General features: G+C 46.8%; 1 protein-coding gene across 1 annotated transcript; it reads left to right on the top strand.

Annotated features, from left to right (window-relative positions):
- The first annotated feature begins 18,184 nt into the window (after positions 1–18,184).
- Positions 18,185–118,953, top strand: MARCHF4 (membrane associated ring-CH-type finger 4). The gene is made up of 4 exons (XM_062005047.1): positions 18,185–18,658; positions 88,542–88,697; positions 97,715–97,907; positions 118,592–118,953. The coding sequence occupies exons 1-4, from the start codon at positions 18,185–18,187 to the stop codon at positions 118,951–118,953; spliced, it is 1,185 nt and encodes a 394-aa protein (XP_061861031.1).
- Positions 118,954–129,836: the final 10,883 nt, after the last annotated feature.

Raw genomic sequence — 129,836 nt, 5'->3', positions numbered from 1 at the left:
TGATCACCTTCTGCAATGAAAGTACATTTCCTGTTTACACGGGGAGAGCAGTGGGTGCTGTTTACCTGGACTTCAGTAAAGCGCTTCACCCTATCTCCATCACTTCCTCTTGGACATCTTCCAGATGTAGACTGGAGGGGTGGTCTGTGAGATGGGAGGAAATTGGCTCACAGGCGTCATGCAGAAGTCAGTGCTCAATGGATTTTACTCACACTGGCAGTCTGTCACAAGTGGGGTCCCTCAGCAATTGATCCTGGGCCCTGTGCTGTTCAGCAAGTTACACCAGAAGAGGTTCCATCTTGAAAAAGAATTTTTTTCACATTAAAAACAAAGAATTATAGGAACAACCTCCCCATGGAGGGATGTGGTCCCCATCACTGGAGGTTTTCAAGATGCAATTGGACAGGGTTCTAGATAATCTCATCTAGGCTTCTTTTGCCACTAAAGGTTGAGCCAGGTGATCTTTTGAGGTCCGTTCCAACATGGGCTGTTCTGTGATTCTGTGAGTGCTCATATTGGCATCAAAGTTCTGAATAAAAGGTTCTTCTACGGTTTCTGTTACATGTGAGGCTTGCTTACACACAACAAACTGCCCTGCCTGGGCAGTCATGATCTCCATGTGTGTAACCGAAATGATACATAGGGAGAAAGCAGAGAAAAGGCCCTGGGGATCACTATATCCTCCTCTCATCTCTGACTTGACCCTGCCCAATGACAGCATTTTCTCTCACCTGACAGACCCTTTGGCTGGGGATACCAAAGCCAGCTGGCTGTTTCACAGTTTATTCGTTCTTCTCTCTGCTGGTTAATTAGAAAAGGTTATCCTTAAATCGCTTCCTGATTAAGCAGCAGTGACTGCCATTAGTCAGGAGCTCATCAACCCGAGAAAAACAAGGCAGGCAGCAAGAACGTGGTGCAACTCGACACATGGCACAACCCTGGGAGTGCTGTTACTCACCTGGGAACCACACGCGCACGGGCACGGGCACACCGTGTGCTTGCTGCCCTTGGAAACATGCCACTGCTAAAGAAATAAACCATGAGACTGAGAAGAGGTCGCTGATGGGGTTTTTGTCCCAGCTTCTCTTCAGAAAAAAAAGAGTAGAAGTCAAACCTTTTTCCAGATTCCAGGGCCCCTTGCTGCAGAGTAGGTTTGCTAAGAAAGGATGCTCAGCCCTGTGGTCTCTGTTCAAATCCTCTGTTGCTGCCCTTTCTCCCACTGCAAGCCAGCAGACTCCAGCTGGCTACGCAGCAGAGAGAGAAAGGAACGGATGAGAGACCCTTCTTTTTCTCCTTGTCGCTTTTAACTGCCCAAAGCTAAACCAGATCCCAGTGTCACATATGGGAGTGAGAGAGAGAACACGCAGAGCCTAACGCTGCAAGTGTTTCCAGCCACCTCCTGCCCCTCCCAGCAGCTATCCAGTTCCAGCTCTCTGATGATGGGTGCTTACGCTTCGGGAGATCTGGAGGGGGAGTGAAATAGACTTGTTAAAAATGAAGAAAAGCCTTTATTGGGGACTGTCCCCTACTCGTGAAAATGATGAGTGCAGAGCATTGTTTGCGGAGAGCTCTTAGGTTGCATGGTCAGACAGACACAGACAGACGTTGGAGCATTTGTTCCATATGGCACAACTTCAGCGAGGCACAAGGAACAGCCCAGCCATGCAGAGAACAGACCTACAAAATGAGAGGCCATTTGTGAGCTGTTTGCTGGTAGCACTCCAGGTGTCCTTTCAGTTGGAACATGCTTCCAGCAGTGGCTTGGACGCACTCTCCACATACAGGGTCAGGGAGCAGAGATGCAGGACAAAAATCCTGGGAGGACTGGAACGGATAGCGCACCCCAGCTTTGCTGCCGAGGAAATGGTTCACACACTGAATGAAATGGTTCTCAAGAATGTTCTTACCAGGATCTTTCCATCACTTGGATTGTGCTCTAAATAAGGGCTGGGCTGGCTGGTCCTGACTACTGGCTCCCAAATGAGGACAGAACTGCCTGCATAGTACAGCTTGTGTAAGCAGCAGCTCCTGTCTGAAATACAAGTGACCCGAGACCCCAGGGCTATTCTGGAATCTCATGGATTGTCCTCTGAGTGGTTTTGAGCTTTTAGGAGGTCCTACTGCTGGGATATTGAATGTATCCACCCCAGTCATTCCAACATACCTTGGTAGTTCTCCACACGGACAAAGCTGGTCCCCTTCATCCTGGATGTGACCAGCCTGCTGCCTCTGCTGGGGCTGAATTGCATGCAGAGCTGTTGTGTGTAGCAAGGCCATCCAGCAGGCAATTGGAAATCAGCCCAGGATAAAGGCCTTCAGACACCCCAGCCTCTTGAAGGATTTTGTATCACACACTGAGCTCAGAGACACCATTACCAGTGCTCGAATGTGCCAGTCTTTGACGTGCTGTGCAGAACTTGCAGTTGCACCTTCTAAAATAAATTGGTCCTGTGCTCATGAGTTTTATCATTCCCATCCCAGCTAAAACCAGTTCAGTGACTGGACTGGGGACATGCAGGTCAGCTCTTCAGAGAAGGTCTTGGGGCAGGAGAGACAGAGAAAGGCCCTTGGACTAGCAGAGTTTCTTCTTTCTGGAGAAACCCTTTCTTGTGGGCTGCTGGGTTCTGACCTGAAAACTTATTACAGCACTTGTCCTCTGTCAGCTGTGGGATTGTGCAGCTTTTCCTCTGGTTTGGGGTTCTCAGCAGGATCTAAGCTTCCCCTGGGCTTGGGATGCCAGTGAGTGCTTGAGTTTGCGGAGGGATGCATCCTGCCCCTGTACTAGTTCTCCTGGGATTTCCTTTTTTAGCTGTTAATCCCCTTTACTTTCCCTCTGCCATCAAGGCACATCAAGGCCCGCTGGCCCATTTGATAGCCCAGCTCCTACCGCAGGTTGACTCTGACCCGGATTCTTTCCTTTAGCATGTTTATATCACCAAACCCTAAATTTGGTGTTTGTTGAATCCATCTGCCCTTGAAACTCTGGTAGAAGAGGACCTGTAGAGGCTTTTCTGTGAGCTTTTCTAGCATGAGGAGGTTACTCATGCTAGACTGCCAGCTTAGTGAAGAGCATTTCTTTTTTCTGGCTCTTTGGCCGCCTGATGCAAGGAAAATTAGTCACCCTCCACTCTTTTGAAACAGCTTCTTTTATCTACACAGCTTGTTCTTCCCTGGCACGCTGAAGCCTTCCTGCTCTTGTTTATAGTACAACCCCTCCAACAGATTGCAGGGTCTCTTTTCCACCTTCTGTCCTTCTTGGCTGGATTCCTCTCCACAGCTCCAGTCCAGAGCAATGGTCTGCACAGCACATGGCCTCCTCTTTGCTGCCAGGCTGCTGCCATGTTCACCTGGCTGCTGCAAAGCTGAGCTGATTCTTGATCTGTTATGCTATACAAGATGAGGTATGGGGGCAGTTCATTGGCACCCAGAACAAAGATTTAAACAGAAAAAAGAAAACCCAAACCCTACACTGAGATGCAAACTGTTTCCAAACCTTCTGTGTCACCAGCATTTAACACAACGTGAGCTGTGATCCAGCTGGGATGAGAGCATTAGCAATGTGGACTTCCAATGACTTATACTCAGGATCATGGCAGAGCACATCCCTCTGCTCTACACAACTGTTGGTGTTTTTTTGTCCAGATGCTGAACAGAACTCTGTATTGGTGAAAGGTGATTGAACTGGCAGAAGAGTGTGAAGTTAGAAGGAAAGGCTTGTGTGCACACAGAGAATTTAACTGCATAAGCTTTATTTCCTTAGGAAATCCAGCTAAACAAAACAGAGTTGCATTCCGAGTTCGATTCTGGAGCTTAAATTATTGGCCTGGTTTTGAAGCTCAGCATAAGTAGCTAATCCTGTGGCCTTAGCATTGTTGTGAAGCCAACTTTTGAGATCGTTTGTTAAAGCTAGCCACAGTTCTTTGCTCTTTCTCTTCTTGGTGCATGAGAGGCCCAGAGATACAGAAAAATCCTTTGAGAAGAAGCATCAGAGATCACTGATGTTAAATAATTAACCATCAATGTAATATTAATAGTCCTTTGCCCTTGTACAGGAGCAGCATCTCTCCTTGGAAGATCTGAAAGCATCCTCTAGACCAAGAGGAGCTGGCAGAGCAGCTCTAGACTTCAATGGCATGCAAGGAAGACTTCCAAGAGACAGACCCAGGGTTGTGGCATGACCAAGACCTTGCTAAAAGCCTTGAGCTTACAGTGGATTCTTATACAACTGTTTGCTCTCCTCTGCTGCGACTTAGACTGGAGCAGCATGAGACTACTGCTTTAATTAGCAGTGTGCACTCAGCACAGGGCTCTCTTCTGCCTCAGTCTTCACTCAACCAATGAGGCAGGAAGGTTGCTCTCATCTTAGAAACCTCCATGAATGCAGTGCATGGAAAGTGAGCCAGACGCTTAACTTGAAGCATGTGCTTAAACTTGTTAAGCCTCCTCCTTCAACAGAGATGCTTTCCCTTTATGTTGGGAGCCTCATCTGCTACAGAAGGGGGGAATCACAAGGTAATTTGTTTGTTATATTTTGTATAGCAGTCTGATCTAGAAAACACTCGCTGTCAGACACAGTATTTTGCTACCAGCTTGTCTGAGTGACTTCCACTGGGCTCCTTGGATAGCAATTATTCCACAACAGGGAATAACTGTTGAAGTGTGAGGGCAGTGTGCTCAGCAGGCGCTGCTGCAGTCTGCCCGGGCATTGCTACATGCCTCTCATCACAACCAACCAGGCTCACAGGCAGTGGGAATGCACTTGCCTTTAGTCGGGGGACACTATTTCCCCATTTTGAACACCGTAAAAATCATGATAACCAGATCCCAAGAAACGTCCACAAAGGTTATGTTTAAAAGAATGTGGTTACAGAAAGCAGATGCTCATCAAGTTAAATAAGGAATTTAATTAGCCTGCATTTTATCTTGTTTTCAACAATATGATGACAAATTGCATCTTAATAAAATAACATTAGGGAGCGGCACAATTCTAGTGCTTCAGGAAATGAGACGCAGTATAAGTTATAGGCCTGTTCCCACCAAAGAAGCCATTCTCATTCAGAAATCTGACATGATGTGAAGATGGATAATGTTTTAGCAAAATGGTTCTCTGGCATTTAGAAAGATTTACAGCCACTTTTGGCCTTAAAAGGCTTAATATAGGGTAGGGTTAGAGAAGGAAGTGGCCTGAGTAGCTCAAGGGACTGATAGTGCACTTAATAATTTTTTTATTCCTAGGGTGGCACAGGCATGCAGGGTTCCTTACAGGTGAATCAAGAGAGTTTTCATTTCCCTCATGGGGCTATAACCGAACATAGACATTATGCATTGTACATCACTCAGTGAGTTTAGTGTTTGTTATGTAGTTGGATATCATGGAATCACAGAATCTCAAGTGTTGGAAGGGACCTCGAAAGGTATTTCACTTGCTGATAATATTACTGTTGTAACAGCAGTTATTCCTGGTGGCCTATTTGACATTTCCCCCTTTCAGGTTCAGCAGTCGCTCTGTAGATCTTCTATTAGGAAAGGAGAAAAGTGTAAGAGTTTTGTGATTGGATCTCTTGTCATATGAGGTGCACACACTGAGTTCGTATATGTATTTGTGAGTATCATGGCATCATAGAATGGTCGGGGTTGGAAGGGACCTCTAAAGATCTAGTCCAACCCCCCTACTAAAGCAGGTCCACCTAGAGCAGATCACACAGGAACTCATCCAGCCAAGTTTTGAAGACCTGGGGAGAAGGAGACTCCACACCCTCCCTGGGCAGCCTGCGCCAGGGCTCCCTCACCCTCACAGTAAAACAGTTTTTCCTATATTTGCTGACAGAGTTAATTTTGAAGAGTCATGATTCAGTGTGTTAATCTGAGATTATGCTGCAGTTGCTGAGGACAGAGATGCTTCAGACATCATCAATGAATCGGGATCCTTCTGCCAGTGACTTCTTGGCCTGCATTTGGTTTAGATTAATGAGGGCTGAAGGCTGTTGCTCTTTGACAGATGTTCACTGGTGTTTATGAAATGAGTTTATGATTCTCAGACCAGGTCCTAGAAAACAGACATCCATGCTACGAAACCCGCCTTTGCTGTTTAGACCCTCACTAACACTGTCTAGAGGGATGGTGACGAAGCTCTGCTCGTTGCTATGGGACAGCCTTGAATTGAAAGACAGTACAGAAGTATGGGTTGGAAGTGGGTCTCCTCTTTTTAACAGGCAACAAATTCCTTTAAAAATTGTCTTGCAGGAGCTAGGTTTAAGACTGAATGTGGAAGGGTGAAGTTTTCCCTTCTCTCTATCAGTGGAAAAAATTGTGAAATGTATTGACCTGGAAAACCCAAGCTCAGAGCAGCAGCTGGGCTTTCAGCAAGTCCCTTGTTTCTTTACCAGTTGTCCATCTTGATTCACTGTAACACAGAGAAATCAAGCATTGCCTCTGTGGTCAAGCAAACTTGAAAATAGCCACCATGTCTGTACAATTTTGCCAGGATGGGTGGTGCTGCCCTGTACTGCTTGCTGTATGGGAAGGGCTCAGGTCTGAGGATGGCTTTACTCATTTGTAGAGCTGTTTGCAGAATTGGACCCTAAGCCCCCCTGGAGCGAATTGTGAAGCAATGCACAAATCAAATCAAGATGCTGACTGTGGCTGTATCACGGCACAATATCATGCCGACAGAATTTGAGGCTAAAAGCAGTGACATTCACGTCTAGTGATGTCTATGGTTGTAAAGTGACAACTGAGTCCTGAAGGACAAAGACTAACCCCTGTATGCCCTGCAAATATTTTCCAGTCCACAAACAAGTTAAAGACCATTTCGTGCAGAGCCTGAACTTGATCTCTTAACAGCAGAACAGATAGTTCCCTCTACATTTGCACATGTTGTCAGGTTTTATTCATGGTCATGACACCATGGGATATTAACGTTCCCTGTGGATGCAACCAACTTTTTTATAGATTTTCCACACTTTCATTAATTACTTAATTGGTGCTCTGTCATATAAGAAGTGTACTCCTATAAGGCAGTCATATTTCAGACAGGCACCAAGCTCTTTGCAAGCAGAATTAAAAGCAAACAGAAGAAACACTTTCAGTTGTTCCTGTTTCATCCACGATTTCAGCAACAAAGCTGATACATTGCCAGGTACCGATCCCACTGCCTGGGATTTGTCCAGGTTGAGAACTTATTAGTGCTTATTTGAGAGAAGAGGGAGAGAGGGAGAGAACACAGCTTTTATAAATCAGATTAAAGTATTGACATCTCCTAAGCAATGCTCATTCCAGGAACAAGCTCACTATGTGATAACACCACTGCTATAAATGAAGAGCATTTTGAATGCGTGCTGTTTTGCAAGTACCTGGTGGGTCATGAGTTCTTGAGGCTTAGTTCCTAGAAGAGAAACCAGGATTGCTGGAAAAGTGAAATGCTCTAGGTGGAGATTATCTGAATGATTTAATATCTGAGAGACTTAACAGCCACTGGACCTTGCTTAGCCTGTAGTAGACAGTTCAGAACCATTTTGAGTCAGAGTAGAGTTGAAATTTACAGCTGATAGAGACTAATGAAAAAATCAAAGTCTTGACCCAGGCCTCATGAGGAAAGAACTGTGTGCCATGATTAGCCTTGGCTTGCACATTCAGCAGGAAGGGCATGGTTAAATGTGAAACAAAAGGAAAAAATCTCTTGTCTCTCCCCTCACTGTGGTTGCTGGACGTCAGGACCATAAAATATTGATAGTGTATGTAAAGAGTCCCCCTCTCTGCCTGATCCACATGCAATGTGCATCTGTCTCTGCTTTCAGCCACAAAGCTCAGCTCAAGCTGCAGATACTGGTGCTTTTTGCTTGGGAGCCCTCAGTGCACCGGGCAGCAGAGGAGCTCTGCCACCAGTGTGGATTGCAGGCTTGGCAGATGGCTCCAGCTCTCTGACTGTCACCCTGGCATCTTGCATCAGCACTAAAAACCCCTGTGCTGTTTTTGTTACATTAGTCTCCTTTTTTTTGCTACAAAACAGAACATGAGCAAAGGTTTGGAGGCAATGTGAGATGACCAGAAGAGGGATGGAGAGTGGGGTGATGGGAAGGAAAGGGGAGAGCTACAGTTGCAAGCAGAGAGATAGATCTTCAGTGGCTCTACAAGTATCCCATCCCCTTTCCCCATCCCTCTTTCTCACACACACACAGATACACACACAGGGAGTTGAGCAGTGGCAAATGGGGAAAGAAAATAGATAAATAAAAGTGTCAGTAGGATGGATCGGTTTGCACTTGGTCTCTCATCTCTCTACGTACGTGGTATGTAAAGATCACACAACCGAGGGACTTGGCACTGACCTGCAAAATTTATGCTACTGAACATAAAAATGAATCAAAAAGGAAAATGTAGAAAGGGGGTGGTCAGAGAGGAGAACAAAAAGAGATTAATTTGTTTTCCTGTGTACATCAGGATTTTGTTGGGACAGCAGCTTTGTGGGAGCACATATTGCCAATGCCACCACAGGAGCAGCTCTGCCTCAAAGGAGAGAGACTGGGTGGGCAGTTTCCTGTGCTGAGGTCCTTCATGGTTTTGATCCTTATCTGCCTAAATGAAGGTTCTCCAAAGGGCATCAGAGCCAGACAGGGGTGAGCTCAGCAGCAGAGTCCAACACATGATGGTTTCATACAGAACAGACACCACCTCCCTCTGCAGTTCTCCTGATATCACTCACCCAAACCACATTAGAGAGGGCAGCAGGAGGATATATCTTGGAACAATTCTCCTCTGATTTTCCAGCTTTCCAGTAAGCTGGTGTATCCAGAGAAAAACCATCTTCTCTGTGTAGTGCCACCATGTAACTGAAAAAGCAGAATCCCAAGGAATAGATTACTGGTCTGCCTGCTCTGCCTTTTGCCTGGATGACCAGGACTCCTGCAATGGACTTTGTTTTGCATATGTAAGGAGCAGCTTGTCATTCATCATAATGTACTTAAGCACTGTCGTTTCTGCAGTCCTGCTAGCATATGATCTTCCTCTGGGTCTCATCAGACCTGGGCCTATTCCCAGAGCTACCATGGGTACACCACAACTTTGTACCTTGCAGGTGACAGAAAATAGTCCTGCACTGGGCTGAGCCCACCTTGCCCCATGCACCTTTCTGTGCAGGGAACCTTGGTAGAGACCCACAACAAGGCCACTGTGCTGGGCTGAAGTGATGGTTGAGAGCAGGGGAAACAGTGGGCACCAGCTCATCCAGTGAGCCCATGGCAAGCTTGAAAGTACATCCCCACTACTGCTAGGGTTGGTGGGAAGGATCTGGGGCACTGTGCTGCCGGCTCTCCTGGCCTCCATGCCCAATATGGCAGCCTTAGGCAGGACCACCTGGCAGGACCAGATTCAAGGGTGGGATGAGGTTCAAATTTGTCCCATGTCTTATGTGTGGAAACCTTTTTTTTTTAGAACATGCTGGAAACTTTTTTCCTAAGGCACTATCTATCCTCCAGGGCATCCTTTCCTCCTTCTCATTGCTAGTTTCTACTCAAATGCGGAATCTTTGGTGCTTAGTCACTCTACTGTTCCTGCTGTTTATTGCCTCCGATAAGCATAATTCTCTGCTTGGGAGACCTTTGTGAGTTGCTGTGGAGGAGCCGTGGGCTGTTGTCATCCCGTTTCCAGGGGGCAGTAAACAGCAGCAGTGAAACTTCCATGGAACAAAGATTGTGTGATTATTCAGTCGTAAAGAGAGAGAAGAAAAACAGATATATATTGTGTGCGTGCTTATTTGCACATTGCACAAGGATGTCCAAATTGCTCTCAGAAGAGAGTTTTGCTGTGAGGTAAAGTGGGTCCCCACGTAGTGCTTTGCTTCTGACTCCAGTGAGGGAGTTCTCCTGCCTGTGCCTTGGTTTCCCTATGCAAATCAAAGGCCTTGTAGCTCTTCCCACCTAGCCTAAGTGCTTTTAGGGCCAGGAGTTTATTCATGCACCTACAGGGCAGGTCACGAAGGCAGGGATGTGAGCTTGAGAGTGGCATAGGGAGGACAGTGTTTCCTGGACTTGTGTTTTACCCCTGTTGTCGAGTGAGAGCAAGCATTTGTTTGGGAGGAAGATCCAGAGAAACCACATTAGTCTTAAGATGGAAAGGACTGGTATTAGAGCCAGCCCATGACCGCAGTCACCTCCATCTGACCTGAGGGTTAAAAAAAACATCATCAGAGAGAGATGAAGCCTGATAGAAAGCAAAAGTTCCTTCAACAGAAGAAAATTGCTGCCTAAATGCAGACACTGGCTCAGAAGTGAGTGCTTTTGAGGTTTTCCTTTTGGGGGCTGTGAGACCAAATACTTCAGTCTAGTGAGACTGAGTCATTAAGAACTGTTTGACCTCAAGGACCAGAGAGGATTTTCAGCTCAGTGGCAGCGAGGGTTCAGCCCACTGGGAAACATTGGCGCTCAGCAGCTTTGTGGAGCTGTTTGGCACCTGGCAGCATCCATCCCTAAAACACTGCCCCCACCATGAAATGTAATTACAAAACCCTTTAACTACAAGAACTTATTAATTAATTAATTATCTTAGCAAAAAAAATGTGCATGGTTTTCAAATCTCCCTTTAATTAACATAAAGCCCATTAGGAAGCAGCAGATCTAGGGCATCACTAGGTCTCTCACTTCATATGCTCCCGAGGGCCTGGGAGACTGTGTCAATGCCATGCTCAAGTTCCCTTTCAAATGCTATGTCTGGGCCATATGCAGGGCCCAGACCCCCCTTTCAGAGCAAGGTTTCCATTCTGAGGTGCTATTGAGGGATCCTCCTTAGAAGTGGAATAGTCAAGAATCAACTTCTGTTTCCACTGGTGTAAATCTATTAATTTTTCCCTCTCATTGCTCGTCCTTTTCTCTCTGCTTCATTTGCCAGCACCATTCCATCTTTGACAGCCTTGCCTTTAAATCCACACTTATCCTCTTATCTGTGTCTTATGTCTTCCTGATGGAGCCCTCAGTTCTTGCAGACACTGGACTTGTCCTTTGTGTAAAGATGTAGGGAGAAGTCACCAAGGACAGTGATACCTGCCAGTGCAATCTTTGTGCACTTACTAGCAACAGTTCTGAGCTTTCTTGTGTTTCTGATGTGCATTGGAGCATATTCAGGGCAAGAAAGAGAGACAGCACAGTATCTTGACAAGCTGTGGATTACCCCAGTGTTTTGTACCTGACATTTCCGTGCAGATCTGGAAACCTACCGAGTGCTCCTGCTGTGAAAATGGTGCTGGTGCATGTGGTGGGTGCTTCTTTAGCACAGCGAGAAAATGGGATGTCCTGCCACAATGTTCTTCACTGTGTGCCTTCGATGTCCAATGTCCCCTCCTTTCTCAGGACACTATATGCAACGAGAGTCACTTATAAGACACCTAAAATGGTCTTCTCCTTCTTGTCTGGACCTTGGCCTCTGCCAACATAGAAACTCATCTATTGCTGATGAAACTAAGAAGATTATCTGGCTTGTAAGCAACTTCACTGCCTACATTGTACTTACGCAGCATGTGTATATTTGCCTGTTGATCCAGAAACAAGCTGCTATACCTGAGGAAGTTATCTGGGCAGCCTAAGATGTTAAATCCCAAGGTATGGATTTCTAAGAATTTGGGGAAACAATTTCAAATGTTTAAGATGTTTATTATATCGAAGCAGAGTTGTAGCTCAAGAGGGATCTCATTTCAGCACAGGATTCACAGGACTCACCTCCTGGATGGCCTGGCACAGTGTCACTACCCATGACCTCTCTGTGCTGCAAATGGGTCCTCCTGAGGTTAGACTTTCAGTCTTCCCATACAAAGTAGCTCTTGTTTTCTTAAGCTGAGTATGACAGTGTTGTGCCATGTAATCATGATAGTCCTAAGGGAAATATCCTCAGTGTTATTGTGTCTGATCATGAATCTACATAGCTAAGCAAATGCCTGATGACATGCTAGATTCTCTAGATTCACCTTGATTTGGAGAGTGTGGCATATCTCTCAGGATATGAGCCCCTAATGAGCTTGTTAAATGACATTGTTTTCTCTCTAAATCTCATGTCAAGACAAGTGAGATCTAGTGCCTAGGACTGTTGCATGTTGCTAAAATAACACATCCAAGAATGCCGTTAGAGTCTTGAAACAAATTTGACTTGACTCAGGAGAGGGGTGATTATATACTTTCTTTTTGTTTAATGTCTAAATTTCAGGTCCTTTTAGGTTTGTGATTTCATGACAATTACTACTTTCCTGGATAGTTAAAATCACTCAGCATTTGGCTAAATGCCTTCTGAAGATATCCTGAAATGCACCATCTATTGCAGCTGCTCTATTCAAGTCACAGTTCTGACTAGTCACCCAAAGGGACAAGGAATTCCTTTTGTAGGAGTTAGTGTAGGACTTGTTACCAGGAAAGCTCTATGTTTGGAGTTGTCTAGTCCTGAAAAGAAATGCTGTGGCTTTGCAAGTTTGAATTTGAAATCCAAATCCTAAAGAAGGAAAGGTGGGGGTTGTCCTCATCAGCAATTGTATCGTCTCTCTCACATACTCCTGCACATTGCCTGGCCTCGGGACTGCTTGTAGAGAAGGTTCAATAAAGCAAAGACCTAGATTTCTTCCTAAAGCCAAGAAAGATGTGCTCTTGTGCTTCCTTGCTTAGGCTCCTCTTGTGAGACATGCTTGATTTTTCAAAAAAGAACAACTCCTTATCTTGCCTTTTAGCAGAGAGTAAGCTGCCATGGAAGCAGAAAAATATACTCCGTATCAATTCAGAGGCACACCACGATCATCACAGGAAGAGAGTGAGTGGAAGTTCAGTCTCTACTTCAGGAGAAAGCACAGGGACTCCCCATGTCCACAATACCCTATTTTTGCTGCAGCCAAGACAGCAGATATACCAAGTCACAGGACTTCAGAAATTATTTGTGATCTCCTTTGAGAAGATTATTTCAATCAATACACAAATTATTTCTGGATGCTTGGAGGATGCATAACCCCCACCTGGCTAAGCCTGGCTTCCCAGCAGTAGAATCCTGTGCATCAGCACATTTGCAACTGCTCAGAAAGCCCAAAGAAAATGTGACAGAACTCCCTCCAGCCCCCAGCTGTGTCTGCCCACAAGCTTTGTCAACTGAGTTATGGTAATTACATCACTTGAGAATTATTTAACATCTCCATCCGGGAAAAAGAACCAGGAAGTCTGGCTGTGACAAGCAATCAGAGGGTACTCAGCTGATGAGCAGCTCACAATCACTGAGAGAGCGGTAGAAACCTTCGATGGATTGTATTGAAGTAATGGTTTGCCAGAGGGATGGGGCCTGCACCACAGCAATCAAAGCTCCTCTGCACCATTAAGGAGCTGTAAGTGGAGCGGGAGGCACAGTGCAGCTATTGACCAAGTAGGTGGGCATGAAAATTGGTTTAGGTAACTTCCTGAGAAATGGAAAACACAAAGGAATGATTCTCTGGCAACTTTCTGCCTCTCTGATCTTGGCTGTCCACATCAGCATTTATATTGTCTGTCTCTCACGTACTCATGCAAAATGACCGCTATGCTGTGTTCGAGCTGTCAGACTGCAGTCCACACAGAGCTTTCATGCTTTCATTTGCCCTCTCACCATCTCTACATTTTAACTCTTTGACCTAACAATATGCAAAAAAGAGGAAAATTCTGATACCATTTTCTATCAGACCATCACATAAGGCAGATCAAGTACTGCTGCAGCTCCAGCCACCGTCTGTCTTCTTTCCTCCACCCCATCTGCACTGAGCAATGGCTTGTACAGAGAGAAAAAGAGAAGGCATGTAAACAGCAATACTGGTGTTGTAGCTAAGAGTCAATGGGCCCACACTATGCTCTAGAAGACCAGAGTTAGAATATCTGTTGTGAGACCAACCTGCAACCTGACGCCTGAATCCATCCTGACATGGGATCTATAACAAACAGGCATGCAGATCTGTGCTGAAATGCCTGGGCATCTTCCCTTCTAATTTCACAGACAGATGTAACCAATCAAGAGAAACCAGTTCTCCACTTGCAGATGATAGATCCACGTTTTTTCTTCCTGTACCTGAGGAGGGCAGAGGTAGCATGGGCCCGAGATAATGCCTCCTGTATGTTTTCTTCTTCTGTTAACCTCATGACTATTAGTGGACTCAAGAGATACAGCATCAAAACTCCTAGAGACTGGCCCTTCTGCAAAGGGAGAAGGTGTTGCCCTTCAACTGATGCATGTTGCCTCCTATGGAGTCAAGTTAGGATGGCTGCATTGGCCTCCTGACAGCACCTTGCTCTTACTGGGATCTCAACAAAGTGTCTTGGGCTAGCTTTTTCCAGTGTGAGCATTTTTATGCAAGGCATCTTGATCCATACCAAGGGACATGAATGCAGCATCCAAGTGTGAAAACATTGGCTGCTGTCCCATTTACCAAAAGAGGAATAATAGTACCTTCTCACATCTGGGAAGCATATGGAGCACCTCCGATTTATTATTTGTTTTATTTATTTTGTCACATTTATCAGCCATTCAACTCTCTGGGCACATAGCCCATACATTAAAGCTCCGAGTATAACACAAAGAACTCCTCTACTCTGAGCATATCCTTTCTATAAAAGCAGGCATGGGAGGGAGGGAGGGAGGGATGAAAGATGCTTTACACAAGCAAAGGATGACAACAATGTATTTTTCTCCAATTCAGTTATTGATGGAACCATTCTAAAAATGTTGGCGGCATCAAGATGAGAAGATGAGGGCAATAAAAAGAGGAGGAGGTGAAAAGCCATCCTGGAGTATGGGCACAGAGACTCAGCTTCTAGAAAGCCTTTCTCATGCTCACAAAGTCCCCAAAATACTCTTTCCACTATTGTTTTTCTAATGACCCCACTAGACACATGTGAAATTCTGAGAAGCCTTAAATATGTTGTAGAGAGCCACACTGCCCAGCTTTTGGAGGAATGGAAGGCTGCAGTGATGAATGTTTTATCTTTAGAGCATCCCAATGTGTAATTTATTTGCTGGAAATTAATTGTGTGTGCTGGTTTCATTTTCCTGTAGCGAATAATCAGTTTTGCTCCCTTTTTAATTAGGTAACAACACAGATTCCTCTGCTGATCATGGCACAGTTGTTTATGCACGTCACGTCTTATTCTAAGGGAGACAATTTCAAATTGTTGTCTAGCGCCCAGAACCACTTTTGAGTGACATTAGATTGTCATCTGTAACTCCTGAGTCATTGCCAAAGAAGACTTCATGCCCAAGACCAGCTGGAGGACCCAGCCAGAGTGTTGGGGCACGCTAGATCTTACTGAAGCAGGAGTCTGAGGAAACCCTATGGAGAAACCAAACTAAGGAGCCTGAAATTTCAATGTTGTTGATGTGATGTTGGACCCAGGCCCAGCTCTGTGTCACCAAAAAGCATGTCCCATGTGACAGGGTGGTCTCTGAGATGAGACATTGCACTGGCAATAGCCAGACTGCGTAGTCTAGAAGCCTTCAGATCATCTGTATTGTTAGTATTTTGGGTCCACATCAAACCCAGCAGCTTTGTCAACTGTTCCAGCTGGGATGGTGAAGACAAAGTCCCAGCAAAGAACTAATTTTCCCTTTGTATTCAGAGGCTGGTTGGGGCTTCATGGACATATGCGGCAGGACAATGTGGAGAAAGCAACCTCTGCTGATGTTTGCAGAGAGAAGCTGATGGATTCCAGCAGCTGCTTCTTAACATTTTCAAACAGGCTGAAGAGGGTAAAACCTGTCAGTGTTGGCTGCTGTTGGTTTCTTGCAGCAAAACTCTAATTAAGCGATATGTGTTCTGCCACATTTACCTTTCACTGGGCTACAAGGAACCCACACTTCTACTGAAATATATGCTACTGAAAACAACCGAATCTATCAGTAAGCAAACTCTGCTGGAGTGAAATGGAAAAATATTGATTATCATAGCTATTAAACCATGAAATCCTCCACAGTTAATTAATCTGCTAGGGAAAAGTTTGTTAGTGTGATTTCGGCTCCCTGCTGGGAACCTGTAAAGCGGGCACCATCACCCGAGATATCACCCCTCGGTCGCTGCCACCCGCCCTGGAAAGTTTCCCCGTTGCGCCCGTCCCCGCGATGGCCGGTGGGAGGTGTGGGGCGGCGTGGCTGGTTCCGCTGCCTTCCGGCTGCTCCGCGGCGGTGGCTGCGGGGCCGGCGCTCGGCGGGGCCGCGTCCTGCGGGGCCGGCGGCGCGCGGAGCGGCGCGGGGGCGCGCGGAGGAGCGCGGAGGAGCCGCCGCGCCGCGCCCCGCCCCACCCGCGCCCGCCGGAGCTGTCCGCGGTGCTGAAGCCGCAGCGGCCGCCCAGCCCCTTCCCCCGCCCCTCCGCCCTTCCTCCCCGGCGTGGGCTCCTGCAGGCAGCCGGCAGCCCGGGGCATCACAGCCTCGGAAGGGGCCTCATTTCTCCCTTTGATTCTCCCCCCACTCCCCACCCCGCCTTTTTGTTTCTTCATCTTTTTTTTACCTTTTTTTTTTTTTTCCCCCCTAAGCCGGGGGAGGGAGGAGAGTTCTGCCACGTTACACCCCTCCCTTCCTGAAAATCCCCGCTTGCACTGCAAACAATCTGCCGTCCCCATTGCTTCCAAGGGAGATAGCAACAGCAACATCATCGCGGCAAGCCGGATGGGAGAGCGGAGAGGAGGCTGCTGCTGAGGGAGAAAGGCACACAGGCACACACCAGCTCGATGTTGCCAAAGCGGTAGGAGCCGCACGAAAAATAAGCCATGCTGCCCCGTGTGTCTGGCGCATTGTGCTCCATCTGAGCTTGTTAGGAGGAAGAAAAGGATTATCTGCTCCGTTTTGGGTTTTTTTTTTTTCCCTGCCAGTGAGAGTGCGACAGACTTGAGATGGTTGAATGTCAATGCCTGTGAGAGAGAACAACAGTCAGAGGAGGAGGAGGACAGAAGGAGAGGAAAATGAAGGTGGGGACGGTGGTGGAGAGAAAGAAGAAGCCTCGTCTAATGCATCAAAAGGAAGTCCCTGCAATTGCTGATCGAGTCCTGGCCGCCTCGCCATCCACAATGGTCTGTACAAGCTGCCAATGCGTTTGATGACGTTCCTGTTTTGTGAAAGGAGGAAAGGAAACGTGACCATGTAAGATCCACGTTTCCCCGGTCAATTACATGCGAAGAATAGATCCGATTTCGACGGATTTTTTTTTCGTTCAGGATGGTAACAGCTTAGGGAATAATAGAGCCGCCTTCCCTCACCAATTTCGTTCTGATTTTTTTTTGGTGTGGTCCAGATAACTGCTGGAATAGAGAAGGTCAGATTATATAAATATATATATGAAATATATATGAGAGTATATATATTATATATATATAAATATATTTATCTCAGTACATCTGGGATTAAGCTCGTTGAATGCTAATTATTTCTTTCAGGACTTTTAATATTTACAATGAAATCTTTTAAAGGCAATGGTAAAATCTGAAGCCACCTGGGAGTACAGTGTTGGAAATGTAGAGTGTTTTCCCACAAACAATGTGAAGGTCTTCTTTTTGGTCAAAGAGGCAATTTTGATAATAACAGCTACCAATTTTGCATTTTGATAGCCAGACCGGCTGCTACTTTGTCTGGGCGCACACTGGCTCTCGTGTGATCGCGTTTTATTTTTTCATTAAAAAAAAAAAACCTAAAAAATAGAAGAAAAAGGAAAATTACTTGAGATGCCAAATACTGTCGAGAGGACCATATTCTCCCTCCTCCCCACACCCACCGGAGACGTGGACCCTTCTTTTTTACAGGCTTAGGAGTTGCGGGAGCCGACCAGGGGCTTTCTCCCCAGCCCGCCGCCCGCGCCCCCGACCCTAGGGCGTGGGAAATTTATTTCCTCCTCCCGCTGATTTCTACACAAACTTGTGGAACGGGGGAGGGAGCCTCCCCCCCCCCCCCCCCCCGCCCCTTCCCGGAGTGCAGAGTCGGGAGGGTTTTTTGTGTGTGGTTGTTTGGGGTTTTTTTTAACTGTCATCCTCTCCGGATTTCAGCGGGCTGCCGGGGACTTCACCCCCTCGCCCTCCGGTTCTGCTTTTGTCCTTTCCTCGCCGGCCAGCGCAGTCCCCCCCTGCCCTCCCCCAGGCACTGAAGCCGCAGCGGAGCCCCCCCGGCCGCGGGGCACTGGGCTCCTGCCCTCTTCTTTCCCACCCCGTTCTCCCCTGCCAAGGAAAGGCACATGTTAATACCACCCGGCGCGGTCATTTTCTGCTACTGCTGCTGCGGGCTCCTCCGTCCAAGACAGATGTTGCGAAACCAAGGCCTCCTCAAGTGCCGCTGCCGCATGCTCTTCAATGACCTGAAGGTCTTCCTGCTGCGGAGACCCCCCGCGCCGCCGCCGCCCTCCCCGCCGCCGCCGCTCCCCATGCCCGGCGGCGCAGAGGCGGCGGCGGGCGGCCCGACGGGAGCCGCAGCGCCCGGGGGGCGCGGGCCCGGCTGGCGGGCGGCGGCGGCGGCGGGCGGCGGGGCGGGCAGCCCGGCCGCCGAGGAGTGGGGCAGCCCCGCCGGGGAGCCGCCCGCCTCCCTGCCCAGCAGCACCTCCTCGGATGACTTCTGCAAGGGCAAGGCCGAGGACCGCTACTCGCTGGGCAGCAGCGTCGACAGCGGCATCCGCACCCCGCTCTGCAGGATCTGCTTCCAGGGGCCTGAACAGGTGAGTCCTCAGAGGGCAGTGGGCGGGTGGACGGCGATGGCCCGCGGCGGCGGCGATGCTCTAGACTGCAGGAGCCAGGGCCTGCTGCTCGCAGGGCTCTTCCCCTTACCTGGGACGGGACCTCAAACCCTGGGCAGGGTTCTGTCCTCTGCCCAGGCGCTGGGTCCCGGGACTTTGCGCTTTGGCGGTGTTTCCCCGGAAAATGTGGGGTGGAGGCCTGCCCCTTCACTGCCTTCTGCCCGGCAGCCCATGCCCCCGGGTGCCCATGCCCGGCATCAGGGCCATGTGGCTGTGGCGTGGCTGTGGTGTGGCAGCGGCTTGCAGACTCCCTCGTGGAGCAGAGCACATCTTGGAGACGGGTTCTTCTTGTCACCTCGTGGGTACCCAGTTGCGATGATCCCTGAAGTGATGCAAAGGATGTGTTTAATGTGCCGTTGGCTTTTGAAAGTACAACTTCAGTTTGTATAAACATGTGGCAGGAGGCAGCCACACCTCGTTGGTGGTTCCCAGGGGATGGCTAGAAGGAGCTCTGCAGGTTTGCCACTGCTGCCATGCTCCCATTTGCAGGAGCTGGAGGGGGAGAACCAGTGGTTACAGTTGTGCCTGCTGAAGTTGCAGCCTTGAGATGCTCCTTGGTACAGACTGAGGTTAGGCCAGTGAAATTTCTCTCCACCACACAGGAGAATGAGACAAATGCAGCCTCACTAGAACATAAGGTGCCACCCTTGGGCCTTATTCTCTCTATGTAGTGACAATTAAAAGCAGTTCACGGATTTTCAGGCTAGTGACTTCCTAACAGCTGATATACACAGCAACATTCGTATCTAAGGTGACACAGTTGCAGGCAGCAATGAAGGCTGCATACCTCTGCTTTTAGGATCAAGCTTGGAGATGTAGGTAGCCTTCTTTACTCAGATAGTCCCATTACCTGTGATAATATGGGATCCTTGCATGAAAAGGTTTGCAGGGCTTGACTTGGCTGATACCCGTTTTCATTTTAGGCACAGATCCTGGCACATAAGGTGATACATTGAAATCTCAAGCAAAATGGGGTTTGCCCCATGTAATCTTTCTCTTTTGCAGACCTGTGTGCTCTGTTAAGGAGAGCCAGTGCTCATCTGAGAGTGGCCATGCACTGGCACACGTCCTGCCTGTCGCAGGGCTGCCCACATGTGTAATGCAGTGATCCTGCCTTCCCTTGTGTCGGTCCAAAGACAGTGGTGATGGGAGCAGGGAGGTGGGGAATGGGCTCTTGTTCTTCTTTGGGAGAAGCAACTCATCCAAATATGCACAGCCTTGCTCTGTCTACCATGCCAAGGGTTTCATAGATCAGAGCTGGACACTCAATGGACTGTAGCATTCTCTAATGGTTTGTGCAGCTGACTGATAGCTGTGAGATACCATTTTCACTACAGGCTTTTAGATGGGGGATGGAGGAAACCTTTCTTTCTTGGAGATGCTGTATGCCTTCCTCACTTGACTGTCTTCTCCCCATCTCTTCTAAAAGTTGGAAGTCATGCGATTCGCTCCCTGGGAATTTGCATTATTCCACATTTCTAGTACTCTTCCCTAGCTTGCCATGCTGCCTGTGTACACGAGATGTAGCGCCTGCAAGATTGGCTTACGTATCTGAGCAAATAGAGCCTAAGCAGAATTAAAATAGAGGTAACTGTCTTCCTTGGAGAACATTAATGCTTGAAAATAATTGGATGCTAATTTTCACACTGAAAACCTGTGTAGGTTGCATTGTGAAAGTGAGACTATTTGCTGACCATCTGCCAGCCTACCTGAGTAAGAAGCTGAGCAGACGTGACTGGCATCTAATGGAGAGTTTCACCAGGATTTCTTTGTCATTTCTCACAGTTTCTGACCAGTGTAATAAGACATTTACAGCTGGACTCTGCCACTTGTCCTTTACCACCAGTACCTTATTCCGCAAATCATTTTTTTTTCTTCACCAACATGGCTTGAGAAGTATCTGAAACCCTTTGCCCTGCAGCAGCTGGGAAGCACAAGTCATTATGAAGGGGTTTTAAAGCATGGCCAGATCCTGACACAGCTTCCTGGAAGTAAGGTTCAGAATGACTGAGAGTTGAATCAGTGCAGCTGATGTCAAGACCTGCAGTTTGGGTTTTTTGGCCCTTATGTTAATAAAACTCCAACAGGCCTAAATCCCGAATTCCTTGTTCTTTTTTATTATGGTGGTTATTGCTGGTTTAGCCTTTATTTTCCATTTGTTTTCCAACTCAACAGCTGAGCAAACCCTTCATGCTTTGGACCTTCATAACTATAAAAGTCATAGATGCACATTATTCTATATCACCCCTGCCAAGATCATAATGAAAATTTATCCACTTGGAAACAAAATATAATTGCTAGTTCTTTACTCTGCAGATTAATAACAATGACAGATAGAAACAGAGTTTTATTTACCTGTCAAAAACTGCTGCAGCTGTGGGCAAATTTGCAGGGCTGCATCACAGTACCAAGAGCAACAGCCTTCATTATAAATTGACTGTTAGGTGCTCTAAGCTTATTTAACCAGATAAAATGACAGCAAATCTCCAGAAGATGTTTTAATCCCATTTGGATTTTTTAAAAAATAATAAATAAATATATATACACAAAAGAGCCAAAAAGGATTCTTACTAATCTGGCTTCATGGATAGGTTTTGTTTAATATCTAATGCAAAACAAAATCAGTAGGGATTTTCACTTTAAATTTATAACTGCTCAGCACACATGATACTTCAGGCTACTGAATTGCTTATATCTTAAGCTTGTCGTGTTTGTTTGTGGCTGTTATGGGTAAGCTGATTCTTTCATTTAAAAATGTGCTGAGGGCCACAGGAAGGAGTAAAGCTCATTATTGTAAAACTGTTCTGATTTTTGCATGTTACTCGAGAGAAACCAGGGATGCAGATGAGAAAGAGGGGATCTGATGACCAGGTGATCACAGCATCTTGGGCTCCTGTTTTGAGGGCATGAAGAACAAGCTCTGTTCAGATCTGGCAGTTTAAAGAGGCAACTGCTTTTATTGAAAATGAGAGCTTAACATTGTGAAAGCTGATGAGCTGAAATCTGTGCTTGGCAATGGAATTGCCTTTTGGGGACTGGTTGGGCATTTTCAGAAGTTTCACCGACAGAACGTCCTGCACCATTGTGTCAGCTAATTCTGAGACCCTGGACTGAGCGGCAAAGCCCTGGGGAGAAAGTAAGAAAGAAAGATGCTGAAGTATTTTCTGCTGTTTTGGTTAATGCTTGGTGTTTGCAGAATTTTGTCTGCTTTCCTGGATCTCTGACAATGTTCTGCAAGAGAAAGAAACCAAGATGAGCTCCTCTCTCACAAATGTTTCACAGTATTTGGTATGGTTCCAAACTGAAAGCAAGTCATGGAGAGCAGCAGGAAAAGGCATGGGTGAAAAATCCCTTCACATCAGCAGATGAGTTGTTTTGCCCTTGCCACAAGGAGTTAGCAGTATTGCAGAGTTTAGGGTCTCAGAAGTGGTGCTAGCTGTGCTGAAAATAAATAGAGCAGCATTCGTAAATGAAACTGAGATCATTTGGAAATCAGTGTGTCCCCAGAATTGCTTGTTAGATTGTCAGAGTGTGCATACATCCTTTCTTACCTGTCAGTTTCTATCCGTGTTTCTCTAATTCTCTGCTCTGGGGTAAAATGCTGTAAAGAGAGAAATTTGAAAAGTCAGTGCAGATGGGATTGGTTGACCAAGGAGGATCAGAGAGAGCAGCCTGTGGACTCTTTTGCCTGCTGGCTCCTCACTTAGACTCAGCTTGGTATTCAATAGAAATCTTTGAAAAAAGACTATTCTCCTCACCAAAGCCCCCTCCAGACTTCAGGGACACCAACTCATATATGAGTTGGTGCATGTCCATTATAAGTTGCCTTCCCTTCCAACTTCCTTGAAGGCCTTCATGTTCTCATATACAAGACCTTCAAGGAAGTTGGAAGGGAAGGCAACTTATAATGGACATGCAGTTCCATGTGGTATGTAATTAGGCTGTGGAGCTCCTTGCTGCAGGATGTTGGCAGGAGAAAGAACTTAACAAGGTTTAATGAAGGACTGTAAAGCTGTGTGGTTATTAAGAATATCCAGTCATCCCAATTAATGATAACACGCCTCATGTCTGAAGCCAATCTGGGATCAGGGTAACTCTGAAGAGGAGCAGAGCCCTGGGGCTGGCCTCTAGCCCTGCAGCTCACCACCACCTTATGCATGGACAGTGAGATCCATCTCTGCAGGTGCCTGTCTGGATTTCATATATGCATAATGTAATGTCTGCATCACATAGGCACCAGCGCTCTAGAGCTAAGTGGATCCTGAATGACTTAGTCTGGATTAACACACCATTCTTGGTGTCTCAATGTAGGATCAGTGAAGGGTTAGTACCATTGAATGGCTGGTCATTAGCATGTGTTGCTTGAAATAACTAGTGAGAATCTTAGCCCTTTTCCTGTTACAAATACAGGCGTAGGCAAAAGACATAATTAGGTTTCTGCCTGGTAGCATCTACAGAGAAGGCATGAGCAAAGCCAGGCAAAACTGCCACTCTACAGATTGGTCTCTCAGCAGGAGACAAGTGGAAGAAGTCTCTGGGATGCTTGATTTCTGATTTACAACATTGTAAGTTTGAGGACAGGCAAGTACCTCTTTCCTGGAGTGAGACAAAGAGGAAAAGAGGTAGCCTGTAGCAGAATTCAGGGCACAAGCATGATAACAAAGGAGTGGAAGGAGAAACAACTGTGCAACCAACATCACAAGCATGTCTAAAGGCAAGGAAACTTGGGAAGGGGGATGCTGGTGTTTGGTGAGGTCTGTCCAAACCCACCACACCATCAGGACACTGTTTTCAAACAAGTTGAATCACATAATGATGGTGCAGGCTTTCCATGGTATTTCCTTTTCATGGCTATGTTGCTACAAGATTCATTTGCTTGTTGTTAGATAGAGAATCATTCATCGGAAAACATCCAGTCCTGCTAAAGCTGAAGATGGAGAGGTGCTGGGATGCAGCCCTTTAGTTTTCTATCTCTGTATTGTAAAGTATGACAGAAAGGAAGGGAAGATGCTTCCTGTGACATTCAGTCCACCTCTCTACCTTCCCATCTTTGAGTCTTAATTCCTCTAAAGCTAACTCTCCTCAGGTTCAAATCTATACTGTGCAAGCAGAACATTTTTGGCTTTGGCTAAGGCTTTGCTCTAGCCATCAACTGAATGGAGCCCAGGATGTCATCTATTTTAGATTTAGATTGTTGCCACGGAGTTGATTGGCAAAGCTCCCATTAACTTTAACAGCAAAAGGGTAGGCATCCAGTTGCAGGGACTTGACCCCTGTATTTCAATAATGTTGTGCACACCGCGGGGTTTCTATAAATAATAGCAAAGGCCACTAATCCCATTGACTTTTAATTGCTCCAGGAGACAGGGTTTTCACCTTTTGTGCCTGCTGAAACTCTGATGCCTGACCCATTTATTTCAGTGCCACTAGCTACCCTGAGGAGCAGTTTTTCTTTTCTTTCACTTTTCCTCATATAAAAGGCTTCATGAAGGAACTTGTCTATGTTTGTGTCACCATTTCTTAAATATACATTTCAGGCCATGATTAACAGTGGCTGATGTCAGTTAGTGACAGAACAAGCAATGCAAAAGCATGTAGCTCCATTGTTTGCATCTGTAGAGTCACTGTTATTTCCACAAAGGCAACACTTGCTCCTGGAAGGGCTCTGTTCGTACAAAACTGAATTGCATTCAGGTTGTCGTTCAAGCAAAAATTCATTCCCAGCGAGGGCCTCCTCTGTGCCAGCCTTTTGCTCACATTGGTATTTTTCCATTCAAGACTGGCCCAGTCCAGAAGTCAGATACATGGTTGTTCCAAAAATCTGTAATGGTGTGTGTCCTCTGTGAATGCTGCACATGTTGCCATCGCTTCTAGGCCTGGAGTAAGTTAATAAGATAGACTGTAATTGTTACTGGTGCATATCTGTGGCCACCACATCCCTTTTAGTAGCTTATTGCTAAAGGAATAAAGTCATGTGACATTGTTAGCCTTTAAGAGTGTGTGCTCATCAGCCCTCCTCAAAACCTATTGGCCGACTTTAGCCAGATTTGGCATACAGTGGAGATCTGGAAGGCAGTAAATTTCTGCAAATTTCATGAAAACTAGCTGAATGAAGAACAGGAAATGTAGAAATGTTCTGCTGCGGGAGAGATTATAGCATTGGCTGCACTAAACACTGTGATGTCCATGCAGGACACAGCTGGAGGAAAGGCTTTAACTGGAACATGGATCCCATTAGACAAAGAAACCCCCACGACCCAACATGATATAGTTTCCATGGGAAACCAGACTCAAATAATACTCACTGAATAGCTTGTTAGCTTTGTCTTTCTCCTTTTCCTTTGTTAATTAGGATTACTTGCCTAAAATGAATTCCTTGATGCTGAAGGCTGTCTTAGCTTCCCCCATCTTTTCACAACCAACCTTTTATGCTTTTCTGATTTATCACTGGTTACAGAGAGCAGATTACATTTTTGGCAGTGGTGAGTGATGAGCAATGAGTGATGACTTTCTTCTGGTGAGGAAAAAAGCAGCAAGACCTGGAAACCCATGTAGATGATATGTGGGCTGTCCTCATGCCCCTCATGTAGAGGATATGTGGGCTGTCCTCGTGCCCCTCTGTCAAAAGTGATGAAATAAGGCAAAATGTTGGTGGGCAGACTGGTTCTAGTAACAGGGCCCAGATCCTGAAATCCTCAAACATCTTTTCTTCTGTTGTGTCATTTCCTCTTCTTTATGCTCTTTGGTGGTTTTCTCTCGCCTCCTCTTCCTTCTCTTCTTCTTGGCCAAAGCCAACTGATGCATCAGACCTTGGTCCACCCATCCTATCTGACTCTACTCTGCACAGGTTCTCCTATGGCCTATGTGCAATCACATCCAAGCACTTTCTGTTTGCAGCTTGAACAGTGGTGGCATCACTCACAACAGTCACAGCAGTTTAATCTGCCTCCTCAGGTGGGAGTCAGAGAAGGGATGGTACAGAACGATGAACAAAAATAAGTTTTATATGTCGTTTTCTTTTTTCCGACATCTGGTGCCTTGGGTTTATTGGAAAAAAAACATACTGTGTATGGGGAAAACTGTATAAACTTCATGGAGAATGGAGTGGTTAAATCCTGAATGATTCCTGAGAAAGTTTTGTCTCTGTAGAACAATTTTGTAGGAAACTTTCATTATTGTTGGAGAATGGGACTGTCAGCCATACTTTTTACTGTGGAGTCACAGGTATTTTACGGCAGCAGGTGCACATACAAAATGACTTTGTGGAACAGGAGAGAGAAAATGAACTTGATATGCCACCAGTTTGGGAGGCCAAAGACTGCTACTCTCTTTGTGCTGCTTTGTTGTGCCATGTCACTCTTAGCAGAAGTTTACCAAGGATTGTTTGATTGACATTGTGTATACATGTAAAGTAAGGCCATGAGGTCATCTTTTCCATGCAAAAAGTATGTGTCATGGATGACACATACTAAGCTAAGAGGCCCGTGTAACAAACACCTTTAAAGTCTGTAGTGCATTGAGCACGTGGAGTTGTTTGCTTCATTGGATGCAGACAGCCCTGTAGCTGCAGCCGCTGTGAAGTTGCTCCCCGTGACTGCCATAACCTCTGCAACTATGTGAATTTAGCTTATCTTACTTAATCCATGCACTGATTATGCCCAAGCACTGGGCAATGCCCAGGTCTCAAGAGATCAATTAGTCCTCCCGTCCAAAATCTAACCAGTTCTTAAGGGTAACCATGGTTGAGACACCGTATTTCCTGCTGCAGCTTATTTCTTCTTGCCCTGCACATTAGGAGAACAGCAGATTATTTTTACCATTTCCTTTTTTTCCAATCAATAACTGAAGCTATTATCCAATAGTTGCATGTAAATATAGTGAAAATTCATTCTCTGAGGACTTAAGCCCCAATACTCCCTATTCTGTAGGCCAAACAATCCCAATTCTACCTTTGATCTTGTGACATGTTTTCTATACCTCTAATAATCCTTGGTGTTGTATTCTGGACTCTTGCCAAATGGTCCACATTTTGCTTTAAATGCATGGTCTAAAGTTGGAAACAATTCTCTAGGTAAAGTCCTTGTCAGTGCCGAGCAGCGCAGAAAGGTTTTGAGTCCTGTAACAGATGCTATCCATTCCACAGTGATGTTTGCTTTATTTATCTATCTATTTATTTATTTGTGGAACAGCAGAAAGTTATTGATTGTTACTGAACTCATGATCCCTTAAAACCTCCATGTCCTTTAGAACTATGTTGTGGCCAGTCTCCCTCCATCCTGGCTCTGTGCAGCTGGCATTACTGCCTCAGTAGAGGAGCTGTACAGAGCCAGGATGTGGATGCTGACCGTACTGAATTGCATCCTTTTCGCCCCAGTCCTCTCCCCCACTGCAGCAGCCTCCAGGTGGGCCTGCAGAGGCAGTAAGCCTTAACAATTGAATCTTCCATGTCATTAATGACTTCAGCTCTTCTGTCTTGACTCCTGAGTAGATTTGGAAGGAAAAGGCTGGAGCAGCAGCTGTGCTTTCCTTCAAGGATATTTTAGTTGCCAGAGATGAGGCATATGGTTTGGGTCGGTCCTGTCAGGGCTCACTTATAACCATGTGGAGGGAGAGTGAAAGGATCCTTGTTACTTCAGTTTGTGTGTCTGCTCTCTGCTCTCAATTAAAGCCACTCTTGGCAAGGCTGAATATAACCTTTCCTGACAGATGCAGGCCTTCAGCCAGTCTCATCTGAAATGTTGCCCCCATCACACATTTATCCCCTGCTTCTCCAATCCCTCTGTCATTAATGAGGTGGCCCATATTTCCTCAACAATCCCCTAATGGGGTCTCACAAAGCTCCTTTTTCCTTGTCTTCCCATCTTTCTCCAGGTCATCCACTTCCTCCATTATGTCAGCCCTTAAGGCTGGCTCTGCAGACTTGATTTTGCTTCAGTCCAACCAGAGATCTTCTGCCTCCTGGATATCTGTTACTGAACACTCTGGCATGAGCTCAGATTTCTTGTATCTTACATTTTCCTCCAGGTTCATTTTTTTTCTGCCTTCCTGTTGTGCTAGCACTGTCACTCGGGCATTAACCCTACCATCAGCTGCAGCTCCTTTCCTCTCACTTCCCAGCTGTATTATTCATATTTTGCCCAGATCTTTATTTTCTTTCAAGTAGCAGAGACACTTGCTCCAGTCCTTGTTTCTTGCCTTCATTTCTGTGATCCCTTCATCTCCGCCTTCCTAGCACAGGCATTATCTTGCTTCAGTTGAGCAAAAGCCAAGGTGTGAAGTGGTATTTTGATGGAAGAAGGGGTTTCCCTGAGAACTTCCATGTGCATCTCCCCTCCCATCCATGTTCCCTGTCCTCACCCAGGTAGACCCTGTGTAGACTTCAATTCCCGGTCTTTGGGAGAGCCAAGAAAGCCCTGTGGATGGATCTGATGAAGCACACAGCACTGGCATGCAGGAATCCTGCTGACACTTTCACCCACATCACATCATCACCTACCTTGGCACATTCATGCAAGTGCTGAACTAATGCTCAAAGGATGTTTTACACTTTCTGCAAGTACAGGGCCATGAGCTAAACCTGCCCCTCCAGACACTCTGGAACTTTCAGTTGTGTCAGGTACTCTCATCCTGTCTGATATCGTGCATGACCTTGCCCTGGCTGATGAATGCACTTTCCCTTTCCTTTTCTTCTTGTTAAGCACACTCAGACCTGTCAGGATTAAAGATGCTAGAGAAGTGCAAGCAGATTATTATCCCATCCTAAGTGATATTAAAAGAACATTAAGATGGATCAGATGAGCATTCAGGAAAAGTAGGTAATAATAAAATACTATAGCAGAGGTAAGTAGCAGATAAGTCATTAAAGAGAGGGTTTGCACAAGGGGCACAAGTAAAGTTATAGGTGCTTCTGGTCTCTAGACTAATCTTTAATACTGTAGTAACCTTTAGAGGGTGTCAATATGTCAAGCATTGCACCAAGAAGCGAACCAAATGCTTTTCTTGACCTAAAGAGTTCACATTTTGGGACATAAAATCCCAACATTTCCTTAGCATTGAAGTGAGGTGAATTCTTGCAAGATTTAGGGCCAGAAGGGGTTATTGGGATAGTCTAGTCTGAACCTCTCTGTAATAGCAGTGGAATAACCTCCCCCAATGAAATTCTTGCAGGAAGGTTAATAGCTGTGTAAGAACTGCAGAAGAAATATCCTGTCTTGATTTTAAAATCTCCAACAATAGGAAATTGTTGCAGTGCCCAAGGAGAAAATTTGGAGGAACAGAAAACTGGAGCTGTCTTTGCACATGAACTTTAGTCTTTTCTGTCAAAGAAAGGACTATGTACTGTGTGCATTCTTAGAAATCAGCTTCAGAAGCCCTCGAACTGGCTCGCAGGAAGGATTTCCCTCATGGAAGAAGGCCTATGTTTGAAGACAGTTTTATTCCACATCAAATTAAAATCAAGAAATGAGTAAAACACGCATGGGATCCAACAAGTTAGGAAAAACCAATTCATAGCCTCCTCTGACATGTGAAAGCAGAAATACTGTCACCTACATTTAACCCACATTTGGAAAATTTTCTTTGTAGACAGGATGGCTACATCATTTCTGAAAACGTTTCTACAGCCTTCATAGCCTGCAGTGAGGACTCCTGTGTAAAATCCAGCTTGCTAAGCTGCCATGACCTGTCCCAGCTGCTGTCATTATTCTCTTTCCCAGTCCTTATGGATTTTTTTTCTTGCCCTTCTTGCAGGCATGTGAAAATCTGCAAGAGAGCCTGCGGCTTTCCCATCCTGCAGCTATTCAAGAGATTTCTTCCCTCACCTTTTCTTGTCTGGTGTTGCCAGACAAGAGCTTCATCTCTTTGGAGGTGTGCTCAGGTGTGTGATGCAAATGTCAGGTGAAAGTGACAGTTCTGAGTGTTAGAGCTCAGATCAAACAAAATCACATAGCCCCAGAATAATTTAGGATGCAGAGACCTCTGGAGGTCATCTTATCCAACTCCTGAGTCAACTCCTACTCCCTGACCAGACCACATTGCTCTGTGCCTTGTCCAGCTGAAAGGTGGATATTTCCAGTTGTTATTCCACTCACTTGTTTGGACCCCTGGTCCAATATTTAATTGCCTTTGTGGTGAAAATGGTAGGGTTTGGGTTTTTTTCCTGATTTCTAATCAGAATATATTGTGTTGCAAACAGTGTCTGTTGCCTCTTGTCTTACAACTATGCACCTCTAAGAAGAGTCTGGTTCTCTTTGCTATACCTTTCCATGAAGTGGCTGAAGACAGACATTAGCTTTTACAATGATTTTAGGAGGAGTTGTGCAAAAGATAGGAGTAAATGTCTGCTCTGGCTCCCCAGGGTGAATTTAGACAGGGACTGAGATTTTTTTCTAATGGCACTCAGATAAACACCAAGGGAAAAGAGCTGCCCAGCCATAGACTGAAGAATGAGAAGAAACATCGCTAATAATAGCAATGTCTCAGATATTTCTGTTTGTCATAGTCAAGACATTTCTTGATCCGGTAATCACTAAACTCTGAGAGGTGATACTGTTTCAAATCTGAGTCTTACAGAAATACTGGTACTAGAAAAGATTGATTGAGTAACATTGTTTCTTAAGTTGAACACAAGGATAAGCAAAAAGAGAGCTGTAAATAAGGTTTTCAACTTTGCAGAAGCAGATTTTGAAAAATTAGGAATCTTTAAAAATATGCAATATAGCAGAAATTTATTCTACATTGTCTAGTGACTTCCATAACAGCCATCAGCCTCTTTATAACAAACAAAAGCAATCTGTTGTTGCTTTCTGGAAGTTCACAGCCATTCTCCCTTCTACAGGCTATTTTTGCTTTCTGCTTTCAATTAATTAGTCTGGAAAGTTCTTCAAAGCCTGTCCCAAGATGTATTTTAATAAAACTGAAAAGCATAATTTTCTCTTTTTCTAGCTTTCTTTCCTAAGCAACAGTTCCTGTCCATGTAAGTTCTGTTTATATGTCCATGAGATGGACTCAGTGACATTTGAACTTCTTTGTCAAATTCAGGTATCTTTGATAAATAAAGGCTGCAGAATTCTTAAGCTTTTATGAATTGCATGTGGTCAAGTGGAGCATACCCTCCACATTGGGTTTGTGATGCCATGGAGGATAACTGTTGTTAGAGGTACACCCCTATTAGACATCAAAGAAGCCACCTTATGTCCAGATACAAATCAGGAAAAGCTAAGCTTTGAGAACTTCTGGGTTTGATTTTTGTTTTGTTCCCCTATCTGTTTCAAAAGGCAAGCAAAAGATGCTTATGCCAGCAGAGGCTGAGCCTTGCAGGTTTGAATGCAATACTATGTATTTCAGAAAACTTTACGTTTAGGAGAACTGGGGAACTGCACAGCAAAAGTTTTTTGAGTCTTCTCCCATTGAACACAGTCCAGGATCTGGTACTTCAGGCAGCCTCTTCCAAGGTCATTTCACAACAGGGCCATCATACGCAGCCAGATGATGCTGTTTGCCCTTCAGGCAGCACAGGCATGGAAGAGGTTGATGCAGGGCTGCCTAGAACAGCGTGAAAGCCTGAACCAGCATCTTTGGTAGTTGGCTGTTGGATGCACCTCTTTCCCAAGCCTGAAGACTTGGGAAAGTCTTGGTGCGTGTCACTTGATCACTATAGCAAATCCAACTGGAGCAGAGAGCCAGATGATCAGGGCAGAGGTTATAAACCAGTTAAGTGAGCAAGGAAAACTATCAGAAATAATTCTTGATGAGAGGGGATTCTTCGATCAGAGCTAGACAAAGTACATCTCTCAGTGGGAAAGTGGATGAGACTCTTCACAAGTTGATATTGTCGTAGTAAGACATAGGGGATACAGAGATGGCTACAGGCTTATGGATTTCCACAGAGCTGTCCAAGAGGCTCCATGTTAGAGATTATTTGCAAACATGAGGTATACAAATGTGTGTGTGCATGTAACTAAGCTGCTCTCTTTGTGCTTAGAAGAGTCAGATGTTACAGTGTCCCCTGAAGCTGGCAAGTATGGCTCTATTTTTTGTTTGATGCAGTCATCTTTCCCTGTAATGGATGTGAGGTGGCCAATGAGATCAGGTTTCTCTGGTGAAACAAAGTGCATGGAGATGATCTTGTGAGAGAAGAAGCTGGAAAAAAAAATGTGCTCTGCTTCTGTGATCAGCACAAGGTTGTGTTGCACCTGATGGAGCCTCACTTGTTTGTTCCTGCAGGCAATCCTGCTGCCACCAAAGATGTTAATCTACTCCTTGCATCACTCCCTCTTCACCATTTCTTCACTTGTGTAACTCCTTCCATAGGATTTATAACTCCATCCATCTCCAGGTGATGTCTCTCCAATGGGGGAATGAAACTCTCCGATTTTTCTCACCAGATAGTCCTCAGACCCTGAGCACTGTGATCAGAACAGCAATACCAGCCCTCCTGGGTTACAGGAGAGGTTCTCACCTTCTCTAATGACATCCTGAATGTTCCTAGTTTTTCAGCGTGCTCTGCATTTTGGCCTGATTAGGCTATTTGTTCTGTTGTGTTGCAGAGACAAGGAGTAGTGCTTAGGCACAAGAGAGTATGTTCTTTCTGTATCTTGTAAAATAAGAGAAAATTTGCTCATCTGGAAATGAAACAACTTGGAGTTCAAATCTCACTCCCACTGACAGCTGTTTTGCATTTTCATTCACTTAGCAGCCATCAGTACTGGCCAAGGTCTCTACCCCTAGGTAAATGCCCCCAAGGCACTTAGGTATTTGTATGCTGGAGATACTGATGAGTCAAAAAGAGGCTGTACAAGCACATGGAGATCAGTAAAACCATCCAAATACTTGCCATTCAGCCTGTCTTAACCATGTCCAGGACAAATACGCACCCCCGAGACCTCTTTCTCAGACTGTTCTGTGGTATTTGGTTCCCACAGGTGAGAGGAAACCTGTGAGACCTCCTGGTCAACATTTTGGTAATAGCCCTTACCATGATATATATCTTGTCTGGGAGGAAGGAGGGATTTTTGCCAGATATCTACCTACAAATGTGTATGGCATAACTGCTGGGATACAGCAATTCCTTTTAATCGCTGTGTCTGCATTGTCTTGAACTGGTGCGTTTTTTTCCCCCCGGAAATGTGCAAAGCAACATTGGAGGTAGGCATCTTCAGCTCATTGCTCCACTCCCAGACTGCATGCCCTCCAGGGCTTTCATGAGATGGTTGGAGGACCATGGAGGTCAGAGACCTGGTTTCCTACTAGCACACCCCCTGACCCATCTGTCATTGGAGGATTGTCATGATGTCCAAACAGCAGCCAGCCACCATGCACTGCCACAGTGGGCACTGATCCCAGCATTCACTATAAGGCAGGGCTTGGCTGTGTGTGCATTTGCAGCAGTGCAGTGGAAGGCAGATGCCACGTGGCTGAACCAAATTGGATAGAGAAGGGGATTAAGTGGTCACTTGCAGGTCAGCTTTTCCTGCAGAGGGCAGCTTGGTGCCACAGTGCACATCTGGGATGCTGGGCAGAGGCAGCAGAGTTTGGGCTGCTGCAAGGCTCTTTCCCGGAGCTCTCAGCTGAACTCACTGAAAGGCTGGAGACACAAACACCCACCAAGAGCTCTTCCAGTCAGGGGTGTTCCTGTACAGAAAGTGGTCCTTTGGAAGGTAACTACTTTTTGCTGTTACTGGTACATTTTGCTCATAGATGAGCATTTTGGCTGTTTCTCCCAGTAGAGTATGCATGGCATGTCCAGTGCAGCGTGATGACTCGCAGTGTGTAATGCTGCGTGGGATCACAGTTGCTGAATCACAGGTAAGGCCAGGGTGTCTTTTTCAATCCCATAGCAGTGCTCTGTGTCCAGCCACTGAAAGAGTTCTTTCGATCTGGCTGGTCAGCTGTGAGGTTAACCAGGTCATGAGAGATGACCTGGAAAGATTCAAGGTATGAGGATGTCTCAGAACTTAGGCTTAGTTTAGGTTTGAACACTTTCTGATACAGGGGTATCAGGGCTGTGACTGTGAAATAGTAATGAGCCCCTGCTGGATGATACAAATGGTCAACAAAACTTCCTGGTCAGGGCAGTATTTAATCCATGTTAGAAGACCTCTAAGCAAACAGCACACTGTGGTATGAAGGAAGACTCTCTGAGCCTCTATGAGTGTCTGGAGAGGGGCACCTCAGCTTTCTGTGGAGCCAGGATTTGCCTTTCTGCTAGAGACAATGAGGTAGACTTAAGGATATGGGGAACTGAGCAGCAAACATAGTCCTCTCAGATGAGAGTTGCCCTAAAAATCCCAGATTTTAGAGTCAAGGTGGCAGCTTGGTCACTGGAGAACAAACAGTTCCCAACCCAATTGGAGAGTTGCTCACTTGCTCTAGGAGGACATATTTAGCGTAGTTGCCCCATGGCAACAACTCAACTAGAGGATTTTCGGCTTTCAGTTCAAGAGGAGGAAGGAGAATGAGCAGCAACTCAAGGATCTCAGCTTCTCCTCTGAGTTTTGTAAACAAGCTGTGATCCTGGGTATATGAAGCAGGACGCAGTTCTGGATTGCAGACATCTCAATGTGAGTGTCGCAGCGTAGGTGTCTGCATGTGGACTGGGTGTCTAGGCAGTGAAAAATCAAGAGCTTGACTCATGCCCACACAATAATTTCTTAGTGGAAAACATCTCAAGGTAGGTAATTGCGCCCCTAGTCAATACAGTCATTGGAGCTGGAGAGCTAGACACCTACATTTGCTCAGCTGACTCACTCCCGGGGCTCCACTGTCAACACTGACTAGACCTCCATCGATTACATGGGAACACAGATACCCTGTACATCTATAGCCGCTGCAACTAGATACAGCCTGTCTGCACCTGGATTCACCTGTAGTGATGTGCAGGGCTTTTTCACGCTGCCTAAAAGCAAGACTAGAAATCTTCATTTCCACCTTGGAGAGCTGTAAGGGATCCTTGCTCGACTATAAAATATCTGAAGCACTTCAAAGCTAGGTGCTCTGCAAATGCTGAGTGTTCACAGAGTTATAAGTAAACAGCGATTTGGAAATGCACACACAACACTGAAGAGTAGTAAACAGATGGGAGAAGTTGCCAAGTAAGGCCACGCTGAAGCGGTGAGCAAAAATAAGTGTTAGAGACAGTCTGACATTTTTATAGCGAGACAGACGCAGCCAGGATTTGAAACATATAGCAATGAAATGGGGTCAAGGAGGTGAGCTGCCTTTTCTTGGCCGAGTTCTTCTCCTGTCGGGCAGTCCCTTCTGTGCTCAGGCAGCAAGCGCTCCTCATTGCTGGCCTGGCTGGGAGTTATCAAGATAGTCACGGTACGACACAGCTCCAGTGGGCAAGGCAGGAAAAGTGATACTGTTTATGATGAGCTTCTGTGTGGGAGAAAAGAGATTTTAAACACAGCCTTGAAGTCACTAGGTTAAGCCAGCACTGGGCTGAATTGAACTGACAACTATTAATTACTGAGAGAAAAATGACTCACTAAAAACCAATAATAATTGTCTTACAACTAATTAAAATGGATGATTTACAGTCCAATAGAAAACTACAGTCTTGGCACAGGGGACACAGAGGATGTGATAGACAGCCTACAGCCTCACGTAGCTTTTACAGAAATAGAGTTCAAAAGTTGTGCAAGACATACTGGATTTTAATTAACCGAAGAGAAGCTGTTCCTCAAACCTAGGCAGAAACTGCACATAAGGACTCTGTTCTCCTGGGAAAACACTGAAAGTCCAGTCTGATGCTGCTAACAGAAAAACTTCTCTGGCTTATGAGAAGTTACTGTTTTCCCTTTTCCAGGATTCAACTGGAATTGCTGCTGGCAACTCTCTCATGGGGAGGGGAGAGCATCATCAGAGGCTGTCACCACAGAGAAATAGTGAAATGGAGCAATTCTCAGGGGCTGATACAGTAAACTGTGACAGGCACTTCTGAAAATACATGTGTCTGTCAGAGACATTAAAACCATTTCCTGTTGGTGTAGTAAAGAGTATGAAATATTTGTTGGGGTTAAACAAGCATGGATTATAAGGAAAGCTCTTGTATTTAAAGGGATTACATACTTTATTACAGTATATGCTATCTAAGTAGTACTGAGAACAGTTTGTGTGTGTGTGTGTACACTACAAGGCAACAGTAAGCAAAAGGCAAATAGTTGTTGGTGGTTGTAGGCGTAGTTTGTCATTTTGTCTTTTTGACATCCAGAATAATCTTTTCACCTACCTAAGGCAACTTGAAATCTGTGTTGAGGCTTTCCTTATTTGGGTGTAAATGGCCCCACCATGCTTCTTGGGCCTCAAAGCTCAAGGGATATGTCTCTCCTTCCCATTTGACTTTTTAACTTTGAGCAGGTCATTTCTACTCTCTGTTTTGGGAGGGTCAGCTCAGCAGACCTTGGCTCTGAATGCCAAGCTGTTGGGCCTACTCAGCATGAGGAACAAGGCACTTGACATCTCAGGAACTGGCACCTTCAGGTCAATGTCATTCTTATATTTTAAGAAAAGATTAGTGTGGTTGGTCTTTGTGTTAGTCACCTTCCCATGCATCCCTCGGTAATTCCTTGCTGTTGGGTCATTTCTGTTTGCAAAACACTTTGTAAAAGTACAGTTGAACATCAGTGTGGAACATGCTCTTCCCTGACATTGGTGGCCTTCTGTTCACCTCCCATTTTCTTTTTCTCTTTCTCCTGCAATGGCTTGAAAGTTCCCTTGAGCCCTTGCTTAGATGGTTCACCCTGGACTCAAAATAGTAACAGACTTAATCCAGGGGACTTCTCTAATCCCAGGGTCAGAGTGGGAGGCGTGAGTGATTGCTCTGAGCTGCAAACCCATTTATGCTAAGTGTTTCACTCTTTGAGCAGCATCATTGAGGAAGCATGAGATTAGAAGGATATCACTGGCAAAGTGACTAAGAGATTTATCTTATTCGTAGGCTTGGCTTGTACTTAAGGAATTTACATTATTGGGATTTTTCAAAATCCAAGCTGGCTGAATCTGTCGCGTCTTCCAGCAGTGTCACAGATATTGAAAGCTCGTTGTTTCCTTTCTATTTCATACCTTCCAGCACCAACACATCTCTTCCATTGCTTTCTCTATAGCTTTTCCACACTTGTTTTCAAATGCCAAGAGTATCACAGCCTCCCCCAAGTCCCAGAGAGATTATCCTAAGGCAATTCAATGTCAAAGCAGTTTCTCAGGTATTCAGCCTGGGTTTTCTTTTGCTTAATTAATTTCTTCTTGGTTTGTCTAGTTAATACTGTTGGGAAGGATTAAGAGGGATGCATTTCCCTCTGACACTGACGTGTCCTGATATTTATAATAAAGAACGTAGATAGATCTCCTTGAAACCTCTAGGTCAGAGACCCACTCTAGAGAGGGAGCTGGACCAGATCACAGGATGGAGATAGATATTTCCATGCATCTATCCTGAGAGAAAACCCTTGAGAGGATAGATCTCAGGGAGCCCTTACACCAGCTGACGTCAGGGATCCCAGCACCAGGACGTCAGGGATCCCAGCACCAGGACCTCAGCTTGCAACACTGAAGGAAGTTCTGGAGTGCCTTTGATCCACTTAGGACTGTGTATTCAGCCAGAGTACTGGAGAAATTATATCAGCAAAACCCCTCACACCTCTGCTAATGAAGACTGATGCCTTGCTGAGGAGTGGGGATGGCTGGGCTGAGCTGGCACCAACGAGTTCCTCTGGGGAAAGGGTGCGTGGAATAGGACATGCAATGCTGGAAGGCAAAATGTCCATGGTGAGCAAAGTCAGGCTAAAGTCAGTTCAGAAACTGTATCTGCCCAGCATGATGTCTCCCTGTTCAGCAGTTGAGCCAGGAGCAGGAGGAACATTCCCAAGGGTGAAAAAAAGGTGTCACTGAAGTAGAAGAAGTGGGTGTCACTGAAAGAAGGTGAAGTCTAACTGCACACATTCATCAGTACAAGGATGACTTTCAGGTCTCTCAGTGGTGTATGTTCATGAGCCCATGCAACTGTAGTGAGCAGGAACCTCAGCTTTGCATTTCCACCCTTTCCAAGCTTTAGCACCAGTGACCATACAGCCAAGGACTTGATCCAGCAAGAATCAATGCTTTTACATTTTGATTAGCTTTCAGCTGGACCTGATCTGACCACTCAGTCACCAACACAGCACTAGTGGAGGGTCAGGGCAGCACATCCAGGAGGACAAGGGAAAAGGGGAGATGGCAGTACAGACTCAGGCAGAAATTGTACATGGAATTGCATCCTGAAACCAATAACTTACCAACTGCCTTCTAGCAACAGTGAAGTATGAAGCATTTGAAGATATACCACAGCAATTTCAAGGGTGTTATTCTAAATTCAGCCCAGTGAAGTAAAGCATACTTTGGGCTCAGCTTTTCAAGAAAACAAGCTCCCTGCCTGGTCTGACATGTGAGTATCTGTACCTGGAGGGAGTCCCTTTTACATCTGTAAAAGCAAGAAGAAAACCAAGGGCACTTTTAGGCATGGAGCCATGCTGGTTTTGTTCTCATATGCTTGGCAATTTTCCCAAGTGACCATGAAGTTGTTCCCAGATAAGGGATGCAATGTCTTCTGTCTGTGCTGGGAAGAAGGACTGTACTAAGGCTACATGGGGTGGCTGCAGCTGCAATTTCAGACATTCTTTTTCTTAGCTCCCAAAGATCCCCAAGTACAAAAGAAAGGTGGATAATCTGGGCTGGTCCAGTGGGGCTGCCAAAATGGTGAGGGGGCAGAAGCACAGTGCACGTGAGAAGGCTTGGAAGGAGTCGGACTTGTCCAGTCTGGCAAGGAGATGAAAGGGGAAATCTGCTGCCTTCTGCTACTTAAAGTCAGATTATAGAATCCCAGAGCTGAAGGGTCACAGCAAAGTATGAGAGGCAATAGCACAAGTTACAGGAAAGGAAATGCTCATTGAGTATACAGAAAGAAACTTTCATGGTGAGAACGGTGCAGCCCTGAGACAAGCTCTCAGATATATGGCAGGATTTCAGTCCTCAGAGATCTTCAAGGATCAGTTTAAAGGAAGCCCTGAGCAGCCTTGAAGCTGGCCCTGGTTTGAACAGGAGGTTGGACTAAAGAAATCCAGTGACCTTTCACAACCTAAATTCTGCAACCCTCTGAAAACCACAGGGTAAGGGGACAGAGAGAGAAGTGGTTGCCATGTCACTGCTTGTAGGATTTAGACTTCTTGTTCTGGGGAAGGGTGTTGGGGGAGAGGGGGTGGATTTTTACAGAAACAGAGATGTGCACCCACCCACTTGTCTGCCTTCAGATGCAAATGTGCCTGCAGCCCTCTCAGTGGTGTCCCAACTTCTGTCTTACTGACCTTTAAATGGCCAAGTCTGCCCAGCGTGAGAGCCTGCCCTAATGAGCACAGAAAAGCCATGGCCTCTTGAACCAGCAGCAGCAGTTGGTGCATCACTGGTTCCCAGCATGTGCCTGTGCGCAACTTCCCACTCATTCTGGGGGGCTCGCTAGTGCCATCCTTTACTTGCTGTGCTTTCAAGATCAAATTAATGTAGAACCAATGAAAATTGGAGCTGGAAAGGGTTGGATAGACCTGCTGGATGCCCACCATCTGCCTTACCTCTAACGTGGCTGCTCCCCTTTACCCTGCATAACCCCCAATCTCCCATGTCATCCTGCTTCTCTCCACCCCATGGCCTCCAGCTGATTCCTCACTACACACTTTTCCCCTTGTTTCCAAGTATGGTTCTCCTGCATTTTCCCTCCTCTCTCTCTCAGGTCTAGTGCTCTGACCTGGAGAGAAGGTTCCTTCTGTCCTCCTTGGGGTTGGCAGCACAGTAGTACTGGTGTGGGAGCCATGCTTGGAGGTCTACTTATCTCTCATGTTGAAACTACCTTCTGATGAGCATGGGTCTGGGTTTGGTGCCTCTTTCCCAATTGCCTCCCTCCCAGCAGAGATGGAAATAATTTCCTGAAAGCCTCTCTCTGGAGTGCCTGGACAAACTGTGTGCTCATTTCTGTTACAGTACTGCTGCTGCACTTTCTCAAGCAGGTAGTGAGAAGCGGAAAGCAGCCGCAAACTTCTTAGACCAGCATGGTTTACTGCAGGTTACCCCAGGTTCCTCCAGTGTAACATCATACCCATGCTCCTGAGGTCATCAAGTCCTTTATTTTCAGTGTTATTCCATAGCCTATCTTACTGGGGCATCCCATTCCTAGTGACTGTCACCTCAGAGCCACGCTAAGCACCTCTCTTACACCTATCTTTCCCAGAGCCCTTCGAAGCTCAGTACTGCCAGCTCATCACACTCTCACAACTGTCCTCATACAGGGCTCTTTCAGACATATCCCCATCACCTGTACATCTCCCCGCTTCACCCAGTAGCTTTCCCAGCCCAGCCTCCAGAAATAGTCCTTCCACATGCCCTCCTTTCATCTTCACCTTCCTCCCTGGCAGGAGTGTGGGAGGAGAAGGCAGGCAAAACCTCTCCCTGTAGAGTGGGTGTGCTTAATTTGGTGTTTGTTTTCAGTGCAGTCTGCTCAGTCACTGCTTAATGGAGTTCATTTGTGACGTTCAAAGAAAAAAAAAAAGACATTTATCCCTGCCTTGCTGCAGCACCTTCCTTCAAGGGAAAATACCTTGCCTGTTTGTCCATGGATGCTAGTTTCTGTCTCTGAAGTTCAGCTACAAAAAGGGTTGAGTGTGATCACCTAAAGCATGGTTTGAAATGCAGCTTCTTTCCTTCTTCAAGGGGTCAGGTGAAAGGTTTTCCATCTGGTCCTGTTCTGCCAAGGGAAAAAGCAATGCCAAAATGCAGCCTGCCCCAGTGGAGTAGCCAGGTGGAAAGGATGGCTCTGGAAAGGCAACGTGGGCTCACCCAGCCAGGCCCAGCCATCACAGGCAACCCCTGTATCTCCTGAGCATACCCAGCACCAGCAGACAGGGGGTTTCTGCCCCACTTGCTTTTGCTGGGGACAAACACTGAGCATCTCTGGCTGGAGCTGCCCAGGAAATCTCAACTGACTTCTAGCTTTCCCACAAGCCCAGGCTACTTGAGATTCTTTTTGGTTTATGTCCACAAAGTCCTCTATTTAACCAAAATAAGTCCTTCAGCCTCCATAATTGTGAAATAGTTGATTCCTATTTGTTATTAATCTCCCCTTTTAAAATTGCCTTCACATCCTCCTACACCGAGTTTCAATCATAGAGTCATAGAATCATTATGGTTGGGAAAGACCTTTAAGATCGAGTCCAACCACTGCCCAAGCCCATGACTAAACCACACCATATGCCTCACCACCTCATCAGTGTGTCTTTTGAATATCTCTAGGGCAACCCATTCCACTGTCTAACAACTCTCTTGGTGAAGAAGTTCTCCCTAATGTCCAATCCTAATGTCTGTCGCTGGACAGGAGCAGGTTTCCCAGCCTCTGCCTGGGGTTTGGTACTTGGCCACTGGTTTGCAAAGGAGCCATTTTCCAGACTGTGGTGTGGGCTTCAGCTCTTACTGGAGCTGCTGTGAAAGGAAAGGCATTAGGGAATGGCTACGAGGTCTCTGGAGAGCCAGGCCCAAGCAGAAGTGTGAAATGTCACTGTGCCAGCGGGTGAGAAGCAGGAAAGTGTGTTAATGCTTTCGAGAAGCACTGTCAGGCCACAGACTTCATTTCTCAGCCATCCACCTCACCACCCTATTTGCAAACCGCAAATAGTAACACCTCCCTCCTTCTCTGCCTCCTGGGAGCTGGGAGGCAAGATTAACTATTGCAAAGCCCTCTGGGTGCATGAAACAAAGAGTCCAAAGGGTTTATGGAAAAGCCTTTCCATGATGTAAATTCTCACTTGTGATGTATTTTAGGCCTTCCATAGAATTAAAAATAAAGCGAGACAAGCCTGCTCCCAGGTCTCGGAGCTGGCTACGTGTGCAAGGCAGGTTCTGACTCAAAACAGGCTCTGCTCTCCACACAGCATGAGCACCTGAAGGAGTGAGCCCAGCCTCGCGTTGTGCTTTTAGCACCAAAGGATGGATTGGAGTCTCACTGCAAGGCAGTAGTGCTGCCTTTCCCTGCCTCCGTGCCCCCACCTTCCTTACGGCAGAGCGTGCTGCCAGGAGCGGTTAGGCACAACGAGTTCTGTTCTCTCTGAGAGAAAGAGCTCTCTTGTGGCAAGGTTGGTTCTCACTGCTAAAACTTGTCTTAGTTCCGGAATTTGCTGTGGTTTTTGAAGGGGTGTTGCTGGGCAGGGTAGGACCAACAGGTTGTGTTAGAAAGAGGATGAGTGCAATGCCAGGGAGAGGCATGCAGGCTGGTTTGAAGGAAGGAAGGATGATGCCAAGATAAAACCTCTCATATGGCATTTGGAAAACCGTGGTGTAAATCCCTGCTCCACCTCAGACCTCCTGTGTGTCCTCCAGCAAGTCTCTGCCCACACACCAGCTTTACCCTGGGCGCTGGGGACACCATGCTGTCCCTGCTCCCCAGGGAGATCATCAAGGTAAAAGCATCGACAGTTACACAGCCCTCAGACAGCATGAAAAAAAAGGAGACACACGTGCACATGTCCAAGATAGTCGCTTTTAACCTTGCCTTATTTTATATACTTTTACAGCTGCAGCAAATGCCTCTGTGTCTCCCTGGAGGGACATTAGGTACTTACAGCCTTTTCTGCTCAGTCAGAGCTGCATAGAGGACCTGAGGGCTTTGGCCCCAGCTCTGCAAGGCTTCTTCCTTGTGGACAGGGTGATTTAAGACAGTGGATGGTTCCTGCCCTGAAAGGGACTGGTCTGCCAGAGCACAGTTGGCTTTTGGCAGCTGGGTCAGTGCCAGCAGCTGCTCGCCCAGATCTAATAGCAAGAATGGGATGTGAGACAGAGATAAGAAAGGATGTGCTGGAAAGCCCCACGAGAGGAAATAAGGATATTATTATTGATTAATAAAGATAATAACAATAGTAGTTATCGACTCAGTCTTGCAGCCTTGAGTGCACCAGCCATGTTGTGCTAATGCAGGAGAAGCGGGAGGTGCAGCAACCCCTGCATGCCAGTCACACAGCTCATTTGCTCTCACTGAGCTGAACCAGAGAGAGCACGTTTGTAAAATGTAGCCTGAATATCATAAGCTAAAGTGACCTGTAGGATTTTCCTGCTACAGTCACCTGGGGAGCTGTTGGCAGCAGTAGTCCAGAAATATTTTTCAATGGCATCAGCCCAGAGGGCAGACATGTTGCTGGGAAATGTGCTGAATTTGGGGAACTTTGGAGCTCTCTAGAAGAGTCTTGCAGATGGAGAGGAATTGGGTTTTGGTGTCAGGGTGGTGCTAGCTCTCAGTCACAGCCTCTGTACCAAACTAGACAACCCCTTTAAGCTCCCTGCAAGGGAGTGCTGGGTTCAGAGAAACCACTCTCTGGTGAGATCTGTACAGATTCATGGGGTAGAAGAAAACACCTGTGATTTTCACTTGTGGCGTAGCCACATGTGGCTATTATGTTTTTTCTCATCCTTCTCTGCCTTCCTTCTTAGCTGTTTGCTGCTTGTCTGGCCCTGGCTGGTGCACTCTCTCTTCAGCACGAGGGACATCTTAAAATCCCATCTCCAGGCACCCTAAGTGGTGAGTTAGCCTGGTCTTGAGTCAGAACTTGAAGGAGGCAGGAGGAGGACACACTGATCAGGCAGCTCCATCACCTCCTGCTCTCCATCCTATCCACAGCCCCAACATGGGCTGCCCAGCCCTGCTCCTGTCTCTCTGCTCTGCCTCCCCATGTCCTCACTGGTTTGGCTTCCAAAAGCCTGGTAGCTACATGGAGATCCTCATGTAAAGGAGCATTTTGCAGCTTTGGGGGTTACTTGACAGATTTGGTTGCTGGAGAGCCAGTGTCCCTGGCACATCCCATCTCTCTGCAGTTACCACCCTTTGCTCCATGTGCCTTATTTTCCCCATGTATGAAGTTCCAATGAGAGTAGTCATTTCTGTTTGGCACTCCAATGCTTAATTTATTAAAGATCACACAGCACCTGGATAGCCTTGGATGAAAGCAAATGGCTCCACAGTTTGATCACAAGCTTTTCTTACCATTAATTCTGTGCTGTCTCCCCAAAGCCACCAAGTCCCTTGCAGACAAGGCAGAAATCTCACCCTGAGCAGCCAAGCCAGCCATGGGGACCTGCTGGTGGCAGAGCCATCTCTGGGCTCACCATGGCTCTCTGGGCTCAGAGCTGGCATGGCTGCTGCTGGAAATGTTCCCTCCTGTCCCACCTCAGTGTGCACAGCCTTAGTTTCAAGGAAGGGGTTGCTCTCCATGGAGCTAAACAGTAAATGTATTTGCTGTCCCCTGCTTCCTGGCCCCCCAGCCACGTCTCCATCCGGCCCTTCACAAGGCAGGTAGCTTTTAATCAGGGAAAGGACTACCAGGATGCTGCTGCAGCTACTGGCTATGGAAAAAAAAAGTAGCAAATGGCCTGAGTGAGAAAATGCAGAGCTCAGGGAATCCTCACCCACAGGGGCTGTGGGGTGAATACAGCCCTGACCTGGGTAAGAGGCTTATGTGTGTTATGGAGAGCGTATGTTGTGCTACACAGGAGCAGCTCACGTTTGCTCTGTCCTCTTACACCCTAAATTTGATTTAGGGTGGCCTTGTCTATGAGGAAGGCCGCTTATTTCCTATTCTCTTTCAGTCTGCTTCAAATCACCCTGCTGGCCACCCTGCTAGCATAGGGATGTATGTGTGTGTAGAGGGGTGTTAAGCCCTTTAGAGCATGAAATGTGATAGCTCTCCCTGCACACTGTGAACTGGGACTGCACAAGGAGCTGCAATTAATTGCACCAGTGGTAGAAGTTGATTGACAGTCAGCATCACGGTGGTGGCGAGGTGAGTCTGCAAAGGGGTGAGCTCAAAATGCTGGGAATCAGCCTAATCAGGAGGGATTTTCATCAGCTAGGAGCCGGGTAGGAAACACATCTATGGGCATTAGTGCCTGAAGGCACCAGCAGGGTGGAGCAGGGCAGCCAGGTAGGTGCCAGTCTGGGCCTGCAGAAGAGCACCCTGGAGGTGCTGCACCACACGCCGGGTTTGATGTGACTGTTGGAAAGGGGCCACAGGCCCCTGGGATGTAGACTGTAAGTGAGGGTGTGGGACTGCCCTGACATACTAGATTTTAAAGGGAATTTTGGAGGTGGCAGTTTTCAGAAGTAAATTCAGGTAAGTCAGAGAATAAGGGACATTTAGCTGCTCATCCTACATGAGACTGAGCCTGGCATTTCTAGTCCCAGAGCATGGAGCTGCCATGATCCCATTGTTTCAGGGCAGGGTAAAGCACAGTGCCAGTTAAGTTGGTTTTATTGTGCCATAGGCAACACTAACAGCTATTCTCCGGTCTCCTAGCTCACTGTGGAAGACTTTATTAACATCTCCATAACCCCAAAACCGCTTTGTACAACATACTGACTCAGGGTCCCTCCAATGGCCAGATCCTCAATGACTCCAACTTGGTATCTTTCTCTCCTCCGTGCCATGGAGAGATTTTATTGTGTGCATTGGAGATGTGACCACCCAGGCTGATCAGTCCAAGGCTGATAGTAACCATAATGATAAATCACCTCATGGCTCTTCCTTTTGTTACAGGGCTATTGCCACCATGTTCATGACATACAGATGAATCATTCTGCCCAGCAGTAATGCACAACCTCCTCTAGAATGGCTGCTGGTTACTCATGCACAGCAGCAATACATGCTGGCTTACTGCTCCAGGAGTGTCACCTCCAGCTGCCACTTCAGAATGCAAGAAGGGGCGATTTAGACCTGCCCCATGCCATAGCTGAGTGGGGCTGAGCCTAGGGATGGGCAGAAAGAGAAGGAGCAAACTGTCCCTGTCCCTATACTGAGAGCAGAGTTGCTCAGAGTCTCTACTGACTGTAAGAAAGAAACAGGATTTCCACCCTTGCCTAAAGTCCTTTGAGCTGCTCTCAGTGGGAGGCAGGACTGGGCAGCAGGGCCCCTGAGCCTGCTATTCGGCTTGGAGCTGACACGGGAAAACGAACTAGGGCTTGTCTGCACCAGAGAATTTCTCCCCACACTAATCTGCTCTGGCAGGGGAGGCAGAGCGAGGTGCCAAAATGCTTTCCCCGCCCCCCCCTTCTTTTCTTTTCTTTTCTTTTTCATCCTCTTTTTAATAGCAGTTCAGCTGATGGGCAAAACACAGTCTAGAGTAGCATTTCAGGCAGCAGAAAATTAGTTCAGCTTTTACCCTCATTAGCTGATTGCCAGTAATTAACATTTTGTCATTAACTACAGATGTTTATGGCCTGGAAGAGAGGTTTTGGTGTCTCCACATTAGCTCTCAGAAATGCACTGATTATCTCCATTTAATTGGCTGCCCATGCCTCAGTTTCCTTATCTGCTAAGGGGAAAAACCATTTATAATGACTCATCGTTTACATCACAGCCTATGAGGGCTGTCTGCCTTTAGATATGTGTCTTTTTAGGAAGTTCAGCTTCAGAAAATGCAGTTTTTCTCTCTCTAGCTTGCCAGCCCTTCCCTTTAATGATCCTGATTGTCAATAGATCATAATCTCCTTGGCATTAAATGACTCTTCATTGTGTCCTGGAGCTTTATTCAGACAATTATCTTCAAATAAGCACAGATGCCCACATGTCCATTCATTCCTGTTTTTTTGGATGGCACCTGGTTCTTTTGCAGCTGTTTATGCTAAAGTGTCTTAAAGAACCATAGCTGGGGCCTAGGTGGACCACCCCACTGTGAAGACCCTGCTTCTCGTCTAGCAAAGCAGGTGTAGCCTGGCATTTGGGTCCCAAACTCAGCAGCAATTGGGACTGGGTAGCATTCATTCATGTCATCCTCATGCCATCTCTTTCTTTGACAAGCTTCTTATCTCCTCAAGTTTCAGAACAAATCCTTCCATAGTGCTTGTTTTCTCATTAAAATCACAGAATCACAAAATAAATTCATTTATGTAGCATCTTTTGGAGGAGTAACTCCACGGTAGCAGATTCATGTGTGCTGCCTGGCATTTCAGAGCAACGATGTGACGAGAAATAAAGCCAGAAATAAAGCATCAGGAGAGCTAATCCCCACTCCTCTTGCCTGGGGCACTGAGCGCAGCCCCAGCAACGTGACATGAGGTGGCTGTGGCTGTGGCTGTGCTCCCCTCCTATTCCCACTGCAGCTGCAGGCCCCAGAAAACATGAAAGGCAGCAGCACTCAGTGCAAAAATGTGTTTCCAGAAGGCTTCTGTAAGTGTCACTGAGTGAACAGGGAGCCTGGGTTGGTAGGAAGAACTGGGAAATCATGCACAGTACCCTGCCAGTTTCCCTTTGAAAGTCATTCCTGTTTATCTCCCCTGCACACCCCTCTCCCACTTCTCCCGCTGCTGCTGCTGAGAGCCTCACTGCTCTCTGCTTACCAGTCATTCCCCTCTTTCTCCTATGTAGCAGTCGCCACCTTTTGATGCTCTTTCTCGGAGCTGGAGGGCACAAAGCCAAGACTGAAGACAGAGTTCCAAGACCCTGGGGACTGAGCAGCAGCACGTTCTTGCTGCTGTAGTGACTCTAGAGTCTCTTTCTGGTAGCTCCACATACAGGATTGTACACCAGTGCTTCTCCCAGGTGTAGCCACAGTCTATGCAGGCTGAGACAAAGGCTATGGCTGTATTAGGAGATAGTGGCGGTCTTTGGTAGGAGGGAATATATGTTTTCAGCAGAGCTAAAGGCAGCTGGGTGGTTTCTGGTTCACGGAGCAGGCCCAGAGCTCAGCAGCTCTCTGCAGGGGCAGAGCGAGTTTGCATGTGCCAGCAGAATGCACATTGCTGCAGCCTCCACAGCAGCATTGGCTGCCAATGCCTTCCCTGCTGCATTTATACCCCAGCAGTGCTCCAGCCACAGTTAATAGGTGTCAGCAGCAGCACAGGCAGATCTGACAAACCCTGGGGAGAGCTCCTCTGAAGGATTGGGATATGAGGACACTGTAGTATCCAGGCTAGGGCTGCTCAAGCACAGGATGGGAGTATTGGTGTTGGAGTCTGGGGACAGACTCTTGTGTTGAGGGCAGGAGGCAGGAGAAATGGGGTTTATATGCATTTTCCTGCCCTCACACCTGTTTAGTTTCCCCTCCTCCTCCAAGGATGTCACCTGCTGAGTCTTTGGTCCTGGTTTTCTGTGTGGCATGTCCTGGCTTTGCACAGATTAAACCTTAGTGTGTCTGAAACCCCCTGGGCAGCAGTGGGAAAGCATGGCAGCACAGAGCGCACCAACTCAAAGGCAGCCAAGGTGGAGGAATTACTGGGCATCCCGGTAAAATCAAGGAGGATTCCAAGGATCAGACTGAAGTGGGGCCAGCGTGTGTCCAGAAGCCACATCACAGCCACACATAACGCCAGGGCCTTATGAAGGAACAGGACCCCAATGGCTACCCAAGCTGCGCAGAGCATGTTTGCACGCAGTGGGAGCTGCGTCTTGGAGCGCTCTGTGCTCGCTGGGACATCAGGCTGGGAGCATGGGACAATCACACTTGATTTAATGTCAGAGCAATGACCCTGTTGGGATGACTTGTAAGTCCCAGTGGCTGTATTAGCTCTTGCTGGGCCATTGCTCAGTTCTCCAGCTCTGCTCCTGCAAGTGCTGTCACACTGGCACAGCTTTGCACATGGCAGGAGTATGCAGTCCCTGGATTTCCTTCTGCTCCTGGCAGATGAACTTTTCCCATGTAGTAAAACCTCCAAAACCCTGTGGGGTCTCTATGGAGGGAAAACTCCCAGTCTCTCTTTCGGTGAAGTCTCTGCTTTCTCTGCTCTTCAGCACACTGCCCAGTCACCTGGGGTGACATTTTCTCTCTCTGCTTAGCAGGCAGAGAGGGAACTCCAGAGGAGCCTGGAAGATGTGCTTCTCCTGCTTGTTAGATGCTCCACCAACAGCATCAGCAAACACAGTCACCACTGCTGGTCCTCTGATCCTAGCTTCATGGTTTCCAAGAGGAAGAGACCCTGGGTCTTCAGTGGAGGTCTTGAAGAAAAAGGTGGATCAAGGGTGATCAAGATTGCTTTTGTCTGTGCCTTGCAATCAAATTCTCTGGTGTCTAACCATGTGAGCTAAAGCAACTTCCAGAGTACCAGGGCATTTCCTGCTCCTGTCTTTGTGCCCTCTCCATCCTGTATAGCTACTCCAGAGTCTATGAAGGAATTTAGTTAAGTCCATTGATTTTGCTACTTTGGTAATTTTTAGTAAGGGCTCTGTTTTCTATCCATTCTCCTATTTTCAAGAAACATAATCACATTTGTTATCTTGGAGCCCTGCAATCCATGCCAGATTTGGTTGAAAGTGGCCAATAACTTAAAAAGGAGTTACTGGATGGTATACATAGACCCACATGTTACCATCAACGTGGTCATGTAAACCTCTTTCCCATTACAAACCATGCTAAACAGGGGAAGAGCAAAACCTGGTGGGACTCCATGGTACCTAATGAGAAGAAAAAAGTCAGTGATGAGAGATCAGAAGTAGGATAGCCCCGACTGCAGGGGAGAGTTAAATTTGTCAGTGCTGCTGAAATGATGGGATATATCTGACATAGGCTAGCCAAAGTGTGTTCTGGAATAATCCAAAAGACTGCAGCTCTGGCCAAAGGTTCATACTTCAGGTGTAACTGAGCATTGGTTTGAAAGCCTCCATGCTAATGTCTTGTGGGTTTCCCAGAGTTTGAGCTAGAGAACTGGACAGAGCATTGGTGGTCACTGGGAAAACTGGAGCAGGGCAGGAACTGGTGCACACATTTCTGCCTGCATTAATGTACAAGTGTGTTGTGCCCTGGGGAAGTGCTTGAGGGATAGACTGACAAAGTGTCTCAGAGAGTTTGGACAAAAAGGTCTGTGGCAAGTGCTCAGTGTGCCAGTGAGAATGGAAGAAACCCAGGGGACGTGTCATTGCCAAGACTGTGGTAACTAGGGGAGAAAGTCCTTGATTGTCTTGTGTGGCTCCTGTGGCCCTTTGGCCACCAGATGGATTTTGCTCGTGGGAACTTTTTCAGTCATTCAGAGTGTAGCGGCTTGGTCAGAAGACTGCTTCCAGGTGGAGGCTAGAGAGGCATCTGGGACTCAGCATGAACCTGAGCAGCACAGAGATCCTCCTTACGCCCCAGCAAGCATGAAAACAACGAGAAACACGTTCCAAACTGGGAGCCAGATGTTCTGACTGGGTTGAGACACATTTGCAGCCTCTGAGCAGATCCAGGGGAGAGACAGGGAACCCAGGAGATTTAGGGAGAAAATGATGTGACAAGAGGGCACAAGGCTAGGCTGCAGGTTATTCTGGTCTGGAATATTGTGTCCAGTTCTGGGCCCCTCAATTCAAGAAAGACAGGGAGCTGCTTGAGAGAGTTCAGCATGGAGCCACAAAGATGACGGAGTGGAGCATCTTCCTTCTGATGAAAGGATTAGGGAGCTGGGGCTCTTTAGCTTGGAGCAGAGGAAACTGGGGGGTGACTTCAGTAATGTTTACAAATGTGTAAAGGGCAGGTGTCAGGAGGATGGAGCCAGGCTGTTCTCAGTGATGTCCAGTGATGGGACAAGGGGCAATAGGTACAAGCTGAAAGAAATACAAGGAAGAATTTCTTCACTGTTCAGGTCACGGAGGACTGGCACAGGCTGCTCAGATGGGTTGTGGAGTCTCCTTCTGAGGACATTCCAAACCCACCTGGACGAGTTCCTGTGTGACCTACTCTAGGTGGTGCTGCTCTGGCAGGGGGGTTGGACTGGATGATCTTTCGAGGTCCCTTCTAGCCCTTGAGATTCTGTGATTCTGTGATAGATGTGGAGCGGAGGTCAAGAATACCATAGGGCTCTTAAAAATTGAAGTGGGAGAGGAGGAGTATGTACAAGTGATTAAAAGCCTGATTAACATTCTCCCATGGAGAACGTGTGCAACCACGTGATGCATAGCTCATGGCTGGAAGGCAACAGCTATTAAACAGCCTTTAGGAAACAAAAGTAAATAAATGGAATTTTTTTAAGTGGATCTTTTATAAAGCAGCCGTCCTGGTTTCTCAGTGGTGTGGAATTGTATCACATTTCCCTGCTTTCAGACCCAGTGACACCTATCATTTAAAACATGACCAGTTTGTTTTTTAAGACTTCAGAAGCTTAGGGACCTGGTGCACCTCTCCATAGCTTCTTTCATTGCTAATTGATTTCACTGTTTCAAAAAAAATATTCTTTATTTCTAGACTGTATCTGCCCACCTTCATCTTCCATCCACTGGATCTCATTCTGTCTACCAGACTCAAAAGCTCTCCACTGTTAAGAGCCTTTTCCCAGTGGTGGTACTTAACAGATTGCAGTTGTGTCACATCTTCACCTTCTCTTCATTAAACTAAGCAGATTAAGCTTCTCTCTCCGCTCACCAGAGAGGCCGATTTTTCCAAACATGGGCTTACAGTTCTGTTTTTCACCTCTGAAAGAGCCATGGGGAGTCAGGGTACACTCCAGATGACCCCACTAACCTCAAGACATGAAGATGAGGTACAGGCTGTGTTTGAGAGGCAAAACACATTCTCCCTGAGGTGCTGATTTGCCAGACCCTGGTCCATGGAGTTGAAGTACAGTGCAGTATGGTCTTGGAGAGCCCTTCTCTCCACTGTATGCCATTCCAGAATACATTTACAGGAATTGGAGATAACATTTTTTAACTTTCCCAAATTATAGCAGCTCCTCTCTGCATCTGGCAGTCCCTGGGTTAATCTTGCACTTGGAAGTTTACTGATTTGCTAAAATCTCCATTTTATTTCTTGTGTACACTTTCTTAAGGAGAGGCCCATATGTCCTGTCTGTTCATCTAGCATGAAGAGGATTGACATAAACGAGTGGTGCCATCCACGGTCTGATCATAGTTGGCATCCGTGCATTTGGCAGAGGCTGTGGAGCTAGTTTTAAAAAAGAAGAAAGTAGAAAAAACTGTAAGATGCTGTCAACTCTGCTTTCCTAAAGGGCTTATTAGAAAGTATGTTGTAAGAATCTGCTCAGCATTTTTGTGATTTGACCAAGAGTACCCAAGAGGGAGGAGTGAAGCAATCTAGGAGGAGTAAGAATTGATCCAAAGTTCAGCCTGAAAGCTACTGGAAGTTTAGAAGTTTGAGCAGCTTCATGTAATTGTTTCCATTGCTACTTTCGTGAGCTCCTGCCTTGCTAACACTGGGACCAGGGGCCCAAGGAACAGAACTGCTCTAAAGCCAGGATGTGTCCCACCTGACCAGACATGCCAAGCCTTGAAAAGGATCTCTGCTTCTGGATTTCTGTCCAAGGCACGCTCCTTGATCACATGTTCCTCCCTCAGTGTAAACGCATGGTTTCTCATCCTGGCAGTCTGAGAACATGCTGTCATTGCTGCCACCCAGGAGCAGTGGGTGGGATAAGCGTCTGAGACAGGGTCTGAAAGATGTCCAATCCTGTATCTTTGCATTCTATGATAGTGTCTATGAAACATGAATCCCTTATAATGTGCTCAGATCATTTTATGTCAGGTCCCCAAAGCCTTTTCTGTCCTCTTCTCTCTGGTTTGTGAAGAGTCAGGAAAGGAGTGTCCAGCTGACCAAACTGTGCCGAGGACTAAAGAGACTTCAAGGCTCAGAAGTCCTCAAGGTGACACAGAAAGATTTAGTGAGGGAGAAGACAAAACTGAAAACAGCTCCAAGTTTCAGAATGGGCAGAAAGAAAAGTAATTGTTGGAAGTGATCTCACTGTTACCACAATGGATCTGCCTGCTGCTTGGGGATCTTTCCAGCCCAGGCCCAACGAACGGCCTGGAGCAGTGTTACTGAGTTAAAGAGATATCTCCCACCTGCCTCTGGTCCCCAGTGTGATGTTAGGGCTTGTGTTTTTCTCAAGAAGCTTGCTTTCAGTCAGAATGCCAGTGCCTGTTCCCAGGCCGGCATGAAAGTTGTCATGATGTGTTTGAAAAGGGCATCCAAACAACAGTGTCCTGGTGAAAGGGCATCCAAACAAGTGTCTGGGCCACTCGCCAGGCTGGAGAAATCACAGCTCCTGCAGATCTTTCCTCAGAGATATTAAACTGTGGTAGGCCTGCCAACACGAGTGTCACTGAGGGTAAATTACTACTTTTGGTGGCAGTCTACTGCCTCCCCGCTTTGGACCTTAATCTGCCACATTTTCAGTTATGTATTGACATACATACATCTCCTCTCCATGTGTAAAATATGTGAGTTGTACATTGAGCAGTAAATTTGATGCCTTCTGATGGCACTGGACATTCCAGAGCAACTGGACTTTTCCAGGCTAAGGATCTGCTTTCCAAGGAAGTGAAATGATGGTGGTTGGGTGGCAGCCCAGGAAATGCCTCCAGTGTATCATACCTTGTGATGGAAAAGACAATGTGGGATTTCATGTCTAGTGCGTGAAGTTTAGCAAGTACCAGGGCACATGTTAATTGTGGAGTTGTGCAAATACTAAGTGCATAATGAGGACCCAGTTCCCTTTCCATCCTGTTAGTACAGGAGAAGTGAAAGGTCTTAGGTAGCAGACACACTCAGTTATAATGTTCTGACTAAAAATAATTAATCCTGTTGAATGCTAAGAAAGTGTTTAAGGAGCTGCCTGCCTGATTGGTTATAAATCCCAGCTAAATACGTTTACCACAGTCAGTCAAACATGTAACTTAACACTGACCAAATTTCATAGTATGCAAGGAGATTCTCAGCTTTCTGGGCAGGAAAAGTGGATGAGAGTGAAAGAAAGCAAAGTCTGAAGGAGCAATGCTGGGCTATTCTATCTCTCCCAGAAGTGGCAGGCTGCAGTGTGAAAGAGTAATATACGCTGGCGTCATGATTTTGCCCAGCCAGCAATGAAGCACCACAACAGTCTCTTGCTTGGTGCCTCCCGTTCATCCCCACCCTCACAGGCCCCAGCGAGATGGGAAATAAAAAAGATAACCAAGGATGTTGTGGATTGAGACAAGGACAGGGAGGGCTCACTGCCAATTACGGTTCCGGGCAAAACAGACTCCAGTACTCGACTTAGTAAGGAAAGTTTATTCTACTACAGATGGGCTCTGCCGCTTCTCTCTTCTCAGATGACGACAACTCCTTGCATTCTTCCCCTGCTCCAACACAGAGTCCCTCCCATGGGACACAGTCTTTAACAAACTTCTCTGGTGTAGGTTCTCCCCAACAGCTACGGCTTCTCAAAACCTCCTCCAGCGTGGGACTCCTCTGAGGCCAGCAGCATTCTGGGCACCTTCTGCTGCAACGCTGCCCTACCACAAATTCATGGCCTCCTCTGGACACAATCATGGCCCCTGGTGTGGGGTCCTGTGCAAATTGCCAACAAATCTCAGCTTCACCATTCCTCTCCAGCACACCTCATCTCTTCCTTTGCTGACCTTGCGGTCCTCATGGTCGCTTCTCTCTCTCTTTCAACTCCTTGCACCACTACCAAACAGAAAAAACAAAGGACAGAAGAACAGCAAGAAGGAACAGGAAACACCCTCCTCTTCCACCTTCTTCTTCTTAAAAAGTGATCGTGGAGGTGCCTAATTGGCTCAGCCCCAGAAGTGGGTCTGACTGAGAGCTAGGGAGAGTTTTGAGCAACTTCTTATAGGAGCCATCTTTACAACCCCTTCCCCATTACCAGAAACGGCTCCACTCAAAATCATGACAACTAGTGATCAGCACTGATTCTCAAAGGGGAGAAATTCAGAAAAAGCTTCACAATAAGAATATCAGGAAGAGAAAAATTACCTGTAAGAGGAGCCTGAGTCCTTTGTTTGGAATTGAGCCTTGCCTTGCAGTCGTGCAACTTGATCTACCCAAAAACTAGAGCCATTGATCAGACAGTTCATCGTTGTAATCTACATCTAGTTAAAGAAATGTTATCTTAAATGCCAATCATGGAAAAGCTTCCTTTGAACACAGAATATTCAACCTGGGAAAGGTGTAGTTTATTACATACTTCATCCCACTAAGTAGCCAGGTCTGTTCTCAGGAGGCATAGAGAGATTTGCTCTGATCCAGCTCCTACTCTCATAAACAAGAGCACAATAGACACCAAGACCTTGTCTCAGTTTTTTCTCAGCTCTTAGGGATTTGTAGAGAGTAGAGAGATAAGATGCCAATCACCAAGTCAAGTGATTAAACTATCCAAATGGTGGTCTGTCAAGACATGGCTATTTGAGGGCAAGCTCAGCTGAGTAGCAGGCAACTGGGTTTGGCATAAGCTGTAGCTGATTACCCATAGCTACTGCAGGCTCTTCAGAGGTTGCCTCTAGTGACAGTCCCATTGGAGCTCCACCATCTGTGCAAGGCAGTGCAGCCTCTCCAGCACCTGAAGTTGTCAACATACCAATTGGTCCCTGCTAGGAGAAAACTCAAACACTCCCAGGAAGTGCAGCTGGGAATCAAGCTCCCTTCCAGGGCCTGATCTAGGGGCAGCAGGCTTTCCAGACGGTGTTCAGAGGACATACAGAGACTCTGTAAGTCCACACTGAGAAATTGCAAGTTCTGATTTGATCAGGTAGCTTCAGCTTTCCTGAGCAATCATGAAAAAGTGGAAAGTACAAGCTGAGACAGTTGTTGGGGCGGCTGATCTCTATGGGAAGCAGTATCCTGTTCCCCCACACCATGGGGCAGACCCCTCCACCTAGGATCATCTCTAGCTACCTCACAGCACCAGAAGTAAGGGTCCAAGAAAGGTGGCAGCTGAGCAAGAATGAGTTTGGCCATGCTTGCTGGTCCATCCCAGAGTGACTGCTTTGCATTTCTCCTTCAATCAGATGAGGTTGTTAGCCGTCCTCAGCCCCAAAACAAACTTTGTATGCCATTATTCCTTCAGCCTTCATGCATGGTAGGAGATCACACAAACTCTTAAAGTGCTCCTCACTCAGTGTTCTCCTGTAACATCATTTCTCCTGGTCCTATTTAGGCCCTATGCATAAGAACTGCAGCTTCTGCTGGGATTCCCAATCTAAAACATAGTGGATTTGAATGTACCCTCCCATACCGTGGAGAGGCTTAAATTACCCAGCTCCTGCCAGCTGCATAGAGAGCATTAAATGACTCACTAGGCTTTTCTGACAGTTTGTTGAGGGTTTTATATTTTTATTATTATTATTTAGCCTTCAAAAGCATTTTTCATATCCTCTCATCTACTTTTAATGGAATGCATTTAGTTTAGGGGTTTTTTTTTACCCAAGATTAAGGCATGATTTTCTGTTTTTAAACCTGTGCTGGTCATTAGCTCTGTCAAAGTTCTTGGTACGTCTTGGAGCTTGTTTTCCATATGTGTTAGGCAGAGCAGGACTTGAGGCAAGAATAGACGTCTTGCATTTATTCACCATGCCTTCCATGAGAACCTTCCTGTTTGAGATGAAGTCCTGTTATATCAAAGATGTCTCTTACTTCTGCAGTGGCAGCTGCCAGAGAAAATGCATTACTCTTCCAGCTTGTGTAGAGGGGCTTGTGGCTCCATGTATGGAAATAGAGGAGTGGGTTTTTTCTGGAAGGACCCATTACCCAAGTGCAGATGCCTTTCCAGCACAAAATTATTGGTCCTGTGATGAGAGACACCAGGAGAAGATGGAGTTTGGTCCTTAGTAAAATATTGGAAGAGCAAATGAGATGAGTGTTGTGAGCATGTTGCATTTTTAGGCAGTCTGTACTGTCGCTCAGCTCTGGTGAAGGCTGACGTGCTTTTTCTGGTGGAGCAGAGGGCCTCTGAGAGGAGCAGCACAGCCCTCACTGCCCACCTACACAGCAGCACATCGAGGTCTCAATCCCAGCCTTTCCCAAAGCCTTTGGAGATGGAGGCGTGTGTGGATGAGACGGGTGCCTCTCAGAGCAGCTCTCCAAATTACGTCACTGGAGAAAAACAAGGAATGCAGACAGGGCGCAGGGAAGAGGGAGGGAGGCAAACTGGAAGGGTGAACCCAGCAGCAGGCAGGGGAGAGGGGAGAGCTCAATGCTGTCGTCAACCCGGGAGGATCAGGCAAAGAGCAAGGGCATCCTGGGACGGTGTGTGGCTGTGCTGGGATGTGTGGGTGTATTTGCTATCTGGCAGAGATTGCACAGCACCTTCATCATTCCTATCTAATATATTGATTGTTATTAATGCTATTACATAGCATATCTGATTAATTAACAATGGCTTCCCACTTGCAACTGCTCCCAGCCCAGCCCGTGCATCGGCGCTTGCCTCGCAGATGCTGACAGTGGTATTGCTGTGTATCTTTTGGTATCTTTTTCATGGATGGTTTTTGATAGCTGATAACTTGTTACCATGACAACCAGCCTCTGTTGTGACACTGGTCTTGAGACAAGCCCAGGCTGATGTTTTTCAAAGTTCCCACATGTCTCAGGCGGTCAGAGGGCTGCCTTAGTGCCCTCCGTTCATCCCCGGCATGTCTCCGAGGCCAGGAGGAGGAGGGTAAAGTTTCCCTCTGATGAGGGCAGTGGATGCCTGGCTACATTTTAATGTATTAGGGAACCAGAGAGAGATTAAGGGAAAGAGGCTTCACTAAAGGATTAGCAGATTTGGGTATTCAACTATCTCTTTAAATTATTATCCCTAATTATGAGAATGATGAAAGTCCATTTGGTGAGGGATTAGAAAAGAGTCGGATGCTGCTCTCGGGGCTCTTGTGCTCGCATCTGGCTCTGGGGAAGATTGTGTCATGCTTTTGTGTGCTCCATTCTGCTCTTTCTTTTGCAAGTGGAGAACAACTCACATATAAGAGGGCTGAGGTTCTGGTGTGTCCTCTCCTCCCTCATGAACCCAGTGAGGTGTCCCAGTATGTAGGAGAAGACAGAGGCAAGCAGGACCCCCATATTTTTCCTGACTCCTCACCATCTCCCTTTGCATCCACTTCTGATTAGACATGGTATGTGTTCCCACATCACGACGTGATGAGAGCCTCACCATGATTTGCAAAACTCTTTGAGGCCCTCACATACATAAACTCCAGACAGAAAAATAGTGTTTTAAACCCACGTAATTGTTGCTACATACAGATTTTTGCATTTGCTACATTATTTTCCACTTAAGGGGCTCCAAAGCGGTTTGCAAGGACAACACTTGGATTGCTACTGCTGACAGGACTTGTGGTGGGAGGGAAGAAGGTATCACCAGAGATACAACAGCTCAAGCAGGGCCAGACTCTGGAGTTGCTTGGGAAACAGGTGAGCTGAAGAATAAGGCATTCTTCCTAGGACGAAAGCTGAAATTTGGGCAGGAGATAGGGACTAACCCACGGTCATCTGGAAAGTACACACAGAGTTGTTTTAGGTCATTTTGGGCATCATGAACCCCCATTTTCCTGACAAGCTATCATACTCCTTCCTGGCAGACTGCAGGATCTGGAGCAAGAGTCAACCACAATGCAGAGCTGAGCATCAGGGACCAGAAATGGGTCTAAGCTCAGGGGCTGAACTAATTAAGCTCAAACATCCTCTGGGGAAGGGTGAGGCTGAGCAGGACTGGAGAGAGGGAGAAGCAGCTGGCATCCATGAGCCTGAATTTTGTCAGAGCCTTGGCGGTGCTAATCGCATGGGAAGAGCAGACCTTGCCAGCAGCTGAGGGAAGGACCCTAAAACCCCATGTGAACCATGCCCTGGGACAGCTCTGTGTGGTCTCCAAACTCACTGCAGCAGCCTGGGCTCTCTTGTGGCTGCATTATTGGGCTACAGATTTGTCTGAATAATTTCTTTTTTTGGATGTTGGGTGTTTGAGGGTGGGGGAGGGGAGGGTAAATCACTGGCAAGAATTTGAAACACAGAAATTAATAGGATTAAAGTGTCATGTTTTACAGGACTGCATACACAACTTACAATAATGGGAATTGTAATTAGAAGTTCTCCCAGCTGACAGGGAAGGACAGCTTTGCCAGTCAGAGTGTCTTATCCAGCACACCACAGCATCTCTTTGAGATGGGGAATGAGCAGCAGTGTTTGAGAATGGCATCATTTTTTGGGAGGAGTTGTTACATAGGCTCCTAGAGGAAACCTGAATGGTCACAGGTGGAGAATGGAAACCACATCCAAACCAAACATCATCATTACTATCAGGGCTACAGAACTCCAAGTTATGTCCTGATTACCACAGCAGTATTGCCCCCAAACAGTGATAACCATGGCTGTGCTGAGCTTCTTGCTGAGAAGGGAGGAGATCAGAGAGGAGGTGAGAAACCATATTTTGATCACTATGGTGCAGTGGAGGTACATGCTCTGCTGGTTTCTCTGCAGTGATGACCTTAGGTTTGTGCATCTGGGAGAATAAGTCTGACTGATGTGCAAGGAGCTCTATACAGGGGGAGCAGCAGCATGGTAAATCAAAGGGCTCCTTTTACAGGGCTGGAGCCAGTGCCCATCTCTCTCATTGCCCTGTACAAGGCACAGTGACTCCGTGGTCCAAGTCTCAAAGGAAAGGTCTTTAGGACATACTCAGGGTGATGAATTAGTGACATCGTGGTCATGAGCCAAGGGGTGTCAGTAACTGGACTTGTCCATTTATTTTTAGTAGAGGCAGTTGTTTCTCCTGCACCATTTCAGCCTGGACCTCTTATGTCATGTTTACAGGGTGCTGATGGAACCTTGATTCATAGCTCTCAGCTGAGAAGCCGGGCGTGTGTTTAATGAAAAGCAAGAGTTAGGAGCAAATGTTTCATTAGATGAGATCAGTTGTTACAGGTTTACATGTTTCTTCAGCTAGATTTATACCCCTGTTTAGCTCTGTTCTGTGTCTGGGGGTTCCTGCTGCAAATAATTAGTTAATAAGTGAAAAGCTGGGCTGAGATTCATGCATTTAAGCAGAGACTTCCTCTCCTTTGGTCTAATTTTCTGATGGCCAGCAAAGAACAGAACTCCGAAACTCCCTGTCTCTGTGGCTGAAGGCTCTTCCACCACGTTTTAGTAACAGTGTTCAAAGTCATCCTCTTGCTGATTTAAATGTTTCACAGCTTGCAGGGTCTTCAATGAGTTGTGTATTACGAACAATAAATTACATCACAGTGTGTGCAACTGGGTTCATGAAATACTCCTCCTGAGTCAGCAAGTTTTCCTGGATAGCTCTTAAGGCCATTCGTGTTTAAATGTCATTTGTGCAGAGGATCTGGGACCTGTCTTTTTGAAAGCTGAAGTCAGTAACTGCCTACTGAATGTCAGCAAGAGCAATAAGGATTTTAGTTATCCACACTCCTTTTGCCAGGGAGATTATTGCTTTGTTCACAGAAGTTGTGTATGGTTGGGAGTATTTCAGGGGATTACAAAATATGCCAGGAGGCTGCAGTGTTGGATGGCTCGAACTCTGTACTGGGTCTTGAGTCCTGAGTTGGGTGCTTAAGTCCAAATTTAGTCCCTTAAGGCATCTACTTTTCCATGCCTCAGTTTCCCCAGCAGTGAAAAGTAGGCAACGTCTCCCCCTTCCTATAAAATGCTGCAAAGTAATTCTGAAAAGCATCTCATGTGAGAGAGTTTGTATTTTCAATAGAGTGTTAATAAATACAGCAATACGAATAATTTGGTAGCCTTACAGATAATTATGTACCCCCCTTAAATATTGAACAGCTGCTTTAATAAAACATGCAACAAATAATTCAAAATCTGTTCAAGGAAAAAGATGTACAAAAATTCTTCCTGTAAATATGTACAAAAATTATTTTCTGTTTTATTCAAAAATCAGAGCAGTCCTTTGCTCTGTCTATAGAGAATAATTGAACAGAAAAATATTGAGGTTAGTAAACAGCAAATTAATAATTCACATAGTATTTACAGTCACAGTACACCATATTTTCCACCAAGTGCATGTTTTCTTTTCACTAATCACCCAAAGAGATGCTGCAGTCTGAGGCACTTGTGCCTGGTCACTTTTGTGAGCCATTTTGTGACTGAGGATATGCTGCTGTAACTTGTCAAGTTGTCGAGCTGACACTGGGGCCTATGAAAACTTGCCAAAATGGAAAGCCAGACCTCCAGTGTCCAGAGCATCGTGCAACCCCTGCTTCATGTGAGGACTAATGATCTCATTTGCATGCTCTGCATCCTGGTCTCATTATCACAGACTGAATCCAGTTTTATTACACACAAAAAATTGATTATAAATGATTTTCCTTGCTCCTAGCTCTGTCATGGTCAGGTTTGGAGGTGATTGTCCTATGTTAACATTTACTCTTCTCCGGAATTGCCTGAAGACCTATTGTTTGGCCAGTACCAAAATTTGGGTGTTACTTGGGAGAACTAGTCCTTTGGTGTTCTCATTTAAAGAGTAGGTGGGGACAGAAGTCAGATTTTGCCACAGACCTCCTGTGGGATCTTGACGAATCACTCGGAGCCAACCTGAAACTGTTACTGCAGTGTGCAGATTTAGGGGAAAAAGGAATAATTTGGGTTGCCTGCTCTCCAAGATCCCCTGCCTACCCCCCAGGGGGATCAGTACTGAGAGCTGTGCACCCTCTGCACCCAGATACTGGGTGTCAGGGCTCCTCAGTGTTGAATCAGCACCACTACAGGGGGTGATTTGAAAGTAACCGCTCATGGTGTTCACATCATGAGATGGTGTCTCTGGAGCAGCTTGTAGACAACCAGATTGTACCCCCAAAGGCAGCCTAGTCCGGCAGTGGGGGTATCGCCTCTCCATTCCCATCCCCAGCTGTGACAGAGGGGAGATGTCCTCACAGCTCCCAGGCAGAGCAGTGCGGGAGGAGACGTCCCCAGGGCAGTGGTGGGCCAGCCTCCATAGGCAGCTGTGGCAGCTGGCTGGGGGTGTCGGCACCTGTCTGCAACCCCCTTAGTAACTCAAAACCCACAGCTGCCATTGGTGAGGCATTTACTGTGGGTCAGACCTTTGCTTTCAGCTCCCATCCCTACCAGAGGCCGTTGCCCAGGAGTCAGACAGGTTTCATGTGGGCATCCCTCTGGGGAGAGTTTTGGATTCAAACTCAGCAGCTTTTGGGCCACTTTCGTTCAGCTCAACTCCAACCTTCTAGTTTTTCTAATGACACTGCCCAGGGCATGTCTCTAGAGTTCAGTGTATTTAAAAGCCTTTTTCCTTTTCTTTTTTATTTTGTGCTAAGTCTTGGGGGAGAAGGCCTTTTCAGAGGCTCTTAGAAAAAAATAGTTCAAAGATCTAGATTTCTATTGTCCCCCTTCCCTTTCTTCAGATCTTAAAATTGAGTGCTGACAGACATCTGCAGGCGTTTATCCCCACAGCAGCAAGATGCTGCTTCCTTTCTGAAAACCCAGAGCATTCACAATACTTGTGAGCTCAGGGGACTGGAATCAGGAAAAAATTACTGGTTTTTCCTTTCTAGATCATTGGTCTAAATCCTGGTCAGCAAATGCCCACATGGGGTGGTCCTGTCAGGAGATGAACCTTCTTTACTGTCTTGAGCCCTGGATGGGGTGGTTTCAAAGGTGCAAGATGCCAAGACATGCTCACAGCTAGGTGTTAGTGGGGCTGGGATGGAGCCAGGAATTTTGGTGAAAGGGGAGCAACTGGTAGGTGGCTCTCCAGTATGGACCATGCTCAAGGAGAGACCAGGAGCAAGGGAATAAACCTTCAGCCAGGAGTTAAGAGTGATAAACCTAAAAGGGTGGAGGTGTCTCTGCCAAGCAAGGAGGGGGAGCCATGGTCACATTTTCATGACATCAGCCCTCAGGGGTGCGTCTGGATCTGCTGATGAGGGTGGGGAGCGGAGTCACCACAGATCTGCATCATAGGTTATTTCTTCAATCAGGCTCCTCTTGGATATCCTCCTGGGAGCCCCTGACTGACAGTTCTCCCGCAGGGATTCGTGCAGTGCTGTCTGTCATTCACTGCTGCTGGAGACATTATGTGCTGATGGCAGCCACTGATGGGATTGCAAAGGAGCCAGGGGAGGTGTCTGAGGGACAGGAGGTACATCTTACTCCATCTCTCACTTCCTTGCTGGGGCTTGCATGACTTTATACCTGACAAAGACAAGGGTATTATTCTCCAGCTGTGTGACCAGTTTTTAAAGAGGGAATTCTTTTATTTCTGCTTTACATTCATTGAATCCCTGGATGTGGAAAAGAGGCATTGCACAAGGATTAAACTGTTATCAAACCTGCCAGAAGTGGCAAGCCAGAGTTGCCATCCATGCTTCATGTCCCAAATCTCCCACAGAGGCTGTGGCAACCACCTTGTCCCAACCCACAGTCAGGAATTTCAACAGGGGATGGTCAGGCAGTTTGGGGTGAAAATTCCTCATAAAAACCAGCTTCTTACCCTTGAAGGTTAAGACTGTAAGACCTTGGAGCATAAAAGGCAACCATGGGTTTCACAGACACCTTGCTATCCCATCAGGTGAAGGTTCTGGGTACATGTTATGGCTGGAGACTCTCATTTGTGCTCTTATATGGTGAGGACTCAGGGGGCATGATGAGGTGGTCATACACCCACTGCTGCCATCAGGGACTGGCCCCAGACTGCCTCAGATGAGAGCAGGGAAGATGGATTATCCTGAGACTGCAGCACAAGTGTACATTGAGTACATCCCAGATGAAATGACCTCTTTGGTTCATCTCTTTTTGTGCATCTCCTTGGACACTCACAGCCACGTTAGGGAAAGCAAATGGAAGTGTAATGATGTGATCCCACATGGCAACATCTGCTATTTCAACTTCTCCATCGTCTGCCACATTTTTTGGTTCTCATAATCTGTAACTGCCTGCTTGGGTGAGCAACTCAGACACAATCTCACCTTGGTAACAGAGCAGTGCCTGGAGAGAGGCAAGCTTTGTGTGGATCGTGTCTCCTGGCACCCCTGCCAGGGTTATCTAGTCATGGGTGTAGTCCTGGTATTGTCCCACTCTTTGGGTCCCACGTTGGCAGGTATCTAAAGTTAGAGGCTGGCTGTTTCTGGCAGCAATACCTTCCATTTTTTTTCAAGGAGATCATGTATTCCTTTATAGTTTTATCACTGGAGATAAACCCCATTGCTACCATGAGTAAAAACTCTCTTCTGGGCCTTTGGCATATATTTAATATATTTAGCATCTGTTTCATGCTTATGCTGCTGTGTCTTTTGCTCATGAGAACACCAAAAGAAGAGCTGAAGTGAGATTTAGATTATTTTCTCCTTTGTTCTCCGAAAAATATGAAGGGCATTATTCACAGTAAAGATATATTTACATCAACTATAACAGAAAGTCCGTCTCTCTCTAATGTAATTCCAACTACAATTAAAGTTATCCCTATAAAAACTAATTACATTCAAAGACAATCAGTGTAAACGAGACTTTAGCTGATCAAAAGTATTTTTGCATTTATAAAAAATTTAAGTTCAAGTCAGCCTAATTATGCAGAGGAAAGCCTAAAAATATCATGTCTCAGACTTCTCAAGACAGAATTTCCACCACTGAGATTGGAGAAGGAAAACTTCCAGGTGTGAAGGGTAGGGTGAGCACACTGCACCCCATATACCTCCAGAAACATCCAGAAACCAAGCACTATACCTGTGCATTAATAACAGATATGGTGCAGCAAGGAAGCATCAAGACTAACTCATTGGACGTGACTGGCTAATGGTTACTGCTGTGGCTCCCGGCCTGAGCCTTACCTAATGTTGGTGTCATCACATCTAAAAGCAGGTGTCCATGTCTGCCCTAGCCTCCACTAGAGACAGTGGGCAGTAGGACAGGCATCATTGCACCCAAATAAGCCAAACAAACCCTTCCTCACCTGTGTTGACTGGCTGCTAAAGCAGGAGCCCAGGGAGACAACCTCAGATGGAGATGTCTGCATGGGAGCACTGAACAATAGATGTGATAAATCCCACGTTCTGTGTCTCTCAGTCAAAGTGTTTCTCTTGCTGACAGCGCCTTTCTTAATGTTCCTCTCCATTTCAGGTTTTAAAAAAGGCTGATGTGGTTGCTATCTATAGGTTATGCAAATGAAACATCAATTAGTATTTTTTTCCCAAAAATACACCACTTTGCTATGTTTCTAGATAGGAAAGAAGCTAAATAACTAGCTCACTTTGGCTTAGAGAAGGAGTGCTGGTAGGATTAGAGGGCAGAAATCTATAAAATCCAGAATGGAGTGGAGGACAAGAACATGGAATATTGACTGCTTCTTCCAGTTCAGGAACCAAGGGTGCCCAGTTGTCAGGTAACAGGTCGAAAGGCAGCAAAAGGAAGGTGTTCCCACACAATGCATCAGCTGGGCAGCTCGTTTCCTCAGGGTGTTGCAGGAGGAAAAAGAATAAAACACCTGAAAAAGAGATTAAGAGTTAGTGGTCCAAAAGTGACTTCCTTCAGTGAACTTTTGGTCTGAATACCATTCTTTAGAAAGCTGGTGGTAGGAAACATGAACCTCAGCCACTGTTGCAACCCCAAGAGGAATACCAATTAAAACACAGTTGTCTGGTCCAGGGCAGACATTGTCCAGGGCTGAGGGGAAGAGATTTAGCAGATATTGGTGGCATTAGAGGCAATACTGTCTTCTGTTAAAAAGCAAAGGAGCCCAGCAGGGCTCTCAGAAACGGGAAGCTGATCTGCTGCATGGCCTCAGGTAAACCATTTCCTTGGTATTGCTCTTGACCCTGGTCTGTCTTGCTAATATGATGGTCACCCCTGTAGGGCAGGAGCAATCTTTTACTATTTGTGTGTTCAGTTCTTTGGAGAAATCAGCCCATCTCTCAGGCAGTGCCTCTCATTTTGCTTGCAATACAAACCCAAATTGGCAATAATTATGCCTACTATGGAAAAAATCCATTCCACTGTGTATTTTACTCCGCATATTTGAAGCTGTTCCATTTCCAGACACCCTCCATGTGTCACTCCACTTACAGACTGATGCAGAAGGTCCAATTATTTATTAATCCGGTTTTAAAATACCCTCAGTGTGTTTCAGCAGGAGACACTTTCTTCAAGGTCTCAGTTTCAGCAGAGTCAATAAGAATGTTGTTGTTGAATTTGCTGGAGAGCAGGATTGAGTCTTGAGAATGACTTTCTCACCTTCCCTTTCACGTACTGCCAGAATCTCTTAGACCTGGGAGAGGAAGTTACTCTTGTGGTGCATTCATATTTTTAAAATATCTCATATTCAAGGAATTACGTCTTAAATCCTTGCCTGCATCCCTAGAGTGCCTTCAAACTCTCACAAGCCACGGCAGCGTGGATAAGAAAGCACAAAAACGTAACGTTAATTGTTAAAGAGCTGGGTTGTTTGGGTTGGGTTTTTTTTCTCCTTTCTGCTGCATGTCCCGGAAGACTCAAGTCATATGGGATGCTGGCTGCAGGCCTGAAGGAACTGGTTTTAGTAGCAGCTTATTGGATTTTGTCCCTTCTCTTTATGAGTATGTGAAGCCGACCAGGTGATTCATGCAATCCAGACACCATAGCTGAATCGAACACCACTGTGACTCAGGCTTTTCCCTCGCTGTGACATGGAAGACATCTCACTGCAGAATAAGCATAGTTAGCTGATCTCCATTGGCCAGCCACAAGCCATTCATGGTTGTAGGACATGTGGGCTGCACTGAAGCAAAGGCCAAATTCACACAAACTATGAGTGGGGGAACTTCAAACATCAGCTTGGGCATTGTGCCCTTCTTGTGCAAAAACAAAGGAAGAAAAGTGCTAAGAAACACTTTCACCACCTTGTTGCACCAGCTTTTTGCTTTTCTGGCACCATTTCTGGTGTGCTCATGAGGGGTGGTGCACCAAAGGAGTCCAGAAGCCATTCCGAGATCAAGGCTTGCAGCCTTCCACTGGCTTCACAGGATGGGGTGTGAAAATAACCATAGCCTTCAAAAGATCACAGCAGAAAATAACACACACAAGACTTGACTCATGCATCCTGTGGGCCTGAGGTCGTGGTACAACACTGCTACTGCCACAACCAGCCTGGGCACACCTGGGACAAGGACTGCCTTGTACTGAATGGCACCAAGTGTATTTTAGAGGTCTGAACCTCTGCCTCCGGTTCACTGCTCTGCCCCATATACAGGAACAGCTGGAGAGGCAGAGAGGAACAGGGCAGCAGGTTTCCCCAGACTGGGTCTGTGTTTGGCCTTATATCCTGACCTGCCTCTCAGAGTGCCTGTCATTCAAATCCCATCATTGCAAGGTTAAGCTGCCTCTTGTTGCACCAAGTGAATTTAGAAACTGTTAGTTAATTGGTACATTTGTCTTATGCCCATTAAATTACAGTGCAGCAAAAAAGGTTTCCCAGGAATCAAACAATTATTGTGGAATATGAAAGGAGCTGTTTAATTCCCTTTGGTGATGAATTGTTTGGATAGAGCAACATTTGAGCTGATGAGCAGGAAACAAAGGAATTTTGCCATTCAAGAGAAGTGAAAGTCCTCCTAGCACTGCTGACAATCCTCCCCCTTTCAGGTCTAAAGCTTTGAGCATCACTGCATGAAAGTGCTCCCTGTTCCTCAGGTCTCAGAGGGAAACACAGACAAGAGGGAGACTGAGGGCTTTTGCTTTGCTGAGCTCGTCTGGGCTTTTTGCCTTTTTGTGCTTTTCCTCTGTATTTTTTGGCCCTTTGTAGCCAGGGGTTTCTGTCACTTAAAGGCCCTTTGGCTTGAGAGGCAGCTCAGATTCTTACCCTGTTGCTGAAGCGGGCAGGAGGCAAGGGAGCAACACAGGCCTTAGTCCCAGAAAGACTTGGGCTGGTCTGAAGCTGACCTAGAGTGGAGCAATGCCAAAGGCATGTCATCCTCTTGTAAATTCTCTCAATCCCTAATGCAGAAATATTAGAAATGTTATAAATGTGAGGCTTCTATCTCCAATAGGCCCCAACAGACACCATCTGGTACAAATAATACTCCTGCTGTAAAGCCCTGCACACATCAGAAGCAGAAGGATGTTTCCTTGTGTCTGACATCTCCACCCCTGGAAGAATTAATAGCAACAGAGAAGATAACTGAGCTCCTCAAGGAAACTTGGTGTCTGTGCACTTGTAATACAGAGGGACCTTGGTGACTATGTTGAATATATGGTGATTCTGAATGACCAGGGTTCTTCTGGGCTGAAGACAAACAGGATCTTGCAACACTGTGGAAAACAGTCCCCACACCAGCTCTCTTGCAATATTAATATTGATACCTCTGTGTCTATCTGCAGGAAAGGCTAGGTTAGGATAGCATGAGGAACAGACCATTCACTTAAGCTAGGCTTAAAGGGGAAGCATTTAACTCAGAAATAGCACAGAACCAGGCTACACAACCTCGGTGGGGTGGGCTCAGGAGTCTAGGAAAAAGAAACAGCTAGGAGGGGATTTGATTTATTCCTGTAAGTATGCAAGAGAGGAAGAACTCTGGTTAAGGAAAAAGAGCTGTTCACGCCCCCAGAATTATTTTGCGTTGGGAATATTTAATATAGTTAGAAATGCTACAAGTTTAGGGTGAAAATCATAAGCAAGTTTTGAAATGACCAAGTAGGGAGGTTTTGGAGGAGCTCTCCAAAAGGAGCATTTAATGGAACTGATTTTATAATGGAAATAGACACGTTTGCAAGCAAATTTCTATGACATGCAATAACAGGAGGCTGGAGCTGGCTGCTGAAGCAGTCTCTTCAATCTTATATGTCTTTTCAAAGCAGGCTGCAGTTTCTTAATGTAAAGGCATTTACCTTAGGAAGGATGTGTGGCTGGACACCAGGCCACAGGTCTCTCTCTGTAGTTCGTTTCTGCTTCCCATGATGTGCTCTCTCTGTGGTTGGGCTGGAGGCTCACATTCTTGGAAATACCATCAAGCTACAGTGCAAAGCAACAAAACCTTCTGTACCAAGGAAACGCCGTCCTCTAAAGACACACCCAGCCTCTTCCTGAAAGAGCCTCTCTAATGCTTTTTGGCTTTTTACCTCTGGCTATAAGAATTAAGATGCATGGTTCCTAATAAAGAAGCAACACAGAGAAGGCATCCCCAGAATGGTAGAAAACTCAAATACTGTGTTCAGTTCTGGGCCTCTTACTACAGGAGAGATATGGAAGTGCTGGAGTGTGTCTAGAGACAGGCAACAAAGCTGGTGACGGGTCTGGAGCACAAGTCTGACGGAGAGTGGCTGTGGGAACTATGAGTATTTTGCCTGCAGAAGAGAAGGCTCAGGGGAGACATGATCTACAATTACCTGAAATGAGGTTGTAACAAGATGGGAGTCCATCTCTTCTCCTGAGTAACAAGTGATAGGACAAGAGGAGATGGCCTCAAGTTGTGTCAAGGGAGGTTTAGATTCGAGATTAGGAAGAACTTTTTCACTGAGAGGGTTGTTAAGCACTGGAATGGGCTGTCCAGGGAGCAGCCTTTTAAATACCATGGAGTTATTTTAAAATGTGTAGATCTAGCACTTAGGGACATGGTTTAGTGCTTGGCAGTATTGGTTAGGTTAGTGGTTGGACCCTATATTAAAGACATTTTCCAACTGAAACAATTATATGATTCTCTGAAACATTGTGGCTCATGACACACAATGGCTAGAGTAGAGTCAATGCAAGGGCAAGACCCTTCCCAGTCCCATACAGGCCAAGTTGAGCCCTTGTCACGTGGGGGAATTTTGTTCTCTTTTTCCTATTGCTTCTCCTTGAACTTAGCAAAATAATCACTATTCTCCCTGATCTCAAAGTTTTCAGCAGGCCACATGCACAGTGGAGCTATCTGTTCCTCTCCAGCCTTTTTGCTGGCTTTTGGCACAGGTATTCTCCTGTGTTAAACACCCACTGGATTTTGTGACTCTGAATCAGGACAATCCATCCTCAAATCACCACAATCAAAGCAACCAGCTCCAAACTCACATAGTAAGGGAACAAGTAAGCCTCAAATTGGTAAACAGCTTGTTGCTCATTTAGTATTATCACTCAGCAAAGCTCCTAGTTTGCTAATACACCTGGGTGATCTTGTTACAATTACTGTTGAATTGCAGAGGAGCATCCTCTAAAATAGTTGCAGGTAGGTAGTGCTGTCTGGCTGACAGCTCTGAGTATCTCTCAAGTGAAATAAGTACCATTTCCACCTAAATAGGATCTACCGAGCCATTCGGGAGAACAGGGGGGAAAAAAGAAGTTTGCCCTGAGGAAAAGCATCCCAAAGAACTCAACAGCATCTCCAGGCTGCTGCTGGCAGTGCTTGTATCTCAGATAATACAGGCTAAGATAGTTTTCTTAAAGTGTAAAGGAAACCACATTAGGCAGAGGAAGTGGGGGTCTTTGGGGGTGCACATTTCATAGTTGTTCCCAAGAGTCTGATTTAAGATGATTAAAGATGGATTGTGGTGGTCCCAGAGACTGCTCCCTGCTTTTGCAGAGAGCCCAAGATGACAGGTTGGAGCTGAGTGATAGCTCATCGCAGGTTCACAGCAGTGCAGGTGACAGTGTTGGTGCTGCCAACAACCACAGCTCACAGAAGCACAGAATTACAGCAAAGTCACAGAAAAGTGAATGCCTAGCTGAAAGGCTGCTGGGTTGTGACAGCATGTTTCTGTGAGCCTGGGGGTAGGGCAATTTCATAGTCCACAAAAAGGTTTGCAGAGAATGGCAGTGGTGTTCCATCAGCTGAGCTGATGCTATTGAAAAGCTGGCCTTACCCACAGAAAAAAACTCTATATCAAGTACAGGCCAGATGCAGAGGCTCTGTATTAATCCAGTTGCACAGAAAGAGCCAAGGGTGGGCAGCCCCAAGAGGTATCAGGCTGCAAGCCCCGGTTGGAGAGAAGGAAGGATGCTGAGCACCAACAGAAACCAGCGCTGGGTAGCCTCATTATTGTGGGCCTTAAACCTGAAAGAAAAAATGGTTCAAGGACAGAAAAATGATTTTTAGCCCCAAGATCATCTCAGACTCTTGAGGATCACAGGAAAAAAAATTAAAAAAAATCAGAGATGGATCAACTCCTGTGGAAAAAATATTTCCTCCTCAGTGAATGGGTGTCTCCACTCAGGTTCATGGGACAGGGGACAAGTCTGGAGCCTAAAACACAGCAAGGATGATGCAGGTTAGACACAACCTACCATGCTTTATGTCTGTACAAGTCTCACTTTCTAGTCCTGCATGCACAGAGCAGAAAGTCTCCTCTAGGGACTGGAGAACATGGAGGCTTCCGAATCCCAGAAGCTTAAAGACAAATTGTATTTGACATCAGGTAAAGAGGTCTTGCCAGCTCCCTGCTTACATTCAGCCATTAATCTGCTCTTGAGACATTTTGTACCTGAGAAACACATAGAATAAAGGTGGATACAGGAGGAATCCCAGTCAGATCACCTCAGAGCTCATGTTTCCCTCCACACCTAGCTGCGTTGTTGACCAGGACCGACAAATATCTCTCAAAAGAGCTCAAAAGCGGCCCCTGGGGTTACCCAAGCTGAGTGGGGGCAAATTCCTTTATGAGAGAAGGAGTTTAGGTGTCTTCTGCCCTGTGACAATAGCTGCAACTTAGGAATACATTTTGTAGTTTGCTATTAACCCCTTAAAATACATGGCTGTGAATTAGCTCACAGAGTACATGCAGGTAGTACCTACCCACTCAGGCAAGCAGAGGAGACAAGGGAAAAGGAGGCTGAGAAAAAAAACCCAACAATGGTACCTGCTTTCCATAGGGCTACAAAACCAGTGAGCTAATCCTCCTGGGAGGGAAGTGCAGATTAGCATTGTCACTCTACAAGGGAAACTAATCCTGCATGACTCAGAGTAACGTATCATGACCTACTGAAACCAAATCAAGATCATAACATCGCTGCCTAAAAGGTAGCATAGACTCCTTTCCCCCTGCTTCCTAGGACAGATTCCCTCCTATGTATCAAATGCACAGCCATCCAAGAACCAGCAAACAAAAACTTCCCAGATGTCTGTGTCATAACAAACCCAGACCCAGCCACCTCTCTGCTTTAATAAAGGCTTAAAAAGTGCCTCATCACAGCTGCTCTGAGAAGCAACTCAGCTATGGAAGCTGTATTCCTGGGATTGTTCCTAGCCAAAAAAAAAAAACCCACTGCCTCATTCTAACCCTAAATCACTCTTGCTTTCTGCTCTTAAAGGGTGTACACATGGGATGCTCAGCTGTGTCTGATAATGAGGGACAGGACTGTGGAAATGAGCACAGTGGCTTTCCACAGGTGTTCTGAGTTAAAGTGAAGGCTTGGGCAGAGGTCCTGGGGCAGATTTTTGAAAGGTGCAGTGCTGCAACAGCTGCATGTAGGCTGTCATGCTGTGTGATCCCTGCTGAGGAGGCCTCAGCCAGAGATGCCCTGGGCTCTCCCTGGACTGTGTTTTAGGAAGTTGGACTCCTGGAGTTGTTTTCTACTTCAGCCAGGATGCTTTTAGTTTTAATTTAATATTAATACCTTAAAAGAAAGGCTGTGACAGGATTGTTTCATGTTTCAGGGCTCTTTAGCATCTTCCCTCTGCTGCCCAGTGGGAACAGGGAAGCTTTTATCTGTGTGACAGCCTCCATAACTATGAATGTGCAAAAAGCCTGGGTACCCCCATTGATGATGGATAACGGTGTTTCCCTTGTAAGCTCTTGTTTCCTGTGTCTGTCCCCACATATTGGTCCCATCATCTTTTGCAGGTGTACTCTATGATGTTTCTCCTGAAAGAACAGTGCAGGTTGACATGTAAGTGTAAGCAGCCATCTATTGCCATTTCCTCCTGACAGTCTGGGATGAGAAAGGAGAAATCCATGTGTGCAGAGGTCACGTAAAGAGAAGACAGGAATGAAAGGAAAGGTTATGGCAGGGTCAGGCAGGCAGGTTTGAGTGACTGTATCTGAGCTTGTTTCATAGTTAGTTCAGGGATAATACTTTGTTTGCATCTGGAAAACAATGTGCAAGGATCTGTACAAAGCTGGGGATGGTGTAAAGCCCTGCTCTGAAGGGCTCATGCTCTCGGATGACGTGCAGGTCACCAGCCCTGAGGTCTCCCTGCCTGAAATCACAAGGCCCAAAGCAGGCAGGCAAAGCATCACCCAAGTCAAGGCAGGCCTGGATCTGCTGGCAGTCTCAAGGCAGTGTGACTCTAACACATTCATGCCAGGCAGCTCTGCCTCATGGGGAAAACCAAATCAGGGTCTCCCTGAAAAAAGCAGCGGGCTGGGCTAGGCCCACACTGGCAGCCTCTGTTTACTCCTCACACCACAGCTCTCCCTGTATGTGTTTCCTTTGCAGTTTCACACCTCACTCCCTTTCATCACATCTCGCCCAGGTGACCGTTTCCCTCCAGCCCAAGCACTGAGCATTGCCTTCCCATGCCTGAGTTACCTGCAGGCTCTGCAAATAAAATCATTCCTGCCGTGACAAACATGCCCCATATTTCTGGCTCACCGTGGGGAAACTCATTCAGCTCGTGTCCCTGTTTCCTTACAATCTTATCAGGTAATGGGGAAGGCGAGCTCCTCTCTGTAACCATGGGCAAATCTAATAGTTGCAGGCTTGATTCATTTCTTTTTTCCTATTAAGCAATGAATTTAACCAGAAAACAAGCTGGTGAGGAGCAACTCAGGCACCCTGCTCTCTGTTTCTAATATAGCCAGCCCTGAAACATTTGACAGTGCAGCAGAGCGTGTTTCAAAACCTGCTCCTTGTGTGCTCACATTCACCAGCACTGTTACCAGGCAGACTTTCATCTCTGACATCTCCAAAGAAATTAAAGAAAACAAATTAAATTAAAAATTCAAAAGCAGTTGTTCTCCTCCCAGCAGCAGGAGGGTAAAATTGCTGGAGGTCTTGGACAGTGGAGCCCAGGATGCAGGTCACACCCAGAGATCCCACTCAGCTTCCCTGGCTGCTGGCAGAGCCCAGGGATAGTGGCCAAGCACAAGGAGGAGAGGATCTGGAGGACACAGAAGGAGAGTTTCCACCCGCCAGGCCCTGGAGCTGTCAGAAGTTCTCCAGCTTCTCAGGATGATTGCAAGTACCCTTGCTGGCAGGCACCACCGCTTGCATTTCCCGCTCGCTGCCCCTCAAAAAAGCATCTCTGAGTGAATTCACTGCCTGTGGAAATGTAAGGATATGATATGAAGGCAGGCACAGCTTGGGAAGGAGCCATGGATGCAGGCACCATGTCTTTGCCAAGGCACTTCCACCCTGCTCTGCCATCCCCAGAGCCAGGGGCCTTGCTGGGCACGGGCAGTTCGCAGAGGTTCGTGTGGTAGCTAGTGGTACTCATTCTGGAAATGAAGTTAAAAGGAATCATCTTTCCCTGCCAATTCCTTTCAACAAGGACACAGAAGTCAGACAGGATTTGTGTGTAAATGTATTGAATAAGAGAAGCCCCCTGACTAGGTGGATGTGCAGTAGTAGGATAACTTCTTTCCTCTCAAAGGCTCACCTTGTTTTCACATGCTGCTGTCAAGGAGCTCTGAAGGACACCTTCCTTTTAAACACTCCTGCGTGTGGACAGGGCTGCTGCCAGGCATGGGACCTTCCTCCAGAGCAAATATGCGCTGCTCCAGTGCTCAGAGCTGAGACACTCACTGCTAGAGCAGCAGAGGCATGCTAGTGAAAATCAGTGTCCATGCAGACCAGTGGCCAGCCACATTTAATAATTTGTTCCTCAACAGCCTTGTTTATTCAAGACCTTACAGCCCTTGACAAACGCAGACAAATGAAGTCTGCAGTTGGCCATGTGCGGTGGATGAGCCATTACCCTGATACACAGAACATGGATCTCAGCATGGACATTGCCCCAGACCCAACAGCTTGTTATCAGTGGAGCTGCAGGAGGGAGAGCTGGGGCCAGGACCTGCTCCGTCCTGCCAACCTCAGACAACTGTGCTTCCCAGTGCACTGGAGCCCATGAGGAGCATCCGCGGCTGCCGCAGATGTTTCCCATTCCTGAAGCATACAGTGGAGGGTGATGGCTGGGTAATGAATTTCTTTAGTCTTGCATGAATGCTTTCAGCTCTGCAGACACAACTTCTTAGTGTTCAGCACCGAAGAGCAGATGAATAGCTGATTACACGCTACCCTGCCCTGAACACTAATCCCAACAATTAGTGAGACTTCCAGGTAGTACACATCTGTGAATAGTGATCATTTCTGTGCTCACCTCTATACCCTCTCCAGTTCTGTAAAGGCAAAGAAACCCTCAGAAGCTTTCAAAAACCTCTTAAAATCTTTCTGGCGTATCAAAGTCCAGAAGTGCCGCACTGAAAGATCTCAGCATTTGTCACTTCAAGCCCTGGCCACTTTGTACCCATGACACCCAGGGCAAAGCAATAAGAAAAGAGTGTCCCTCTTTCGTCTTCTCTATGATGATGGCTCAGCTGGTGACCCTCATGCATCCCACCTGCTGCATCATGAACAAGAGTGAAGGAGTAACTGGTCCTGCCAGAAGACAGCAGGCCCGTGAGGGAAGCGGGCTGGCCAAGCATCCTATTTCCATGTTGCTCTTAGCTTGGTGCACCGGGAAATGAAACAGAGCAGCTGGGTGGATGTAAAGGACAATCCCATCCTAAAAGCTGCCTGCGGATCAGGGAAACAATAAAATCTTCATCACTGGAGAAGGTGGTGGAGCAGTGTCTCGGTGCAGCTGGAGTGGCTGAAACCTCTGATCAGTGCACTCCAAATTTTTCTTCCCAGCACTGCCCAAGAACAGTTCAAGCACCAGTTTTGTTGCTTGTGCCTTTGACTTCATTACCAAGGCAAAAGAAAAACCTGCCCAGAAGCAGGCACTTGAACCTTCCTGTGTGGAAACACAACTTGTATCTTGCAACTGTGAATTGTTATGGAGGAGATGAGCGGTTTCAGAGGAAGGCAGTCTACCCACTAACTAAAGGAGGATGCTGGCAGACCTGTCACGACCCCATCTGACTGAACGTAGTTCACCGAGTTAAAGAACCTAATCCAGATGTAGTAGGAGGAACCTCACATGGCACAAACTGGTTCTGTATTTGACACAGCAAATCCCATGGGGACTGAGCAGGAGAAGCAATTTGACAAAGCACTGTAAAGACCAACAAAAGAGAGGGTGATAATTCATGTTTCCAAAGGGCATCTTCGGTGCTGAAGGATACAAATGATACGACCATTGTTTGAAATTCAGCCACCTCTGGAGTGGAACATAGCCGTGCATAACATCTGACATTGCCTCAGTGTTGATGTGTTTGTTAATATGCAAATTGCCAATCAGTATATCCTCAAAAGGTTATTGCAGAGTCAGATAATAAATCAGCCCCATGTAATGCTTAATATCTTTAACTGACAGTGCTGAAACCTCAGAGCCCTGGCACTGTTTATATATACACGTCTGTGTGTGTGTATTTCATTCTTACATACACAATAAACCTGATACTGTTCTTGTGCAAAAGGAAGACAGAAGAAAAAAATAGAAAATGCCCTCTGTATCCCACTTTACTGATGTTACAGCTCTTCTGACATTTATTTCTACTTTTTCTCCACCTTGTTTTATACTCTGCCTGTGAAAGGGAAGGCTGGATTCCCCAGCTGGAGAAGGAAAACAGAACAAGTCTTTTCACCAGCAGATAATATGCAGGCAAAGACTGAAACACATGGATTCATGCAGCTTCTTATACAGGGGGCCTTTGGCCAGGGCAGCATTGGAAAATCAGAATTAATGTCATGCGGCTTCCCCTGGAGACAGTGCAGCCTGTGCTGCTGGTACCTTCGTCTCTGAGCTCTTGAGCTTCTCTTGGATGGAAAGTTGTCATGCAAGGCAAAGGGATTTGGGGATTAAGCTGCCTGTTCTCCTTTCCCGTGGTTTAATTTTGCCACACTTCAACTAAGTGGGCCTGCAGCTTTATGAGCTCTACACTCTGCTCCTGCAGTGGTGGGGAGGACAGTGCTGAGAGGCGTCAAGAGCACACTCACCCGTCTCCTAATCCCAGCCTTTCCTCAGGGGACTTCATCTAATTTTTAAGCACCCAGGATTCCTTAAAAGTAAGGGGCAATGTGACCACTCTTATCATGGCCAAGTGGTCTGAGACTCTTTGCTTTTATCCCCTCCCTTATCCCATCACTTGCTCTGGCTGCTCCACTCTGCCGCTGGTTCTCCCATCTATTTAGGAGCCTCCTGACTCCCACAGACGTGACCCTGAGCTGTCAGCCCTGCAGACACCTCACACCCCAGACTCTGGGTCCTTCCCCAGATCCTGTGGGAGAGGTTGATTGGTTGGTTTGGCCTGTTGGGTTTCCTGAGCAGCATCTGCCATTGCTGCATGAGTGTGTCCTGCAGGCAGCTGCCTTGCTGCCACTCCCCTCACCAGCTCCCCAGATACCTGCTGAGGAAACACTTTATACTTATAGCTACTTTTTAGCTCACTGCCAGTAAAGAAAGTTGAGCCTTACTCTGTAACTGCATCATTTCCAAAGGAGGTGCCTTTGCCTCTAGTGTACATTTGTGCCAGCAAGCATTTTGACTTTCCGCCAAAAATTTAAGTGACCTTATGGCAGGATTGGAAGGCAAGGCTGTGGAGCTCTGCCACCTGCAGTCCCCGAGGGCCTCTGTTCACCCCTCTACTGCCTCACTCATATATTTCTGTTCAGCATCTCTGCTTGCAAGGTTGTCTCAATTGCTAAAAAGAAATGCCTTCCCCACTAAGACTGTCTGTAGTAATAAGGAACTTGATCTCACAAAAATTGGGATGTTCTGAGAACCATTTTAATTTCTGCTAATCAGCAGATGAAAAATGAATTACTTCAGATGTCATGTCCTCCTGCACGAGCCTCGTAATGTTTGGAAAAGCTCTAACGGAGTTAGCCGGTAATTGAAGGGCTCTACATGAGTGAACTTCGTAATTGTGTATTCTTCTCCTTGAGTCCGGGAGGCAGAAAGGAAAAGTGGATCAGGCCACGTCTTAATGAAACAGATCAGTCCTGCAGCCCTACCAAAGCTAAAAGTAAACAAATGGCACTCATTATTTTATATGGCAGCTCCCTGGCCGCCGTGGCAGCCCTGTTGTGATGTGCTACCTCTCACTTCCCTGCCCTTACCACCACTTCTGCTCTCAGCCTCACGCTGGGCTGCCCTCGGCCCAGCACCCACCTTCACCTCAGGGACACCTGGGCCCAATGGCTGCCCCTGTCCCAGCGCTACCCCATACGGCAGGAGACATAAAGGCCTTTGGAGACAGATTTGGCTTTGGAGGGTTTCCATTTCTGAGCTGCTGGTCCTGACCATCCCAGGTAGAGCAGGAAAAGCTCCTGCATAACCATCCCCATCCAGACCTGCTGGGATGGCCTCTCCTGCCAAATCCCTGTCTCTGCTCCCAGCTGGGAAATGCTGCCTTTGAGTGCTGGAGGTGTTCTCTTTGCTTCTATCTGCACCTTTTATTGGCTTCCACCTATTGAACATGCACAGAGTTTCCCTACTTCCCCACCCCACTGCCCTCAGTCCTGTGTTTTTTCATGGTACTACTGCAAATAGGAATCCTCAAACCCTGTGGTACCAGCATTTTCCACTCCTCTCCACTGATGAAGCCGATGGTACTGGCATGAAGTATCTCTTGAGCATTTACTGCACTTTTAGAAGGAACATCTCACTGCTGTAAGGCTGCCGACAGCACCTGGTTATTTTCTCGTTTGGGAAGAAAGCGGGAAGATGAGGCAAACATTACAGAATAAAGATTTTCCTGGCTCTTAAGTCGAAGGGGTTTTCAGCTTTCAGGGAAAGAAAAAAAGTAAACAAGTCTGATGTTCTGTTTTTGTCTTTAAAGTGGGATGTATCATGTGGAGTGTCCATGGCTGCTCCTCAGTGGCTGATGGCATAATGTTTTCTGAAATGGCCATTAGCTGAGTATCTTTATGAACAGCTTCCCAGGGAAGCAGCTGCAAAGTTCAATTTGCTGAATTATGAGCACATCTCTGATCAGAATTGCATTATATGGTACTTGCATGCTGAAAGCATTAACTTTATACTTCAAACTTTTAAAACACTCATTGATGGATCTGGTGAGGACTGAAGAAGTAGAAAGGTGAAGGTCCCCGAGGAATAGAGATAATAAGGAATAATTGCCATCTTTTATTTTTCCATGAAAAAAGAAGCGGTATATTTAGAAGAATTCTATTTAGCTGAGGCTCTTTTTTTCACTGGAAAAATCCATTTGTGGGGGAAAAAAAACCCCAAACTTCTTTAATTGGTTGAAAATTTCTTACAAGGGTACTTGATTTATGCTGAAGTGCTGTTTGTCTTCGTGGAGTTGCATCAGATTTACCCCAGCATCCTAGGGAGCAAAATTGATCTCACTCTTGCTATCTCACACAGAATAAATCTAAGTATTGTGTGAAATACTTTTGGTTTTTAATTAAGAAGAAGCAGACTGAAACAACAGTGAATTTCTCTTTCAGAAGATAATAGATTGTTCTTGCTCATAAAATGGATGTGGTCTACAGTAAATCTCCTGAAGTTTAAAGCCTTGATACTTTGGATGAAAGCCCAAGAGCTACAGATTAGGACATTTCTCTGGGATGCTGAGACAGCTGCGCTCTGTATTCAGGACAAGTCTAGAGCTGAACTTGCTGTAACATTGCTCAGGGTATTCAGATACCTTGATTTCACATGTGCAGCACTGTGATTTCTATGCACGGAAGGCTCTTCACTTAATCGGTGCTATTATCACACCTGATGAAGCACAGCAGGTGATTTTTGAGATGCTTGCCTTTTGATTCCTTGCAACTGAGCAACATCTAGTAAGAATTACTTAAATCAGCTAATCAAAAACACGTTCAATGACATTAGGATGAAGTGGGCTCTAGAACACCTAAGTAAAGTTATTTTTCTTATGGAAATCCTTCTGTAGCGAGAAATCTCTTATGAGGAAAGGCTACGAGAACTGGGGCTATTTAGTCTGGATAAGAGGAGAGTGTGGGGGGATCTCATTAATATTTACAAATATCTAAATGATGGGTGTCAGGAGGATGGGGCAACATATTTTTCTGTGGTGTCCAGTGACAGGATTAGGGGTAAGGAACACAAGCTGGAACACAAGAAGTTCTGCTTAAACACAAGGAAAAACTCCTTTCCTGTTCAGGTGAGGGAGCCCTGGCACAGGCTGCCCAGGGAGGGTGTGGAGTCTCCTCTGGAGGTTTCCAAACCTACCTGGACACGTTCCTGTGTGACCTGATGGAGGGAAACCTGCTTTAGCAGGAGGTTTGGACTAGATGATCTCTTGAGGTCCCTTCCAACCTTGACCATTCTGTGATTCTGTTTTTATCTCCTAGGAAGGATGTTCTCTGACTTCAGGAAAATAATTTGCATGGAATTTGGTTACCCAAAAGTGTTGATGCTGAAAGGCACTGGTGGAGCTAGAAGCATGCAAAGTCCAAGGCTTGGTGCAGGTGCAGAGCAAGGGACAATTCACCTCCAACCTCTGGTCTTGGGAGCTGAGCGAGCTCCTCCTGTCCGCACAGGGCAGAGACCACAGTGCTTGGTGCTGCAGGGCCCTGATCGGATGCACACCACCCAACTGCCTGGGCTCTGCAAACCCAGGGCCTACGTTTTGCTGAGAAACAAAGCCAGGGATGTAGCTGGCACAAAGTGCTGGAGAAAAACACCTGCAGAAAGTCAGGGCCCATGTTTTTTCCTCTCTGAAGTTGGTAGAGCCCTTCTGCTGTATTGCACAATGCAGAATGGCCCAGTCTGCTGGGCACCAGCCAGGATCAGATACAGATTCATCATCTTGAGTTCAGTAGTAGCAGACATAGCGTGGCAGGAGTGCTTGCAGGTCTCTGTGCTTGCTCTGTTATTTGCTCTGAGGACAATCAGTGGGTCAGAATTCCTGTTCAGGGGACTCTCCTCCCAGAAGGGCCTGTCTGTTGCCAAGATGTGCACATATAGATGGAGCTCAGCACCTTCCCTCTCAGTTAAAGAGACCCTTAGGGACTGTCTTACCCTCTCACTTCCCCAGCAGTGTCTGTCTCAGGTGAGAACTAGCTCCTAGCATCCCTTTCCATGCTGTACCCACTTCGTAGCCAAGTGAGACTCTCTGCCCTTCAACTTTCACTGGCCTGAAACCAGATGTTAAAATCCTCTGTAGCCTGTTGCACAAAAAATTACCCTCTGATTCTCTGTTGTTGTTGTTTTTCACAAAAAAATGTGTGCTTTCTGCTCCTTTGACATACTTTCTCTTAAAGGAAATAGTTGTTAAGCTATGAGACACCTGGTCCTACCTGTACCAGCTCCCTTTGGCCTTCACCAGTGGTGGCAGGGATGTGCTCAGAGCTGGCAGATTGTGCCTGCCTGCGAACAAACACACAGGCAAGTTACTGTCAGCTAAATATTGAAACAGCTAGTTTAAGCTCCCTTTTTCTTTTCTTTCTTTTGTCTTTTTCTAATGGGAAGGGGTAAGGCCACATCCTAGTATTTCACATTAAACTCCACAACATTCCTGCTTTGCTTTTCCATTTCTGAGGCATTGTGCAAATGTGCCCCAGCTCCCTGACAGCTCACATTAAGCTCTGTGGAGCTGCATTCAATCACTTTCCCCTGGAAATCAGTGAAGGAATGAGGGCAGAGCCATGCAGTGAAGCCACTGCTCCAGACTGCTCTGAGGATGAATCACAGCAGCAAAGGCTCCTATCTGAGGGAGGCAGAGCTGCCATTCTCTAATGTGCTGAGTTTCTGCACCGAGGACTTCTTAAGCCTCTTTCTTTTCTTCCTGAGCATTTATTCCTTGTCTTTATTTGTCTCTCACCCTCCCTCCTGCTCAGCTGAGTTGGTTGCACCATTGCTCTCGATGTGGGAAAGGTGAAGTACAGAAGTTACCCTCAGGATTTGTTGAGATGGCACCCATCCCTGTTAATAAGTGGTGAGGATCTCATGGAGGCACTTGGGCAGTGCTTTGTGGGGTCTTGCTTTTGAATGTCCTACTCCGAGGTAGCAGAGGAAGGAGCTGGGCAATTTGGTGAAGAGTGCAGCCAATGCTGTGCTGTGGCTCAGGGCTCTTTGGGATCCTTCCTGTGCTGTGCTGACCAGAGCACAACCCTAAGATTGGCACCGGCCAGACCCCTCTCCCCTCACTGTTGTTGGGCATGGTCTGAGCCTCCCGAGTCATCTGCTTGGACGGAAAAACCCATCTTTTGGCTTAAAAACATGAGTGAGCTTTGCGGATGTCCTGGTGAGCAGGCCAGATGGGGCGATAGTCACTCAGCTCTGCAGCGACAGGCAGTCCCAAGGAGTCCCTGTGGGGATTGGTAAGGCTCAGGAAAAGGAAAGTCTCCATCCCACTCCCAAATTCTGAGCTGCCATCTCTGTCACTGTCCGTCCATCCATCCATCTGTCCCAGCAGCAGTGACAGGCACAAATCACTGGAGATGGAAGAGATCACTTAAAAATTCCCCTCGGCTGCGGTAAAGCTGAAGGCTGTGGGCAGCAGCTGCTCAGCTGGAAAGTCACGTTGCTGGTGGTAGCAGTGGGAGAAGTTTTACTGCAGAAGGAAGCAGAAAAAAGCAGGTCTCTCCATCCCTCCACACAGCTGTGGCTGCAGCCTGTCCTGTTTCCATTACAGAGGTACAGATAAAGCCCGAGCAGCATGGCACCTCTGCGCTCCTTGCAGGTGCCGCAGCAGCAGCCTCCGTGGGCGGAGAGGCAATTTGCGCTGTTTTCAGAGGATTGGGAGCTCTGCAGGCTTGATGGTTTTTCAGGCAGGACTCGCTCTGGAACAAGCACTGGGTCTCATCTCAGGATCATGTGAGATGTATCCCTCTCTTGGCCAGCACCCATGTTTTCAGACTTTGCCAAAATACGGCTGATGGTTGCGGAGTGGTGCGTGGTGGTTTCGCCGGGTGCATTAGAGCTGCTTTTCTGCTCATACCCAGCCTGTAGGCGGAGGGATGCCTGTGTTTTGTTGCTAGATTAGTCATCACTTTGTTGGAGGTAAGTGCCCTGTCCACAGGGCTGCCAGAACAGCTAATACCCATTGAAAAATGCAGAAAATCATGAAAAAGCAGATCTGCCCCACATCTCACAGCACTCAGGCTGCAGTGCCCAGCTGTGGCTGCTCACTTGTCATGCCAAGGGGAGGAGGAGCCTCAGAGGGGGACCCACACCTCTACCATGCCAGAGCCCCACAGAGATGTGATCCTGCCCCAGGGAGCTGCCAGGGCAAGATCTCACAACAGAAACTTCATCCACAGCTGAGTGACAGAAATAATTGCCTAGAGCTGGACTTTCTTCCAGTCCTTTACATGTCCTCATTTTCTCCTGCTGCTGGGGTGCAGGGTGCTCATTGCACCCCAAGGCACATGGTTCTTGCCTGACACAGGACAGCGCTGCCTCTACATGCTACAGGGAGGCTCAGTCTTGGAGGGGAGCTGTGGGATGAGCCAGTTCTGGTCACAGACATGGCAGTGCAGCAGTGCTGGAACCTGTGGGTAGGAAAGGAGGTGCAAGGAGTCTTGGTCATTTCTTTTTATAATCACTCACATAGATTTTCCTATGAGTTCCTCAGGTTTTAAGGAGCTGCCTAGTTGGAGGATCCTGTCCCCCTAAGAAAATCTCACAGTAAATTGCTGCCAAGATGGAGACTGGGGGCAGCACTGAGCTCTACCAGGATGTCTGGGGAGATGCCACTCCCCCACAGAGCCCCATACATAACCAAGTGCTGTGGTCACCCAACACCACGGGAAACATTAACCCACTCCCAGTCTCCTCCAGTGCTGGGGAATTCCATGCAATATGTCTATATATAATCACAGACACTCATTTCACGTACCTTGTGCTCTGTTGCTGGCTGGCACGGTGGTTGCTTGGGAAGAATCTGACATGCTGATAGTAACGTTTGTGTTGAGTTTAAAAGGATGGAGGGGCAGTTCTTGTAAGTGTGTGTGAAGACAGAGTAGTAATTAGTACATATTTATTGATATTTATCAGCTCAGTAACAATGGGTTTCCCTTTGCCATTGGATTTAATTCTTTGTAATTATGTTCCTAATATAGAAATCATTTGGCATTTATTTGCCATAATAAAACTTCCCATTGCATTTAAACTCAATGTGAAGATTTAAGTGTATTTAGGAGACTCCGTTGAAGACCCAAAATTAAATATTCCTGGTTTCCTTTTCCAAACAAGACAAACTGAGATAAATGCTGGCAGTCAGATCTGTGTGTGCAGATACTCTGTGAGCAGTAGCATCTGCATGTGCATACTCAGAAAGAGATGGTAGTCCTTGTGATGTGGATGACCCTTTCAACTTCTTTTCATTGCTCCACTATGGTCCAAGGCACTCTTCTGTGGGTGATACTGATGACTGATGCTGCTTTGTACAGGGAAATGCACAGCCAAGGAAAAACTGCAGGTGTTCTGCAGCCATCCTGGTTTGCTGAACAGATTGCACCAGTTTTCAAAATGTTTGCTTTAATAGCTGTGGTAGTAGGATGTTGCTAACATGGCACTTTCCAGCTGAGCTGGTGCCCAGGAGCAGCCCAGGCATCGTAGACCAGCACAGCTGGTGCTGGAAGAACCCAGCAGAACCACATCCTGGCTCAATGACACCATCGTCTCAGCCCTGCTGTGTTCAAAGGAGACAGGATGGGCAAATTTGTTATACTTAATTTATAGCTAAAAAATCAGGCCTGGGATTCACAAAATCATTTAGGTTGGAAAAGACCTTTAAGATCACTGAGTCCAACTGTTAACTCAGCACTGCCATGGACACCACTGAACCATATCTCTAAGACATGGAACAAAATTGCTGTTGTCCGAGGATGCCATCCCAGTGATCCGTGGGCACTTATCACCTTGCTACGGGCAGGGCCAAAGGGTGTATCACAATGGTAACAACTCCTTGTTGTCCCAAAATACTGACCTGCATTGAGGGAAATCCCCACTGATGTCCCCAGTGAGACTGCCAGCCTGTACCCACCTTTCCAATGCCATGCCAAGCAGAGACGTGTCACAGCATTTTGGAGGCCAAGGGCTGTACACTCCTGCTAAATCTGAGCAGGATACCCCATAGCATCACTCTGGCTGCTGGCTGTCAGAAAGGTACTACTGTTGCACCTTCCCAAGGACTGGCAGCAGTCTTCTCCAGTCTCAAGCAACCTATATGTGGAACGAGGCACATGGGAAACACATCTCATGACTGTTGGTGGGTGAGCAGCTGCAGCTTTGGTAGCAATGTGCAGATGGGGTCCAGCACTGGTAACTGGGAGGTGAAAGGGCTGGGTGTAACACAGACACTGCCATGTCACAGGAGTGATGCTGCTCCAGGTGTTGTTATTTTCTCTCTAGAAATACCCAGCATCAGTAGCACACGTTGGCAATAATCTTTTTTCCATCCTTTCTCAAAACCCCTACCAATAGGCTTAAAATAGCAGGGCCCAGATAATCATTATCCACTTCGACGTATAGCAATGGGCACAGATTGGGAATTCATAAGGAGAGAACAGAGCTGGAACAGACCCACACTCATCTCCAGCACTATCATCCTCCTCAGAGTAAAGTCAGTTCAGCCTGGCCTTGCCCTTGCTGCTCCTAGAGACAAGCTCCCACCACAGCCAGAAATTGGGAAGAATATGATATATAATTGCTTAATATTTTACTCTTCTCTGAAGTACAGAAGAGTAATATATAGGGAAGAGCACTTCATCCATGTGTTGAGAAGGTCATGCCTGAAGCCAAAACATCCTTCTGTTTCTGTTAACTCTGGTTTCCCACCTTTGAAATAAACCTTGTTTTAGACTTGGATAACAACAGAAAAAAGGCAAGTGCCCTGAGTGCCAAGCCTGCTTGGTTCTTTCAGGAGAACAGATGGTACTGAGCACACTGAAGATGAGCCTTGCAGCTGGGGAGCATTTCTCTACTAGTTGCTGACAAAGCAGAAATGCTGCTTGGGCTGATCTGAGTGATGTGATCTAACTTTATAAAGGAAAATTGCAAAAATAAGTGTTGGGAAGTAGACCCTTCACAGGGTCTTTGGAGAGCAGTCAACAAAAGGAATCAATAGGAATGCATCAAGTTTGAAGCACTAGAAAATATGTTGCTGCCATCTTCTTCAAACCTGTAGGAGGGGGAATTAATTTCTCTCTCTAATTGCAGTGATCTGTGCCTCATTTTGGACTTGCTTTTGTGTGTGTGTATCTTTTAGCAGAGGTCTCTGCACAGTGTGTGTCACAGCCAGTGAGCCATTTCCTCAGCTTGCTCTACAGCCACCAGTGAGACTCCTTCTCCTTTACTGGACAAAGGATTTACTCCTTTAATATGACCCTGGTGTTTATTTTTCTACTGGTACAGGAATGTGTGTGGCAGTGCTTTACAAAAGCCTGCTGTGGACAGAATTGGGCTTCACAGTATGCAAAAATAGCTGTGCACCACACATGAGGATATAATATTTCACATGGCTGGAGAAAATGTGGATAAATCAGGGTTTTGCTGGATTTGCAGAAATAGGAGACCAGGAGGTTTTTCTCCACAGTTGAATCCTGAGCTCTTGCAGGAGCTGGCAGGACTGTAAGGGTTGGAGCGTCCCCATCAGGGTCCCCACAGCCGTGTACAGCGTCCATGAACATCTCTTGGCTCTGAAGGGATGATCTCAGATTTTATAGACTTATTACAGAGCCCAAGAATTCAACATGAGTTCAGGCTGCACCCACAGCTTTTCTCCTCTGCCTTCACCTGGTGGTTGTGTGTCTCAGTTCCTGCTCCGTTCCACCCTGTTCCTGATCCCTCACCGCCAGTGCCTTTTGTTTGACAAAACCGAGGTCCTTCACTCACCGTTCTGAGCCCTAAAGGAGACCCCAATGTGTAGTGAGGTGGAAAGGCAGGGAGGCTGTGGAGCTAGGAGCTTTCTGTGTCATGTGTTTGGTGCTGGGATCACACTGGTGTACATCACTCAGGGACTGAAGCTTGTGAGAAGATAATGCAACAGGGACTGTGGAGGGCAGACCAGAGGCACAGAGCAGTGGCCCTTGTTTCAGGCTAGCTCTTGGTGTGGAAGAGGTTTGGGGAGAGGGGAACAGAGGAGCTATGCTAAGCCCTGATCCCATCCTGGCTGGCAGTACGTGCTCATTCCTCTTCAGACTTACACTTTCAAACTCAAGCCTCTCAAACTGCACCAAACATGGGGAGTTTGAGTGTCAAATGTCAGTGCTTTTTCCCACACGCACCTTTCTCCCATCTAATCCTTTCCCTGCTTCTCTTCTTCTGGCTTGCCCTGTGACACCTTTACAGGTGAAAAATATTCACAGATCCTACAACCCCCATTGCTCTCCGTCTCCCTTTGTTTCCCCTGCAGCATGTAATGAAAATCAGTGGCAGGTAGAGCCGAGCCTGGTTTTGTAACCCAAACAATTATTTACAGTTTTGCTAAAACTTTGTGGAAGATGACATTTTTAGGTCATCTAATGGAAGGAAATGAAGTTATTAACATGTTTGCATTAAGTTTCATCCAAACAAGTATGTCTCTTGCCCAATGTGGTGCTCAGTTCCTCAGGTCCTGAGATCTGATGTGGTACCCTGAAAGCTAAGACAGTTTCCCACCGGGTTAGCAAGAGCAGGAACTAGTTTCCTAACCCAAGGCAGCCGTGATGGATGTCTTTACTGATCCATCAGCCTGAGACACCATAGTCTGTTATCCTGATGCTCCATCAGCGGTAATGAAGGGGCTGGTCTAGAGGTGTAAGAGGAAATATCCTCTCCCCCCACATTGAAAGCATGATGCCAGCTTTCTCTCTCCCATAGATATTCTGCTTTTAAGAGCTTTGAAATCTTGGAGCACAGCTAAATACATTACTGAGGTCTACACCGTGGCATTTAAACACTAAGAGATGGGGAGTAAAATGTAATGGCTCTTGTTCTGCCATAAATACATGATGGCAAATGACTGTAAAATGAGCTCCCAGGCTCATGTGTGCAGAGAGGAATTTTGTCCCATGGTGATCACAGATGGAGCAGAATAACATTGGAGTTTCCTCAATGCCCCATTTAAAGCTACACCTGAAACAAGGGAATGAGCCAGGAGCTTCAGCATTTCAGCCACCATTCATAAATGTATGTATGTCACAAGCCAGGACATAATTTGTCCTCTGTCTTGCTTGCTTCTAGGGTGGAAGTAGCTAGCCTTACAGGCTATGCATCAGTGTGACTCACTGTTGGGACAGACTGTCTGGGGGAAGTAGAATGGGAGGGTGTGAAATTTGAGGACCTTTTCCCTGCTGGGCTGTGGATACACAAAAATCTGGACCCAAAGCACACACCTGCCACCCACAGTCAGGTTTGTCCCTCATGGTCCCAGAGCACTGGGAAGGGCAGTCCTCTGTCTGGTGCTGCAAACATCCACTGCCTGGAGAGTCCTGGGGGTTCTGTCTGGCCCTGGGCCCAGGCCAGCTCCTGCGGAGGAGCAGCATCTCCATGGCTGGCAAGAGCTATATAGCCTGTGCAAAGTCCAAGGGCAGCCCCATCTGTGCTCCCACTCCTGCCCAACTGGGCTCCAGGAAGCTGCCCTGGGCTGAGAGGGACAGCAGCCTGCAGCAGAGACTGTCCCACAGCTATCCCCACCACCCATCTCGCCTCCAAAATAGGTAGCAGAGAGACAGAAACCTGAGCAGTGAAACAGCGGCATCTGTTTGTCAGCAGAGCTGTGTCCACTGGTTGTGGGCTGGCGTGAGTCCTCTGGTGTCTAGTAAGAGTTGTGCTTGTCTAGTTTTGACTTCAATGGTAATGTTAGGTATCTCGTACCTACCCAGCTGTCTCCTTCCACAAAAAAAATGTAAGACAAGTATTTGAGATTGTTACATCCCTGTCAAACTCTGTTCACATCAGCCAAGAATTATTAGAGGGAAAATGGTTGGAGGCAGCACCATTACTGAAGCTAAATCAGCTAAAAAGGAGCAAAGAACAAATGGGTGGATGATGGAGCTTCTGTCGTGCCGTGCTGCCTGTAAGAGGAGGGGAGCCTTGCTGATGCTTTCTCTCTTTTTCAGGGGGAGTTGCTGAGCCCATGTCGATGCGACGGCTCGGTGAAGTGCACGCACCAGCCGTGTCTGATCAAATGGATTAGCGAGAGAGGCTGCTGGAGCTGTGAGCTGTGTTACTACAAGTATCACGTCATTGCCATAAGCACAAAGAACCCTCTGCAGGTAAAGGTACTAGAGACATTTCAAAGTCTATTTATTCTCATTTCTATTTTCATTTCTGGGAGCAGGTGGATTTTATCTGCTTGGGTGTTCCTTCCCTGTGCACAGCAATCCATACGTCTGAGACATTTGGAAAGGGTTGTCAGGGGCTGGTCCAAAGAGGCCCTGTGTTCTGCTTGGTGGTACTGAGAGCAGCCCTTGGGAGTCTGCTCTTTCTGCCCTTATTTCCTAAATTCCCTTGCCTCCTGTTGAAAATGCCAGTGTGAACATGATAGTGCTGTAACACCTCACAGCCCTTCAAATGCGTTCATCCACTGGAGAACACAGGTATGCCACTGTCCCCAGGGGTGGACAGGGACGGAGCAGTTACGGGATTTGCTACAACGGAGCACACAGTCTGTAACAAATCAAAGAATCATAGAATGGTAGCGTTGGAAGGGACCTTTAGAGATCATCTAGTCCAACCCTCCTGCAGAAGCAAGTCCACCTAGATCAGGTTGTACAGGAACATGTCCAGGCGGGTCTTGAAGACCTCCAAGGAAAGAGCCTCCACAACCCCTCTGGGCAGCCTGTGCCAGGGCTCCCTCACCTCAACAGTCAAATAGTTTTTTTCTTATAAGTGGAACCTTTTGTGTTCCAGCTTCATCCCATTACCCCTTGTCCTGTTGCTAACAAAGTAGTATCTCAAGACTCCACGTGTCTATAGTTGTGCTGTTAACCCAAATCTCCTCCTGCTGAGCCTCCTCTGTGTTGTCGATGAGGGACCGGGAGGCAGATAGAGGGCTCTTACAGCTCTCCTCTCTGATCTTGCCATCTTTCTCACTTTACTGCTCCCCCATGGTCAAATACATCCTGACATGGTACAAGTTGTATTGGCTCTGATGCTCTGGCCAATTCAAGCCTGATTCTTGCTGGACATTTCCAGATAGTAATGTGGCTGTGAAAGGCACCTGAGAACTCACTTTCTTTCTCTTCCGAGTTCTAAGGCACTGTGGTTTAATAAGCCCCACTGCAGGCTAGTAATTTAAAATCAAGATTCAGAAGACCATTAAAAATGGGGTAAATTATCCTTAATGGCTATTGATTTATTGTGGGGGCAACACCTGAAGATGGACTAATTGCTGCAAGTCTTTGCTGAGCACCATTAGTGCTTTGGATGTAAGGAAGCACAATTCATCCAGGCACTGCTGCATGAGTAGCATCATGTGGACTGGAGGGACACTACAGCAGTGTGCTGTGGTTTAGAGGCTGGGGAGATGTCTGTAGGGATGGTAGTCTGTCTGCACTTGATGGAGGGCTTTGGCTCTTTGCTGGTCGTTCTGCACCCAGGAGGCAAGGACTTTGCTAGTCATGATGCCCAGTTGTACAGGGCAGGGAGGAATGCAAACTCCCTCTCCTCCAAACTGCAGCCTCTGTGTGTCTTTTTCCAGGCCCGAGGTCACTAACCACAGTGAGGAAACAGGGATAGCCCTTTAGGACTCCAGGCTTAAATGAAGAAGTAACATTAGTGGAGTATTGTGGGGAAATTTTGCTGGGGGGAAAGAAAAAGACTGCCTGCTCCTTGCAAGTCGCTACAGGTTCTGATTCAATTTTCCATATACCATAGGCTGGAAAGATCAGTAGTTTCATCCCAAGCGCCACACCCAGAGTGTTTTAATTTCTTGGCTGTAATAACTCAGAGCAGATTGAAACACAGGAGGAGAGATGTGGACGAAGCAGCATTTGTTTGTTTCTGGAAAGCTGGCCCACGAGTACCCTAATGCTCCCTGAGTCTCAGATCGGGGGTGCAACGCTAAGCAGCATCAAAGGTCTGTGTTTGCAGGTTTGACAGTGTGTGTGTAGCCAGCACTGTCTTTAATGAATAACCTCCAAATGCTCTACACCTTCAGGTAGCTCAGGGCCACAGGTCAGGGACTTTCCTCCTGCTCCCCACTTGGCTAAAATTTGTTGCAGCTATTCATAGACAAGCTTCCCTCCCACACACACGTTTCAAAAGCCTGTGCAAACTGTTGCTCTTTCTGGGCTCCCCAGTGAGAGAGTGTCCTGATCTGCTGGCCTTTGCCACAAACACAAAAACCAAGTAGCAGGAGCAACTGAGTCAGAGAGTTCAGCCCCGGGAGTGAGGGTCCCAGAGGCTCATGCAGACCTGGGGCTCAGAGGCTTCACGTTGCTGGCTTAGACTTTGCATCACTTCTTGCAGAAGCACTGGGAGATTAGGAGGGTGGGATGAAGCAACTGGAATGAAAAGCCACTTGATCTGGAATAAATGCAGTGTGTGCTGAGTTACAGCAGCGTGCCCAGGCACCCTGTCTGGTGCCAGCAGAAAGGCACTTCTGGGAAGCAGATGCTACCTTAGCCCCAATGTGTGAGAAGTGGCTGATGTACCAGGCCTGGACTTCCCATGAGGACAGTGGGAAAGGAGGCAGAGAGAACCCAGGGGCTGCAGTGCCCTGACGCTGTGTCTATGCTGTAACAATGTGTCACAGCCCATGCAGGTGAGCATCCTTTCTGCCCAGTCTTCACCCCACAGTTTTATTCTTACTAGAAAGCTCTGAATTTCTCAAGCACAGGATTTGGAGGGCAAATGCTGTAGGAAGTCATGGTCATCTGTTTATTCCAGACCAAACATAGTACAGGAAAGAAGGACATAAACCTCACCTCCTTGTCAAATGAAACCTGTTTGGGTGATACTGTGAGCCTGGATAAATTATAAACAGAAATGTATCCTCTGTGTCTTCTCATGTGACAGACTGCTGGAAAGCCATACCTAGGCAGCTGGCCCAAACCCAGGCCCTGGGCTCCCTGAAGCAGGTCCAATGGGTCTGAGCAGAGCAGCGCACCTGACACCCACATGTTCCCTGGGATCTGCACATTCCTCTGCCCATTTTAACATCTGCTGCATATTTTTTGGAGAGCCTAGGAGCACAGCATGGGCCAGATGTGTGTGGAGACTTGTGGCGTGGGCTGAAAAGTTACAGCCAGGGGAATGTGGTTCATATATAATTAACACAGACTCCTTCCAGCCTCCAGGCTGTTATGATGTCTCATACCAGAGAGAGGCCTTTAGTCTGGTGTTTTGGCAGAATGAATCTCTATATATTAACCCCACCCCCATCCCTGGGTTGCAGGCATTTAAGAGCAAATGTCTTAAAGCTGCTACACTGCAAACCTGCTGAGACTGGGGGATTGATTGGCAAATGTCCTGCCAAGCCAGTCAGGCAGCAAATGAGCAAAAATGTCTCACCAGTTGTGAGCAACCTGAAGATCCAGAGTTTTTGTTTGTCCATCCATCCATCCATCCATCCATCCATCCATCCATCCATCCATCCATCCTCCTTCCTGCATTCTGGTCTGCCAGTCACCAAGTCATGAGTCATGGACATGGAGGCTTTAAATGCTCATCTCCATTGCAATATTTGTGCAAAGCTCATGATTATAAAGAGACCTTGAAGCCACAGAGTTTTAGAAGCATGTGATAGTACTGCAGGCACCCTGGTGCTGATATGTAGCAGTGTAGGTATCTGCCATGATGGGACTCTGCAGTGGGTTTCGTCTGTATAGCTCCTTTGTAGCTGCTCCTGAGCCACATCCACTCTGATGCTCTGACTTTAGCAAACAGAAAATCCGTTTGAACCAACCTTCCCAGACCTACAACTGTTTGCAGTCTCAGGGAGTTCAACTCCGCTTTACAGTTGTTATCTCTGACTGTTCCTGGATAATGGGTAGTTTCAGCTCCAAAGATCCTCAGTTATCCAGTACTGGGTTGAGATCTGGTCCCAGTTCTCCTCTGACTCTATTTTGACTGTGGTGATGCTCTGTGAAGAGCTGATGATTGTTGGTTCATATGGCCTCTTCATTAGGACACCCACATCTGCAAGAAAAGTGCAGGGTATTTGAACTTCAACGTGAGCTAAAAAAGCTTGAGGCAGTTTTCCTGGTGTTTTCCTGGTTGTCCCAACTTGCTGAATCACTCGTGTTGAGAATAAGCTTTGGCTAGTCCCTGCTGAGCAGCAGCCTGCAGCGTGCAAGCAATGGGTGCACTCACAGCAAGAGGGACTTCATGGCCTGTACCTTATACCGGGGGCTTTCTAGGATACTGGTACTGTAGCCTGAGTCTTACCAAGTGCTTTGGCACATGCAGGAGAGAAGGTTTAATCACTGCACATGACCATTACATGGCCATAGCAGACTGTCCTTACTCTCCACTGCCTTTCCATTACCTGAATAAGCCACAGCATCTGTAAATGTACAGCAGAGGAGCTATTGCAGCAGTGGCATAACTTTATGTTGTGAATTTATAGAAAGAAAAGCCATCCTGCAAAAGATAATTGAGAAGGATAGCCAGGGCTTCAGGATAGCAGCGAGGGGAGAGCCAGGCATAAGCAGTGCTGGTTATGGTGCACTCCAACCTTCTAGGAAAACTTTCCATTTACTTGTGATCCTGGGTCTGCAAATTAAATTGCTGACTAGCACAGCTCAGGATGTTAATGACACGCACTAAGGGGACGTGTCAGATACAGCAATAAAAATAAACTGAACTGCCTGAGGCAGGCATGAGGGAGCTCTCAGAGGAGTGTAGGAAGGCTTTTCCAGAAGCAGGTCTTCTATGCAAGCTGCTGCAGTAAGACATAGATATCTTCTGCAGGCAAGTATCTGCCTTGGATCTGCTCATGCTGGTGCTTGGGAACCTTTGGAGACTGCTGGTGCCAAAGAGAGGGAGATACAGATCAGGCCTTAAATACTATAGGAATGACATTGTTAATCTGTGTTACAATAACAGCAGGAGTTTTCACTCACAGACCTCTGAGTAGAAGCACTGAATCAAACAGGGAAATGAGTTCATGCCAAGTGCAACACATACGTTACCAAACAGTGGAAGAGAGCAAGAGTGACATGACTGACAGGCACTAGTCCCAGCTTGGCCCCTGGCTAAGGTCATCACAGATGTCAGACCTAGGCTCCTAAGAAACCCTTTCTGAGGCATCTGGGTCACAGAGCTTTGGGATTTAGGGAAAAATGGGGCAATCTGGGGAGTATCAGTCCAAGAGAGCATGGTGTTTTGCATGTGCACATCTGCGTGGTGTGCCAAAGCACTCAGCTGGGGCGATTGCAGCAGAGGACAGACAGCTCCTGAGCAAATGACAACGTTTCTTCAGAGTGGTCTGGAGGGATGGGGCCCTTTTTACCAGCACGGGTGGCAAGCCATCACAGAGAGCTGTTTGAGCATGCTCTGAAGCCACTGTAAGCCTTGGGCTCACAAAGCTGCCCCTGATAATCCTGCTAGAGCCTTCAAAGCTTTCTGGTATCTCCAAGTCTTTAGTTCTGCCCCATTCAGCGCTGAAGAACATCAATAGGTCAGCCATTATCAGCTGAGGAGAGAAGGGCTCAGTTTTAGGTCTATCCCTGCAAGGTGGGATTGCTTGACACTGTGACCTTGCTAGAGCTTGAATGTTTGAGATGGAGATTTGGATGGAGTGGGCTGTATCTGCACCCAAGCATTCAGACAAAGGGGTTTGGGGGTTTCAGATATGCTGATAAAGGGACTTTGTAGAATTGCTGAGACCTTTCTTTGCAGCTGTAGCAGTGACCCAAACACAATAGGGTCACCCACTAAGTCCCTGGTCTGTTGGCCATAATGATGGTGGAGAGGGGTTAGGAAAATTGCTGATTTTCTAAAGGCTGTTATGAAATCTGAAAGGCACAGTGCAGTGATTGAAGTGGGCTCCCAACACCACCCGTGCAGAGGTGCATTAGGCCCAGCTTCATCGGCACGTTCTACTTCTGAACACCTCTTGGACCCTTCTGTCTGTGCTCTCACTGGGTGACAGGAGTTACCCATCCTCTGTCTCACCCCTTTTCTTCTCTCTGTGCAAACCTCACACCCTGTGTAGCAAAAATGGAATTAAAAGATGAAAAATAATGACTCGGTTATTGGTGGCTCGGGCTAGATGTGGGATGCTAAATTGCAATTCTCAGGGTTGCCAGGGAGGAAATACAACATTCATTACTTACTTTTTTCTTTTTTTTTCCCAGACAATATTAAATTCTGTTGCAAGCTGGTTATTTTCCCCAGTGTTCAGCTCTGACCCATTTACCTCCTTGCCAGAGGGTAATCACACCCCAGTGCCACCTCCCGAACAGAATCAGGACTGCTGCTGCCTGTGTCACTGTCACTTGGAGCCAGATGCCAAGGGAGAGTCTGCTACCCGCTGGCAGAGCTGATGGGCTCTGGGGGAGAGTCTTCTCCCCCTGGCACAGCTGATGGACTTCAGGGGAGAGTCTGCTCTCTCCAGCACAGCTGATGGACTCAGCCTCTGCAGTGAGATTCTGGCAGATGCTGCCAACAGCGCAGGGGCCCTGCCTGTGCTTCAGCCTCTCTCAGCCCCAGGCAGAGAGGGGTTTGAAGTTTGCACTCAGGTGTAACTTCTCTCTGTTCCGAGCCCTATCTCCTTTGATGACAGCCTCCCTGTCTCTGCAGACCAGTGGTTGTACATAGCTGCTAGGTGTAGAAATCAGCTCCTTCTTAATTTTCTGTCTTTAATTGCTACCTTGGAAGGACCTGTTGCCACCATAGGCCTTGCAATGTGCCAGACAGATGGTGAGGAGCCAGTCCATTACCTCCTCCTGAGAGAGAAATGATGCAGAAGGATTTGGCTGGCACAGGCGCACATGGGTCAGCGTGAGGGACCTGCAGTAAAGCCTTCGCATACAGCACAAGCTGTGCATCAGCCTTCCTGCCTGCTTGCCCCATCGGCATCTACCAGAGGTAGTGGAATGGGAAATGAGGTCTGGGAAAAGCTTCAGGGCTAAAAATGCAACCCCACACATGTACCCAAACCCCCACCCCACCACACTCCTATAGTCCCGGAGCCCTGAGCTGATTACACTGGTGGTGGATTTGACCTTCATCTGCTCATGGTGCTGTTGAGAATGAAGCTGAAGAGCTGACAGGAGGACAGCACAGCTGCTGATCTCACCCAAATTTGGGGGTGTGGGTGGCCTTTTCTCTGTCTTTTGTCAGGAGAGGATTTGCAGAGCTGTGCTTCTACTCTGTCTCCCAGCATCTAGCTGTAACCCTTTGCAACTGGCACCACCAAGCTTCTAACCCTAAGAGGAGGGCTGTTGACTATCTCAACTTCTTCCTGGCACAAAGGGGCCGCTTGTGTGGCTGGATTTGGTGATCTGAAGCAGATTAGACTACCGTAGAGTGGGAATGGGCTGTTCAAGAAAGCAGCGAGTGTCTCCAGTGCTCAGTGTTTGCCTTAGGCTGAGCCAGCTGGATGGCAGGAAGGGGATTTGGGTTAGCTGATCCCAACCCTCCAGCAGGAAAGAAGCTCTCTCTCGGCTTAGCAGCTTTATGGCCATCTACTGTGTGGCCAACTGCGAAATAAACTGTTGCCACCCACCTCACTGATGTGGCACATCCTTGACATACAATTTGAGGGCTGTCTGCCCTTGCAGGATGTAAGCCAAGGAGCAAGGCTGCCAGAGGCAGACACTTCAGCTCACCTCTGAGCCAAGCCAGGCAATCTCCTTCCACTTGCAACCTGCAGACATCAGCCTCAGGCTGAAGCTCTCATCTGTTCCTCTCCAAAGGCAGCCCTTCACAGGAGAGTGCATTTAGCTCAGGGATCATTGGACTGGTGGCAATGCCATGCAGGTCTGTACCAGCAGAAGTCACCTATTGTCCTTCTTGCCCTGCTGAAGGACAGCGGAGGGTAGATAGGATTCAGTCTTTCCTACCTCCCAGAAACCACTGGTAACTCCTAGCTGCCCTGGGAACTAAAGAGGGACCCAGCAATCAAACTCCCTTCTTGCCCTGCAAAAGGATGGGATAAGGCTTGATGGGTGATGCTGCTGTCCCAGAGTATGTCTGACCAACTCATGGGGCGCTGAGGACTCAGCAGAGGTGCCACTTCACAGAGACACTGAATTTAGGGTGAATCCAGGCTAAACGTTTTCAGTTCCCATGAATCCTCTATACCTGCAGGAAGTTGAAGTCTGCCTTTATTTATCCTTTGCCAGTCCCGCTGAGATTTCAAGGGCAGGTATCTCACAGCTAAAGGTGGCCTATATACTTCAGTGCCAGGAGAGACTGTCTCTCCCCAGTCTGCTTACATGTTTGATTTCTGATTTGCAGGAGGGACTATGGACTGTGTCCCCAAGTCTTGTTAAATAAAGTAATTTCTGCTTGTGGTTTTTACAGGGCAGTTCTCTCAGCAGTGTAAATCTGAGTGGGGAGGTTTTATGCTGGATGCCAGAGAGGAGCCCGGGCTTGGGATATTTATACCATAGCTTATACAATGCTATTTGACATAGTGAATGGATTTGGGGGAGTTGTTCCTATTTTTTTCTTCTTCTGAGGAAGGAGCATTGACGTTTACCTTGGAACACAGCCTGAATGTGTCATCATCTAAAGGCAGGGTGTCCTGACCACAGCAACTCGTGTTGTTTGTAACAAGTTTTGTGGGATGTGCATTGCCGCTGCGAGATCCTACCTAGTGCTGTGATCCTGTCGGATCTCACAAAGCGGCACAGAGCCAGCTCATGGGAGGCCTCCAAAGGAAAGCTTGGCTCTCTGAGACACTTCTCATGGTAACAGGATGCCCTGGCTGAGGATGCTGCCTGGTGTCTGTTTGAGGTAGCAATTGAACGTCCTCATTTGTGATGGCTATCACAGACCTACTGTGGTGGGAGTGTTATTGCTGGTGCTTTGCCCTCAGTCCATCCTGCCTCCCTCAGGTCTCTGTGCTTTCCTAGTGAGGTGCAGGATTCCTCCCCGTTGCCTCTTCAGCAATGCTGTCAGGAACCATGGGGCTCATGCGCCGTTGAACAACTGCCATGCTCTACCCCAGATGTGGACTGGGTAAAAGCACCTGTACTCATAGGTGCTTTCTGAGATCTCCAAAACCACCGCAACGATGAAACACACTGATGTGCCTTGAGTAAATAATCTCTTCTCTTTTCCTTCCCTCCCTCCCCCTTGTCCCGTCTCCTCTCCCTGTTGCCTCCCTTTGCAGTGGCAGGCCATCTCTCTGACAGTCATTGAGAAGGTTCAGATAGCAGCGGCCATCCTTGGTTCTCTCTTCCTCATCGCCAGTATCTCGTGGCTCATCTGGTCGACCTTCAGTCCTTCGGCCAAGTGGCAGCGCCAGGACCTTCTCTTCCAGATCTGCTATGGAATGTACGGCTTCATGGACATTGTCTGTATAGGTGGGTGATTGTATCTCCTGGCACAGCATGGCTGACGCCGCTCGCTCACGCGCCTGCCAAGCGCAGTGGGAGGCGGCGTGGAGAGTGCCTGGTGCAGCTCGGCGCCCCTTGAGCCTCTCCGGCCTTTCCTCCTTCTCTTTCCTTCTTCGGCACCTTTTTTTACAGTCCTCTCTGCTCATCTGGGCAGCCCCAGAGTGTCTCCTTGGCTGGGCTGGCGAAGGGGCCTGCAGCAGCCCCTTCCAGAGAGGAAGGAATCTCTCTTTAGGGCAAGAAGAGGATGGGGAGGTCTATGGGAGGCTGCGGGGGTGGGAGGTGTAAAGCTTTTTTGAAACTCCTTTCTTTCTGGAATAGCTGATTTAGGGAACTGCCCCATGTCTGGGTAGGAGAGAGTCTCTCCACTTGCAGCTCCTTGTCTCTGCTGCCCAGTCTCACTGCCAGGCAGGGATGGCTGCTCCCTCTTTGGCTCACCCTGGAGCTGCAAGTCCCAATCAGCTCAGGTCATGGCCCAGCCTGGGGTCCTTGTCAGGTTGCTGGTACAGAGCAGATCTGAAAATGAAGCAAGCCCAAACAGCAAATCAAATAGTGTCAGCCTGGCCCCAGCAAGGTCTCTCTGAGAGCTTGAGCTGTAGCTGCAGTGTAGCTCTGCAGGATGGGGGGACGTCACTGATGATACATGGGCTTCAGTTTCACCAGTGAAAGAATGGTTGTTACCAAACAGTCCAGTGGACAGCAGCCACCTCAAACATGCTCAGGAGCAGTGTCCACCCAAACACAGGCCACCAGATAACATCAGTTAAGTGACTCTGACAGGAAGTTAAGAGAGTCCCAAAGAGCTTTTCATGTCTGGATCATTCCATCATTGGTATAAGACAGAAGGAGCCTCCCAGAAGCTTGGTGGGGCAGGGCAGGCATAGAGTCATAGAATCACAGAATAGTTTTGGTTGGAAAAGACCTTTAAGATCATCAAGTGCAACCACTTACCTCACACTGCCAAGCCCATCACTAACCCGTGTCACTCAGCACTTCATCTACACATATTTTAAATATCTCCAGGGATGGGCAGCCTGTACCAGGGTCTAACAACCCTCTCAGTGAAAAGGTTTTACATAATCTGCAATCTAAACCTCCCCTGGTGCAACTTGAACCCATTTCTGCTTGTCCTATCACTTGTTACTTAGGAGAAGAGACCGAACCCCACCTCACCACAATCTCCTTTTGGGTAGTTGTAGACAGTGACAAAGTCTTTTCTCAGTCTCCTCCTCTCCAGACTAAACATCCCCAGCTCCCTCAGCAGCTCCTCGTCATTTGTTCTCCAGACCCTTCACCAGCTCCGATGCCCATCTCTGGACACCTCAGCACCTCAGTGTCTCTCTTGTAGTGAAACTCAAGCCAATTCTTCCCACCACTGTACTGACAAGGTGTGAGCTTGGCCTGTAAAGATCATCCTGCTTTTTCCTGAGATGCTGGTGGAGCTACCACATCTCTCCAGGAACAAAGGGTGGCAAAGAGAGATGGGCAGCACCCACACATTGGCACAATAGCCTCTGGTAACATCTTGCTGGTGGAATGGAGAGTGGAAAAAAAATGTATCCCTCTGTGTGTGTGTTGTGTGCTTGTGTTGCCTTGTTGGCAGAGAACAGGACTGGAGAGCTCTGGCCTGGGCGGACGTCAGTAACATGATTAACTGGCTTTGATAAAGCTTCAAGAGCTGAGAAGGACTGATTAGCTCATCTGTCAATAAGAGCTAAATCCTCCCACATAACAGAGAACAAACCATGCCAGCCATGAACTGCAGGGGAACTGGGCAGGCAGATTCAGATTTGAGGTTCTTTGTTTATGTGTTACTAATTTTTCTAAGAGTCCAGCCTCTATTTCTCTTTTCTACCTTCTCTGAGCAGAAAAAGATGCCCATTGCATCTCCACTGATGTTGCCATTAAGATTAATGCTGCAAGCTGCAATTTTTTATTTTGTTCAGACAAAGAGTAAGTGGCCACCCTGTTCCTAGGATCATTTCAGGCCCATGGCTTGGAACATCTCTTGGTCACATCATCCTCCATGGTGGGCCAGGCTTGCTGATGTCCACACAGAATCAAAAGCATCTGGATGCTTTTTGATACAGATGCAGTGAGTTAACATACTTGTATGTGGCTTCTCTTGCCCAGAATTTGAGAGATTACTCAGACATTACTCTGCTTATGCTCTGTCCAGGCAGCCCACCCATGCTCAACCAGGAGAGAGGATGTTGCAGACCATGTGAGCCTTTGTATCCATTTCCCTTGAAAATCTCCTCTGTCTATGCAGCCAGCATTCTGCCCCTGCCACAATCCAGAGTAAAACCTGATTGTATTCTGTATCAATACCCTTTGCAATCCCAGCAGCTGGAAATTCTGCAGCAGAGGGGAAGAGAGCTCTCAGGAGTGCTGGCTGAGATCTGATGTCCACTCTCCTCCCCACCTCTTCTTCTTTCCCTGCCCAGGTTGAACTAGTTACCAAATGAGGTCTTCACGGGGAGCTGTGACTCACTGGCTGTCAATATAGTCAGGTCTCTCCCCTGAGTGACTTCTGTCCAGCCCTGCTAGTTTCAGAGGTTTGCACTAGCACTAGCCAAAAGTCTGGTCTGCCTTGTGGATCGGACAGGCCAGGTCAGGCCAGCAGAAGGGGCTGGTCAAAGGCAACTCTGTGACTGGGTTTAATTCCTCATTCATTATAGCTCTGCTCAGTGGTGACGGATGCAGTGGAGATGGATGCACCATCTCCCTAGAAGACAGGCAGTGAGTTTCTCACTGTAGAGCAGCTATCCTCTTTATCCTTCTACCAAACCTTGCAGCCTCATACAGGGTCTTTGATCACAGCCAGGCAAAGCCAGCTCTGGAGATTCAGAGTTCTGCTCCTGACTGCCAGCATGGCCCAAAGCCTCTTGTTAGTCCTCCCTGGGCTTTAGTTCCGCTTCTGCAAGTTCAGGATAAAATCTCTCATGGATAATTGCAGTGACAACAGTTCTTGAAATATCAAGGTGCTGTCTGTGCATCTTGGCATCTCCTCCTTGGCAGTCCAGCACTTTTCCCCTTTTGTGTTCCAGCCTGTGGGCAAGTACAAAAGATTTAGGAACTAAGAAATGCTCAGTGATGGGGAAAGAGCAGGACATGAAGTGCACTCAGTTCTATCACATTTGGTCTCTTCAGCTAACATTAACACACATTGCCTGTGCATTGTTTGGTAACAATGGGCAGCCTTTGCTAGCAGGATGTTATACTGTAGCTCTCACACTACTTGTAAGAATTCCAATTGTTCCTTCCCCAAGTTCTGCTCTCACTGGCAGAGGAACAGAAGCTTGAAAAACAAGGTATGTAGTAAAGAGCAGATGTGCTGAAGCAGAGCTTCTCTGTAGCTCCTGCCAGTTCCCACCTCAGTTGTCCTTGGATGTCTCCTGTCCATTGAGCAGCCCGTGATATTTGTGTGGGGGGATGGTTCACACACCCTGACACTGGAGGTGCTCAGCAGCCACTGATGCTTCCACTGGCACTGTAGAGGCTCAAAGCTGGAGAAGACACCAAATCTGCAGAGATCCTCATCAGACAGGGAATACACTCCCAGTCAGCACCTGCCCAGCTGTTTTGAGTGATCTCCTCTCCAGCAAGTCATTAAGGAATTAACGTAGCAATTTGCTGAGACAGAGATATCTCTGGTAATTTGCATGGGCAATCCCATGGCAGCACTGGTCTTTCCAATGTGGAGTCAAGAGCGAGGGCACAAGTGCTCACTTGAATGTATATCTCCCTAAACACAAGTCATTTGGTGGTTGTTATCTTCATTTGAGCTGTACTTGACCTGAAATAGTCAGATAATCTCCAAGCCAAGCTCTCAAAATACAGTTGTTAACTCAGAGACTATTGATCCATGCATCAAAATCCAGGGGTCCTGGCTTTGACCCTCAGCCATTTACATTCATTAGTACACTCATTTTCTTTGGTCTTTGCTGGATCCTAGTGTGCTCCACAAAAGCAGTTGTAAGGGGCAGACACCATTTGCTACCCCTTCACCTACCGTGGAAACAAAACCAAGACCAAAGTAAAACGAAGATATTCCTCACAACCAGCAGGACAGATGGTATGGTCCCAAGTGCCAGAAGCTACATCCATCTGGGCAAGATGTGCAAGATAGTCTTTCAGCATTGTACTCCCCCTTGCTTGCTCTCAGGTGTCTAACAGGAGGGCAGGAAGCCCTGGAAAGGAGTGCTCGGGGTTTGTGGGAGTCTCCAATACTGGATATTTTTTTCTAAGAACCTGTTAGAAAACATATGTCAAGAACAGGTTTTGGAGAGATGATCCCAGATTGTGAAGGAGGAACACACTAAGTGCTTCTTGATATCCAGCCAGCCCCAATGTCTTTGATTCTGATCTCTCTCTCTTTGTGTGCTATCTCTGGTCATGTCTGTAGGACAGATATGAGAGTTGGATTAAACTTGAAACTGGTATTGGTGCCAGCATAGGTATTGCTCTGCTATGAAACCATCTACAACACAGATATTTGAGATCAGCAACCAGGAAGTGAATGAAAAGTGAGATGGGGACTGTTCATTTGATTAACTGCTCTCTCCATGTGTCCGTGAGAGGTAAATCCAGAAAGCTGCTGTAGAGAGGGATTAGCAGAAATGCAGTTATTGAAATGCAGAGATAAACAGAGTCAGCCTTCGTCAGCCTGAGTTACTGAGTAGGGAGAGTAGCAGCTTAGAGCTGGGCTGTAAATCCTGAGAGATACCTGCCTGTTAATTAAATGACAACCCTTGGACTGGGAAGGAGGGGTTTACCTCTCTTTCTGTCAAGGTGCAATTAGGGAAAGTCAGCATTCATAGATTAAGGTGTCATTAGGGGTCAGGAGGACAGGAAACCATCTCCTATTAAACAAGGAGGAACTCAGCCAGCTAATGAGAGCATGTCACAGTCGAGGCTCGGGCAGTGCTGATGGGCTCCAAGGGGGAAGGCCATGGTCAGGCTGTGTGTGTGGGGCTCTCGCTGCCACATCCTGCTCATGCTCACATAGGAGCATCCCCGTAGCTGGCTGCTGGGAGGGGGTTCATCCCCTGCAACACCAAAGCCATCCCATCTGACTCTCCCAGGAACAGTGTCTAGTGGGACTGTTGCTTTGTCCATGCCCTCCCAGTCCTTGCTCTCTGACTCACCCTGCCTTGGTGCTGACAGCTGTGCACTCTCCTAAGCACTAAATCCTCATGCTCTTTGAAGCTTTTCCCTCGCTTTCCTTGGCAGCCAGTCCCTGAGGATATTTGCCTTCACAACAGTAACTGCACTGCAGCTCAATAGCACAAGAGACAGGCAAAGCAGGACCATTCATCCTGCCAACGATTTTTGTTGGCACACCATGGCAATCCATTACAGATCAGGAAGTGTGTGCCCGCTGTTTTTCATCCCAGCTGCCAGCAAGAATAATCAAAAGCATCCAGTATGTCTGACGGCATCTCAGCACAACCGTAGGTAATAACATAAGAAATCAATAGCCAATTAAAACCGATCCACAGCATTTGATCTTTCATAGTGCAATGGAACAGTAATTAATGGAGCTTCCTTGAGACAGTCACAATTCAAACTTCCTGCCAAGACTAATGTGGCTTTGTTTTAAATGAGCTTTGCTTCCTAGAGGAAATGGCAGGCTGAGGTAACCTCAGGGTGTTTAGTCAGGCCACTCGGGTATTCAGCACTCGAAGGATTTAGGAGTCAAAATCCCAATAGAATAAAGAGAAACTGACAAATTAAGTGTCTTCAGGGTCTTCATTTGTATTGATCTGATCCTCAAAAGGAAAGCAGAAGTTTTCTTTCAGGTCTGCATAGTCCCCCAAGGTACAAAGCAGGAAGAATTGCTACAGCAGAAGGGAATAAGTTCTGGGGAAATACCAAGTCCATGCTTTGTCTTGATGACACCCTAGAGGCAGCAGACATTGCCAGAGGGCAAACCTGAGACCTACCTTGAAGAGACAATGTGGGAGTCTTCTGTGATCTTCAGCTTCATGCACTTCTGGCCCACTTTGCCTGCAAATTGGAGCTACCAGGAGCTAACTGGAGTGACCAGACCCAGGCCCTATCATGACAGCAGGCAGCTGGGATAAGGACAGGCAGCCACTTGGGGTTCTTTGCACTGTGAATCCTGGTCTGCATATTCAGCCACAATGTGCGTGCTTGAAAAGTCACTGAGCAAGTCATTGATTTATCAGCTTGAAGCAGGGTGCAGAGATTGGAATAGTGCCCACAGGGTGCATTGTGGCACCTGGGCAGGGACTGTCCCTCGAGAGCAGCCTGTGAGGGCCCTGTACCTGGCCCAGCAGCAGGAGGAGGGACGTTGAACAGCTGATCTGCCAATTGACTTCTTGGCCTCTCTCCAGGAACAACGGATGCTTGGCAAAGCCGAGACACGATGCCCCTCTGTTCCTGAAAGATGGGACCTATTTTTATCTAATGCTGCATTGATTATTCAATAAGAGAGCGGCAGCCAGCGTGGTGCATGTGTGCTGCTTTCACCAGGGGCATTTCTGCAGAGGCTCGGTGCTCCTGCTGAACTCCAGAGCAGCTCTGGCAGCTTGCTGCAGAACAAGCACGTCGCTGCTGAGCAGAGCCACAGGGTTTGGACCCAGCTCTGAACCTCCTCCCCTTTTGCAGGGAAGGAGCTTGGCTTCCAGCACAGTCAGAGCAGCACCTGGCCTTTCACATGTGTCCTTTCAACTCCACGATCCTTCACCACATCCATCTCCATGCAGTTTCCCACTGTTGCAACAGGGCTCTGGAGATGTATTTTATCATGAATAACCATATGGTGCTCTCTGCTCCAGTGGATCAATGTGTTTAGCATTTAATGAGGGCAACATAATTAACATTTTCTGAGGGGGGAAAAGAAATTATTTTACCTTGTGAACTGCGCCTTCTGATTTTGAGGGTGATATAATCAGAACGATGCTTCCCTATCACTAAATCCTATGCTGGAATGACATGCTTTGGTGTCCCTGGGTTAAGTTCCCATCTGTGGGCAGAAGCAGAAGTACTCACCTGCCTGTCACAGCTTCTCCACCACAGCAGGAGATTCCCTCATAGGCAGCTGGTAGGACCTCCTGCACCAGCTGCATAAATTATACTGTCTGGTGAAGGCTGCAAAAAGTCCTCAGCTCTGTGCCAGGCTGTGTTTTCCTGACTGCCTTCTGTTCCACCACTCCTCCTGCTGCAGCCTCCAGCCCTGCAGACATGTCACTCCTGGAGGTGAGAGGCTGTGATCCATGGCATTGCCATCGTGGCAGCAGCAAGAGAGGTCAGGTCTGTTGAGTCAAAGCTGAGACCACAGGTGAATCATCCCCTGTGCAAAGTGGATGAAGCTGCTTTTGGTGTGTCCAGTCAGAGGTAAGAAGAAATTCAACATGAAGTCACATTGACCCCATTCTGGGGTTGCTTCTTAAAGTAGCGTCTCCCGCAGGGATGGCCACAAACCCAGCCCCTCTGCCCCGTGACAGGGCTGCATACACAATATCCACACAGCCATGCAGTGTTTGGCAGAAGTTGTTCAATGAGATTAAGTAATGCCACAGATCCTGGCCCAGGAGTCCAACCAGCACTTGACCTTCTTGGAAGAGGCCCAGCCAGTATACAAACCCACAGCAGGGCCATTGTGGAGTAGGCAGTGAGCACTACCTGCTGAAAGGAGAAGCCTGAAGAGATGAAGGTTCAGGAATTTACTGTGCCAGGTGGGAAGATTCACTTTGCTCAGCCACAGCCGTGCCATACCCGAGTATTGCAGCCCTCAAAAGGTCTTCAGCACTGGTGGAAGATACCCAGAGCAGGAAGGCAAAAGTTTTGCCCTCCCAGGGATCCTAGCTAGTGATGGATCAGAAATGGTAGACTCTTGTCCTCTTGCCTTCTGCTGCCTTCCTAATTTCTCAACAGTGCCTCTCTGTGAGAGGTGAGGACATTTGCAGGGGGGAGAAGGTGAGACCTGTGGGGACAGTGTTGGGGAGCAGAGAGGAGAGGCTCCAGTGCCCAAGGTGAAAGGCTCCTGGAAATCTCACAGAAATCCTGGGGCCTGCAACAAAAGACTTTGTCACAGCTGTGGAAGACAAAGCAGCCAAACACAGACTGCACCATGCAGTGTCCTAGGGATACGTTTATCCCAAAAAGAGCCTGGCCAAAGAGCACCATGAGCACCTTTTGCCTCATGTCTTGGGTTGCTTTCCTGCATGGCAGAGGGGAAAGGTGTTCCAACACCTGGCTCCAACAAGGGGTTAGAAGAAATTGCCACACACACACACCTGCAACTTCAGAGGCACTTCCAGGGGCACTTCTAGGTCCATTAGTGTAGTCTGTGTGCCCTGGGGGATGCTCTGTTAAGGGTGATGTGTACTCATTTTTCTCTCTGTCCTAACTTGTCCCAATTTCTTGTTAGTGAAAGAGCACTTGAGTGGCTGGAGCAGCCTGGAGGGACTGGGCTCAGACAGGACCCACATCCCTTATAAAATGAAAAACTGTGGAACTATCCCTGTTTTTTTCTTACAGAATTTCATTTGCTAATAAAAGCAGAGAGGGAGGCACTAATTCTACCTTCAATAAGCAAATGTCATGTTTTGATCATTATTGAACAAAGCATTTTTATTTAGCATTTGGAAATGACTGCTCATGCTGACTAATTTAAATTCAGTGTCAGAATTGGAACACAACATTTAGGGTAAAAAAAAGCCAAGCCCAAATGAAATGTTCTCACCTGTCTGACAATGACTGTGCATTCTTCCATTCTGGGGGACAGCGTGTCTTTTCCGAATCTCAGCCCAAGCAAGTGTGAAGCCATACTTCCAAGCCCAACATAAACAGTACTGTTGCCCAGCTCTGCCTTTAAATAAGTGTCCCAGGAGTGGCTGAGGTTGCAGCGTGGCTGCACAGGCAGCTCCTTGGCCACAGTACCGTTAGCTGGAGGATGGTTCAGGACCCAGGCCTGAAGGACTGACTGCCGTGGTGCAGGCGTAATGCAATGGAAGCCACGTGCTTCTTCTCACCACAAGCATCCACCTCTGTGGACTTCTGATAGGAAATGTCTGGCAACAGAGAGCCAGGGATCAGGGTGTGCATTTGGCCAGTGGTCTGTTCAATCCAGTTAGAAATTATTTTTCTATTCCCTTCTTTTGAGAGTATCTGCCGTGAGCACAGGGAGTGACTTTCACCTCTCGTGCATAAAGGCCTTTCAAGACGTGAGGTTCTGTTCTCATCTCCTCTTTAAATCTGGGGGGGAAAAAGACACCAAGAGGGGCTATGTAATCCTAGATACAAATTAAGGAGGGACAACTTTAAGAGAGCAAGAGGGCACATGGGTAATGCCTCCAAACCTCCTATACTGGTGCAGTTATGGCTAGACTCACAAGTGAGGAGTGGTGTTGGAGATGTATGATTCAGAGGCAAGGCTGCACTGCTGGTGGAGCTCCAGTCTTTATTTATTTATTTGCTTTTTCCAGGAAGAGCCTTGTTTATTGCTGCCTGCATAGCTAGAGATGCCCTTTAATCCTCTGCTTTATTGTGCGCTGTGAATTTCATACCACAGGAGTACAAGAACCCTTAAGGGCACAACATCCATTTTGCTGTGGCTGTCCACAGCCAACTGAGTTTACAGAAGTGTTTTTGTTTACTGTTTATCTGTTGCCTGAGTGAGGATTTTGCTGGGGTTCATTTTACCTGTTTTTGCTGTTATTTACTGGGGGGGGTGGGATTGTCCCCATTTTGAGGCAGGGTTTAAAAGTGCTAGTTGTGGCAAGGCAGAAGAAATTTGTGGTGGTTGGTAGCTCCTGTGCTTACAGCCGAGAATACTGTGGCATTTCCAGAGTGATGGTGTGGCTCTGTGTGGTTCCTGGGATCAGCCTAGTTCCTCTGTCATCCTGCAGACACCTGATGCCACTTTCCCATTGCAAACAAATCATGTGGGAATGTTGAATGAAAAGGAATTTCCTGTCCCCTCAACTCTTCCTATCAGCTCCTTAATTTTGACACTCTTTCCTCATTTGGGCCTTACCAGCTCAGCCCTACAGGGCCCAGCCTGTGTATTGTAGAGGAACATGAAGGTGGGCAGAGGAAATGAATGAAGAGGATGCCTGCCCTGGGATGAGGGTAGCGCCTCACAGAGATGCTGTCATCTACTTGGCAGCCACGAAAGCTCTCCCAATGTTCCTACAACATGCTGCCACCAGCTGCCACCAGCTCCCCAAGCCCAATGACAGGCAGTCCTGCCTGTCCTCTCAATTCATCCTGCTGGATAAAGCATTCCTCCTTCCCCAGTTACAAATGCCATGTAGGTGGGATGAACTGCTCTTGCTTCCAAGAGGAACTCCTGGCACCCTGTGCATGCAGGAATCACTGCCTCATACTCGTGTTACATCAGATCAAGATGTGCTCCATTGTCATCACCTGGAAATTCTCTACCCATGTATCTCAGCAGCATCCTGCAAAATCAGAGTGCTGCCTAGAGGAGAGGCACTCCCATCAGGAATAAAAGAGCTTCCTCCTTCCCCTGCCCCCCCACGCTCAGCCCCAGTGTGGCAGGGGTGAGGTCTGCCATGGTTGCTCACCTACTGGAACAGCAACTGTGGAGACCTTCTGAGATGTTCTGGATCCATCTCCCAGCCGTCAGGGCTCGTGCCGAGTCTAGGGGTGGGTGTTAATGGCTGCAGAGAGCTCAGGGCATAGCATCACCACCTGCCCAGATGGGACCTGCAGCTCCTGTTGCTCTACCAGGTGGACTGGAGGAGGCAGAGAAGGAGAAGGGTTCTTGCTGCCTTTGGGTATGTCCTGGCCCACCTGGGCTGAGGAAGCTTTGAGGCAGAGCCAACCTTGAACCTCAGCTTTCATGGGAGGAGACAAGCCATAATAAGTGCAAGATTTCCCTTCTAGTCAGTAGTTGAAGGCTTGGGGGCCAGTCCGTTGGTGCTGTTAATGATCCAAAATGGAAGAGTCCACACTTCCATATAATACTTCTCCAAGACAGTCAGGAGCAGCTTTCCTGTGGTGGGGGCTCGGCCTAAGCCATGGAAGTCTCACCCTTCGGTTTCACTGGAGTTATGTCCCCTGTGGTGTGGCCTGAGGAGAGCCAAGCATGGCACACATATTGGTGTGAAAGCTGCCTGCCAGTTGAGCCCCCTTACACAAATGCACTTGAAGGACAATGGGCAGGAGGAGTGTTCTGTCTTCCCCAGATCCACGTGCTCCATGACAGCACATTGGCACCTTGTGGTCAACAGCACTCAGCAGGGGCCAGCCATGCAGCTGCCCGAGTTCTGCTGAGCCTAACCATGGCCCAGCCTTGTACAGACTGAATCATTCTTTAGATAGTAAAACATGTGCATGGAGATTGGTTGATGAGGAAATGCCTGACTATAGTCAGCTAATTACTTTTTGCATGCTAAGCATTCACTTGAGTACATTTTCAGTTTATGCTATGTGTGATGTTACAGGCCCACCATTATTCAGAGGAGACCTTTGCTAGATGTCTCGTGTACTGAAGACATCCTGCTCACTGGTCCAGTGTCTTGCAACTACCAGAAATGTCTAAAAGGCAGCACCAGAGTCCCTAGGTTATCCATTAGCTGGGCTTCTCGTGTAAGCAGGATAAACTGCTCACTAAGCTCTTGGAACATTTGGGAAAGAGAATTTGTGTTTTGGAAAGCAGAGGAAACACTTATAAAGGAGTCTACCTTCCAATTTGATTTCATCTGAAAGCAAAGAATCTCTGAAAATCTGGATGTGGCAGTAGTTTGTATGAAAAGTGACTGTGCGATGAAAGTGCTCCTGAGCTGAAGTATGATGTGAGGATAATGGACTCCAGAAAAGCAGCAGCAGCAGCCTCAGGGGACCAGGGCAGGGAGTGTCTCTTGGGAAGGGAATCTGAAGGATAAAAGAGCCATGAACAGCTGAGGCTGCCAAAAGGGATGATACTAAAGGCACAACAGCAAACTGTGTCTGTGCAGGGGAAAGCTCAGAAGCGTGGGAAGAGAGCACTGAGGCTGCATCAGGAGCTCTTTGAGAATCCAAAATCAGAAGCTGCAATCACATGAAAGGCAGAAAGGAGAGCTTGCAAATAATGAAAAGTCTCTAGAAATCACACAGGCATGGGGATCCATCTGAGCTGAAACCCAGGATAGCCATCCAGAGATATAAAAGGCAACAAGAAATGGGTCCATAAGCATATGTAAAGTAAGAAGAAGTAGGCAAGTCTAAGAGCTCAAATAATGTTTGATACAAAAAGGGCCAAAGAGTTAAACATTGCCTTTGTTTCAGTCTTCAAACGTTAACTAAAATATTTTTAATGAGGAGAAAGGAGCCCGGGGCAGAATCAGAAAAGAACAGACTCAAAAATATTCAAATGCTTTAGCTTTGTCCTTGTCAGCATGTCCTAATGAACTGCAGAGGAAGCTGCAGGAGCAGTCCCTGACCCACGAGCATCAGGAACCTGGGGAGGATGCAAGAGCTGACCCACGAGCATTTCATCATCAGGAACTGGGGGAGGATGCAGGAGGTGCCAGGCAGCTGGGGAAATGCAAGTGTACCTAGCTTTTAATGCAATCTCTGTCATTAAAGAAGGTAGGAACTGAGGATCAAGGAAATGAAGGGCAAATCAGCTTAACTGATTTATGGAAAGATATTAGAATAATCTTTTAACTAACCAATTGATGAGCACGAGAGTACAACCACATCTGATTTGAGAGGGTAGTTGTCCCAGTGGCTAAGGAGGATGCAGTCAGTTTGACATGCTGTGATTTGGACAACGCTTTTGGTGCTTTACCTTAAGATTTTCCTAAATAAACCAGAGAAATGGGGTCTAGATTAAATAACTATAACACAGGTGTACAGCTAATGGAAAAAGTGCTTTCTCAGTAGTTGCCAGTGTTGTAATCTGGAAACACATTTCAAATAGGACTATTTTGGACTGTGCTCTCTTCAATATTTTTGTTAATAGCTTAGATAATGAACTAGGAAGTGCTGTTTTAAAGTTCACAGATGACACTAGGCTTGGAAAGGCTGCAAATAGATCAGCATTTGAAATGATCTTGGCAAACTGGAGAAATCAGCAAGATGGAATTCAATAAAGAGACATGCAAAGTGCTACTCTTAGGAAGGAGAAATCAGAACCTTAAACACAAGCTGGCCCAGGCAGTCATGCTGCCAAAGACAGCAATGCTCTGACATTGCATGCTATTTCATCAGGGTATCGAAAAGAAGATGGGGTGTAAAGTGGGGTGTAGGGTGCTGAATCTGCACCTCTGTGCTCTGCAGACTGCAGCCTCCTGGGTAGCTCGCTTGTAGGAAAAAGGGGATGAAATTAAGGCATACTGGAAATGATGAGCAAAAGTGAGGAGAGGGAGGTCATAACCTGATTAGCCTCTGGTTAACTCCAGTGTTCACACCTCCCTTCCCAAACCAGCCCACGTGCAAAAGCCCACTGCTGCCACAACATAATTTTCAGTTACAAATCCACCTCTGACATAGTTTTCAGTTACAAATCCACCTCTCCTCAGTCCTTGGTTCCCTCTCTTCTTTGAGTCTTGGCCACTAGAGGATTTACAGATGCTAAGTTGTTTAAAGAAGTTATCATCTTCAGCTGGAACTGACCCTGACACCATGTTGAGGGATACCAGATACTGGATGCCCCTTCACCAGTCTATATTCCCCAGAAGAGTTCCCTCTATCTCTCTTTTCCTGGTTTATCACCAGGGTCTATCTTGGATAATGAAATACAGAGGATTGCACTGAAAAGCAGCATGGATTGCAGGGGTCCAGTGGGAGCCTGGTGACTCATCTCCCACACACTGTGAGATGCCTGTGAAGCTGGAGTGAGGCAGAGTCGTGGTTGTTTCTAAAGGACTTCTTGGAATTGAGTGATCTCATGGAGACTAAGAGAATTTGGGAAGTGGCCTAACTTGAGTAAATGCAGAGCACAGAGCAAATGTCAATACAGTTGACTGTATTAACAAAAGAAACCTATGGTTAGGGAACATAAATGAGCCGAAAGAGACCATCTGTGGCTAGGTATGGCTCCTGCAGTGTGCAGAGCCCGTCACGGAAAGCATCACTGTCCTGGCTTTGTTTTCACACCCTTCCTTGTACTGTTGTTGACTGCTGGAGGTAGGATTCTGTAAGAGACAAACCCCTTGGCTGAGCCAAGGCAGCCATTTTTCTGCTTTTAGGCTAAGATAAAAGGCAGCTAAGGATGGAGCATATAGGATGAGATTAAGGCAAAGAGATAAGTGAGGGCTGAGCTGCTGGAGCTTTAGGAAACAAAGTGGGGGAATTTGAGATGGCCACAAAAGATTAAAGTATTCACAGAAAGGATGAGAAGGGTTTGTGTATGCAATGATGTCAACAGAGAGAAAGCCCAGCAATGAAAGTGTTATCTCCCAGGAGGATTGGTTTACCTTGGCTTGAGCCAGTGCTGCCATGGATGCAAACATCAAGCTTTGATCACAGCTGCCATAGTCTTCCCCTGACACCTAACAATGAAAGCAACAGAAACAGGCTAAAGCGTGGCAGCTGTCTGGCTGAGGTGAAACTGCGTTTCGAAGGGAAACCAAAGAGGTTAAGTGCTGCTGAAGGTGGAAACAAGAGGTGACAGCTCAGGTGGCAGGACGGGGGCTTTGTGAGAAGCAGGACAGAGTGGCTGGCTAGAATGGACTGTGATTTTTCCTCCTGTAAATGATCATCAGCACAGGGTGATGTGCCATGTTGTCAAGAGAAGTTTTTCTTTGGTGGTTTCTGGCAAATAGGAGAAACCATTGTTGCCCCAAGAATTTACCTGTCTTTTTAAAGAAAATGCATAGCAAGTGTTGAAATGAGAGGCAGGTTCATTAGAGGCTGAAAGTCCCAGTGAAAAAAAATCACTTGGTGGCAGAGACTGACAAGTTAATCTCACAGGATGGTGGTAGACCAAGTGATCCCCCATTGCCCATTCAGAGGCACAAATGCAGATGTCCTTGTTACATCTGGGTTTTGTCCATGCTCTTCCAGCAGTCCTTCTAACCACTGGGCCAAGGACCCCTCTCTTGACCAGCCTTGCCACAGGCCACTGATGGCAGTGCACCTTTGTCCAGACTAATCCCAAGAGACAAAGAGCCACCTGCAGACAGCCCATATGTGTCCACCCTTGGCACCAAGAACATCTCCTTGTACAGAGAGTGCCCACATGGATCAAGATGTGTTGTGGGCACTGAAATCCTACAATGACATGAACCTTATTTCTGGATTTTGATACTCACCCTTGGTCATGCTCCCCTTTCTAACTTTTAAAGTCCAGAAGCTCAAGATTAGTTGTGGCAATCAGTAGAACATGGAAATTCAACTGCTTTCACTGGTTCTAGCTCTATTGTAGACTGTATCTTGATCATCTGGAAAAGAAACAGTTCAGTTATTCTTGTGCTGGGATAAAGATGGGTGTGAGGCTGGGGGGTAAATGGAAGAAACAAGTCTTTCCCCAGTGTCTGCAGTTGTCAGCTTGCTCTCTCAGGTGCTGTGCACATGCAGCTGACTTGACAGCCCTTGCCAAGTGTCCTGGTTCTGGCTCAGCCAGACATGAGGATCACGCACTGCTTGTTCACTCTCCTCACTCATGGTGGGATGGGAAAAAGTAACCGAGGGCCTTTGGAACCCTCTAAGGACAGGGAGGGCTCACTAACGACTTACAGTCCCGGCCAAACAGACAGGACTACTCCACTTGAGGAAGAAAGCAAAACTAATTTAGTCCACCACCAACTAAAAAACATAACAAACTGAAAACAACACAGAGTAGGATGATGACAAAGAGCACAACCAGCTCTTCCAGACCGCCTTCCCTCCCCCCTCCCCACTTCCCAGCCTCAGGCACCTAATCCCAATATCTTTAGCCCCTCTCCCTCAGTGGCACAGGAAATGGGGGTTTCAGTCAGTCCTTTCCCATGGCCACTTGTCTTGCCTCAGGCCATGCAGACTCCTCATCGACCCTCCCTTCTCCAGTGCAGGGTCCCTCACAGGCTGGGCAGCCCTGCACGGGCCTCTCAGCTGTCGGTCCATCCTGAGGGCTGTCTCCCATGTGCGTCTCCACCAGCCTGCCCTCGGCCCAGATCAGTCTGCTCCACGGCCACCTCCCTACACGGTCCTGACCTCTCCAGCCTCACTCACCACTCCACTGTGGGGTCCTCCTAGAGCTGCTGGTGGCTCTCAGTCCTGCCGTTGCCCTCCACGGGTTGCAGGGGCACAGCTGCATTCTCACCACGGGTTGCAGAGGGATCTCCAGTCTGGCACTCTTCCTTCCTCCTTCTCTGACTTCGGGGTCCGCATGGTCACCTCCATCTTGTCCCACTTCTTCCACCTCCCCCTCTGCTACAGATTTCCATTCTTAAATAGTGATTGCAGAGGCATGAGGTTGGCGCAGCAAGTCCAAATCAGAGCCAGGGGATGTTTCACAAACTGCTTACAGGGGCACTACTGCAGCCTCCTTCCCTGTTACTGAGAAAAAATGGCTCCACACAAACCTGACACACCTAGCTAATCTGTATTGGTGCTGCTTATCTGTTGCTTCAAATCCAGTCGGGAACCAGGCTCTGTGCTCTTTGGGACTGGGTCATCTGCTATGATAGTTTTGCATAGGAGCAGTGGTTGGGTACTAGGGAGTCTCCCATGTATGAAAGGAAGCATAAGATATCAGCCTAAGCAGTGTGTACTGTTTTGTTATAACCTACTGGCAAGGTGTGTTTGCCTGTGCTGTGGAACACAAAGCAGCTTCTCAGCTCTGGCAGGTAATCTCTGCACCCAGGATAAACACAAGTCCCTCCTGCCTGGATTCCACAGAGCTGCATAGGGCTGACTATGATCCGACCATCTGCATGGCCTTAATAATAATAAAACCACAAGAGAAAGAGAAAAAACGTGCTAATATATGGACACATGGTGAAAAGAGATCAATGTGGCTTCCTGCATGTGTTGTTCCAGATTCAGTGTGTGTTAATTCGTAGCACTGCACTGGATTAGCCCCTCCGTGTTAGCTCACCGGTACTATGTCCCGTCCTGGGAACAGCACAGCCACATCAATGTGGCAATGCAAGCAGAGGCATTACTTTTTTTAACCTGACTTTGCTGTCAGGTTAATGACCTCATCATATACTATGGGCTGTCTCCAGCTCTGGAACCATCTGGGAAAGCTTCTCATAGCACAAATTGAAATGTCTCATATAAGAATGGCCGAGGCTCCATCTGGCCAGCTGCCCCGTTTCCATCAGTGGCCACAAATAGACATATGAATGAAATAAAATCAAGTTAAGTGTGTATTATAGTTGCCCTGAATACTTCTTCCAGAATTCAATAATATTCAGCTCAAGGAGTTTCTTCTGGTGCTGGTCCAACCAGGTGTCTACGTGAGAAAATGGAATAAGAACAGCACATCTTCACTGCCCACATTCCGTAGGAGTTTAATTTCATGAACACCACACACAAGGGATTTCATGGACTAGGCAACAATCTGGACCAACAAATTTTGCATGAAACTCCGAGATTTTCCTTCCAAAGAGGATGGTTTTCATAGAGGATCCATTAAGAACAGGTTTTGTGAAACAGAAGAGGGCAAGATAAACTTGAGAGGAGTGGAGAGAGACTAGGCCACTGCCAGAATCCATCTGAAATTCTCATATAGACATTTCTATGTTAAAGAGAGAAGTGACAGAGAGAAGTTCACACCAATCTGCTATCTTCCCCACATACATAGAATTTGGTTTATGGAATAATTGCTTCTAGCCAGACACTTCCAGTTGAATACAGTTCTTCCTGAAGGATTTACCACTTAAATCTGGCCTTTAATTGGAAAGTTTCACCTCTGTAAACAAGAACGATCCTCCAGGGAGGAGGGTTTCTGGAGGCGGACACACCAAGCTGAACGTGGGAATTCCAATCCTAATTTATCTCAGGCAGACAAAATTTGTTTCGATGGGAGCATTAAGCGTCCTGCAGCTTGATATAAACTGATGGACTCTTGCTTACTCGTGACATTTACTCTTGCAAATTAATCACTGTTACTTCCGCCTCCCTGCCCACCCCTCCACTTGGTTCTCTTTTAATTTTACAGCTTCCTGAGCTTGACACTGGGAAATCGATAAGTAATTTAGAGCCCGGTAAATACGGACGAGAACAAGTTATTTTGTACTTTTATAAATATTTGGAAACCGAAATTATCTAAGAAAACAGGTGCTCAGTTGACTCAGCAACCCATCCATCAGCATCACACAGTTAATTGCATAAGATCATAAACATTTATAATTAGAAGGCAAACAAACAAGAATTTTATAAACAGCCCTCTTGAATCAGGCTGCGCATTAAATATTTGTGATAAGGTAATTAAGAATAGATTTACAAACCTGGCTCAGTGTTTAATACTTCGGAGAATGGATTTGACTCTATGGAGAATGTTCTACAGCCAAAGAGAAAACATTTGATTTTGTCTCTTTTATCCAAGGCTTAAAATGGTCTCAGAGAAACAAAGGCTCTGTCACTGATCAGGGTGGAATTTCATTCATTACAGATCAGACAGCTCATTTAAATATATGTCTAATGTCCCTTGTCGTGTGCTGATCCACTTCAGGCCTGCTTCAAAGCTCTGCCTCCATGGCTGGATCTGCAGGCTTTCCCCAAGTTTTGTTTTTTATGGCTGATGCTTTGATCAGAAGATGTTTCCAAGTAGGGAGGAAAAGCCATGTCTTTCTTTTATGGCATCATGGTGTTTGCTTATGGAAATCTTGGCGTCACTGCAGGATTACAGCTTAGTGGTCTGTGGGAACCAGAGGGAAGATCTCTCATGTACTATAGAGCCCAACACCATTCCCTGTCCCAAAATAGCCATATCTGCATGCTTGAACTACTCCATGTAATCCCTTCTACAGCCAGTAAGCAGGCTCCACAACCCGTTAAAATGAATGTGAAAGACCTCTGCAGCTAATCTGTAATAAAGTCAGAGGACTTCTAGTTAAACTTCAAACCAGAGAGGGTAGAAACTCAGTCTGTACTGAAGCTAGCATTTAAACTCTGTAAAATCAGATGCAGACCCTAAGAAACTAGGGGGCTGCATCCCATCAGTGAGTAATAGGAAGAGCAGCCCTAAGGGTGGGATGACCTTCAGATATTTTGGGGTTTGATATAGCACAGGTTTACTTCAGGAATTATGTGCTATCAGAAACTAGAACAGTCTCAAAAAGGTGGGTGGGAGGTAAAGCCGTAGCAAGTGATTCATCAAGGATAGCCATAAATCACTTTATTCTGTGGTAACCATCATCCCTTCCCATGTTGCTGGTCAAGGCAACCCCCTTGTTTAGGTGTGATTTTGTTTATTTCTTGTGGGGCTTCTGTTCCTTGCTCTTGTATTGATATGCTTGCAACTGGCCGGCAAGAGAGCTGCTCTTACCGGAAAAATTTCTGATAATCTTGATCCTGCCAAGGAAGGTGAAGCCGTTATCATGAAGAACAGTGAAGCTATCTGTGTGCTAACTTACCCAGTCCTACCTGCTGGTCTGGGTCCAGTTCCATGGGTCACAAGGGCACTTTCCTAAAACAGATTGCTGCAGAACGAGGAGCCTCAAGACACCCCTTATTCAGCATAAATCCCACTCTTTAGCAAAGATTGTTAGTTGCATTGCAGCTAAGCCAGTCTACGTGACACATTGCAGCTTCCTCCAGCCTCAGTAAAGAAGAACCTAGTGCTTTCAAAGGGTCTAGCCACAGCCTGGCAGCTTGAATTACAGTGGAGCTAAAAACTACTGTCATCATCTAAACAACTTCTAACATGGTTTAATCCTTCAGCTTTCTTGAGGAGTGGGAGGGTGTCAGAGCCTGCTGGGAGGTGAGCTCACTGCTAAGTGGAGGGGCCTGAACTGCTCACTCACTTTCAACCACAGAGACCATTAGAAGTCAGGTGTCCTACAGCTCCTGGGCACCATCTCTGGTCTGTGCAGGTAGGCAGCAGAACATGTGCGTTATGTGCAGACCCAGCCTGGGCTCATCTGCCCTTTCTTTCCAGCTGGTCGTTCCCCTCTTTGGCAGGGAGCAGTGACGTGTGGGGAGGTACCTGCTCTGCAGATGTGTGGAACTTTACCTCAGGTGACAAACCATTTACAGGCTATAGACAGACCCCTCTTTTTGTCTGGATCGGCACCTCTGGCCTTCACATGCGCATCTGCTCTGTTTCTCAGTGCGGGGAGAGGCCGTGGCTGCGCACACACATGATGCTGGTGCAGCAGACGTCAGCGGCACGTCAGATCCAGCGCCACCCCCTCCTAACACACGCCGTTAACGGGGTGAATCATGCCTATGCAGCATGCAAAAGCAGCCCAGCGATAGATAAACCTCAGGCGTTTATTGGTAAACAGATACTGCTTTGCTGTAAGAGCATAACTCACTCTGCTGCCTTTACGATCTGTTTATTGATTGCTGAGATAAAGCTGTAATCCCTTTAATTCAGGGGAAAAGGGATCCAGCAGAGCAGGAGAATGGGTGCTCTGCCAGTCGGTAATTAAAAGACATGATTTGTCGTGTAATAAACAGGGGCTGAGGGAGGGCTGAGCTAACCAGCAAGCTGGGGGCAGGATGCCGGGGTAGGGTTATGGTTCTTTCTAAAGTTTTGTTTCTGTTTTATGTTTATTTTTCCCCCTTCCCTCCAGGTCTAATAATACACGAAGGGCCCTCGGTTTACCGGATTTTTAAACGGTGGCAGGCGGTCAATCAGCAGTGGAAAGTGCTGAACTATGACAAAACAAAGGACATGGAGGAACAAAAAACAGGGACCAGGACAAATCAGCGCCCTTCCGCCCAAACCACCCACTCGTCCTCCACTGGTGGTACAGCCACTAACTCCGCTCCAGCCGACAGCGGGGCACGGGCTGCAGGCCATGCCACAGGCACCCTCTCTGACCACCACTGTGCTTATACCATCCTGCATATACTCAGCCACCTGAGGCCTCACGAACAGAGGAGTCAGTCTAGTAGTAACAGAGAGCTCGTCATGAGGGTCACGACGGTCTGAGCGAAGGAATTCAGGAGGCCTTAACACGAAGTGGAGGAGACAAAGAACTCATAAAGCAGAGGAGCATGGTGTGCCTTTTTCTTTCTCTTTCCTTTTCATTTCTTTCTCCTTTTTTTCCTTTTTTTTTTTCCCCCTCCTCTCCTTTTTCTTTTTCGGTAACTGCACAAGAAATAACTAAGAGGAGGCACCTGGCCAGCTGAGGAAAAAACAGCAGGTTGAGGGAGAGCTGCACACTCATGCTAAAGAGGTTAATGTTTTCCAGCCAGCTTAAAAAGAGAAAAAAAGAACAAAAAAAAAAAGAAAAAAGAAAAAAAAAATCAACACCACAAATCACAAAAAAACCCAACAAAACAAGTGCAATACAGACTACAAACTGAGTAGGCAGAGTTCTGGGGAAGCAGAGGAACAGACGGTTTAGCATGTCTTACGAACCCTATTACCTGGACTAGGTAACGATCTGTACACACACCCCCCGTACACACACGCACGCGTACACAAACACACACACACACGGTGTGAGGTTTATAGAAACAAGGAAAGGAATGAAATATTTGGGAGTATTTTTAGTTTCCAGACTATGATTAAGCAGGGCTCTGAGTTGTTTTGTTTCATGAGTCACTCTGGAGCCTTGTTCGATTTACCGTAGGATACCTGAAGGGAAATGGCTGGGGATTTTTTTCGGTATTGATTGACAGAACGAGAGATTGAATCATCTCACCAAGAAAAATCTAACAAAACGCAGGCATGCCCAAATTTTACCAAAATCCTGGGGTTTTTTTTCTTCATAATGTTCCTGACAAGGGGTTTGTAAGGGTGGAACTGGGAGGGGGGGAGGGCGCTCCATGACCTTTATTTGACGTATAAGAGTTTTTGGCAAATTTTGTAAAAAATGCTCCGCAGGTGTTTCAAGCACAAGTACTGGTGTGATTTATGCCTTCATAACCCCAAATCCAGCATCCTAATCTTGCCACTCACACACATCATTTTCTGTGCAGACATTCCAGATTGATTTCCTTCCATTTCACTCCAGTCACAAGAAGTTGACCCATCTCGGTGGGTTTCTTGCTTCCTTGCTGATTCAGACATTCATGCATTAGAGATGTACATCTCTTTTTTTATGTCTGTATCCCTGCTGCTCGATTTGCAACAGTCTCACTCAGTCTTGTAGGCTGAGCCTTTTACATCCAGTCTGTTAGTTTATTACACAGTCTATTCCATTCAATCATTCAAGAGAGAGTTAGTCTGAAGAGGGAGCACAGTTGCCAACAGAATATGTAACACTTCTAACAAGTCTCCTTCTTTGGGATATATCCTCGAAGGTACTGGTTGCTCTTCAGGAACATTCTCTTTCAATGCACAATGGCTGAATCATTTGTGGATATTAAAGGGACACTGTCAAGTACTTTTTAAATAGTTTTTAGGGTCTGGGCTTTTTTTACTCTCTATTGTTTGTAATATTCTCTTACAAGCTTGACAATAAAATTTCTTTCCCTACTGATTTTGTCCTTTTCCATTTGGGCACGTATCGTCCTCTCCACTCACCCCATTCCATTCACCAACCCTGTCCTTCTCCTCCCCACATTTCTTCTGCAACAGCAGGAAATCCATGTTACTGATTTCCTGCTGGCTGTCTGTGTTCTAAGGAGGGCACGTCCCAGCTCTATGAGGTTGGGCTGTTTTGCCAGTGCAACTGCCACAAAGCAAGTATAAGAGCAGGAACCCTAAAAACACAGATTACCTAATTGAGGAGCTACAGCTCAGCAATGAACCAAAACAATGAACCCATTGTGACCTGTCCCGAGCCCATCTCTCCCTCAAATTAAGATAAGGACTTCAGTCAAACTTTATCCATCTAGCAGCACATTGCACAATGGCTATGTCCAGCTGCCCTCCGTCATTGTGCCAGCACCTCTCTCAGCTTCTGTTGGAGCCAGGGTTAATGCAAGCCACCAGCTCCTGTGGCAGTTGGGCCATCATGGATCAGGTGTTTCTGGATACGAAAAGGTGTCAAACTTTAGCCTTTGGGTTTGGATACACCAGTCATTCTACAATGTTGAAAATGGAGGTTAGCATCTTAAGGCAGGTTGTGTTTTTCACCTCAATTACTTGACAGTGTCCCTTTGAATATCAGAATACAACAGAACAGGTACTTCTGGGGCAGAGAATGTGGAAGGTGAAACACCAGCTAAGAAAGCTGACTTACCGAGGACCCATGTGAAACAGCATGGTTTCTGAGGCCACTGTACCTTTATCTGACCAATCTTACTATCTACCAAAGAGTGCTCTTGGCAGAGGGGAGGGAAGGATGTCGGTGGGCAGAGGGGGAGGGAAGGGGCAATTCTGATCATCTCTAAAAACAGCTACCCCCAGAACGAAGGTGTTGCGACAAACAGTCTCTGAAGGAACCACTTCTGACCACGGTAAAGAGAAACCTGGCCAAAGCAAGCAAACACAGCAGCCTCTCGCCCCCATGCCTGTCCTGGAAGCTGTCCTCATTGCAAGAGATGAGTAATTGTGCTGGTTTTGGGAAGGAGAAGGCATACACAGATGAAGGGACAGCTGCCAGACATGATGTTGTTTCCCTCCCTGCCCTCCACTCATTTAATATGGAGAAGTCAAATTCCTTTAATTTGGCCAACGACTAAAAGTTTCTGAGGTCAGAAGCACAACTTGCTGTGAAAGAGTGGTGTGATCTAGTACTCTGAGCACACAGGACTCTGCATACTCTCACTCCAGCTCTGCCACCAACTCTGTAGCCTTGGGCTGTTTGGCTCATCAGTCCCCCCTCCACGCCAAGGGGGAATAACAATACGTACCTACCTCACAGGGGTGTTGTGAGAATCCGCGTTGGTAAAGCTTGTTGAAGAGCATGGTGGGGGTGAGCAGCGCTGCCCGCTCGCTGGTTACAGCCCGAGGCGCTCGGCGGGGGTCCCGCCGGCCCTCCCCTGCTCAGGCATCCCCCCTCGGAGGGTGTCGGCCGAGCGCCCTCTCCTCCAATGCATGACATTTTAAGCGGCTGTGAGGTGCAGGGTAGTGACAGACATGAAGTCCTACTTGACCAGGGATTTGCTACAACGTTTTCTATATCTGTGGGGTTTGTTGGTTTGGTTTTTCCATATATTGTGCTTAGAAATAAACTTTCCACTTAGGGCTGGCGGTTCGGGGTCTCTTCTGTTGCATGGCAGTGTATACAAGTCTTATTGTCTGTCTTACTGTGCAAATGATCCCGCAGCCCAATTTCAGAGATGGGTACGGTCTGAGCCTTTTCATAGCGGCGTAAGACTCAAAAGCCTGTCTAGACTGTTTAATATTTAAACAACACTATGAACTTGTCAATTGTATGTGTTCTGTGCAATACGAAGCATGTCATTAGCTGGCTTGATGGGCAGAGGGGCTAAAGGAAGGTTGAAACTTGTTCCAAGAGCTTCATATGTGTGCCAGCATGGAGCCGAAGGGCTGCCACCAGCAAAGCAAACTCGGGGAAGCCATTGGAAACTGTTTTCAGAACAGTTTACTCCAGAACAAGGTACTTCTGAGTTTATGAACTTCTAGGCTGCCAGCCTGAGAGAACAAGTGCAAATTTAGCGTGGGCTTTGGGGTGTGGATTCTCTTTTTCTTTCCTCCCCAAAGTATTTATGGCAGAAATACTGATGAGGGTCTCTTGCTTCTGTAGCACAGGTCTCCCATCTCCCACAAGCTCCCTGTGCCATCCCTCTTGTGCTACTATGCAGGACTTCAAAAGGTGCAAATGGAGACAGTACACTCCCGAGACATGCAAAATATGTTGTATTTTGGGGGATTCTAGCAGACAGAAGAGATGGAGCAGAGCTATGCTGTGGAAGGTATGTCTTCTTCCCCACATCTTTCCTCTAGACTTGTCTGTTAGCTTCCTGAAGAGATATTCTCTGTATTTTGTTACAAAGCAGTCAGAGCAGGTTCCACTGACAAAAAAAGCTTGCAGAGTTTGGCAGCTGTTTCTCCCAGTGGAAAAATTTCCAGGTCCTATCACTGTGGAGATCCCTTAGTTCTTGGGATTTGTGGTCCTCCAGCGCCATTTGGGGGTGGTCAGCCTGGAGGACTGTGTTCAGCCATCACTAGAACTTGTGTGTATGTGGTCCTGCTCATTCTTGTGTTTTCTGCTAGTCCCTGATTTTCCGTCAGTTTTGACAGGTCTTTCTGGTAATGCTCTTCTGGTTATGCTCTTCAGAGGCGTTTTGCTCTCTGTCAGTTGCCAATGCTATTCCTGCCTACTGAAATATCAGCTCTGGCCTCCAGCTTCCACAGCTCTTCCACTATTGCCATCCAGCCTCTTGGCAAACACCCACTGCCAAGTTCAGATCCTCTTCCTCTGTGCCTGCAGTGGCTAAAGCACATGCACAAACCCAAGGGTCATCAGAGAACACAGGGACCATTTGGAGCCTGTACCAATAGTCAAACTGCGTAATTGTCAGTCCCCTTTGATACATACTCACTCTGCCAATCTCAGTGCCTGCTGTTAATTTGTTGCCACAAAAAAACCCCACATAATGCTAGCAAAATCCATATACTTATCTAATACTTGGTTTCCAATATCAAGTGTCAGAAGTGATGGACTGTTTTTCAAGTAAATGAGGTGTGTTTGCTGTTGTGGCTTCCCGTTGTGGTTTCCCAAGCAAGGTGCTGAAGAGGTCCATATCTTCCCTTACCATGATAGGCAACCCAAGGAAAGAGCAAGTCAGCAACATGGATTTGAATCAAGAGAGGCGTTAGCTGTCCACTATGTTTTCACTGGGGGAGACAGGAAAATTCTACTCACATCTGCCAAGTCCCCAATACTTCTCAAGTCTTTTGTGTCTGGCAGCAGTAAAACATCAGAGCTGATGCCTGTAGATGGAGGACAATTCTGAAGACTTTCCAGTTTTGAAGACTATCCCCTACATACATGTGGTGGTCAGTCATTCAAGCATCTTCTCTTTGTTTTCAAGAGAAAAGGGATTCTTTTGACTAAACTAAAGTACAGCTACTAATGAATGTTGGAGGACGCACCAATAGCACTTCCAACCTGTGGTTCATCCACCAGGGCTCTTGCACATCTTGTCAGAATGCATGGCCAGAGACCTATATTCCTTCCTCTTATGTCAGTCAAGCACTTGGAGGGAAACAGTCAGCAGTGCAATTGCCTTAGCAACTACTGGCTGAGTATCCTCTATCTATCGCCTCACCTGTGATTGCTCTTTCTCATTCCTGAGCTGCCAAATGCCTCATCTGCTCTGCCATTCCTTGGCTCCAGCTCTGAAGATCTCCTGAGCAGACAGACACAGGATTCCTCACAGATTAGAGTCTTCTACATCCTTCATGTATCAAGACAGGCAAATTCACTTCATTGCTAGACAATGACATACTCGAATCCTGAGAGGAGAAGCAAGTGTGGGAGTGTGTTGCATTGGCCTTCACCACCTCTTCCATGTTGAAGGAGATAACAGCGAAAACGTCAATTGGTTTCTATATGACAGCAATGAGTTGATGGCTCTAAGAATATTTCCCTCAATAATGTAAGTCTGACACGCTGCAGTTACTGAAGGCAGTCTTTGATCTCACATCTATCACACTGGATACACGTAGAACAGAATCTGACACTTCTGTGCTGTTTACGTAAACATCAAAAACTATCTTAGTTCGTTATTCAAATTACCTCCAGGTCAGTGGGTGAATTTCTCCTTTGATGAAAAAACGATGTTTTCTCTTCCAGAACTGGAATTGCAAGATAAAAAAAAATATACATACACGTATACATATATATTTATAAATGCTATCCTGAAAACATAAAGAGAAGAAACCCTAACAGATAAACCTGAAAGAATACTTAACTGTACTGAATAAGTCTTGACAGGAGCTAGGGAGTTGCTGTGTGGAAAGTACAACATATGATTTGACTTCAGGCAAAGAGAAGACAGAAGAGGGAAATGCTTTTATGTGACCTCTAGCCTGTCTCTGGCTCATGCTCATGATTGTATGGCATTTCATGAATGCAGAAGTATGTGGAAAACAGACATTCAGCTCCAGCAGCAGGAAACACACTGAAGACCCCTCAAACTTACCTGAGCCATACTCAAACAAGCACAATGATGCAAAAGCACAAACATCTGCCGTCACAACTGTTTGAGAAGAGGTGGACAAGGACTCAGTGAGAAATTATTTTCCAAGCCACATTAACAGTATTTTTCCCAGCTTGTTGTCATCCTATTATTTATCTTTTTTTTTTTCTCCGAGCATCTTAGGAAAACAGAAGAAAAAGGATTCTGATGCCCAAGACTTAAAGAATGAAATAATAGTAGAGAAGAGGTATGAAGGGAAGACACTTCTTTATATGTTATGTTATGCATCAAGGCGTGCTTTACGAAAAATCACATTCAGTTCCCTGCTTGCTCAAAGAAAGTCTGAGTGATTGAGTCTGCTCATAATCAAGAAACCTTCCTAGAGCATAACCTTCTGCAGGGGACCTCAGCTTCCCTCTGGATGGGATAGCCAGCATCAGGCAGAGATGTTTCTCCTCCAATTCTGCCCTTCTATGACAGGTTGACAACCTGTTGTTAGCAGGTTGTTGCCAAGTTACTGTTGGGCAGTGGGAGCATCTATCAGCTTTTATAAGCTTTGATATCAATAGTCACAGGAGTTTCACATGCGCAGTGTGCCCCTGCAAGTGACCTATCCCATCCTTTCACAGTTCAAGCTGGTGACAGAGCTCTTCTGCTCTTTGCTCTTCATTACAAGAGAGCTTTCCTTTAAAATCCAGCCTACCACACACCTCTGAGTTTTTCCACTGCACATTACACAGGTTCAGTTTACTCCCTTTTCTTAAAAGGATGAACAGATCTCTACCTAACCCACCTGATCTCCTTTCCCAACTAGAGACACAAAAACTGATGCTCTCTGAACAGCTGATCTCAGTACCTATGTTCTTATGAGATTATATTCCCCCTCCTCTTTCCCTCACTACTCTATAATCTTCTCTTTCCTTTGGAAAGGGGTGATTCTTTGCTACTAAATGGTAGAGCATCTCTCCAAGATAGGAGTGTGGACAGCCCTTCTACTCCTTGCTAAAGAGGCACACAACACCTTCCTCCCATCCCTCTAGACTGGTGTGGCCAGCAGAACCATTTTTCATGGAGTTTAGCTTCTTGATCCAGAAGAGCAAGTACTTTCAGGCATCTCCTTCACTGCTATCAGGCTCTGGGATTATGGCATGGGGAATCTTTTGTTTCTTAGCCTCAGGGTAAATAGAGAGGACAATGTACCTGAGCCAAAAACATGGTGAGGACAAGGCACTTGCATGTTAGTTGATGGTGAAACTGGGTGAGGTCTGCCCTGATGACAGGGGAGCAGGAATCCTTGTCAGATTTATACAGTTAGCAAAGCAAAATGGCCTTGTCTCCCGTGTTTTTAGTTCACACACATCAGCTCTTTGTTACAAACAAACCCTCTGTAGGCAATGTAGGCCAGGCTTGGGGAGGAAATTTTCCTCATTCCAGAAGCACAACCAGCCCATAGCTATGCATCAACCCCTTCAGGACTTTTTCCTCTGAGAGGCTGAGAGTAAGAAGGGAGGTAGCTAGTGAGGACGGCAAGAACACTCCCCTGGATCTTCATCCCCAGTGGATGGAGTCCCTGTAGACTAATTCTGCATCTCCTCAGCTGAGTCTCCTTTGAAATCACTCCCAAGGACTATGGTCTGATCCTTCACTACTACAGGGTCTGCCCAGGAGAGGAAGCAGTGTTTTCTGCATGGATCTCCAAGGTCTGTTGGCAGGGTCCTGAGGAGGGCCTGAATGAAATCACTGTGTTCCCTGAGGGATGAGTCAATGGTGTCTCCATACAGAAATACTCTCTTTGAGACTCGTAAAGAGATGTCTGTGGGGCTGGGAGGAGCAATTGTTTTTTTTCAGGGCAGGAAGCACAGGGAAGGGAAGGCTGGAATCTAAGAAACAATCAGCCACAAGGGAGGGGTTGACTAAGAGGAATGACCATGTCGACTGTGTTACTGTCCCGTCATTCTCCTGAACCCAGAATGGAAACTTCCAAGTGCTCTTCATGAGCTTACATTTATTAGAAAACTATTCCTGGGTGTTCAAGATTGTTTTCTAATGAAAATATACATAATAAAAAAAAAGCAAATGAATGACTCTTGTTAATCTTTTCCTCTCCTCTGTTAACCTGTAACACACACTGTGAAGCTTACCTCCTTCCTTGTTTGTTTACTGCCATTCCTCATCAATAAAATCTCTTTCTTCCTGGTCAAGATCCACACAGGGCCTTATACAGTAAGCTTTCATCTTCTGCCTACACATCAGAGGTGAAAACTTCATGTAAGAGATTTGAACAAAATGCCACAGCTTAGCATACGTAGCATATTGTGTTAGCGCTTCCACTTATCATTTGTTCACGGCATTAAGCAGCAAAAATTTTTCTCTTACCAAACATGTGTAGTAGGTTCACATGTAGTTCCTTCCCTATGTGCAAGAGGGAGACTTGAGGCAACCATGGTAAGTACAGGCAAGCACTGAAAAATGCTGCTATTTTCAGACTACCCACGCTGGTGTGGTAGGTCCTTCCCAAGGATGATACAGAAATGTCCTTGACAATGAACTTCTCCCATCTTAGCAGTACTGAAGCCAGCCCTTACTCCAGGGCTTTATCTTCTACAAATTGCTGTGTGAACTTGGAGACAGAGGGAACGCTCAGAGCAAGCCCGCACAGAGAAGGCGAGGATGATGCAAGCAATCACCACTGCCATGGTAGGAGGGGGCTGGTGAAGAGCAGATCTGCAGCTCCTGTCCTGGATGCTGGGCACATGACGGCAAACTGTGCCCCAGGACATCTTTCAAGGCTGCCCCTTGTTTCTGTAGTGCCCACTGAATGCATAGAGCATCACTTTTCAAGGTGATGTGCCTAGAAGCCCAGTCTGACCAGCCACACGGCCTTCCTGTATCAGGAGGAAGGCACAGGCAGAGCTTCACTGGCCACACGTGGAGTTCATAAAAGATGGTCACAAGAAGCTCTGAAAACATCTGCTGAGGCGGTCACAGAACTTACCCATGCTTACACATGCGAGGAGCCTGCTCTGGAGAGACAGGCAGAGTCTGTTCCTCATCCCCTGGAAACCAGGTAAGTCCTTTTCTTCTCTCTTTTTCATTCTTTTTGTCTTTCTTTCTTTTTAAATATAGGTCTATTCCAATAAGTTTATTGAAATACACCGTCAGAGAGGGCAAAGGGAACAAATGGAGAAAAGGAAATGGGCAGGGCAAGGAGGTGCTTGGAAAGAAAAAGCTGTGTTAATGAGAAACAGAGGACACTAAACAAGGAGAGGGGACATGAGGAGCAGGGACTAGGGGCAAATAGGGAGCAGGGATAGGGCTGGGAGAGCAGGGAGACGTGTTTTGAAAAGGCTGGTGGTAACTTTTGCTTACAGCATCAATAACACTGATGGTTTGGCGAAAAGAGGGTAAGACGAGCTCTAGAGGATCTTCAGGGGAAAGAGGAAGGAGCCATGAATCACTGTCAGACTGGACTTCATAGAGTCTTCTCCAACCAGCCAAAACTGGGTCTTTCACAGACTGCAGCCTGACAAGCAGTCTTCTTGTTAGGTTGTATCCCCTGATGAACAAAAAGTTGCATCACCCAGGCTAGACAAATACAAATTACTGCACATATCATTTTACCTGTAACTTAATTATTCTTACCAAAATGTATTATTCCTAATTCAAAGTGGCTTCCCAGGGTTTGTTTTATTCCATGCACATAGCTACATTGCTAAAAACCATAATGTGCCCTGCACCTGCTCAATCCAAAAGTAATTTCCTACAGCAGCCAGCCAGGGCTCTGCTGAATTGTAGCAGCTGTAACAGTGAGCTGCTCTGCCAGCTCAGTGGATTTCAGAATGAGGATGCTGAAATGCTGGGTTGCCTTAGGGAGAGAGAAGGTTGTCTGTAAAACAAGGAGGTTTGAGTGACATTGCAGCCTGGATTCCTTCACACACAGACAGGAATTTTACCAAAACATTGGGATCTGAGCTCAAGCTGCAAAATTCACAGCAGAATTGCAAAAATCGGAGGCTTGAGGGTAAAAAGCACTTGAGGTAAGGTGGTGGCAGGCAGAAGTTTGAACCACTGGCAATCTGAAGCTATTTAGGTTTAGAAACAAGTGAAAATTTCAAAACCTAACCTACTATGAATGTAGGGTGTATTTGCACAGGGAACAGAGTTACCTGAATCTTTAAGAGAAAATAATCTGGTTTGAGAATGCCAAACAGTGAACAGATGTCTCCCACCCAGAAGTTACTGGCCACTTCCAGGGGACACCCGTGCTTGAAGAAGGTGGCTAAAAACTGTCTGCAATTACAGTGATAAAATTCCCAATGTAGTATAGGTCTATCAGCCAACTACTTTATTAATTTTGAATGAGATCACCTAAGGGCCTGATATAAACCTGACTGAAATGAGAAGGATTTTTCCTCAGACTTGAGAGAGCACATAGGATCAGGACACTGTGCTGGGGGCTTTTTGTGCTCGCAGCTCCTCTGTACTTGCATCATTTGGTTTTACAATCCAGAAGCAAAAACACAGGAAAGTAGTGAGTGGATCATCTCTGCAAAGCCAACTGAGTCTGTCTTACTGGAGGATTTGCAAAAGTCACTATTTTTACCATTCACCACCAAAAAAGCCCTCATCCCCCAGAGAATTAGTAGCCATTAATCTTAAAGCATCATCTCTGCGACAAAGTATGCATGAATCTGCACACCTACATCCAGCTATGCTTACAGATATGCCTGTGTGAAATGGCACTCAAACTGCTGTGGGCACACACAAAGTTAGTGCAAGGCAAGCCCAGGAATGTGCATCAGCTGCCCT

This window comes from Colius striatus, chromosome 11 (genome assembly GCF_028858725.1).
Source record: "Colius striatus isolate bColStr4 chromosome 11, bColStr4.1.hap1, whole genome shotgun sequence".
NCBI lineage: Eukaryota > Metazoa > Chordata > Aves > Coliiformes > Coliidae > Colius > Colius striatus.
Note: the sequence above shows the minus strand (reverse complement) of the source record. Positions and strands in the feature narration are given on the sequence as shown.

Coding starts and splice junctions, on each gene's coding strand:
- MARCHF4 (XM_062005047.1), top strand. CDS start 18,185: ATGTTAATACCACCCGGCGCGGTCATTTTCTGCTACTGCTGCTGCGGG. Junction 18,659..88,541: donor GCTTCCAGGGGCCTGAACAG/GTGAGTCCTCAG, acceptor TCTCTTTTTCAG/GGGGAGTTGCTGAGCCCATG. Junction 88,698..97,714: donor GCACAAAGAACCCTCTGCAG/GTAAAGGTACTA, acceptor CTCCCTTTGCAG/TGGCAGGCCATCTCTCTGAC.